Below are 144,179 nucleotides of genomic sequence, written 5' to 3'. Positions count from 1 at the left end.
TGGGATTATCTTATAGCTCTTAACATTAGAAAAAGTAAACTGAATCAGAAAAAAAGCAAAAGAGAAACAAGAAATTTTACAAAATTATAACTATGACCTAAAAGAGTGTAATGAAATGTCTGCATTCAGTTCAGTAACTAAATCATTTCTGGAATGAACACTGGACAAGATGAGAAGAGTGCTGCTCCCAGTCCTCAGGTCGCAGTCCTAGGGGACGTGGGAGGAACTGACACATCTCCTAAGGAAAGACCTACTCCGAAACACAGCGACTGTTCAAGAACTACATCCCAAGATTCTAGGTTGGCAGATTTTGACAGAGTGAAACTCAACTGAAAGTCATAATCCTAGGGATGCCAATTATTTTTTTTTTTACCGATGTGAAGCAAGGAAACATGATTGTAAAGTACAATACGCACTGGCAGCTAGAATGAGAAATTATCAACAACTGAAGTAGCAGCATGTTCGCCAACTGCAGAGTGATGGGTCATCCAGAAGTAAGGCAGTTCTAGTTCTATCTGTGGCCTGTTCCATTGCTGTTCTCGCACAGTGCTTCCTTCCTCTCAGGCGCGATGGCCGCTGGATGGCGCTGTGGTCAGCGTGGACAGGAGAAAACAGGCCGCGTGGAGTGGCTGGAGAAGCGTGCTCCCAAGGTGATGCTTAGAGTATTTCCAAATCTACATGCCGAACTTCAGGATTTCGTTTTTTTAGTTCCTTCTCAAGTCGATCAACTTCAGCTCCTAAGGTATCAATAATATTTCCTCCATGCTTAAGCATAAATGTCTCTAGTTCTTCTGGAGTTTTTACTTCTTGAATTTCTTGCAGCATTTGGTCAAAGTCTTGTTTTTCCAAATAGGATCTTGTAACAACTCGTCCATCAAAATCTACTTCTGCCTTAAATCTGACTTTCCCTAATCCCAGATCGGTGGCTTTAACGTCATGAATGGCCCTTACTGAAGGGCCGTTCTCCAATAGCTCAGCAAGCCGCTGCACTTGTTCTGGCTGGATGGATCGCCCCAGGAGGGCCTCTGTGTTAGTGTAGATGAGAAATGCTGAGACCACACCTAACAAGGTGCCCATGCCCAAAGAACCCAGGCTGTCATACAGTGGATTGCCTGTTATAGAAGTAAGACCCATGCAAGTGGCTGCTATCATCACACCCAACACTGCAGCCGTGTCCTCCAACAGGATGACATTCGTACTAGGATCACGACTTTCCATCACATACTTGTAAAATGACATTCCTTTGGCCCGAGCACTCCTACGAAGTTCATTTACAGCAACAAGAAGTGTAGCTCCTTCAGATACCAACGATCCTGCTAAAATACAATATGCCCATAGAAGAGATTCTATTGGCTGAGGATGAAGCAATCCCATGACTCCATGGTACCAAGATAATCCTGCTCCCATCATGAAAATACCAACACCACTAATTAGTGAAGAAATGTAGCGCATATTTGAAAATCCATACGGGTGTGAAGGGTCTGGTGTCTGTACTGACTTGCTGATGCCCACGGCTAGTAACCCCTGATTACAAGTATCAGATAATGAATGTATAGCTTCTGAAAACATACTTGCTGATCCTGTATAAATCCAGGCAGGAAACTTAAAGAAGCAGTTTAATCCATTGATGCAAATGGCAACCATCACCACTTTTCCTGGTCCCTTGAAGAACACTGATGCCGTTCCAGAGCGTGGCTTGGTATTTCCCAAGAAATCTCTATATTCTCTTAATATTTTTTGGTTTCTAAACAGCCGTTCTCTATATTCTATTTCTGCTTCCTTGCGTAGCTTCTTCTCTCTGGCAAGAGCTTCGGGGGTTCCCCAAACTTCCAAAGATTTTGCCTCCATGTCTGATCTCAGGTACACAGTAAAAGACTCAGTATCTTCATGAGGACTTCGCCGCCTGATTTTTCTCAGCTGTTCTAGATCACTGGATTTAAGGCAGAACTCATTGATCGCTCTGACTCCAGTGATGAAATTATTCTGTGTATACTTAGATCCATACTCCCTTTTCTTAAGGACTGCTTTGACTCTTACTTGGAGCGGTTCTTTAAGTGGAGCCTTGAGTTCTGAGCCTATTATTTTCCACTGTTTCATCAAACGATGGCACTTTTCCCACTCTGGGAGTTTCAGAGCCCTGCCCTTCTTTCTGGACATTTGTAGAGTAGAGCTTTACTGGACTCAGTATACAAGCATATGGTCAAACACAAGGAGCTACATTTGCAAAGCGTCCAAATGTCACCACATTCTGCCATTCCAGGCCGCCACCCTGCAGCGCAGACGGAGCCGGCACACAGAGGATCAGCTCCATCTGTGGGCTGCAGCGGCGGTGGCCAAGCCCGGCAGCATCCTGGCGGGCCGCAGGCCCCGACTCGCGCAGCACCGCTGGCCATCTGAATCTGTGTATTTAAATAATGTACAGAAAGCTATCCTATTCCTTTTCATTGCCAAATAATAAATTTGTATGTGTACAAAATATAGTATGGTGTTTTCATCTATGAACACACCATAAAAACTCATTCAAGATATTGACCTTCACCAACTCAGCAACTGTTTTGGAGTGAGAGTTTCAAACATCTACATTATAAGCCCGGTGTGGTAGCCTTGCAGCTAAATTCCTTGCCTTGCATGTGCCAAGATTCCATATGGGCACCAGTTCTAATCCTGGCAGCCCTGCTTCCCATCCAGCCCCCTGCTTGTGGCCTGGGAGAGCAGTAGAAGGCGGCCCAAAGACTTGGGACCCTGCACCTGCATGGGAGACCTGGAAGAAGTTCCTGGCTCCTGGCTTCTGGTCACCACAGCTCCGGCCGTTGTGGCCACTTGGAGAGTGACTCAACAGACAGAAGATCTTCCTCTCTGTCTCTCCTCCTCTCTGTATATCTGATTTCCTAGTGAAATTAAAGTAAATCTTTAAAATCTTTTAAAAAAAAAGTCTACATTAGGGGCCAGCACCATGATATGGCAGGCTAAATCTTCACCTGACCTGCAGGCTTCCCATGTGGGTAATAGCGCATATCCTTTTTTGTGGACTAGATAAACATTGTACTGAAAGAAGATAGTAAAAAATAAATAAATAAATAACAGTGTGACTTGATAGGGAAGAGCAGGACAGACTGTGCCTCAAGAATCTTGAGTTCAGACTGTCAGTGCCAGAGACCAAAGTCAAACTCTGAAGACAATGGCTCCTGAGAGGGCAAAAAGCCAAGATCAAGGCTAATGCCTGTGGGCAAAGGTCCACAGTTAGGCAAAGGCCCCAAATAAAGACCATTATGATCACTGGAATAAGCCAGTCCCCCAAGGACAAATATCATATGTTCTCCTGATATAAGTAACATTTATACAAAATAAAAGATCTATTGATATATAGGTAAACATGTATATACATTTATTTGTGTAGAGGAACTGTATAATAAAGGCAAATATACTGTAAAGTAAAGCTGCATCGCAATATGCATCTCTACTTTTGAATAAAATATGGTGTCCCAAAAGAACTGCTGACAATATCTTGACATTAGAATGCTGGACTTTCTACCATTGTCTATACTTACAGTGTCATGATACACTTAAACAGCAGAATGATGGACCTGTGACTGTTGCTGAAGGACTGACTGTACTAGTGCTATAATACAGACAAAAACAGTTGGGGGAGTGGGCAAGTGTGGAAGGGAGATCCTTGAGCTTAAGGAATTATATCATAAAAAATCAAATAAATAAATAAATGATACCATTGAGTCAGTTATATACTGACTTTTGCACATGGGTCATGCTGTTACTTTCTGATCATCAAGCACTGACTGGTTAACATCAGTATGGGATGTAGGTACCAAACACCATGCTGTATTGATCGCTGTAATTTGACTCCCCAAGCAGTTCAATACCTTCTAAATCAATCTCCTTCCTTAGAGAAGGGGGCTTTCTTCTCCTGCCTGCTTTTGTAGTCTTTATCTTCTGTCTGTCTCATTTTTTTTTCAATTTTCTCAGTTGCATATCGCCTCCTTCTCCAACCCTGTTCATGATATGCAGGTGGCAGGACACTGGAGAATAGCTGAGTTCTTGGGGCCCCATACCCAAAGATCTTGGTTCCTCACTTCAGATTGACTCAGTCCAAGCCCATGTGGCTATTGGGTGAGTGAGCCAGCCATCAATGTCTCTCCTTCTCTCTCTGTTTTCAAATAAAAATAAACTAAATCTTTAAAAAATCTACATTAGCAATTTTAGAAAGCACATTATTGTTAACTATATTTATCATGCTATGCTACAGATTACTAATACTTGTTGCTCCGATCTAAGTAAACTTTTGTTCCTTTTTATCAAAATCTTCCCTTTCCCTATTCCCCGACTCCTGCCACCACCAGCCTCTGATAACCACCTGTCTTCTTCTTTTTCCTATGAGATAAACTTGATTAGACTCTGCAAAACAGTGATACCATGCAGTATTTGCCTTTCTGTGCCTGACTTATCACTTAGCATAATGTTCTCCAGTTCCATTCAAGCCAACATAAGTGAAGGCTGTGTAACATTACATACCCCTTCTGAAGATCTTTCTCTGTTTCTTTCTCAGGAAGATGACAACTGGGCAGTTTGATGTTCCAGATCTACCCCTAGAGGGCAAGTTTTAAAAATCTACCTTTTCTCAGGGCTCACATTGTGGTACAGCAGGTAATCTGATGCCTCCAATGCCAGCATCCCACATAAGTGTTGGTTTGCATCCTGGAACCTCCACTTCTGATTCAGCTCCCTGCTAATGGCCTGGGAAAAGAAGCTGAGAATGGTTCCAGTGCTAGAACATTTGCCATCACCATGGGAGATTTGAATGAAGGCCCTGGCTCCTGGCTTCAGCCTGATCCATCCCAAACTATTACAGCCATCTGCAGAGTGAACCAGCAAAGAACGATTTCCCTCCCTGCCTCCTTCTCTTATGCCTCTCTATTCCCCCTGACCCACTTTTCTCCTCTTCTTCCTTCTCTTTCCCCCTCCCCTCTCCCTCTCCTTCTTCTTCCTCTCCCTCTGTAAAAGAAGCCTTATCATCCAATAGTCTTCCAAACCTCTACAACCAGGTTTTATTGGCTCTGCTTGGTCCAGTCTGAGCTAGACTCATCTCTCCATCAATCACAGTGGGCAGATGGATATTACCTCTGATAAGCCAAGATGCTCACTCCCGAAACTAAAAATGAGGTCTACAGCCATCTGAAGTACATGAAATGAAGAGTGGGAGCTGATGGTAGAAGAAGAGGAAATTGGACTGAGAGAGGTAAAGAAATCACTATTCACAGGCACCTTCTGCCTAAATTTACAGCTGCTCTCTCCCCATCCAGAGCCATGTCCTCTAGAAGCAATGGCATGAGCCATTTTAACACGGTCATAAAGCACAAAGTAAGAAATGTGCCCCCAGTGTATTTCTGTTGTCATTTTGGAAATGTCCACAGTTTCAGTACACTATCTACTATATGATATATTCAAATTATATTTAAATTATATGTATTTAAGCCATAGTTTTCTTACTTCCTTAGAGTGGCAAGGTTTAGCCTATAACCTGACAAGGAAAGTGGAACTCATTAACCAGTGACAAAAGGACTCAGTCATTGGTAGTCCTGATGGAGTTCTGGGCAAGGCTGCAACATGTGCAGATTTTATCCTAATTAGCACCCAGTGCCACCTGCTATGAACTAACATGGAAGATTTCAGCCTAGTCAGAGTTCCCAAAGGTTTCTTAAAGCCCCTGGTGGGTGTGACTTTGCCTCGAGAAAACACTGATCTCTCTCTGTATCAAAAACCTACATACAGAGCTGAGGGTTGTATTTGGAGATGTTCAATTTTGTTTGCCACTACTCAACTCCCAAATGAACTATTCTGCACAAATCTACTTTAATTATGTATTAATTTCAATATTATTACATGCAGCACACAAATGCTTCTCATTAAAAATTAATCAAGCTCCTATCAGTTTTATTTAGTATTCATTGTAAGGCAATGTTCCTTTTAAAAAAAGGAGGAGGGCCTCCAGATAAATGTGTTGTTCTATATTACCAAGTAGTGATTTTCCAGAAATAGAAATAGCTTCATAAGAATTCTGTATGCCTTTTCCTGTCCTTCCTCTCTTTTGTGGCTCCATTCACAACCATCAGTTACAAACCACTAGAAGGTAAAACTGTCAGGATCTGGTTAAGCGCAAGCTTGGAGGACCCCACTGTTCTAGGCTGATGCTGGAGTTGGGACACCAAAGCCCATTCTCACTTGGCCATTAGAAAGAAATATTTTACATCCTTATCTTCAGCAACGCTGCTCTAGACATTTCACAGCAGGAATGCCTTTGTTTAGATGTTGACAAGAATACCAGTGCTTTATTTCTTCATGTCCCTTACAGTACTTTTCCACATAGATAAGTGCAGAATAAAATAATAATGCTTAAATAGTGTGTGGGAAGAGTCAAATGAGATTGCCATAAAGAAATAAGTCTTGAGCTATTTTCTTCAAACGCTGTAAAGTCAACATTTGTGCAGAATTTACAATGTGTCAGGCACTGAGTATGTTCCTTATGTATTCCCAAGTTGAAGGTAAATACTATAGTTACTTCTCACTTACTGAATTAGGTGTATCTTTTTTTCTGTCTTAGAACTCATACACGTGCTCACTATGGCTAAGCAATACTTTAAATTAATAAAGAAGAAACAACGCTGTAATTATGAATTCACAATGCCAAAAAATTTACTGAGGGAACTAGCTTTTGAAGCACAATGGTGGTCTCTTTTGAGGTATGAAATCAACATTTCAAAGCTGAGCTAACAAACACTGGTTTGAGCACCTGCTAACACAGGTAATGCAGCTGCACTTTAGGCTATTACTTAACAATGTTGGCTTTAACTTCTTTTCAAAGAAGAAAATTTTTTTTTTAATTTTCTTTCCAACCCCTTATCAGTGAGCTACCTTTGAGTGGGAACCCACTCTACTTTGGCTTTGTCTCCAGTTAACAGACAAGTTCAAAATGTGCCAAGCCAATTTACCAGGTAGGACTTTGAGCTGACAGAACCCAACTTTATCCAGCATAACTGAAAAATAAAAAATACAGTGCAGGGTAAGGGATATGATGCAATAATATCACAAAGAACCAAAGGCAGGGGAGCATTCAGGCTTCCAGATGTCATGGGAATAGGAATGGGGAATGGGGAGTGGGTGTCAAACCCCTTCCCTTTTCATCTCTGGCATTTTCTACTCTCCTCACAGACCAGCTATCTCTGCTTCTTTTTTTAAGATTTTTATTTTATTCTTATTGGAAATGCAGAGAGAAGGAGAAACATAGAGAAAGATCTACCCTCCACTGGTTCACTCCCTAAGTGGCTGCAATGGTCAGAGCTGAGCTGATCCAAAGCCAGGAGTCAGGAGCTTCTGCCAGGTCTCCTATGCAGTGCAGGATCCCAAGGCCTTGGGCCATCCTCGATTGCTTTCCAAGGCCACGAGCAGGGAGCTGCATGGGAAGCAAGGTAGACAGGACATGAACCAGCACCCATATGGGATCCCAGAGAATGCAACACAAAGATTTAGCCACTAGGCTATCATACCAGGCCCTATCTCTGCCTCTTAAGCACATGATATAAAGTAGTCAACCATAGCTCCCAAAGTCTAAATGTCACATATTATTCACATAGGCGACTGCTTTCTCCATCCATCCCAGAGCCAATGTACACCTCTCTAGAAAAGTCATCTGAATAGCACACCGCAAATCAGGTTTCTGCTCTGGACTGGGACTTACAGATGGAATCACATACGGCCAAAGCTACAGGGCCATCAGTATGAGTTGGAAGACTTGCCAAAGAAAACAGAGCGACCATGAACTAAGGAGCTGGTCTAAAAAACATTGCATTAGTCATTGTTCTCCAGAAAAATAGTACCAACAAGGAGACATAACTACAGACACATACAGAGAGAGAGAGAGAGAGAGAGAGAGAAATAGGTAAAAAAAAAAAAAAAAAAAAAAGGAATCATCACTCATGGACACTGAGTAGTTCCAGCAAGCTGAAGATCAAGAAGAGCCAGTCGTATAACATCCAGCATAAAAGGCAGCAGGCTGAAAATCGAAGAGGAGCTGTTGTTTCTATTTAAATCTGAAGGCCAGAAAAGACCAAGGTCCTAACTGAGTGCACTCAGGTCCTGGGAATTTCCACTTACACTCATTCTATTAGGATCTTCAGCTGATTGGATAAGGCAATCGGCTTTAGTCAATCTTCCAATTCAAGCGTTAATTTCAACCAGAAACACCCTCACAGACACACCCAGAAATGTTTGTCCAAATGTCTAGGTACTGTTTATCCCAGTCAAATTGACACATTAATCATCACAATTCAAAATCTCAGAAGAAATTATGAAATGGAAACTCTAAACCCCATGCTTCTGAATTTCACAACCCCTTCCCCGCTTTCTACTGCTATTCAATTTTGTGGGAAGCCACCACTGTTTTTTCTTTCCTTCTCTGGCTATCAGTCTGTCTTTCTCACAAGCTCAACTTCATCTTAACTTCAGCCTCATTTCTTAATATCCTCCTCTGCCTTCCTCTCTACCTTTTCATCTCCCTCTCTTCTCCTTACTAGAGAATACAACTTCAATACTCCATTTCTCCCAAGAATTAGTTTTAAGAATCTTTTCATTAACTCTTATCTCCTTCACAAGGAAATGTAGGTGCCTAATCTGATAAAATTTTGTTTTGTAACTAATGAATAGCTCCAGAACAGCCACTGAGCCCAGCAGTGCGAAATAACTAATAGTGATGAGGTTTCAGACTGTGTAACATTGCAGGGTGTTCTTGCAGTGCTCATCTGCTGACTTCTCTTCTGAGTGAAAATGCGTCATTCCTTCAAGTCTCTTTCCTCCGATAATGGGATTTCTAGTTTATCCCTTCTAACTCAGTGCTTGCTTGCAAACCAGAAGGGTCCAGAAAGCTTATATTCACAAGTGCCACGACCATAAAGAAATAACTGTGATCCTCATAGGCAAGTGGCCTTGTTCATTCTTGTGCTGAAAAGGGAGACATTTCATCACGCCTCCGCCCACGGCCACCTTGCTGCTGCCTGTCCGCATGGAACAAGCCTAGGGTAAGAAATACACAAGAGAAATGCGTAAGCTGCATCTCAGTTTCTTGAGATTCCATTTGAAGTCCTGGTCAAGCCCAAACCACAAGAACAAAAACATGCATTTTCAGGAATGAAGGTGCAAGGACTCTTTTCTTAATCATTACAGCCACTAGTTCAAAACTTAAATGCTCTTGCATTCCAATTCTCCTCTTTACTTCTCCTTTTTATTGGAAAAATTAAGCCTAGACCAACTCTGGTATTTATTGTAATATTTGAAGACAATGCACTTCTTTGAAGAACATTTCATCTGCTTCATTTGCATGGCTGAAGAAACAGACTTCGTGGAGTGACAAGAATTGCTCAAATCCATTGGAGGCAGATGTGGTTCTAATGCCTGGTTGCCCCTATACCACAGACACTACCTCCTCCCTCTCATCTTCCTCTAGGCCATGCCTTCTGGGGGGGATATGTGGCCTGCCTGATGATCACTTAGTTTGTAGAGTGACTAGACAACAATTTATTTCATCTTACACTGATAAGAGACTAACAAGAGAACAGAAATGATCTTCTGAAACAACTGGTGTAAATGCATATACCCAAGAAAGATGATTTTATTTTCTATCCAACACCCAAAGAGTAATATCATAACCATTTCTTCTTATCGATCTCAAACTTCAACATCAGGTAGAGTTGCGCAGTTGTGTGAAATTTTCCAGTGACATCAACAAGGGGGAAAGAGGATCATTTTCTTAAGAACACCTGTTCTGTATGAATAATAACCCTATTATGTTTGTGTGATTTTCCAGGTTACTTTTTCTCATGACACACAAATGTGGCACAGTAACTCTTACAGCTTTCCTTCACTCTTTGCCATATTCCTTTTTTAATTAATTTATTTTATTTTAATTTGAAAGGCAGAGTTATAGAGAAAAGGTAGAGGCAGAGATATCCTCTATCCACTGGTTTATTCTCCAAATGCCTACAATGGCCGGAGCTGAGCCAATCCCAAGCCAGGAGCTGGGATACAGGTCTGCCATGTGGGTGCAGGGGCCCAAGGACTTTAGTCATCCTCCACTGCCTTCTATGGCCACTAGGAGAAAGTCAAGTCAGAAGCCAAGTCACCAGACCTAAATTGGTGCCCTTATTGGATGCTGGCACCACAGATAGAGGCCTCTTACACCACATCACGGCACCAGTCCTGTTGTGCTTGTTTTCAGTCCTCCGGATAACTGGATAAAACAAAATGCTGACACAAAAAGAGAAATCAGAGAAAGGGCAAGGCAGAATCAAAGGACAAAAAGAGCCATTAGATTAGCTTGTGCAGCTACAAGGCAAACTGTCAGCAGAGAGATGCTGAATAGTATAAAACACTTTCATTGAATTTAACATTTGACTTTCTCCCCAGTGAAAAACGGTCTAGGAATTGTTTACTTGTCTGTGGCCAAAGTCCTCTGGGAAGTACCAGTTCATCTACAATTCAGAGTTGCACATGGGCTCTAAAGCCATGATTGGCCAGCTAGAGTTGACTTTTCTTGGAGTTCCACTTCATCAGATGTGTCTCCCAGGGGGTATGATGAATCTATCTCTAAAGAAGACAGCACATTCAAAATTAAGGTGATTTAAATATAAGGGAGTGGCTGAACTAAAAGTAAAGGGAGGGATAATTTTTACCTTTTTTATGTAGACAGTGGGAGGATTAATCAGCTTATTTTTGTAAAGATAAGTTGTGCTGATGACTTGCCAAAATGCATCCCTCTCATGCTTATTTTCTTTGTCCTGCATAAATATTTAATAGTCACTCTGGGAAAGTAACTCTTGTTTAATCCATCATCCTGTTCTTAGTAGATCGAATACAACAGCCTAATTTTTCCCCTCAATTTGTCATTTTAAAAAACACCTACAAGATAGTTTCCTATAAACCAAGCAGCAATCTACAGATAAATCATCTCATCAATGAGAACCACATAATACAACAAAATCTATAAACTGGAACAACTTCAAAGTAAAATAGAAGTCAATTTTTCTTTGGACAAAATCAAACTGGTTTTTGCCAAAGCAAGTTTTTTAATCAAGAAGAAACAAAACAGATTCTGATTCGTTCTGCTGTTTCTAAGCACATTCTGGACCACAAAATACGACTTTTTTTGGAAGCACAGGTTTCACAAATTAAGAGAATGCTCTTGTAGAGTCACTCAAAGTGGTGGTTTCTAGCCACCATGTTTCATGTGCCACTGATTGATCTATGTGTAAGAAGAAGAAATACCAATATATAAGTCTGGTCTCTGGATTTTTATTCCATAAGCAAGATCAATACAGACCCCAGGATGTGGCCAGGGTTAGCAGCCCTAACACGGCAGATCCCTGGCTGGCTTTGTTCCTCATCTACATATCCCTGGCCTGCTCCCCTAGGCTTGGCAGATGCACACCCTGATTCCCACATCAGTGGCAAGTGCACACCCACATGTGTGCACAACACTTGGTTCTGGAGGGCAGAAGGGTGAAAGTCAGTAGATAAACTGTGACAAGTAAAGGTTGGCAGAAAAAGATAGCAACAACAAAAAAAATGAGCAAAGGATACTGATTAGGGGAAATCATGTGAATCTGATTGTACATCATGCCTTCTGTCACAGGGTATGCCTGACACACACAGAAGTGAACATGAGAACAGGAAAAAGTCTTCATGTGTTTTTAATTGTTTTGCTTGCTTGCTTTGTTTTTCTTTTTAAAGATTCATTTTTACTGAAAATTCAGATATATAGAAAGAAGAGATAGGAAGATCTTCCATCTGTTGATTCACTCCCCAGGCGACTCCAATGGCTGGAACTGATCCAGTCTGAACCCAGGAGCCCAGAGCCTCTTCCAGGTCTCTCATGCAGGTTCAGGGTCCCTGGTAGCTTTTGGGAAGAGTAATAGATATACACATTTTCCTTAAATCCCAAAATTGCTCTTGATTTTTAACTATTATACATGTGTTGGAATAAATGTCTTTCATATAATTGTTAATCAAATGGTAGGTGATTTTCACAGGACAGGGTCCAAATCTATTTTAAGTACTTTATCAGATATTTCCAGTTTTCTTCCATAAAATCCATGCCTATACACATTCCACCAGAACAACACAAAGCATTCATTTTCCCACATCCTTGCCAACACCAAAATTTTTTTTAAATATATGCACCATCCAGCTAATATATAACACTTACCTAAGATGATCAGGGAGCTTTGACCACAATAATGCAGGTTGGCAGAAGAAACAAAACTAGAAAGAACTGATCACTAAACATGTGGGTAGATACAAATATGATGTCAATAGAAGTGTGTGAAATGAGCTACGGTTCAGAGAAGAGGAAGCAAGCAACTGCATAGCCCAGCTGGGAAGGCCTTCATCCTTAAAAACATCTTCTAGATATTGAATTATGTTCCTGGAATATGATATTTTAAATGTCATTTTTCAGATGAATAACAGATACACTATTCCCAAAAGTTGGCCAGCCATTGTGAGGAAAACAAAGAGAACCTCGAATAACACTTTATGACAGCCTGGGCCACATCCTAACCTAGTCATGAATGTGTGTGGATGGCAAATACAAATCCAACCCAGTGGAGCACTTGCTACTTTTCACAAGTAAGTTTTTAAAGGGTTTGGAAGGAACTGCTGAATGTTCTGCTGCACATGGTCTTCTAAAACCAGAAAACACATATTTACTTTGGAAATTATGCTGAAATATTAACACCTACAATTTCAATGCACCAAGGGAATCTAACTACTAAATGTTGGTGTAAGCTGAAGAGAGGAATGAAGCTGAAAACAGCAAGCCTCTCAAGTACGGAGCAGTAAATGTAGCCAGAAATGTTCACACAAAACATACAGCAAAACTAAATTAAATAAAAAGGAATTTAAAACACTGCCAAAATGTAAAATTAAGCACTCTAGTTAGTTCATTTTGCAGTCAATTTACTTCATTACAACCCTTTGGCCTACTATTTGCTGTGAATTTTTACTGTAAGGATTTTAGTTGCTCCTGTAATATGCCCTCGATTTTATATATACACGTGTACATGTACATATATACACACATGTACATAAACTATATAAATATGCATATGACTGGGAACCTTAGGGGATATACATAAGATCTCCTGGGGGGAAAAAACTAAGTTTTCTTCATTTTCCCCCAATTTGCACAAACATTGGTAAGAGAAAAATTCTGCCTTAAGTTATTACTCAAGCAATAAATATCAAAATACAGATATTACAGAATATTTAATGATATCCTGGATGATATGCTTTTACCTTGATTTTTAACATAGAATAAGCTGCACTGAGGAGGCAATATATAACATAAGCAAAGGCAGAGAGCCATGGATATGAATTTTAACTCAATTAAAATCTGCATGATTTAGCAAATCACTTAATTTTTAAGTCTATAAATTGGGTATTATTAAAATAATAATTAACCACTAGAGTTATTGTGAAAATTAAATGAGATAGTGCATGTAAGAAACTTAGCAGATGATTCAGTATTATTAGTTGGAATACAAATTAATTATTATTTGCTTGATTACTTAAGTATCATGCTTACCAAACAATTCCTAACCCACTTCTCTTTCACAGCAACTTCTTTATGAAATAGTAGGGAATTTTAATCATTCAAAGTTTGCACTGCCCAGATCTAAAATGCCAAAACATAAATTCTAAAAGACAAATTTGCTTGGGTATAAAAAAATTGAAATACAGTCACAGGTTATTCATAATTTGCATTTCCATTAACTAGTTAAAGAACTCCTATAGTTTATTCTATCGAAATAAATGCTTTTCAAATCTATTGCTCAGGGAGAATTGCTTGCTCTTTTTTTCCAGAGAAAAAAATGATTATGTCAAAAACACAGAAACCATCTCTAAAAGGCAAAATAACCATCTGCTCACTCATTTTTCTTAGGTTTTTAGTTTTTAACAGATTCCACATAGTTCATAGACACAATTCTAAAGAACATAATGATTCCATTTCTCCATTCTCTACCTTTCTTTCTTTCCTTTCTTCTTTTCTTTTTCCTTTTTAAGATTTATTTATTTTTATTGGAAAGTCAGATTCATATAGAGAATGAAAGGCAGAGAGGACCTTCCCAAGTGGCCGAAACCACTAGAGCTGAGCTGATCTAAAGCCAGGAACCAGGAGCCTCTTCCAGGTCACCCACACAGATGCAGAGACCCAAGCATTTGGGCTGTCCTCCACTGCTTTCCCAGGCTACAAACAGGGAACTGGAAGGGAAATAGAGCACTTGGGACACAAACGAATGCCCACATGTGATCCCTCTGCGTGCAAGGCGAGGACCTCAGCCACTAGACTGCCACACCAGGCTATTTTTCCTCCATCTTTCCTCTCTCCCTGCTTCCTTTCCTTCCTTTGTTTCTAACTCATGTTAACACTCCGTTTGTCCTGGAAGGAGGAGGACCTTGGGCTACAGGTGATGAGTCAGGTGGTGGCTTTCACTGGTAGCTAGGGAAATGGTAGATTTATCTGTTTTAAATGTAAAGATAATGACTCCCTGATTTGATTTTGTTTGTTTTGTTTTTCTCCTTTGTAGAATGCAGCAGATTGTCTGAGGTCCCAGACCTCAGAAATGAGAGGAAGAGAGACTCTAGACGGAACACCCAATTGTTTATTGAGCAAAAGGCTTCCTTGTATGGAAGAAGGCATACATTTCTCCAATACAATGAAGAAATATAAATTTCTAACCAGGAGAAACCTGACAGCAAAACTTGTCTCCATAGTGTTTTGAGTGACAATCAAAATCCAATATGTAATGGAGGAATAACTAAAATTCCTGGGCTTAGACTATCCCCACTTCACTCTTCAGTGAATTTCAGAATGCTATGGCCACAGGAAGTGTGAAAGGCTGAGTGTGGGGCTTCTCAGCTCTAGACCACCCACACAGGTAATGTGGAACAGGGACAGCATTCTCAATACAGAAGTATCAATTATGGTGAACTTGTCCATTTATTAGCAATCAAGCACGAGCATATATAAGGCAGGGTCAGGGAGAAAAGGCCCAGGGTAGTAACAATATTTCTATTGGGTATAAGCATTTATTACATATTATAAGCCTAGCCAGTCAGTACAACTATCATACACATTGCCAGGTGACACTGTGTAGTCCACCACAACTTACAAAACTCACCTGCATCCTGGAGTTGTTTATTACAAGACTGTCACAAAATTACCACAAGATGAGGATGGGCAGGGAGAGGCAGGGGGAAGAGGCAACCAAGTTACTGGAAAGTACCCAAATTACTGGAGAAGTTGAGAGGAGGGAAATACCTAGAGGGCTCTGGGCTTCCTGCCAACCGCAGGGGTCTGCAGGGGTTTCTAGGCACCAGCAAAACAGGACAAGATCTCTAGTCATAAGCTGAAACAAAGGGGGTCTCGAAGTCTCTAGACATGCGTCAAGGCTTCAAGCCCGCTGCCCTTTGCATAGGCTAAGTAGACTGAGATGCATTCTGGCACTCGCTCCACAGCTGAATCCTTCCTGTAAGTGTGATTTGCATCTCCCTTCCATCCACCCAGTTCCACCTGGGGAGTTTTCTTCACAAAAATTTAACTCAGGGAAATGCATTTGCTTCTCCACTTGGACAAACAGGATTGTTGGTGTGCCTTGGCTTTCAGAAATAGTCACCCTCATTATTTTTCTTTTTGTTATCCACAAACTTTGACATCTTCCTGTCACTAACATTTTCCATGCAATTCATCAAAGCTTCATTTCTAACGTAAGCTCCTCAAACAGGCTTCACTTGTGGAATATCCTCTCTGGCTTTCTTCCATTATAACCCTTAGAGTTAACTTCCAGCTGACAGACCAAATTTTTCCCCCTTTTCTGGAACCATTAATCTTCACTGAAAAGCTGTTCAAATGCTTTCCAACAGCTTCAGGGGCAGAGCCTCCTGCTGGCACTCATAACTCTCATAAATATTATTGGGATTGTGCATGTACATCAGGGAGAGATTTTTAACCCCAGAGAACATGAAAGGAACACCAGCAGTCTTATTCTGGAGGAGTTTAAGCTGTGCAAGTGAACACAGGAGAGAAGGCAGGAAGGAAATTAGTTAGCAATTCAAAGGGCAGGCAGGTGCCTCATGCAGGCCCTTCCAGGGAGCAATACAAGTGTCGTACTTTATGGTGTATTATTGTTCTTATTCTTCCATCTTATCTCCTCTGATAAATGATAAACTTCCTGCAAGCACATCATTATATTATTTATGAAGTATTGGGCAGATGAGCTTTGAAGATGTTTGTTGAATAAATCAGTGGATAAGTAGATAAATGGAAGGATAAAAAGGTGGGTGAGCAAATACCTTATGAAATAAAGCTGATGTCATTAGCATGTCAAAAACAAAGTCTCTGGCAAGAACATACACCCTAATATCAAAATAAGCAAAACACCCCAAGTCTTGTTTCAAAGTCTGTTATACTATTTGAGAGAGAGGGAGAAAGAGAAGGGAGAAAGTTTATCTTTCAAAACCACCCACATAATTTTTTAGGCCTGACTTTTTGAGATTCAATATATCTCTATTTTTTTAAAAAAAAATCTTGGCATCAGTTGTTTGTTTATGCAATAGAAACTCAGAAGCATTTTCCAAAGAAATTCAGAATTTATGAGAAAAGATTCTGACAAAAACATTTTGACTGGATAAAAATGAACCATAGAGGCTAATGTCATTGTGTTGCAGGTAAAATCTCAGCCTGAAGTGCCAGCATCCCATATGGGTGCTGATTTGCATTCCAGCTGCTCCACTTGTGATCCAGCTCCGTGCTGCTGAACTGGGAAAGCAGTTTAAGTCGTTGAGCTCCTACACCCAGAAGAAGCTCCAGGATCCTAGTTTTGGACCAGCCCAACTCTGGCCATCATGGCCCTTTGGAGAGTGAACCAATAGACAGAAGATCTCTCTGTTTCTCCTTCTCTGTGTAAATCAGCCCTTCAAATTAAAAAAAAAAAAAATTAAAAAGCTACAATAGACTACTTAAAATTATACTTACATTAATACTCAGAACATTTGCATAAAAGCCAGAAGCAGGATTCAGCTCCTTTCAATATAGAGCTTATAAAATCAGATTTGTTGAGATGAGGCTTAGCACACTGAAGTATTTTGATAAGAATCTTTCCTAACAGAGAAAGGGTTTCTTCTGCTTTGGCATTTGCATTTTATAGTGTTTTTACTCCTACAAGCTGACCAAGTGAGCTTTCTCATCTCTGGCAGTTATCTATAAACTTACTGCCACAAGCTGTTCAAAACACATTGTGAAATGCAAGCAACTCCTAGCTTCTTTCCCAGTGTGACATAGAATTTAACACAAGTTTAATTAATATATGAAAGGTCCTAACTGAAAAATGGAAGACATATAGCCTTTTGGCCAGAACCACCATTTTCCAGTAATTCACCAAGATGGCAAGCGCTAAAAGAAAGAGGAGGGGCACTCACTACATGTTTTTTGGGCCTTTTAGAAAACATGGAGCTATTCCTGTGGCCACATGCATGTGTATTTACAACAAAGGTGACATTGTAGACATCAAAGGAATGGGATGGTTCAAAAGGAATGCCCCACAAATGTTACTGTGGCAAGATTGAAAGAGTCTACAACATTACCCAGGATGCTGCCAGCTTTGTTGTCAACAAAAAAGGGCAAGACTCTTGCCGAGAGAATGTGTGCATTGAGCATATTAAACACTGTAGAGCTGAGACAGTTTCCTGAAATATGTGAAGGAAAATGATCAGAAAAAGAAGGAAATCAAAGAGAAAACTACCAGCCTGCCCCACCCAGAGCAACCTACCTTATCAGAACCCATGGAAAAGAGCTTTGGGCTGCTGAACTCCATGCCCTAGGAATTCATGGCATAACAAGTGTAAAAATATTTATATTTTTAATCTGACTGTAAAAATTGTTTACTAATTGAGTAGATATATAGTGTCTTGTTTCCCCCTGCAAAAAAATAATAATAATTAAATAAGAAAGTAGAAGATATCCAAGATCAGAGGGGCACTTTCACTAGAGAGATGACAGGAATAAATAAAACAATAGCAGAGATAAAGAATGCCTTCCATAGCTCATCAGTAGTCTAGACAATAGTGAGGAAAGAGTAAGTGCACTTGAAGTGAGGTCAATGGCAATTACCCAAACTGCAACGAAGCAAGACAAACAGTAAAAAATTATAGCTCACACCATCCAAATACTAGGACACAATATGTGAAAGGAGAACAAAAGAACAAGACAGGAAAAAAAAAAACAGATGAAGAACTAATGACAAGGAATTTCTAAAATTAATGATGAAGTGTGGGCAGCATTTGGCACAGTATCTCAGACATGCTTTGGTATGCTTACCTCCCAAATCATGGTACCTGGAGCTGTGTCCCACCTCTGCTCACAGTTCCAGTTTCCTGCCAGTATACACCCTGGCAGCAGAAGATGATGGATTCAAATATGCAGCTCCACACCACCCACACGGGAGAGCTGGACTGAGTCCCTAACCCCCAAATTCAGTCCAACCTAATCCTAACTGGGCATGTGTAGTGTTTGGGCATGTGAACTAGCAGATGGAACTCTCTGCCTACCTCCATCTCTGTCTCTCTTTCAAATAAGTATGTGCTAAATATGTAAAATAAATTACAAACATGAAACAACATGTCCAGGAAGCTCAGAGAATACAAAATATGATAAATACAAAAATATTAGACATATTATATCCAAACTGCTAAAAACAATGAAAAACTTTCAAATGACAATATATAAAATAATATCTACAGAAAATTAAGAACTACAGCAGACTTATCAAAAACAGCCAAATCAAAAGACATGATCAGTAAAGTAGCATACATGCAAAATTGTATGTGAAACAAAACAGTCTTTCAAAAATTAAAAGAAAATAAAGACAGTTCAAACAAAAAAATTTAGGATACTTACTGAAATCAGACCTACAGTGTAAAAAAATTATAATGTATCAGAATGAGATTTAGATGTATAAAAATAAATTAAAAATAAAGAAAGTAGAATAGATGAAGCTGAAACTAACTTAATCTTTTTTTAATTGCCTTGCAACAAAAACAGTACCAATTAATGAATTGTAATTAATGAAACATGCAATGGCATTTTTTCCCATAAAGAAAGTAAAAGACACAGGGCCACATGTTGTAGCACAGCAGCACCACCTGTGACACCAGCATCCATGTGTTTATCGCTCTCCTTCTGATCCAGCTCCTTGCTAATGAATCTGGGAAGGCACACATGTGGGATAACCAGGATGGTGTTCCTGGCTCCTAACTTCACCTTGGCCCAGCCACAGTGGTCACTGGACAAGGAAACCATCAGGTGGAAAATTCTCTCTCTCTCTCTTTCTCTGTCACTCTGCCTTTCTTTCAAATAAATAAAATAAATACTTAAAACATTAAAAGATATGACAAAGGAGAAATTTAGAATGTGTAAAGTCTCTACATTAAACATGAAACAGTATATCATTTTTTGAAGATAGACTGCTATGAGTTAAATATGTTAAAATATGCTGCCTGTAAGAAAAATGTTTAAAGCAGAAAATGAAAAGATACCAGGCAATTATGGATAAATGAAAACCAGAGTAACTATCTTAATATCAGACAAAGTAAGCTTTAAGTAAAACTGAAGATAAAGAAAGTCCCTATCTAACGGTAAGAGTGCCAATTCTCCAAGAATCAATAACAGTTTAAGCATGTAGCTGACCTTCAAATATGAAACAAACACACTGATGGAATTGAGCGACATCAGCAACATGGCAGAATAGGAAGTCTCACCCCACTCTGCACACCAAGCACAGAGAGAGACAGACAAAAGAGAAAAAGTTCAATTTACAGCTTTCCACAAACTATAACATTTCTTTGAAAATCCCAATACTTGACAACAAACCTGAAATACCATAGCTTGCAGAACAGAATGTAAACCAAAATAGAAGAAAAATTTCACTTCATCCCAAAATGCCTCCTATAACTCCAAAGCATTTGGACCTACATTTCATACAAAAGGGAAGAGAACTAGAAGCAATCATTCACCTTTCTCAGTTCTCTATGTTTCCCAGGAAGTTCACTCAAGTCTCATCTGACCGAGAGCAAGAGAGTCACAGCATGGCTAAACCCATGAAGTCAAGCAGACCCAAAGAAAGGAGACTGAAGTCAGAGCGAAAAGCAAAAGGATCCTCATAGTCCCTCTCTAGTCCTATCAAGGGGGGCACCCAAATCGAAGATATTCATAAACTTCATGCACCACTCCCAAAGCTAATAAGGTTGCATTACATAAAATAGTTACCACAATCTCTTACATAGGGTTCATGGTCCCCTAACTACTATTGGTATTTAGTATTCATTTCAGTATTAAGTATCAACATGAATATAACAATAATGAAAAAAGTGCCGAGTCTGCTTTCAGAAAACCTGGATTTGAGCTTTGCTTCTGCCACTTGCTAGTCTTCTAAGTACGAGATCATTTAATCACTCCTGATTCTTTTGAAAGAGTCAGCCTTCACTGGCCCTGAACATCCCTGCACATTCTTGATGTGTCAGCCAAGAAAGCCAGAACCTTGACGCCTCCTCATCCTGGCCATTTCTCATGGTCATATTGGCTGTGAGTAACCTTGAAAGATTAGGCAATGTCTCCACCCAAACAGCAGGTTTGCTAATCAGTAAATTCTTGTCGTGCAACAAAATTCACTGCAGGTGCACCATCCATCTGGGCCCAGCTGTATTGCCCCACTGGACTTAAAGTGCGTGAGAAGATGAAGTCAATACCATGCTTATTCTTCCTTGTCATCTAACCATTGTTGTTGTTGCTGTTGTTGTTGTTTTGCTTTTTGCTTTTTTTTTTTTTTACTTAACAGTTTATATTATTCAAGCAAGGTTTTACAGAACTTCGTGCATTCTAGGGCAATCAAAACAGTACTGTTACTCCAACAAGCCATATATTAACAATTGAAGAGTAGAACAGTCTTAGGCAGGTGAGGAGAGAAATCTAATAACTTAGCAAGTGAGGAATAACTGAACTCCACATCCTACCTGGTGAGGTGTAGGAAAAGCCAAACCGGGAGCCTGCCCAGTAAGGTGCAAGCTGAGCAATTATAGGCCTGCTTTCTTCTGTCTGTTTAAAACTTTCTATTTAGTCTCTGTCTACCTGAGCTAATTTTGGGGCTCCTGAGTGACCCTGATGGTCAGTGCAAGAGAGGATGGGGAGCCAGAGCTGGAATTAAGCAAGGACAGAGAAAGCTCCTGTCCTGAATCCAGAAGGAAATTTACAATTCTTTTATCTCTAAGAACCACCTGGGGTTCCTGGCTGCTGTTCCGATATCACCAAACCCTATGAAGAGGGTTCTGGGCTGCTTCAATCCCATGTGGGAGATCTGATGGGAAATAACTGACCTCAGAGTTCTAGGCCTACGAGGGCACTCAAATTCCCTGTGATCTCCCTGGCAGTTGGGAAATGCTGACCTGTGGGTTTTGTCGCTTCTGCCAGTATCAAGAAAGCAGTAACTGGCTAACTTGACTAAAATCTCAGTGCTTTCACAGCTCACACATACTCTTCATTTTCTCACTTTCCATTGAAGAGTTAGCTCCTCCCCCATCTCCTTCAGAACCCTATTGAAACAACTAAACAAAATAATAATGATATAGACATATTGTTGATTTTAATAAGATATAAAAATACTATCACGCAATTGACAATTGACAGACTCCACGTAGAGCCTTATACCACAGCAGTGAGTATCAACAGAGAATAATATTTTCTTATTTATTACAAGTCAGCAAGTGTCTTCATGTTTTAGGCTTCATCTTTTTTTTAACATTTATTTATTTTTTTTAAAAGTCAGATTTACAGAGAGGACAGACCAAAAGATCTTCTGTCCACTGGTTCACTCCCTAAGTAGCTGCAATGGCCAAAGCTGAGCTGATCCAAAGCCAGGAGCCAACAGCTTCTTCTGGGTCTCCCATGTGGGTGCAGGGTCCCAAAACTTTGGGCTGTCCTCTACTGCTTTCCCAGGCCACAAGCAGGGAGCTGGATGGAAAGTATGGCTGCCAGGACATGAACCAGTGCCCATACAAGATTCCAGAGCATCCAAGGTGACGACTTCAGCTGCTAGGCTACTGCATCAGGCCCTCTAGGCTTCATCTTAAAAGTAGCCCATGTAGTGCGGCATCAGACAACACCAGATAGAGCTACAATGGCTTGTGAGTAATGAACTCCTATGTACACATGCAAATAAGCCTTCTGGTAACTCATCAAATTGAACAAAGGCAAAAAAATCTCCAAACTATCAACTTTTCTCTGCTGAGATTGCATCATCCTTTCTTATGGTAGCTTTAATATCACTGCTTACATACTCATTTTCCACTTACTTAAGTGAACTTCACACCACACCATGAGAACTCTCTTCACTGTTTCCCATGAGGACTTTATTTTTTTCCTTTTGGATTAAAAACCATAAAGAACTACATATGGAATCAGCTTCATCCTGCTTCTATCTCATATGTATCATCAAGGCCAGAACAAAAAATCTGCTTTGAAACTTGCTGCCAACTACAAACAACCAATGGGAAGTGAGGGCTTTGGAGTAATATAAATGCTAATTAGAGTTTCAATCTATCAAGTGATTGCTAGATATGCAATAGTCCATATGCTGAAGTCTTTGACTGTCCAGACGAGTCCTGCAGAATTCAGAGAACCACTGAGGGTCATTCAAAGTTACTGTGAGAAGCACTTTTGGCATTTTCCAAACTTGGCCCATATGTAAAGTTATTAAGTGAAAAGTCATTAATACCAACTTCAATATTTCATAAGAAACTTCTACTCTAAGGCAGTCTTTATTTAACAGCAAACCAAAAGCATCAGAAATCCGTATCATGTGAGTATGATGAATGTTTTATAAATAACAAATGGTGCCAAACTAAGATCCAAACACATCTATCCTCAAATGTCTAGTGAAACAGAGGGAAACCAAGAGGAAGCGGTTTGCATGAATCAATTTGCAAATGGGTCTTCCTTTTTTGTTTGTTTTTTGAATGATAAAGGAGAGAGGGATTTTTTGTATGGTATCGAAAGGTCTGAAAAGCACACAAGAGTACACAGTACATGCCCCTCCCATCAGAACCTGCCTAGACCAGACCAATGAATACAAGCAGAAGTAGCCTTGACGCTCTGGGAAGTATCAGAGCAGAAAGGCTGTAACTTTGATCCCAAGCAACAGAATGAGTCTCCCTGGCAATCAGAAATTATGGTCAACAGCTTGTATTACTATTATACTAACATCTCAACCATGTGCAAGTGGGTCTACTTGCTCTGGTTCAATGGTCCTGGACAACAGGCTTTAATGCGAAAAAACAGACAAACTGTTCAGCGTTACCTACTAAATACAACAATAATGTTTCCAAGGTTTGAGAGTATTCTCTGCAACCTGCATTTTCTCAGAATGAAAACCAACCCGCAGTCTAGTAGTTAACACATGGCTGGGAAGGCTAGCAGCACTTATCTTCAAAGCGTCTGGGTTTGTGTCCAGTCTCAGCTGGCTGCTGATGCACACCCTGGGAGGAGGCAAGTGATGGCTCAAGTACCTGAGTTTCTGTCACTCATGCAGAAGACCCAGACTGAGTTCCAGGCTTCTCACTTCACAACTATCGTGGGCACTTAAGAGAGTAAACCAGCAAACGGGATGTCTCTCTCCTCTCTCTCTTCTTCTCTCCCTCTCTCGCCATGAACTCTGGCTTTCAAATAAATAAGTATGTTTCTTTAAAAAGAAATTAGATTAGAACATATAAGTTTGATAAAACTTTCATGAAGCACATATCACATTTTAATTTAAGGAGAAAGTGGGAAGAGAGTTTGAGAAAATGAAGCAAGAGAGAGGCAACAGTGTCAAAAGCAAAATTTTAAAGAACTGTTTTTTAATTAACTATCACATTTTTGATAAAAATTTACAAAAAATAATTTTATTTTTGTTTCTCTTATTTAACTTTAACTGTTTCAATATTGATGCTAACCTATATGCTTTTCAATTTAAATCATTGACCTCTTCCTAAGTATTAGTGCATGTGTTGCCTCTGTTTCCTCCTGCTCCAGGAATTTTTGAGTCTGTGGTGCCGAGCTGGGAGTCCTCTGCCACGCAGGAGACATTCAGATGCTCAGCAGCTAAAGTACTCAAAAGTGGGAAGGGCAAGAGCACTGCACTGAACCTTCTGGTAGGGAGCCCCACTGCAGCCTGTGGTCTCACCCAGCTGTTCTCACCCAGAAGTCGAGAGCTTCTACAGGTGACTCCTCAGTGCTACAGCAGGTAGGTTGGAAATAAGGAAGCCAAAGGCTTTTAATAACAAACTCTTCAGAGAGGAGGAAAACAGCTGGACATCATGAAGGCAGATACTCTCTGGTCTCCGTTAGAGCCTTGTGTGTAATGCATATATATTACATTATGTCCATCTCTAAAACTCTTAGTATAGTTGTTTTATTGAGTGACCACAAGTTTGTAGTCATAGACTTGTTTTAACTACATTTTCCTCATTTATATCACTGCTGTATTACATAGGCATCTATCAAAAATTATACTGTAGGTTACCACATCAACCCAGATAGTCAATTCGATCACTCAATGAGTTCTGGTCATTGTGGTCTATGTCATCTTTTTTATGCTATCCTCTAACAAACCTTCTAAAAATCATATCCTGCATTCCACATTTGTATTTTCTGTGATTGAGTATATGACCCACCTCCCATAGTTTAGTACTCTAATTCACTGGAGTAGCAAGTGTGGTCAACGGAATCAAAGGAGCTGAATTCAAGTCTGGACTCTGCCATTTTCCGAATGAGTGATGCTGGTTAATAATCTCTCTCAATGTACATATCTGTACCTAGTGGAATCACTAACCTGTGTAAAGGTAGTTCTAAGTTCATCTATATTACATCATCAAATTTTTCCAAATGATGTAGACGTTTTCTTATATGCAATTGGAAACAAAGTACATGTGTTCATAAAAAGACTCAGACAGATGGAAATTCTAAGGAAATGTAACACATACAGTGGCAAATAAACAATGGATCCCCACCCCCTCCAAAAAGAAAGTTTTAATTCTTAGATATTGTGAAAATGTTCTACCATATGGCAAAGGGAAACAAAAATTGCATATGGAATTAGAGTTGCTAAAGAACTGATGTTAACACTGGAAAACTCTCCTAGATTATTTGGGAGAAACAAATAAGTTCACAGAAGTCCTTAAAAGTGGAAGAGGGAGAAAAAAGAGGAGCAACCAGCAAAATGACAGCACAAGAAGGATTTGACTGATGCCATTGTCTTTGAAGATGGAGAAAGGGAATCACAAGCCAAGGAATACAGAAAGCCATCAGAAAAGGGAAAACCCACGGAGACAAGTTGTGTTCCAGTGTCTCCAGAAGGAGCACAGCTCTACTGACATCTCAGTTTATCCCAGTGAAACTTCCATACCATAAACCTTGCTATTGTAAGTCACTACAACATGGTAATTTGGCATGGGAAATTAAGAGACACTTTACAGATTGTGTTGGGTGTTGGGCACAATGCTAAGCCTCCATTTGGAATGCCTGCATCTTGTTCTGCAATGCCTACTTTGAAGCCCACCTCCACCCCCAATCCCAGCTTCCTGCTAATGTGCAGTTGGGAGGCACCATTGATGGCACAAGTAGTTGAGTCCCTGTCATCCCTTTAGGAGACTTAAATTGAGTTCCCAGCTCCTGGCTTTGATCTGGACCAAACCTGGTTATTGTGGGTATTCAGGCAGTAAGCCAGCAGATTGGAGATCTCTCTCTCTCTTCATCTCTCTCCCCCACTTCCCCCATCCTTTCTACCCTCCTTCTCTATCTTCTCCCATCTCCTTTCTCTTTCAAGTAAGTAAAATAGTTATTAATTTAAAAATTTTTGGAATAAAACATAGATTTGCTCTTTTGATGTGATACTAAAAATTGTATTTAGAAGTATAACACAGATTGGGGTTTCATAGTCATATTCTATTAAATCACATCCATATGCATGACTATAACTTCCAAATTTGTTTCATTAAAGTGAAACAGATTGCTGCTCAAAGACTGTATCCAAATACCAAAATAATATTAACAACGCAATAAGGAGATAAACAGACCAACAAAAACATAGGCCAAGTAGTAGAACATTTCACAAAAAAAATGATATAAAGTAAGCATAAAAATATTTTCAATAGCATAAGTCATCAGAAAAAAAAGCTAATTAAAATCAGAATGCAATACCACTAATATGAACATTAAAATGGCTAAAATTAAAATTATCATCCACATGAGTACTGGTATGCAATATGCTTTTTAATTATGCTTATTTTGTTATCTTTCCTTGACATTTGCATTGACAGTTCAGCTTCCTTGGGGCCACCTGTAGTGCTGGGACTCCATATGGGTGCTGATTCGGGTCTGGGCCACTCTGCTTCCAATTCAGCTCCCTGCTGTTGGTCTGGGAAATGGCCAGGGGATGGCCAAAAAGCCTTAGGCCCTTGAACCTACATGGGAGACCCAGAAGGAGCCCCTAGATCCCAGTTTCAAACCAGCCCAGCTCTGACTATAGTACCTATTTAGAAAGTGAACCAGCACATGAAAGATCTCTCTCTCTCTCTTTCTCTCCTCTCTGTTTATAACTCTTTAAATGTTTTACAAATAAATGTTTTTAAAAGAAGTTCAACTGAGAAAAATGTATTTAAAAACAAATTGATGGATTTTCCAAAGAGTTTTATGTGTCTTTTAAGATTAAAATTATTTTTAAATGTACATTGTGAGGGGGGAAAAAAATCAGTTTAGCATGAGATTCTTTTTCTGTAACAGTCTGTCAAGAGATAAAGAGGTAATATCAACAGAGTTCCAAAGAAATAATGTAGGCCAGAGTTGCTGATTGTGTAAAAAGGAAAAATCATAAAGCATTAAAGAAATGTTAATGTACCATGTTAACAAGGAGAGGGAGGAAATGCAGAAAGAAAGAGAAAAAAAAAGAAAAGAAAGGAAAGAAGAATGGAAGAGGGGAGAGAAGCAAAGCAAGCCATAGAGGACTTCCAAAGGGTTATGGATAATGTGACTCCACTTTGATCCCATTTTTTATAAGCTATTGGAGGCACCTTGTGTTATTTTTGAATACAATCTTCTTGGATTACTTAAGAGGCTGAAATGCAAAGAGAAATTTCTCATTTGACGACCCATGTGTTAAATGCTCAGGGAGGCCCAGGAGTTGAGCACTTCAGCTAGGGCTCCACACATGGGTGACAGAAGCCCTTCCACTTTAGCCATCACCACCATCTAGTAGGGAGATAGAATCAGGAGACAAAACTATGAGTCAAACTTCAATATAGGTTCATGGGCACCCTAGCTATTATCTTAACTGCTATGCCAATCACCTGGCTCAAGTTTGAATATGTTTAATGAAACAAAGCATAAATCAAAAATAATCCTTGAAAACAGCACCACGACATAAAATATTAAGTAGTAATAATCTGAATTTAAAACACTAGTATGTTTTAATACCCCAATATGTAATGAGTGGGGCAAAAGGAAGGAAGTAGAAACACACTAGTTTCCTCAGCTTTCACTCTCTCTTACAAATGAAATGTTTGAAATTTCAGAATAAAATGAGGACTTTTGCAACTAAATGTTACATAATCACTAAAGGCATATACTTCTGATTAAAGATATCACAGTAAATTCATTTCCCTTCAGCCACATTGCCTCTTGACTCCCATGTCTACCCTAGACCTAATATTTATAAAGACTATTCATGAGTCCTCTTGAGTTGAGAGACCAGCCTTCCTGAGGACCAGCAAGATGCTGCCAGTCTCAGCATCAAGATTCTACTGGTAGGAAAGATGGGCTTGGAGGACTGGGCCTTGAAAAACCAGTGAAAGGTGTCATTGTCCTCCCAACAGAGACCACCAGAAACACATCTGTGATTGGACCAGTTGGATAGAGTATCCATAGCAGCAAAGGAGAAAGCCATGGAATATCTCAGTGAGAAAGCGTAAGAAAAAATTAACTGCAGGATTTGAGCATGTTGCGTTGGAGGAGGGTTAAAGGAATCAGGACTTACTTAGAGATCAGTTACCCTCTGGGTTCCTTCATAAGTCATGTCTATCAACCAAAAGGAACAGATTGATGCTAACACTCGGAGAGTCACCAAGATTACTCAGGATTAGAGTATATTTGGTATTTTGCTGGTTTGCTTTAGTTTGCATTTAAACAAAATTATAAAGTTATCCTGCTTGTTTTTTCTCTCACTGCACCACAATCACAAAGCACTTTCATTGAATGTTGATGTTCCAGGAGATCATCTGTGTCCAATAGGAGAACACAATGAGCTAACTGGAAATGTCAAGCTACTTCCTTCATGTCCAGCGTGGCCTTTCACTTTCTGGATAGCTTTAGCCAGGTGGTGAGGCAAGAACTAATCCTGATGTTGTTATTTGGACTTAACATTTTTGATGTTTCATCCACCTCATAAAAGGTGCAAGATTTGTGACAACTATTTTAAAGAAAAATGTGTTTGTGTATAAATTAATGCAACGGCTAATTTTTCTCTATCCAAGAAATGATGCACCATCTCCTTTATTCTCATAGAAAGCCTCAAGGTCACTCTGCCAAAAAAAAAAAAAAACTATGCAGGGTTTGGTTAATTTACTTGATCCTCTCTAGCACTCACTAACATTGATTTACAGCAGTGATTTTGTTCAAGCAGAAAACAAATACACACACACACATACACACACGAACCAGCTTCCTTAAAGGGGCATTTCTAAGCCAAGTTTCTTGCCAGAGGGAATTTGTTTCCCTTTCAGTTATAATTCTCTCCAAACAAGGTTCCATCCAGGGAAGTCTAAGAAACAGTATGTGTAACCCAGCTCACAGCAGCTTTATTTCAGGTTTCAGCCCCATCTAGGGCTGAGCCACATCATGCAAAAACCAACAGTAATAAAAGATTTTAGTCCTACTGGAAATGGTGGCTTCTAGCCTTCCATGGGAAACAAACAGAAAAGAACACTTCTAGAAGCAGAAAATGAGGCTTTTTGCATTCCCAGTTTGCCTTCAGAGTGCTGTCATTCTGCCCTTTGTTGCTGTTTTAACTCCCTTTTTAAACTGGGAAGCTCAAGGAGCCAGACATAACTACAAACTGACAGTCGCTTAGTCAGGTAAACAAAGAAGTCCAAAAAGTCACCTGTTTGGTAGCTACCTTCTAAAATCCCAGGCTTGAGTTGGAGACGCAAGTCAGATTACTGTGCCTCTGGGAAACTGCAGCAGAGCAGGGACTGTGTCCTTGTGAAGCATCCAGAAAATTCATTCCACAGGTAAGGGTCCTTCTCCCACTCCCTACTACACGGGCCATCATCAACGTCTCTCTAATCCACGGTCAGTAGGCCATAACAGCCCTTCCTTCTGATTTCCAAACATGATTCTGTGATAACCTTCCAAGGAAACGCTCTGCCAGGTGTTCCTGGGCAGCCTTCCTCAGCCCCTCCTCTAGAATTGCCAACCCAGTGTGGCAGGGACAACAAGTACTCAGCAGACTGCTCTTTGGCCAGGCTGCACTTGGATCTGATCCTTTCACCCATGGCCCTGGATCTGCCTAGGACCAACTAATAGTTTTCCCTTTCTACCCTGGCCCTACAGTGTAAGCCCTGGGACAGAGTTTTTGCCTTGGTTTTCCTGCCTTATTAGAAACTCCCTGAACCCAATTAGGCACATAGATCAGAGTGGTCTCTTTTTTTTCAGGAGACCAGGTCCTCTTTCCCATTCCTGCCCCTGACTAGGAACATACTTTAAACTCCCTTTCTAAAGTTAAACTTTTTGTATTCATTCTGACCTGAACTAGAGAACTTCAGAATATTCTTTTCTGCCTGAGCAATAATAAAATGAAATCCACAGCCTCTATTCTGCAAACTATAAGCCAGTGATGTGGTGCAAGTACACTGCCATGGAAGGGCAACAGAAATAAAAGGGAAAGCAATTTGCTGTGAGTGATGGGACTGAGCCTAGACTCCACTCAGCACTGGTCTTGTAGATGGCCCTTGATGAATAGGAAGCACATGGACATGAAATCAAATACCTGCCTGGGAAACATCCACACGTCAATTGTGTGACTGATCAGCTGTGCTGGACGGTCATCTTATAAATATTATCATATATGTTCAAGTCCAAAAAACCATGGTTCCCTCTCCCACAGAGACTCTCAAATCGTCTGCTATATGTTAAATCACCATTCCAGGGAGCTGGCACTTCCTCTTCCTTTCCCTCTTTCTGGATCATTTGAGGGTTACACATTTGCCCTTCAACAGTGATGAATGGAGTGTTGTGCTAATGCTGGGCTCTGCCATTATTCATGTCCCCATCCTCTGTCCGGGAACTTTAATTGCAGCATCCTACATGGAGGAGCAAAAATTGTATTACAAAAGGCAAGTTTCATCTTCCTGATTATAATACCTGACAAAAGGCAGGCCTTACTATTAATCTCAGGAACCTTCCACTGGGGGGGCATCCACTCACTCACCATACATGCTCAAGGTCTACTTCTAGTAGCATCACACAGCTATGTGGCTCATGGGATCTATAATTTCAGACCCAAGAAGCTGAGCTGATAATCATATCACCCCACTGCCACAACCTTAAATGGCCAATTATGGACATAAATTAAGAGATTGGCTGAAGAAAACCTGTATCCCAGAATTCCCGACTGACAGCACCCTGATGAGATGGGCTGAATAGTAAGTATCCCACCACAGGCTCACGCTCTCATTGCAGTCCATTATAATCTAATTCACACTTCGAATAGTCAGAGTCATCTTTTTCCTTCCTTTTTAGTTCTTAAAGTGATACTCAAAGGAGGACATTCAGTTATACAAATTATATCTAAAGGATATTGGCCAAAGATTTATTGTCCAGTGTGTTCAATTATAGTGATTTTTGTCACAATTAACAGAGGCAGAACTAGTGAGAAGCCCATTGGAGCACAATAAAAGTGTCCATTTGGGTTACAAGGCAGTCCATTACTGTAGTTGATCATGGCTTCTATTAAGCCTTAGATACAAAGGTTGTAACTTTGCCATCTGCTACTTCATCGTATGGTTTATACACAGGCTTCTGAAAAAAATTTGTAAGGCAGCTGCTGCTGCTTGCTTTTGTTTTAAAACTGACTGTTCAAGAAAGTCTAGCATCCAATCCAAGCTGCAGGAAGAACGCTGAAATTTACAATAAAGATAGCTGAACTACATTTTTTTTTCAAATTTACCACATAATGAGCACTGTTCTTAGCATTTTCAGGGGAGCAGAGGTGGTTTTAGCAAAGGAATTACAAGAGGACTTGGCCCATGAGCTGCTCGGGGGAACTTTTCAGTTCACCACCTTCCAGGCACACAAGCCTGGAAGACACTACCCAAGCTCTTTCTCACAGGAGGCACTGGAAGGTAGAGATAGAGTCCTCTCTTGCCATCGCCCTGACTCTCCTTGGGCCCCCTTTTCCCAGCCCACAGCATCAGCCTCTCCAGGTCCAGCCTGACTCTCAGAGCCCATTCAGACAGAGGAGAGCCGGGGTCTGTCCCCGTATTCTACTAAGATCATTGCCCTGACATAAGCAGCTTCACCATTTCTTGTAGTAGCTTGAATTTTACTAACTGAAAAATCTATGCATCTCTCAGACTAAATAAGTCAATCAACCACAGCTTTGACTGAGTCATTGAGAAGGAGAATCACAGCCACAGAGCAAATGGAAGGTTTATGTAACTGTATCAGAAACAGGCACTGGCCCGATTCTGACAATTAAGCGTCCTTCTCTTGGGAACTAGGGATAGAGCTGTTCCTCGGATATTTCAAGCAAAGTCTGCAAAACCACTTTGTGAGGCAGACTTACATAAAGAGACATCCATTGATGGAAACAGTCAATGAACTTTGGACAACCTATCCTATTCTATGGTCTTCTTTTATAGAATGTGTGTATCCATAGACAAGGAAATTGCAATTTCTGAAAAACAGAGCACCTCCCAAGGGAAGAGGTTTACCTAGTAAATGAAGTGAATGAAGGTAAAAAAAAAAAGTCTTCATAGAAAAGGAAGTGATCAAATTGACTTGTAACAGATGAGTGGGCTCTTACCTGGTGCTGCCCATGGAGGCGGCATCATGGAAGTCCTCAGACTCCTCAAGAAGTCCAAGACTGTCAACAAAGAGCATAAAACAGTGCATCCAGAACCAGTCAGACCAAAATGTCAAGACTAGCCATAACTGGTGGAAACCCTGAAATATTTAAAAAACAAGGTGCAGAGAAGATTCAAGTGCCATATCTTGATGTCCAATATTGACTAAAGGAGACAAGAAAACAGAGCATGTGTTGCCTGCCCAGTCCCTTCTGGATGTTCCAAGGCTTCAAAGTCAAGGATCTAGAGATGCTGCCAGTGTACCATAAATCTCACTGTTCTGCAATGGCTCACAGTGTTTCTCCAACACTTGCAAAGCCAGCATGAACTGAGCAGCCCAGTTGGCCATCAGAGTTACCAATCCAAATCCCATGCTGTTGGATGAAGAAAATAAATAGATATTACATGTGCACAGTTAATGTTTAAACAGAGCCATGAAAACTTCTCCCCCCCCCAAAAAAAAAAAACCTGAGCAGGAAATTCCAGTTATAGTCTGGGGTATAAGTTTTCAGACTGTATAAGATGCACCTGCCTTGCTAGGTGAATGTCTGAAATTTTAGCATCCATCAACATCACCAGCAGGGTTTGTTAAAGCACAGATTGCTGAGCCTCACCCATAAAAATTCCAGTTGCATAGATCTGCAGGGGACTGGCAAAATTGTACCTCTTAGTCATTCACGGTTGACACTGCTGCTGAGACCCCAGATGCTTAAGCACAGCGTGGGGAGCAGAAGCAAAGAAAGACATCTTGGCTGTAAGCAGTGTCTGGATCCTAAGGGACTGCAGGCCCTTGTGGAGACCATTGACTATCAAGACCATAAGAACCCACCAAATATGAGCATCACAACTGTGGTTTAGAAGGTAACTTAACAGAAGTGTTGAAGGAAGGAGAGTTACAGTACAGCCACAGTCACTCACTTGGAAAATAGTGCAGTTGGAAAAAGCCCAGGGGAGGGATGGGAATGGAGAGGATGGATCTTATCTTCCTTCTGTGAAAACAAGAGCCAAGGCCTGGCCTCTTCAGGGATGCTCTCAAAGGAGGAAAATAAATCAAGTGTTTTCTTTGCTGCTGGAAGCTGTTATTTGCTCTCTTCCTTTATTAAAATATGCATGATAGATCTTCTGGGAAAGAACTCACAGATTTTAGCAACATTTACTTAGCTATAATTCATTAGTTATTGTTTCCAAGAAAAAAAAAAAGGAAATCTCCTTATTTGGTGAAGTTGGGGTATCCCTGGAGTGTTGTTCATATGCATCTCTGTGCCTCTGGGAGCACATACCTGGCAAGCCTGTGTTGGGACGGAAGCAGATCAGGGAAGGTAGAATGGCACAGAACAGTGCCATAGCAAGTGTCAGAGGAACAGGAGAAATAATGAAAGCTCCTGTACCTGCAGGGAATGGAACAGGATTTCTAGAAACCATGAGAGGGTATGTGACTAAATTTCAAGCAGAAATAAGGTTGAGAAATGTAAAATGTTAGGTTAGCCATCATGTTAACAAAAACTGTATTTACTGCTGTTTCCTATATTAGTCCAGGGTCCCTCAGCAGCACAGCCTGAGATGACAGCTCCCAAACTAGTGGTTTGTTTGGGAATTGGGATCTGGGGCAGTGGCGTATGGGACATGGGAGTGACTTAGGGAAAACCAGTACAAGCTGCAGTATAGTATTGATCACTGATCTAAACCACTGTTTGCTGAACCCCAAAGAACCTCCTCTGAGGCTTTTATGAAATGCTTCTCAGAACCAGAGATGGGGAAGCAGGGTCCACTATTGCCTGCTCTTCCCCACTCAAGGGCTGCCCAAAGAACATTAAATGTCTTGTACTTCTGAGATGTATATATGGGCTTGCCCACTGCAAGGGCCAAAGAAGCCCTGACCACACCTGAGAATGATATGAAGTTGTTGGGCTGCATCTGGACCAGATAGGTTGGGCCTGTGAAGAACCTGTAACCCTATATTGGCATCTGATGCGAGGGCACCACAAGGATATGCAATGGTATATAAGGTTTCCTGTACCTTTGCTGTGAGCCAAGTCCTAGACCAAGGGCTTTACAGTCATTCTTCCATTTCATCCATACAAAAACCCTAGAAGGCAGGCATTGCTGCTCTCACTTTACAAATTAGGAAATGAAGGTTAGAAGCTCAAGATGAAACAGTAGAAACTGGCAGGGTTATAATGCAAGTCCACTTTTTTCTGGCTTCAAGACCAATGCTTACTACAATATTCAGAAGTACCCAATACATTTGCCTCAATGGTAGCTCAAGACATCAGGATAGGAGACCATATATCAGCAGTCTTTAAATATTTATTAATTTTATTTCTGTCCTAATAATCTAACTTAAGAAAATATTTAGGCAGCAGGCATGGAATTCCATGATTAACATGCCTGCATCTCACATTATAGTGTCTGAGTGCAATGCCTGGTTCAGGCTCCTAGCTGCAGTTTAGCTCCTGCCTCCTGTGTGAGAGATCTGGATTATGTTTCTGGTTCCTGTCTCAGGTCCTGGTCCAGCCCTAGATGTTGTAAACATTAAGAGAGTAAAGAGAACCTCTCAATTTAAGGGAGGGAGGAGGCAATGGTGTTGTCTGACTCTAACAAAAAGTACTTTGAAAAGGAAAATAATCAGAAGGGTACACAAAGATTGATGTTTATCTCAACTGATTTAAAATTAATTAGATAAATGTGTATATATACAATGAAATATCATGCAATTATTTTAACTGATTTTCAAAATATAATAACAGTGATAAGCATCGTAGCACAGTAAATTCAGCTGCCACTTGAAATGTCTGCATCCCATTACTAGAGTGCTGATTAGTTTCTGCTACTTCGCTTCTTTTTTTGTTATTTTATTTTTGATGGTGTTTACATAGTTGATTAGGGTGTAAAGGATCAAGGATTAGGGGAAAGTGGGTAAGACCGTTGTTTCCAAATTTTCTTTTTCTTTCTCCTGTTTCTGGAGCAAGGAGGGAAAGAGAGAAGCCGCATCCAGCATTCTAACTGGCTCTCCCAGCATTCAGCACCTGGGGATGGGGAACGGCCACTCAGCATCATCCCAAGATCCCCGATGTGGGGCATGCTCCAAGGGTTCTGTTCAAGTGGTTTCAATAGTTCTGAAATGCTGTCGATCTCACAGATGCAAGAATGAGGAAATCCTTCCAAGGGCCATTAGCTGACATAGTCCACCTAAGAGTCTCGATTCACCCAGATACTTGCTGTCAAAATTTGGCTGGGAGAGTTGTGCAATTTGTTCTGCCTTCCTTTCTCTGTTATGGTACCAGATGTCCTCTGCAGGCCCCAATGGACTGACATATCTTCCATGTGCATCTGAGCATGCCATCCATTGCCCCATTCTCAGCAACTGAGGAGGCCCAGTTCTGACATATGCACTCTATGGTCAGTTCACAGATCCTGCAATTCTCAAGGTTGAGGTTCTGATTTCAGTGGTTCAGCTGAGGGGGATCCCCAAAGAGACCTCCTGAAGTGATCCCAGACCTGACTCTTGTGTGTGCTTGCCAGTACAAGGTCCAGCCCAATTAATCATCCACATTAGCCTACACACACACTGGTAGTTGCATTTGTTGTGTCAGTTCTATCTCCAGCCCCATCTCTTACATAAACCAATGGATCTTGCAGCCCAGCCCAAACCTGCCTACCATACACTCGGCCCTCATTAACACTGGTGGGAGCTACAGCCTAGTCAGAGCAACCCCCAAAACCCCACTAGGCCCACCCCCAGCTTGGTTCCTGTATGTGCAGCCAGTATGTGCTGCAGAGCAGTTCAGTCTGTCCTACATCCCATTCAGCTCTCTTACATGTCAATGGGTGTTAAAGCCTATTTCAAGCCAACTGATCCTACTATCCAGCTTATAATCATGATGGTGGATGTCATTGCTGTCTAGCTTATGCCCATCTTGGCCTTTGCCACTGGATGCTGCAATTTGGCCTGCCCCCAGTCCCAACTCTTGCTGGCAGGTGATGCAGCCTAACACTGCCAAGTCTGTTCCTGTCCCTGGCTCATGCAAACCAGTAGGTGTAATAGTATAGCATAGCATCACCCACACTCCAACCTGGCTCATGCACCTGCCAATGGGCTAATGTTTGGCTGGGCCCTGCCCTGTCCACCCCCCTCGAGAATCAACCCACACATTTGCCAATATGTGGAACTGCCTTGCCCCAGCCTGAACAACAACCACATGCTCACCAGTGGGAGTTACATCCCACTAGGACAATTTCCCAAGTTCCCCCACCAGGCCCACTCCCAGACCCAGATCTCACATATGCTGGTGGGTGTTAGGCCCTTACCTGACATAGTCTGCCCCTTCCATCCTGTCCTTGGTATGAGCTGGTAGATGTTGCAAGCCAGGCATCCCTACACCCCATTCTTGGGTGTGCCTAGGGGTGCTGCAACTTGGATCAACCTGGCTGCTCCCAACCCCAGCACCCATGAGTGTCAGAGGGTTCAGTGGTCAGGCCTAGTTCATCCTGTCACCACCCCAAGCTCTTTAGCAAACCAACAGAAATTATAATTCCACAGGGTTGAGCTCACATATCCCCCATAGAATCTGCTCCAAGACCTGGTTTTCTCACATGCTGGTTAGTGTCATGGTCCAGCCTAACTTTACCTGTCCCCTATTCTGATACTCACTGGTGGGTACTATGATCTGGCCCTGCTAGGTAAGCCTCCAACCTTAGCTTTTATGTGCACCAGTGAGTGGTGGTCAGTGGTGATCCATGCTAACTATCCCAGTTAGGGTCTCCCACATAGGCTGGTACATCAGTCTGACCCAGAAAGGTCCTCCAGCTTTCCCCCTCCAAACCACTCTGTCTCAGCCCTCTCACTTACCTACAAGTACAGTAACTCTGTTAATGGAAGTCTCTCAAAAGTCATTCCTCACCTGTATCATACTCCCTCAGAGATCCTCCCTCTCACATATTCCTTGCTCCTTTCTCTAATCAATCCACAATCCCTGCACCGAGGAGCACATGGGTTCCTAAGCCCAACATTCTGAAGCCCAGTCTTCCAATGGGGTGGAACGTTGGCCCAGGGTTCTGCCTACCCACCAGGGCCACAAGCTCCTGGAACATGTACTGGCTTGGACCCTTATACTTCCTCACACCCAAGATCCAGACCCATTCAAAGTTCCCCAAGCTCAGTCTACCAGCACACCAGGCCAGCATGCTAGCCTAGGACTTTCCCCTCCCATCCCCTTATCCTGCCTGAGACCAAGCACATAGGAGAATCCCCAGGCTTGCTCTGCCTGCATTGACATGAGCCTCCAGGTCCCTGCATGCCCCTGCTGGCACCATTCCCCAGGCCACCTGCAAGCGCACACCCCCGGGCCCCCATGAGCCCACTTGTGCAAAAGGCAGCTACTTCACTTCCGATCCACCTTTCTGGTAAGGCAGCAGATGATAATTCAAGTTCTTGGGTGCCTGACACCCATGTGGGAGATGCAGATGGAAGTCCAGGCTTCTGGCTTTTACCTGGGACAGTTCTGGTTGCTTCAGAATTTGGGGAGTGAATTAGCGAACCAATGATTTCTCTCTCTCCCTCCTCCACTGCCTCTCTCATTCTCTCCCAGAAGCCCGTTGTTCTGCCTTTCAAATAAATATTTTATAAATATATATAATAAGAGAAATATATTTAGAAGCTTAAGAAAAAAATATAGACTAAACAATATATACTATGCTCTCAACACATATAAAACTTAAACAGAAAAAGACTGAAAGAATTCAAAAATGCTAAAGCACATGGTAAGATAATATTTACTCTTTTCTCTAGATTTCTCAACATTTTAAAATTTTCCATGAAACTATGTATTTATGATTAAGACATTTTCATTTTATTTTCATGGGCAATGGGATTAAATTACTGTTACCCATCAGGAACTCCTCAGTGGTGCCCCACCTACCAGGGTGAGTGGTGTGTCCTGCTGTGCCAATGACACTGCTGTCATTGTGAAAGGACTCAAACCTGCACGATGGGTGCTGGGTCCATGAGCTCCAGGAGTGGGAGGTCTGGCAAGGCCTGGGTCACCTGGCCTGGGTCCTTAGCCTGCCTGTACAGTGGGTGCTGGGTCTATGAGCCCCATGGGTCCAGTGGGGCCCAGGCCGACTGGTTCTTGTCCTTGACCCACCTGTGTGGTGGATGCTGGGTCCATGAGCTCTGGGTTAGGGGAGCCCAGCAGGGCCTGAGTCATCTGGCTCAGGTCCTTGGCCCATCTGTGAGAACTGGTCCTCCTCAGCGGAAAAGACAGAGTAGTAGACAGCTGGCTCAGATTCACATGGAGAATGTGGCAGCTCATTAGGGCCTGTTGAAGACATCTGTACCATGCCAGAGGAAGGAGGGCAGAACAAATTGGACAACTATCCCAGCCAAACTTGGACAGCAAATATCTGGGCGAATAAAGACTCTGAGGTTGACTATGTCAGCCAATGGGTTCCCTCATTCTTGGATGAGGCAAGATGAATGACATTTCAGAACTACTGAAACCACCTGGGCAGAAGAATCTTCAGAGCGTGTGCCACATTGGGGCCATGTGTTAACATCGGGTGGCCATTCCCCATTCCTAGGTGCTGGTGTGGTTGGGACGCTGGGTATGGCTTCTTCTTTTATTACCCCTCACACCACCAAGAAACAGGAAGAAGAAATAGAAAATTTGGAGACAATGATCACAACCACTTTTCCCTAACCCTTGATCCTTCCCACCCAGATCAACTGTTAACATCATCTAAATTTTTTTCATTGATAATAAGTCTTTCTAAATACTATGTGTCAGGGATATGTGTCTGCTTCTTGATTCTGAAGACAATTCTGCCACCCCAGCCTAGCTACTATTCTGTATCCACAGATGAGCTAATAATTCTGGTATGTTTGTTTTTGAGAAGAGTTTGAAGGGGTGGAACCACTGTCAAGGTGCGCTTTCTGTTCTGGGAGGGACTGAACTTGTGTCTTCTATGTTCCAGAAAATGCCTGGAGTCTGCCTGATGGCCCAGAGATGTGTGAAATTCATACACTCCCAGTTTCCAGAGGTGGCTTTCACACCAGCACCTACCAGTTCCCTTCATTCCCAGTGAGGACATTTATCACATCAAGATTTTTTCTACCCCAAATTCAGCCAGCAAAGGCCTTTCCTTTTTCCTTTTTTTCTTTCTACCCTTTTTCCCTTTTTTCTGTCCTTTCAAAGATCTACATAATTTGGATGGGGTTTTTTTGCGGGGGCAAATTTTTCCTATATCTCTCTTCTAATTCCCTAATCATTTTCCTTTTGGAGTTTATTCTCTCAACTTACCTGCTGGGAGTAAGTCCTAAAGACCTGATACTGACAGTTGACAGGCTTTAGTCAGAGTGGTCATAGCTTAGGATTTCACAGCAACATTTCAAAAGGCCACATAGTTCCCTTTGGTCCTTTAATAAACAGTCTGAGGTGTTTTAGGGAAAACAGAATGGCTGAGAAGGATGTCTTAGAGAGGGGATATAAGGCTATGATTTCTTGCTATGACCCGACACACACCTACATTTCTATCTCATGCTGTATTATCAAGCATCAACAGTTGCTTTGACAAGGGTGTCAGTGGAGGAAACCTTATAACCAATAGCTCTTCTATATTAATGGCTGTAAAGAATATTTTAAGCAGCATTGCTGGATTTAGAGACTTTTACACCTTGTTAAGACCCCCTGGAGACAGGAGCACAAACAAGCCAGCATCTTTCACAGGGATATCTGGTAAGGATTTCATAATCAGCTTGTCAGGGACAAAGTCCTTATTTGGAAATTGCATTGACAGGTTTCTGTGGTGTAAAGACTCCCTTCTGCCCTGGTACATTTCAAGTGTACAATTGCTTAAAAGTGAGCTTTAAAAATCCCCAAATCCTAACCATCACATCCTGGGAGCTGAGAGAGCTAGCTGCTACATGCCACTGAGCAGGCATGTGATTGAGATGGAATTGAAGCTTTGAGGAGAGAGTATTAGAGAGAAGCAGGCTCTTCAAATCTGTCTTTGGGGTTTTTGATTGACTTAACCTGCTGTCTTGGTGTATAGAAGGCAGGGATTTCGGTGCACCTTCCAGTCTAGGTAGCATGAGCAACTCCATCTCCCTGAGTACATGCCCAGCTATGCACTGAGTCAGCCCAGAGGAGACTGCCTGCTTCTAAGCATTGTACCTGGCGTCAGAGCCCCCAACACACCTGGAGTTTCTGTGGATATCTTTATTTTCTTTAATAAATCCCATTCATGTTTTGAATAGAATGGATTCTTTTATCTGCAAATAAAACTCTAGCTGATTATAGCAAGGATAGTTGTGTTTCAGGTGGAGATAATTAAGCACATCCCCGCCATTGAGTCTGTCTTTAGTTTCAGATGTTCCCAATGGGGTTTAATTCCAGTTTCATTCCATCTCACTGGTCCCTCATCCTCTACCCAAACTGCTCTGCAGCTCAACATGTAACAAGAATGTAATTGTTGTGTTTGGACAGGAGCACATCCCACCTCCTTGTCAGGCTACTCTCCCCTCCACCTTGATGGAATCAGCACACAGCTCCTGGTAGGCACAATCCACAGGCACCATGTCGGGCATCCATCACAAACATTTGGTAACTTCTCCCAGTTAATGAGTTCCCTGAATTTTGTCTTAGATATTGCTCAAGCACCTTGAGGACTCTCGCTGCAAGGTATCTGAAATGCTTGTTAAAAAGGATAGCTGCCTTGTTAGATCTTCTGAGTTGGAACCTCTAGATGCAGCCCAGGAGTGCATACAGCTTCAACCAGTGCTTACAATTTTTGAGAAAGAAAATGTCTTATGATCCATATCATCAAAAAAAAGGGCTCCTACCTACTAGATGTAATAAAGAGAGAGTTGATATAAAAGGGGGAAAAGATACAAAAAAGGAAATCCTATATCAAAAACTTAAACAGAAAATTACATGTTCAGACATGGCAAACATTACATTCACATGAGATGCTTAATAGAATGTTTTACCCTTGAGTTTTAGACCAACAAAACACTCCAAAATGCTAGGAAATGGGAAGAAGGAGTGAGAGGAAGTATCGTTCCCTTATTTATTTCCATGCTCAAAAATTTCCTTTCCCTACTGGGGACTGTCCCCAGCAATGCTCTTTAGACATTTACAAATGCTGCTGCTTCTTATCACTCTGGAAGAAACAATGAAGTTAAAAATAATCCCTAACCCTTAATAATTTATTTCAGAAAACCATGTTAAACCATTTGGATAGATGATTTCACTTCATTTTTACAACTCTACAGGGTAGAAACAATCATTGTTCCCCTTTTACAGCTGGGGGAAGCAAATGTAAGCAAATTATCCATGGAGCTCAGCAGCAACTGTGTGTCCTGCGACCTGAATCACCACAAACCATTACTGTGCAGGTATTTTTCTACATGCCCGTTGTGCCTCTTAGGTTGGCTTTTGTCAGTGTTTTGACATTTATTCATCAGAATAAATGTATTGTTTGATCTTTCTGGATTTCTCTTTTGCTGATTATCAAAGAAAAGAAAAATGTATGTGTATCATTCTAAGCCCTCACATTTTGGGTTGCAACTGTAGTGACTGGTAAAAAGGACCGAAGCCCTGTCTCCCAATCCACTTTCTGCTAATGCATACCCTGTGAGGCCACAGGTTAGCAGTCAGGTAGTTGAGTCTCCTCCAGCCACATGGGAGACCAAGAACTGTTCCAGTAATTTGGGGAGTGTGAAGTATGAATCAGCAGATGGAATGACTTATGCTCCCTCTCTCTCTTTCTTCCACTCCCCCCATCAGTCTGTCTTACAAATAATTTTTCTTAAAAAAGAAAGTTAACAAGCAGAAGATCTACTCTGCTCTTCACTGCTCTTCAGTTGATATGATTACCATTTGTTTTTGTCTCATTTATAAGGCTACAAGCTCCCTGTTCTCAAATCCCATGGCCTAAGACAGTTTCTGAACTTTAGTACTACTGACATTTGAGAAGGGATAACTCTTTGTTGTGAAAAGCCATACTGTACACATTGTGGGATGCTTAGCAACATTCAGAGTCTCCACCCAGTAGAAGCCAGAACCATTCCCCAATCCAATGGGCCAACCAAAACTGTTTCCAAATGTTCATGAATGGGAAACTACCCTTGGTCGAGAACTACTGGCCTGCACAAACATGCCAAAGAGTACCTGCAATGTGGTGGAAAGGTGTTAGAAGGCAGCAACATATATAATACTGCAAAGAAAAAATACTCTGACAGAGGAAATGGGAAACCAAAGAACACAACTATTGAGCTAGATTTAGAGCTTTTTTTTGTCAGAAATAACTCCTCATTTTGGACTCAAATTGTCTAGATAGTTACTATCCTTTGGTTTAGATATTTTATAGGATCCTATGAAGCCAAAAAAAAGGATTATATGAAATTAACAAATACAAAAAATACAGACACTCTTGCTAGGCCACAGGTCCAAATGTTGAGTACAAGAGCTGGGGCTGTGGGTGGACAAGGCTGGGCAAGGATGCAGCACTCATTTGCATTCTATAGGCTGGGTTTGAGGGCAGGCCAGACTGAGCTAGGCTCCAGCACCCAATGGCACTTGCAAGAGCCAGAATGGGAGTGAGATGGGCCAGACTAAGCCATGGCACCCACTGGTTCACATGAGATCCAGGTCTCGGGGAGGGGCAGGTCAGGCTAGGCTAGGTTGTAAAACACACTGGTGAGAGTCAGGATGGGTGCGGGTCAATTGGGTTAGGCCAGAGTATCCACCAGTGTGTGCCAGCACTGAGAGCCAGCCATATTAATCTAGGCTGTAACACCTGTTGGTGCACACAGGACCCAAAACTAAGACCAGGCCTGGTAGGAGAACTTTGGGGACTCCCTTGCCAGGCTGCTGCTTCCACTGGTGAGTGTGAGAGCTGGGTCTGAATGTGGGCCAGTCTGGGGTAGGTTGCTGCACCTGCTGGCACTCACAAGAGCCAAAATAGGTGCTATCCATCTGGGCTATACTACAGCAGCAGGTGGCAAGTGTCAGGACTGGGTGTGAGTCATGTAAGATCGAGGGCTAAGAGCACACCTGGTGAAGGAACCAAGGGCACACCCTTGCTAGGCCGCAGCTCCCAATGGTGAGCATGAAAGGCAGGTCAGCCTGATAAAGGCAGCAACACTGGTTGGCATACATGTGGGCCAGGTCTGGCAGCAGATCAGGCTGAGTTAAGCTGCAGTACCATGAGCATGCAGAAGAGTTGCATGGGACGCAAGACAGGCCAACCTAGGTTTAGCACATGTTGGCACACGGAAAAACCAGGGATAGAGGCAAGCCTAGTAGGGGTTATTGGGCATCACCACAACTAGGACATGGCACCTGCTATTGTAAGGACTGGATCTGTGGTGGGCTGGCTATGCTAGATCCCAGCACCCATCAGTTTGCATGAGATATGGGGCTGGAGTGCAGCTGCATTCACCAATATGTGCATTGGATAATACAGGAGACAGATTGAACCTGATCCTTCACTGGCTTGTGCACACAAGAGTCAAGTCTGAGGTCACTCCAGCTGAAGTTTCTTGGGGAACTAGATCACTGGACTCAAACCCTGACCACAAGGGAGATCCCAATATATGTAGCCTGACCTAGGAATGCATGTATTAGGACTGGGCCTCTTCAGTTGCTGATGACTGAGCAGTAGACAGAATGCCCATATGCACACAGGGAACATGACAGCCAGTTCATCTAGGCCAGTAGGGGACGGCAAGTGCCTTGTCAAGATGGAAAGCAGAACATGTCAGCTCACTTTCCTGGCCAAACTGTGCAACATGCTCCTGGGTCTGTGCATACACTAAGGTAGATTTAGTCAGCCAAATTTTGTTAACCTGGTGAAGACTCAATGAACCTGATGAAGACTCAAAAGTATCAAAACCACTCAAGTAACACCCTTGGAACACTCTTCCCCACATCAGGTCTCTAAGGCATCATCAAATGACCATCCCCCTACACCCAGGTACTGATGTAGTTTGACCCACTCCATCCCTTTCTATGGACACAGAAGAAAAGAAATTAAAATATTTATTCTAGCCGCCTTCCTCAATAGCTGACTCTCCCCACCCTAATCAGGGAGAGGGAGAAAAACATGCAGACTGGTAGGCAATATTTCCTACTAACTGGAAATAAGTACCTATTAACTGGCTCACTTGCTGTATGTCTGCAGTGACTGGAGCTAGACCAGGGCAGGAACTGTGAGTCAGAAATGCAATCCATGTTGGTGACAAGAATCCACTACTTGAGCCTTAATCATTGCCTCCTGCCATTTGGCCTACCAGAAGGTTGCAGTCAGGAGCCTGAGCCAGGAATTGAATTCAGGCACTCGGATGTGGAATGCCAATTCCATAACCACTAGGCTAAATACCCACTCTCTGTCCATGGGCTCTACTACTGAGCTCCGGCCACTGAGTTTAGAACTCTAAAATAAGGGTTGCAGTAGAAGCATAATTCTTCTGCACCTGAATGAAAACTGAAAAGTCAAATTGCCTAGGAATGTTAGTGTTTCAGAACTCTTCACACCTTTTGTGTTTTCAATTCCTTTTAGTCAAGAATAGAAGTCACTTTCACATGTCTCTGGCTACATGGGTTGCCATGGTTTTCTAGCTTTTGCTACTTCTGGAAATAAATAAACCATTAGGTTTATGTCATTGTTAATCTGTCTCTAGGTACAATATAGATGGTGATTTGTAGCCTGAAAATCAACCATCTCCTAAGTTTCCCATAGTGAGAAGTTGGCACCAGAGTGTTATACAATACATTAAGTTCTAAGGCAACTGACTTCATGAAAAAGTATTGTTTCTAATTAGGTGTTCATTTCACATGATCTAGGATTGCTAAACACAGTTTATTTTATTAATCTTTTGCTTCCTTCCAGTGGTATCATACACACAGGCTCCTATATTCCAGATAAGAAAAAACTAAAATTACCCCAAATTGCTCCCAAAGACACAAATTCCAACATGATAGACTCAAACTGACTGAGGGTTTTTTTTTAAGCATGTTTACTTAAAAGTGATGCTACAAAATTATCCAGATGTTGGAATTAGTGTGTGGTACAACAGGTTAAGCTGCCACTAATAATGCCAGATCTTGTATTTGAATGCCACTTTGATTCCTGGCTACTCTACTTCCATCCAGCTCCCTCTAATGCACCTAGGAAGGCAGATGAAGATGGCCCAAGTGTGTGGGTCCCTGCCATCTATATAAGAGATCTGGATGAAATTCCAGGCTCCTGCTTTTAGCCTGGCCTAGCCTTGGCCATGGTGGGAATGTGGGGAGTGAAAGAGCAGACAGAAGAAATTTTTTCTCTCCCCCCTCATCTTTCAAATAAATAAATCATTTTTTAAATTCTCCAGATATTCTGTTCAAAGGTGATAACTCTTTCAAGCTCTTAACCTAGAATAAAATCCACCAGGTATGACTCTCCCGAATGACTGCAGCCTCATCCAGGTTTTTTCTCTTGCCACACAAAGTCCAGGAGATAAACAGAGCCCAATCCGAAACAGTGTGAAGCAGCTTCAAACATACTAGCAAAAATTGAAGCTGGAGAATGATTTATAATCTCCCCAAGGGTCCAGATCCTGTTTTATATCTAAAGAACCCTTGAAGTTCCTGAAGCAAGACCATACTGTCTCTCAGTGCTTTGGAGAACAGATGCCACAAACCTCCACACTGGGACCTTCTCATCCACTCCACATGTACCACAGCTGGACTCCTGGCATGTAATACCTAGAGTAACTCGAGGACAGAGCTTCTACTCAATCTCCCTGTATCCCCAGCAGCTACCACAGAGCGCAGTATGTCTGCAGTCTTCACATGTGTCAAAAATAGAGAGGACTAAAATATTTGTTGAATGCATAATAATTATAAATATGCTTAATTTGCTTTTGTATAGACATAAAGACAAATTCAAAAAGTTTAAAAAGGCAAAGAAAAATATTAAGAGCTTTTTTATCTTTTTAAGTATTTATTTATTTCTATTGGAAAGAGATTAACAGAGAGGACAGAGAGAAAGATCTTCCATCAGCTGGTTCATTCCCCAAATGGCCACAACAGCCAGAGCTGAGCCAATCAGAAAACAGGAACCTGGAGCTTCTTTCAGCTCTCCCATGTGGGTGCAGGGGCCCAAGGACTTGAGTTATCCTCTGCTTCTTTCCCAAACATAAACAGGGAGCTCGATGGGGGAAATGGAGCAGCCGAGACATGAACATAGTCCATGTGAGATGCTGGGGTTGCTGGTGAAGGATTAACCTATTGAGCCACTGCATCAGTCCCAAGAGGTTTGTTTTTAGGGTTTCTATAACTTGCTAAATTCCATTCCACACAACATGAAAAGGTCAGCTATTTAAAAAAAAAAAAAAACAGATCCAGCAAAAGTTGTTAAAAGTAATCCAAGATTTTTAACTGGAAATCAAGTAGAAGTAAGGATGGAGCAGAGAGAAAAAAAAGGCAAAGACAAGGAAGAGGCAAACAGAGGTTGTGAGATGAAAACTTGGAAGTTCCTAGGAGCTTATCCAAGGGAGGACATTCAGCACAGAGATAAAGACACTGCTTAGGTTGTCTGTGTCCATTTCGGAGTGTCCAGGTTCAAGTCTCAGTTCTGCTTCCATTTCCAGCTTCCTGATAATGTACACCCTGGAAAGCAGCACATGATGCTTTCAGTACTTAGGTCCCTGCCACCAATGTGGGAGACCAGGAATGAGATCTTAGCTTGTAGCTCTGGCCATGGCCCAATCCTAGTGGTCACTAGCATTTATAGAGTGGACCAGCAGATGAAAGCTATTTTCTTTCTCCCTCCCTGTTCCAAATAAATAAAAAGTAATAATCAGTTGCTTTTAAATCAAGAACTGGTCCAGCTAGAGCTTTTCTGACCAATAGGGTATGAACCAGTAAGTTCAGCAAGCAGAAAATACAAATTCACTTTTTCTGAAAAATATATATGAAACTGCAATTAAGACAACTTGGGTATAACTAAAGACAGACATTTGTGGGAATAAGTCAGTGTGTCCATCCCAGTAAAAGCCCAGTTAATCTAATAGAAAGAGAGAGTACATATCAGAGGAGAATAGCCAAAACCCAAATCCCTAGAGAGGACTGGGAAACCTAAGCCATTGCCAATACAGGAAGCTCTTGGGAGTTCAAGACCCTGCATTAACATCTGCTGTCAGAGCCAGTGCAATGGCTCAATTGGTTAATCCTCCTCCTTTAAGTGCCAGGGTCCCATACCAGTTCTGGTTTGTGTCCTGGCTGTTCCACTTCCCATCCAGCTCCCTGACTGTGGTCTGGGAAAGCAGTAGAGGTTGGCCCAAAGCCTTGGGACCTTACACCTTCATGGGAAACTCAGAAGAGGTTCCTAGCTCTTAACTTCAGCTCAGCCCAGCTCTGGCCACTGTGGCCCTTTGGGGAGTGAACCGGCAGATGGAAATCTTTCTTCTCTCCCCTAGCTTTGGGGCATAGACTGAGACCTTCTCATCTCAAATGAGCCCTGAATCACTTTACTCTTCTGTTCAGTAAGCCCACATGCAAAAACCAAGGGAAACAGAAATGCAAGGAAAACTCAGGCTTTCAGAAGTCTGCCCAAATCTTCTGGAGACAGACATTAATAGCTACAACCCAAATTGGAATGGGCAAGTGTCGCAAGTGAAATAATACTTATTATGATGCTTATAAGTAGCTATCTTCTAAGCTGGCTTTTATGAGGGACGTCTCCACATGTGACTTTACAAATATTTACAGAACATATGGGAGCAATGAAGTGCTGCTCAGACTGTCCATCTGTCCACATTCGTTACTGTACCTTCAGATCTTGATTTTGAAGTCAGTTCCTCTAAAACTTTCTTGATCCAGGACCACATTACATGTCCCAAACCATACACCATTTCTTTATTAGAGTGTTTGCTATACTGCATCCTGATTACTTCCTAAATTTTCCATCCCTCCAGTTTGATGAAATTCATTGAAGGCATAACTGCACTTGGCTGGGTACCAGACTCTCTTCTCTAGGTTTGGTCTATCATAGACCCATAGAGGATGACTTATTTGGTTTTTTTTTTTTTTTCAGCCACCAGTGCAGAGTACATTGAATGAGCCTCAGCAAAAAAAAAAAAAAAAAAAAAAAACAAGGTAGAATAACACTGAGTTGCCAGGCTGCTCCACAAATCTAATTGACCTGAAAGCAAAATCAGACAGATTTTCCATTGCCAGTATATGATTCTAAGCAACAGATCATGTCCCTCATGTATGGAAAGGAGTTCGCTGGTGCCAGCAAAAAGTCATGAAGGAAATGTAAGGAGATACTTTGAAACCCAAAATTATCAAATATTTCAGCAGTATTTTCCCTAACACCACAATGCCTTTTTATAGAGTCACTAATGAAAAAGATTGGGAAACCATGCCCTGGCTTTCCTCCCTCCTGCCTCCTGCTTTCTGGGATCCTCCAATGAAGCTGGAAATCACAGAACAATGAGGAATGAGGAATACTATTAATCCCCGCACTTCAGTTTTTGGTTGTCAGTTTCTGGCAAAGGATCAGAGTCATGTCCGAGGCTAGCACAACTCTGCAGAGTCAGTATTCAGGAAGTATTTGTAGTTTTGGATCGCCACTTCTGGACCCCTGCTTCGGAAGCTTCCTCAGAAAGACAACCTCACCACCTAGGACCTGGGCTATTCCGAAATCTAAGACCCAATGCCCATCAGCAGCCCTGGGTACCACACACACCTGGACGGGCACTGATCATGACGCTCAGCAGCCACCTTACCACTGGGGTGCTAAAAAACAATCAGCGCTGCAGGTGCCAATGGAAACACTCTGGTTTGATCTGAGTCAGTGAAGATTACGCTTCCCACAAGCCTGTCATTGCATGTGACATCTCTATTACACAAACAGCCTCTGGCAACATGGACAAGGCTGAGTCCCTTGCCAAAAATCAAAAACATGCCAAAGCAGATCCAAATATGAAGCAGGGGCTTGACTGACATGGAGAGGAAATCACAGGCACCAGCCATCTAACTCAGCACTCTTTGCATCTATCATTAATGTACAACATTACTCGATATCACATCCCTGCCCTCTCCTTCTCAAACCCCTCCCTCATCCCCATTCCTCAAAATCATTACCAACACCAAAAACTCCTCAGATCCCACTGCATCACACAATGCTAATCATTGGAGTCTAGCAGAGAAGCAATGCAAGCACAACAGGACATCTTCCACTTCCAGAGTCAAAGGAAGCATCCCCCTGCAGACGAATGGTTGCTCTCAGTAGCTCCCAGCTACCCCTGGTGGCTCACATCCACACCCAATTGGAGAGGGACACTTTTCAGTCTAGAGCAGCTGCTCCCCTGAACCATCCTCACAAGGCTGCCTCAGCTCAAAGCCAAGTTATTGTAAAGAACGGGAAGCAGAAAGCTCTGTGAATAATTCACCTCCGCATTGCAGATCCTGGGAAGTCAGGATAGCACCAAGCCTGACTGCAATTTCAGCTCCTTTAACCACGCACCATCATGAGCACATTAAGTCTTTCATTATAAATATCAGGTTCCTTAAAGCACCGATGAGAAGCATAGGAGTGGGTAACTTCTTCAAATTCTCATTGGAATGCAAGTACAGATTCTCTTGGGCAAGAATATACCAAAGAATGACCATCAAGACTCCAAGCTAGAATGAACCCACGTTTGGAGAGAGTGAAAACAAGAATGCTTTTGGGTCTTATTGAATCCTTGAAAGAGGACTGATTGCAGATTCTCTTGGGATTGATTCTCTTGGCTTTGTAATGAATTGTGTGTTTCTTATCACAAAAGCAACTCTTATTCACTGTAGAGATTCAGAAAAGCAAAGGAAGAAAAATAAAATGGCAATAATCTATGATCTGAAGGTTATCATTCATCACATTTTGGTGAAATTTCTGCTAAGGTGCAAGCATTGTAAATCCCAAGCACTATTTTGTAATTGGGGTTTTAATTAATACAACTGATACAGCATTTTTTAAGAACACTTGTATGGGCACTAAAACTTGTTAGCCTTTCTTGACCCAGGAACCTTGTTTAATTTTCTCTTTGTCTTTACAATTAATCTCTGAGTTAGAGCCTATTAGATTTTACAAAAGACAAACCAGAGGGTACAGCACAATAACGTAGTGTCTAAATCCTCGCTTTATATGTGCTGAGATCCCATATGGGTACTAGTTTCTGTCCCGGATGCTCCATTTCCCATGTAGCTCTCTGCTTGTGGCCTGGGAAGGCAGTAGAGGATGGCCTTGGGACCCTATACCCATGTGGGAAACCTGGAAGAAGCTCTTGGCTTTGGATGGGCCTCAGCTCCAGCCATTGGGGCCACTTGGGGAGTGAGCCAGCAGATATAAAATCTTTCTCTCTGTTTCTCCTTCTCTGTAGATCTGACTTTCCAATAAAAATAAAATAAATATATTTTTAAAAGTGTCTTTTGCTTTTCATTTCCTTCCTCTTCCTTGCCAACAGACACCAGCTTCAGCTGCCTTCTCAGCTTGCTGCAAATGAAGTAAGCTTGGACTGAAGAATGCAGTCCCTAGGCAGCTGCAGCTCTCTCCGGGTGAAGCAGATGTGCCTACCTTGTAGCTGTCGGAGCTCCAATGACAGCCTCCCAATGATTTCCTGACCTCCAACTCCCAAGGATGGACCTGGGTCCAGGTGTGTATTACTGTGAGCCATATACAGCCCTATTCACAGCCCTATGAACATTCCTTGTGTAGTGTTTTTTAATTTTTAAAACATTTTTAAAAAATTTTTAATATTGATTAGATATTTGAGAGGGATGTATGCCCATGTGTGCCTCTGATTAGGAATGGGAAAGGTCAGGTATGGAAGAAGGTGGGTGGGAAAATTTTTTATTTTTTTTTTCCTCCTGTGTCCGCAGGGGAGAAGGTGGTTACTCCTTGCTATCAAAATATATTAGTACCTGGGGATAGGGATGGTCCTTTGATGACACCTTAGAGACCCCAGTGTGGGGAAGAGTGCTACAAGGATGTTTCTCAAGTGTTTTTGACAATTTGAGACATTTTTGGCTTTAGTGTATCCAAATTGAGAAAATCTTTCCATGGTCTATTCATTGACCAAGTCCACCTCACTGCATCCACAAGTCCAGGAACATGTTACAAGTTTAGACAGGAGAGTGGTCTGGCATGTTCTGCTTTCCATCCTCTGATGAGGCACTTGATGTCAACTGCTAGCCTAGGTAAGCTGGCTGTCATGTCCCCTGTGTGCATATAGGCATTATGTCACTGCACAGGCATCAGCAACTGAAGAGGTCCAGTTCTGATACAAGCCCTCCAAAGTCAGACAACACATCTTATGACTGGGGTCTGAATGCAGCAGTTCAGTATCATCCCCCAAGAAACCTTGCCTGGAGTAACCTCAGACTTGACTCTTGTGTGCACAAGCCAGTGCACAATCAGGTTCAATTTGCCTCCTGCATTATCCAATGCACATATTGATGAATGCAGCTGCCTAGTCAATTCTACCCCAAATGCCATACCTCATGCAAACTGATGGGTACTGTAGCCCAGCACGGCCAGCCCACCACAGATCCAGTCCTCACATATTCCAGCAGATGCCGTGGCCTAGTCAGAGTACTCCTAATAAGCTCCATCATGCGCACCTCTAGCACCAGTTTTTGTCCATGTCAGCCTATGACAGGCATGCTCCCAGCCCCATATCTTGTGCCTGCCAGGTGGACTGTGGTCAAGCCTGACTTGACTCACACCCAGTCCTGGAACTTGCCAGCTGATGCTAATGCCTAGCCAACTGGTCCATACGCATTTTGGCTCCCATGCACACCAGAGGGTATGGCAACCTAGCTCAGCCTAGCCCAGCCTAGCCTACCCCTTCCAGATCTCACACTCACCCATGGAAACAATGGCCTAGCAGGGGAGTCACAGAGGTTCTCCTAGTAGGTCAATTCCCAGTCCTGGATCTTGCATATTCCAGCAGGTTCTATGGTCCAGTCTGAGATGGGCCACTCCTCAGACTTGGCATTTGGCAGCAGGTGCTACAACCTGGCTTAACCCAGCCCACCCCAGTTCAGCTCTCACCAGCAGGAACAGCAACCTAAACTTAGTCTGGCCCACTCCCAGAACCAGCCCTCATGTGAACTGGCAGGTATTGAAGTCCAATTGGGCCCAGCCTGGCTGTCATTCATGTCAGTGTGTGCTGAAGACTGGCACAGGAAACCATCCCCAGACACAACTGACACATATGCTTACGAATGCTGCAACCCAGCCTGATCTGGCCCACCCCCAGACCCAGCTCTCACTCTCATGAGTAGAAGCTCCAGCCTAGCAAAGGAGTTCCACAAGTTCCCTTACCAGGCCTGTTTCCAGCAATTGATCTCATATGTGCCAGCAGGTGCTGCTGCCCAAACTAACATGGCTGGCCCCCAGTCACTCACAAGCAAGTACTGTGATCTAGCCTGAATGGCCCTCACCCATCCACTGGCAGGTGCTATAGCCTAGCCCAGCCTGGCCCATGTCCAGTCTCAGTTCTCATGTGACCCATTAGTGCTGTAGCCTAACCTGATCTATCCCACAAACATTCTGGCTCTCATGAGCACCAGCAGCTGCTGGAGCCTAACCCACTCTGGCCTGCCCCCAGACCCAGCTCACCAGCATCTTGATAGGTGCTGCATCCTTGCCCAACCTTTTCTGCCCACAGGGGAGTCTCCAGGGTTCCCCTGCTTGCCCCTTTCCTACCCCCAGTGCTTGCATGCTTTGACACAGCATGACATAACCCACACAGTCACAGGTCTTGCTGGCAGGTGTTACAACTCAGCCCAACCAAGGATGACCCACATTCAGTCCTGGATATCATGGGTGCCAGCAAGTGTTGTGGGCTGGTCCAGACAAGAGTGACCCCAGACTTGGGTGACCCAAATGCTGACAAGTGCTGCAGCCTTGCCTGGCCTAGCCCACCCCCAGCCTCAGATCCCAGGAGAGTTGAGGCATGGTAGGGAAGTTCCCTAAGTTCCCCTAGGTCTTCTCCCAGCCCCAGATCCCACACCTTTTGGCAGGTGCTGCAGCCCTACTTGGTATGGTCTGCTGTCAAACCTGACTTTGCATGTGTTGCCAGGTGCTCCAGTCTGGCTCAGCCTGGCTTCTTCCCAACTCCCATTCCCATTGGTGTCAAGTGGGTTCCTGTCAGGTGAGTTCTGTGATCCAGCCTGGCTTGGCCTATCACCACTGCCATCTCTCCATGTAAATTAACATGTGCTGAAGTCCCACAGAGGCAAGCCCACAAGTCCTCTACATAATCTGCTCCCAGATCCAGTTCCCACACATTCTGGTGGGGTTGTAGCCCAGCCTGAAATGACCAACCCCTGCCCCAATACTTATGGGCAGCTACTAAAGCCCTGGATTTTGTGTGTGCCCGTGGACCACAAGCAATTCTGTTTAGCCCAGCTCATGTCTCCCATGTGGCCTGACCCAGACATGCCCTCCAATATCCCCCTCTAAACTACGTTGTCCCAGCAACCTTATCTACCTGTAAGTATAGTGGCCCAGTCCTTCAAAGACCCCAGAAGTCATTGCTCCTCTGTCAAACATGCCCTCAGCTGCTGCTCCCACTCCAATACATGCCCAGGCCCTCCACCCTGGTCCCAGCCCAGCGTTCCCTGCCTTTCCTATATATCCTTGAAAGAAAAAAAAACTTAAAGAATAAGCAATTATGCTGGCACAGTGGTATAGTTAACACAAATTTGGCATTAACCAGATCCAGAATGCCCACCAGCTACTAGCTGCTTTTTTGCTAACAGTGCAACAGTTTCCTAAGTACAAAGCAACCTAGGGAGTTGCCTACAGCTAGGGCAATGTAGTGTTTTCAAATAACAACAGTTCATGGCCACTCCTTTGGTCTTGCCAGGATCAGAATTTGTATTCACCATTCTTCTCTTTGCTTACTCTTGTTCTTTCTTGCTTTCTATCTCTTGTTTCAAATTAATTTTACTCCACTTATTTCCCTTTCACTCTATCTTCATTTTCTGTAAGAAACAGTTGTTCTTTTTTTTTTTCTTCATTCTCTTTGTTCACTATACCTCCTTAACATCTCACCCTGACCCCTTCCACCAATGAAGGACTTCTCAGAATCACTGTGTAGGGTCAATACTCAGTGTAACAGATCCTGTTGTTTTCTCCCCTCAGTCTAACAGGCTCATTTAAAGATGTTCCTGGTATCTGAAGTAGTCAATGACTCCAAACTTAACAAAGATCCACTCACACAGGGCAGGGATACTGGGCAATTATCCCACCCAGAAGAACTGCCAGCTGCCTCACACAAGCACACATCTCCCCCGCCAAGCGAAAGCCGCCGTCTCTTTGACTTCCCATCTGTCTGCATTCTTCTTCGGTGACTTCCAGCTTTCATTTATTCCCAATGTAACCAAAACCAATGTGGTGCAGCTGTTGTGCTGAAAGGTCCTTCCTAGTGTGTCTCTGTCAGCATTTTGCTTCACAACATGGATTAGATCCCGTAAAAGCAAATGCAAGGAATGTGTGCAAAAAGAGTACAATGCACCCTACAGGTGCCATCTGGAGTCAGATCTGTTTAGCTTTCAGACAAAGGCCAAGGTATTCCTGAGACATTTCACTGCAGTCCTGCCTGCTGGCTGGAAACCAGGCTGCCTCCTTTCACTCAATACCAATGACGGAGGACTCAGGCAGCAGGACTTGCCAGCCGTTTAGAGAGGGGGAGGTGGAGCAGAGGGGGAGGTGGAGCAGATTGGATACTTTTGAATTCTGAGCTGACTCTCCAGCAGTGTTTAGGGAGCACTCCTTCCTTAAGGTTGATTATGTTCCCAGCATCAGCAACTTCTGTTTCTTCTCTGTCCTGCCTGACCCACTTTTCACATAATGTCTAGCTATACACAAAAATACAATCTAAGAGTTCCAGGATTTATGGGGGTGGGCACCGTGGCATAGTAAACTAAGCCTCAGCCTGTGCTGCCAGCATCCCATATAGGAGCTGGTTCTTATCCTGGGTTGTTCCACTTTTCATACAACTCCTTGCTTATGATCTGTGAAAGAAGTAGAGGATGGCTTAAGTCCTTGAGCCCCTACACCCACAAAATTAATCAAACGCAACAACTGGCTGCTGGCTGCTGGCTTTAGATGTGCCCAGCCCTGGCTTTTGCAGCCATTTGGGAATGAACCAGCAGATGATCTCTGTGTGTCTATCCTCCTCTCTGTAATTCAGTCCTTCAAAATAAAAATAAATCACTGTGGTTTGATTGTGACCCTAAATTCATGCATGAAATGGCCCAGTATTGAAAGAGGGGACCTTCAGAGGTAACTAAGTCTCCGCCAGTGTGACTAGATGAAAGCTATTATTTGGATTACGGTGTTCATTATAAAGGAAGAGAGTTCAGCCCCCTTTTCCTCTCATGCACACTGTCTTCCTCTTTCCCTTGCTCTTGCCGTGTGGTATCTTTCACCATGTTATCAAGCAGGAAGATCCTCACCCTGTATAAACCCTTCACCTTAGATCTCCAAGGCTCTGGAAGGATAAGTCAAATTGATATCTGTTGGTTGTGATTTGCCCAATCTGCAGCATTGAATTATAGTGGCAAAAAGTGGACTGACTAGCCAAAACCATAAAATCACTAGAGGAAAATTTAGGAGAACATGGTAAGCCATTGGCATAGGAAAACAATTCTTGGATAAGACCTCAGGAGCATAGGTAACAAAGGCAAAAATCAACAAACAAAAATAAACAAATAGATCAAGCTAAGAAACTTTTGCACAGCATAGAAGCTCAACAACGAGCAACCTACAGAATGGGAGAAATATTTGCAAAGTACACATTTGAAAAAAGATTAATACACAGAATATATAAGGAGTTCAAAGAACTCATCAACAGCAAAACAAGCACTCCAATTAGGAAATGAACTCAGGATACAAACAGGCATTTTTTTCAAAGAAAGAGATCCAAATTGCCAACAGACACGTGGAAAGATGCTCAGGATCATCCACCAACAGGGGCAAATAAAAACCACATTGAGATTTTACCTCAACAGAGTTATAATAGCTATCATTAAAGGTGGGAAAAAATAGCAGGGGCCAGCAGGATGGACTAGCAAGCCAATGCTTCACCTGGAGCACCAGCATTCCATATAGGTGCTGATTTGAGTCCTGGATGCTTCTCTTCCAATCCTGCTCCCTGCTTATAACCTGGGAAAGCAGTAAAGGATAGCCTAAGGCCATGGGCCCCTATATGCATGTGGAAGATCCAGAAGAAGTTCTTGGCTCCTAGATTTGGATTGACCCAACTCTGGCCATTGCAATGACACGAACAATACTCCAGTGGATTTCCATATATATCTCTCTCTCTCCCTCTCTCTCTCTTTCTCTCTCTCTCTTTCTCTTTCTCTAACTCTGACTTTCAAGTAAAAGTAAGTAAACCTCCTTAAAAAAATTTTTTTAAATGCTGGTGAGGATGCGATAGGAAAGGTACCCAAGTACACTGTGGGTTGGAGTATAAACTCACAGAACCATTATAGAAGAAAGTATGAGGATTACTCAGAAATTTGAAAATAGATCTACCATATATCCCAGTCAATCCATTCCTGATAATTACCCAAAGGAAATTATTTAATTAAGTGAAAGCTATTAAATAGAAAAAGTTATCTGTACCTCATATTTGTAGCAGCTCAACTCAGAATAAGTAAGATATAAAATCAACCCAGATGTCCATCATCTGATGACTGTATAAATAAAATGTAATATATATGTATACATATATATGCATAAATAAATGTAATATATCTATGTGCATATACATGTGCATAAATAAAACATGTGTGTGCATGTATACATATATGTATATATAAATGATAAAATGCTACTCAGACATAAAGAAAATGAAATCTTGTTTTTTGCAACAAAATGGATGTAATTGGAGACCAATGTGCTTAGTAAAGTAAGCCAGTCCAAAAAAGACAAACATTATATATAGTAACTGATTAGTGGTGACTAATGTTCAGTACCAAGAAACATAGTACATGTAAGTGAAACTAACATTTTGAGATTTGGTTCTTGTTCAAAGCCCTTGTCTATATTCTTCAGGAATAGTGGTTTTTCTACTTAATGCCTGTTATTCTTTATGTAGTGAAGAGTTACACTTGTGAGAATAAAACTGAAAGTATGTCACTGTAAACATTCGAAGAAAAATAAGAAAGAAAGGAAAGGGGAAGATAAGGTGAGAAATATCATTATTCTCTTAGAACTGTGTGTATGAAATACATGAAATTTGCTCCCTTTATGAATTGTTTAAAAGTGGACTAAGACACACACACACCAGAAAGTAGGAAAGAGAGACCTGTTTCTAGCAGACTCTGGAAGACGGAACTCCAGAGACTTGCTGCCATTTTCAGCATCACCTGAAAATAATAAGTGATCCAAAACTACCTGTATGCCTGCTTAGAAGGCTCACTTTAGAGATGTATTTCCAATCCTGATCTGCCCTCTGCTATAGCACTGCAAAGCAATTTCGCGGACATTAGTGTTGTAGGAGATAGTACAGCTCCCATTTGAATAATAAGAGATCAAAATCATGCTTTTTGCTTTGCTTGAATGCCATCTCTACACTGAGGTTAAATGACAGCATCCTCACTATGCTTTGTGAATACAATGGGGAAGAATTTTGCATAATCTCCAGGATGACAGAAATATACTAAAGACATGAGTATACAAATATACCACTCAAGATTGAATGCACTGAATTATTAAAACAAAGTGTATGGAGAAATCAGAAAATTCATTGATTTGGGGAGATGTCAAACTGGTAAGAGTGAGAGGCAAGGTTTAAATAGCTACTTTTAGCCATAAAACAGGTGGACTGTAAATTCTGAATGTGGTTTTCCTAAAACAGAAGAGAGAGAGAAAGAGATTCCTAAAAATCTCACGCAGGGAAGTCACTCAAATAAATGTTTTGTAAGAGAATCGATGCATGGAAAGCAAGCATTTGCAGACTAGAAACCACATAGCACACAGAGGTTGCATCCTGACAGGATACTTGTTAAAAGAATCCATTTGTGGCTGCAATATTTGGGGTCAGTAATTTCTCAGAAAAAGGTTAATGGAACCAAAACAGAATTCAAGGCACTTTCTCTCAACCAGTGTGCAGAAATAGAGGCAAAAAAATGCACCTTTAGCATATCCTTGGGCTACAGAATGCTAAATTATTACAACATGTTTTTATAGAGTTCACAGTCTGTACAGTGGAGAACAGAAGGCAGCTCGATGGGGCAAGGGTGGAGGGCATTTGTGTGTGCAAATGAGCAGGTGGACTCAATGACCTATGGTCACCTCCAGCCTAGAGTTGCAATGCTTCTATATTTGAAGACAGACAATATGGATGCATGGTAGCCGGATGGAGCTGAAGAAGCTTTCTTAAACTTCCAATCCCAGAAGCTACTCTGAAAAAAAAAACCATTTATTCATGTGTCACAAATCCATAGATGATCAAGAATGAAGTCATAGGAACCGGCATTGTGACGCAGTAGATTAAGCCACTGCTTAGGACACCTGTGTCCCACAGCAGAGGGTGCGTTTAAAGCTCAGCTACTTTATTTCTGATTCAGCTTCCTCCTAAGGAATCCTGGAAGGCAGCAGCAGATGACCCAAGTGCTTCAGACACCCAAGTAGCAGTCCCTGGCTTTTTGCTTGGCTTGGCCCAACCTGGAGGGTGGAAGATATCTTTTTCTCTCTTTTTTTCTCCTCTTCATAGATGAAAACAAACAAGCAGTTTTTAAGAAAAGGAAGCTGAAAAACCCAATTGTTGTGGTCTAGATACCTAGAAACCTGATCTGGGCATCAGTATTCTAGACATGCTGGGACAATGGGAGATTTTCTTGGATTTCAGGGTCCAGAGTAGTCGTTTTCTCTAGAAAATCAGTGACAATTGGGCCTGGCGTGATGGCGCAGTGGTTAAGGTCCTTGTCTTGCACACCCGGGATCCCTAATCCTGGCAGCCCCACTTCCCATCCAGCTCCCTGCCTGTGGCCCGGGAAAGCAGTCGAGCATGGCCCAAAGCTTTGGGACCCTGCACCCTTGTGGGAGACCCAGAAGAGGCTCGTGGCTTCGGATTGGCTCAGCTCCAGCCGTTGCGACCGCCTGGGGAGTGAATCATCAGACAGAAGACCTTCCTTTCTGTCTCTCCTCTCTGTATATCTGCCTTTCCAATAAAAATAAATCTTTAAAAAAAAAAAAAGAAAGAAAATCAGTGACAATAAAGATCTCAGCAAAGCAAGTGGAATAGCTAGCAATAGCAGAAAGAGTCTAGAAATACCACAGTATGTAGAAGCCTTAGAAATCTGGAATAGGGGCCACGTGAGATGGCTTGATTGGGTAATCCTCTCCCTGCAACTGCCAGCATCCCATATGGGTACCAGTTCATGTCTTGGCTCTTCTACTTCCCATTCAGTTCCCTGGTTATGGCCTGGGGAAGCAGAGGAGATGATCCAAAGCCTAGGGATCCTGCACCCACATGGGAGACCTGGAAGAAGCTCCTGGCTTCAGGTCGGCTCAGCTCTGTACATTGTAGCTACCTGGGTAGTAAACCAGCAGATAGAAGCTCTTTCTCTCTGTCTCTCTTCTCTATAAATCTGCCATTCCAATAAAAATAAATAAAATCTTTTAAAATGAAAGAAATTTGGAATAGGATGAAGGAACACACTTGAATGTGGCAGGGATCATTCTAGAAGGAACGGCCAATCTACCCCTGTTCAAAATAGCTTTTGAAAGCTATACCATTGCTCAGGACACATGGACATCCACATGAGTCAACTATAGCAGGCATCACCCACCTGCAGTTGAAAATGGTGCACAGTACAGGCAAGTCCTGATAACCTTTATTGAAGCCTCACAATCTTTTGGGTTCAGGACTAAGTGTTCACAGAAATGCTCCATTTTTGAGAAATCCTTAAGTAATATTTAGTTACTGGATTACAAATTATATCCTTCCATTAGAGTATCAGGAAGCTGCACTTCCTGAGAGTGTGTTAAGGTGCATGGTACTCATCTTGTGTCCTTCACCTTGAACTCCTTGAAAATAACGGCATCATGGTGTTACCCACCAGCTGACACTGTAATGAGCCTCCATGTGAAAAGAATCACTGTGCCTAACAGAGGACATAATTTATTACATTACACAGTATCCTCTTCTTGAATTCCAAAAAGATATAATCCCTGCTCTTAGTATGATAAATAATTATATATCTCCTAGTGCCTGGCTAATTTTTTATGATATAAACTTTAGATCATACAGCTAATCTTGTTTCCCTACTTGCATTCACTGCTAGGAAGTGAATGACCCCTAATCCAACTTCAATTAATTCTTTCTTGCACTAATGTTTAAGTTCATTATGTTTTACCCACTACAGGACTTACTTCTGTACATCACTTAAAACCCTTTTGAACAGACCAGCTATAAAGACACATAGACATACATTCATATGTACGTCTGAAAGGACCATAGTCAGATTTCTAAAACAGTACAGGCAATAATGTTTCATGTACGCTTAATTGAAATTAGTGAAATTCTTGTTGCCTGTTAACACTATTTCTTGTTAAAATTTATAAGTAACCCAGTTTTCCTGCTTCTCAGTTTTATTAAGGAAATCCGTTTTCAACTTGCCAGAAACTTGAATTTCTTCATTCCTCATTAGAGGAGCCAAGCCTTTGGATTTTTATGGAACAACTTCTCCATCTATTGGCAAAATTTAATATTGCAAATAATATCTTGGAATCAAATGTTCCCTTATTATTCTGTGGAGATATCCCCTCCCCATTAGGTCTCTCAAAAAATTCCGACTATCAACAATTAAATGTATCTCTCCTGCATTAAGTGTTTTGCCTTCAGGAGAAAATAAACTTACATGAATACAGAATAAATTCATGAAAAGTTTCCTGGATCACTACTTCCACCACACCCAAAAAATCAAGCCAACATTTCCAAAGTGTGCTATCAAAACATGAAACAGTAGTATGCATAGAAAAAAATAGCATATGGTGACAATCACTCTAAATGATTATGCTTAAGGAGTTGGGTGTTAGAAATGACAATATGTCCATCCTCATTTCAGAATAATTCAGAAGTAAAACCAAACATAGAGAGCTAGGCAAGTCAAGTCATTTCCCTGATTTGTCTGATCAACTAGAACTTGATATTTAGACTAAGCCAGGCTCATCATCCCTCACCTGGCAGCAACAGCTGCCTTTGAAGAATCCCCTTCATTGCACATGATAACCCTGCCCCCTCCTACACAAAGCACAGCACGCTTGATGATGATGCCTGGGCCACAAAAGATTTTCAAAATCCTTGTAATATTCTGGTCTTTTTGACTCTGTCAATCTGTAGTGGATTTATTTATGTCTGCATCTCTTTGGTGTGATTACCCTGACAGACTTGCGCTTAAGCCCGCCAAATATAAGTCCTGGAGCAATTTTCCATAAGTGTAAATGAAGATGCCAGTAATCACTTTGAAGATTATGAGGATTAAACAAGATTATGTTTCAAAATACCTTGTTCATAGTGGGCACTCAATAAGTAGATCTTAGCAGTAGCTATAGTGGAAAAAAGAAGAGACTTCATCATTCCTTTGATCCTTCAACCCTTCTTGTACTGAATCTCTGGCCTAAAGGAACAACCTAAGAGGCCCTATAAGCAGAGAATATCACAAAGAATGACTAAATAAGGATTCTGATGGAGGCTATGGGATACCTTCCAGCAAGCAGATTTCTCCTTTTTTCTCCATTCTTCCAGTCTCTTCTAGTCCCCTCCAAGTGCAGCAGAGGGGCTGGCAAAGAGGCATAATCGGCTAACGTTTCATCTGTGGTGCTGACATCCCAGAGGGACACCAGTTCCTATCCAGGTTGCTCCACTTCCAATTTAGTTGGCCTGGGAAAGCAATGAAAGATGCCTCAAAGTCCTCGGGCTTCTGTTCTCATGGAGGAGACCCAAAAAAGCTTTAGGCTCCTGACTCCAGACTGGCCCAGCTCTGACTGTTGCAACTATTTGTGGAGTGAACCAGCAGATGGAAGATCTGCTGTGAAAAATAAAGAAAGAATTTTTGAAGAGTATAAATATCACATGCTGTATCCCAACCAAAGCAACACAGAGCAGAGGTAGAAAGATAGCCTTAGAACTGGGACACAGAAGATTTTGACAAAATATAATTTCGTAAAATATTTTTACAAAATTTTCACAAAATCTTTCCAACAAGAAAGATTACTGGAATTCTAATTTGTCAGCGGCACATGAAGAGCATAGAAGTCACCATTCTGGGTCAGCAGTGGCTCACAGGCTAATTCTCTGACTGTAGAGCCAGCATCCCATATGGGTACTGGTTCATGTCCTAGCTGCTCCAATTCCAATCCAATTCTATGCTTACAGGAAAATAGTAGGAAATGGCTCAAGTTCTTGGACCCTTGCACCTTTGTGGAATACCTGGAGAAGCTCCTGGCTCCTGGCCTCACATCAGATCAGCTCTAACCATTGTGGCTAGTTGAGGAATGAACCAGCAGAAGGAAGATCTCTCTCTGTTTCTCCTTCTCTCTCTCTCTCTCTCTCTCTCTATATATATATATATATATATACATACACATACATACATAAATAGATAGATATCGATATAGATATAAAATCTGCCTTTCAAATACAAATAAAATATTTTAAAAAGAGGACCTGGCATGATAGCGTAGTGGTTAAGGTCCTTGCCTTGCACGCCCGGGATCCCATATGAGTGCCGGTTCTAATCCCAGTGGTCCTGCTTCCCATCCAGTTCCTGTTTGTGGCCTGGGAAAGCAGTCGAGGACGGCCCAAAGCCTTGGGACCCCACACCCGTGTGGGAAACCTGGAAGAAGCTCCTGGCTTCGGATTGGCTCGGCACCGGCGCAGCACTTGGGAAGTGGATCATCGGACAGAAAGTCTTCCTCTCTGTCTCTCCTCCTCTCTATACATCTGACTTTCCAATAAAAATAAATAAATCTTTAAAAAAAAAAAAAAACAAAAAAGAAGAAAGAAACAAAGGAAAATAGGGCCCAGTGCAGTAACCTAGTAGCTAAAGTCTTCACCTTACATGCATCTGCATCCCATATGAGCATCAGTTCTAATCCCAACTGCCCCATAAGCTCCCTGCTTGTGGCCTGGGAAAGCAATCAAGGATGACCCAATGCTTTGGAACCCTGCACCTGCATGGGAGACCCAGAAGAGGTTTGTGGCTCCTGGTTTCGGACTGACTCAGCTCCAGCCTTTGTGTGGTTACTTGGGGAGGGAACCAGCAGATGAGGGATCTTTTTCTCTGCATCTCCTTCTCTCTGTAAGCCTGATTTTCCCCCCCAAAAAAAAATCTTAAAAAAAATAAAAATCATGATCCCAATCTAACAAGTGGATAGCTAAGCATACTGAAACATCAACAACTCTTCTTAGATTTATCTAAGGTCACAGGGAAACGGCTGCCTCCAGAATCGGAGAGACAGATAGAGTGAGAGAATCACAACTTAATAAAAAGTAGAAATCCACAATCTGAACCTCCCATGGGAAGCAGAAGGGGTAGGAAAATCTGAATTTCAGTTGATGCACTGCAGGAGGCTCAATGTGGACAAGTTTGAGAGTTAGAAGTATAGCAGGAACCAGTCATGAGAGGTTCCACAGTTCTTTGTTTTACCTCCAAGAGTTCTGTTGGGTCCTCATGGTGAGTTTCAAAGAGACCACCCACTATGATTCAGCAAGAAGGAAAAGGGAACCATTTTGAAATATGCCAGAATGTTCTGTTCTTAACATGGGCTTCTCTCTGGCTAAGCTATTTTTCCCGAACTTTCCCATCCAAAGGTTTCTCAAAGCCTAAGCAAATGATGGAAATATTCACATCCTTCTAGCCATCCTGGCACACGTAACAGAGAGAAAAATCTGAGAAACACAAGTGTAACTCACAGTCCAGGAACAGAGACCCACCAAAAACAAAGGCTTCATCTAGCAAAAGGAGAGAAGCCCAAGGTGCTATCAGAAATGAAACAGTGAACATCACTACAGTCCCCATGAATGTTAAAGTATAATAAAAGGATATTATGAAGAATTCCAAGTTATAAGCTAATGCAATAAAAACCCAGATATTTAGAGCCAGATTAATGTTATAAGCTAGATAGAGTAAGTCATGTCCTTAAATGATACAATCTACCAAAAGTCACACAAGAAGAAACAATTCAAGTAGGCATATATCTATTAAAGAAATCAAATTAATAAGCTATCTAAATCAAAAGTACCAGGCCCAGATGAATTACTGATGAGTTTTACCAAGCATTTAAGGAATTCATTTTGAGATGATAGAAGCAAAGAGAATGCTTCCCAACTCATTACATGTATGGGGCCAATACTATCTTCATATTCATACCAAAATAACATAAGAACATGACATGCAAGACTTCTCAGTAAAGTATTAGGAAAAAGTTGAACAATGCATGAAAAGAACCACACACCATGACAAAGTGAGATTTATTTCAGATAGGCAATATTCAAACATAAATCAATATGAAGCAGGAATTTGGCTTAGCAGTTAAGATATCAGAACGTCTGTGTACCTAGGTTCAGTTTCTAGCTCCAACTCTTGGTTCCAGCTTCCTGCTAATGCAGACACTGGGAGCTACTAGGAAAGAACTGGATGTCTGGGTTCCCCCACCTGGGAAACCTCAACTGGACACCCAGTTCCCAGCTTCAGCCCACCAGTTGTTGCGGGCACCTGAGAAGAGAAGCAGCAGAGACAAGTTTTCTCTCTTTCTCTCCTTCTTTCCCTTCCCTCTTCTCTACCTGTCAAATAGATATTTTTAGACTAAATCAACATGATTTACCATATTAACAGGCCAAAGAGGATAAATCACAATGATCATATCAATATAGAAAAGCAGTCGACAAATTCCATCCACTCATGATTTAAAAGAGGAAAACTAGGTGTATGAGATATAGTGAAGAACAATTTCAATTTGATAAGAAAAATTCACACACACACACAAGAAACCCTGCTAATATCACACTTGATGAGAAATCCAGTGTTTTCCCCCACTAAATGTGAAATAATATTTTTTACTTTATTTTGTGATGCTATTAAAATAACACTTGAGGGGCTCAGCGTGATAACCTAGTGGTTAAAGTCCTTGCCTTGCATGCACCAGGATCCATATGAGTGCCAATTCATGTCCTGGCTGCTTCACTTACCATCCAGCTCCCCGCTGGGAAAGCAGTAGAGGACATCCCAAAACCTTGGGACCCTCCATCCATGTGGGAGATCTGGAAGAAGCTCCTGGCTTCAGATCAATTCAGGAAGGACTCTACAAATTTTACTTTTTCCCAGCAGCCGCTCCATTTTGTAGAAATTTTAACCTGACACAAATTTTCTGGAGTATTGGTAAAGACTTCTTACAAAAGTCATCAAAAGCACATGCAGGCAAAGCCAAAATAAACAAATGGGACTAGTCAAACTAAGAAGCTTCTGTAGAGCAAAGGAAATGACCAACAAAGTAAAGAAGCAAAGACATTATGGGAAAAAAATCTTTGCACACTACATAACAGATAGGGGATTAATATATACAATCTATAAAGAGCTTCAGGAACTCACCAATGGCTAAACAAACAACCTTTTTTAAGCAATGGGTGGAGAAAATAAGCAGACATTTTTCAAAACAACAAATTCAAATAGCTAAAAAAAACATATGGAAAAATTCTCAGGCTACCTTACTACTAGTGTGTCTACAAATAAAAGCCACACTTAGGTTCTACCTAACTCCAGTGAAAACGGCTTACATTCAGAAATCAACTAACACCACCTGCTGGCATGGACGTAGGGAGAAAGGTACCCTACTCCACTGTTTGTGGGAATGTAGGCTAAGGCAGCCACTATGGAAGTCAATATGGAGAGTTCTAAGACAACTGAAAATTAATCTACCATATGACCCAGCTATCCCATTGCTAGGACTTTATCAAAAGGAAGTTAAATCTGCATATGTGAAAGCAAGCTGTATCCCTGTATTTAAGGCAGCACAATCTACAATATCAAAAACAACAACCCAGAAATCTGTCAAGAGAGGAATGGATAAAGGAACTGTGATAAATCTACCTTATGAGACACTACACAGCCATTAAAAAGAATGAAATCCTACCATTTGCAACAACATAGTCTCAACTAGAGACAATTATACTCAGTGAATTAAGCAAATCCCAAAAAGATAAATATCACATTTTCTCTCTGACATAAGGCAACATTCATACAAAATACAAGATCAACAGATATACAGGTAAACATGCACATGCACATATTCATCTAGAGGGATGTATAATAGAGATTATAATACCCAAATGTGAGGATACAACGCAGTACGCATCTCTACTTCCAAATCAAAGATGGCCTCCCATTGAAACAGTTAAATATATCTTGACAATAGGATACTGAACTTCCTCTCATTGTCCATATCTGCAATGTCAGGATGCACTAAATAGTAGAATTATGGACTTATGATTGAATAATGGAGACTAGTATACAGGAAAGTGAAAATACATTGCAGTATGCATCTCTACTTCCCCCAAAAAGGAGGGCTCCCAATGAAGCAGTTAAATATGTCTTGACAATATGATACTAGACGTTCTACCTATACCTACAGAACCATGATATATTTAAATAGCAGATTGTTAAACTAATAACTATTACTAAAGGACTATACTACTGTATAATATGGGGGAAAATAGTGAGAGGGGAAAACGGGAAGGGAGGAAGGGGAGGAGAAGGAGGAGGGAATTCTTATACCTATGAAATTATACCATAGAAACTAATAATAACAATTAAAAAAATATGACCAAAACTTCAACTTAAAAATGTTAATCTTTAATAATAGAAAATAGGGATATTTAAATAACTAAAAATGGAAGGTGATTGATGGTTGAATAAATACAATTCGGGCACAGCAGCATGGCCTAGCAGCTAAAGTCCTCGCCTTGAACACGCCGGGATCCCAAATGGGCGCCAGTTCTAATCCCAGCAGCTCCACTTCCCATCCTGCTCCCTGCTTGTGGCCTGGGAAAGCAGTCGAGGACAGCCCAAAGCCTTGGGACCCTGCACCCGCGTGGGAAACCTGGAAGAAGTTCCTGGATCCTGGCTCCGGATCGGCATAGTATTGGCCGTTGCACTCACTTGGGGAGTGAATCATTGGACGGAAGATCTTCCTCTCTGTCTCTCCTCCTCTCTGTATATCTGACTTTCCAATAAATAAATAAATCTTTAAAAAATAAATAAATAAATACAATTCAAGGCCCAGTGTGTTAGCCTAGCAGCTAAATCCTTACCTTGCAAGAGCTGAGATCCCAAAGGGGATTAGTTCATGTCCTGGCTGCTCCACTTCCCACTCTGATTGTGGTTTGGGAAAACAGTAGAGGGCAGCCAAAAGCCTTGGGACCCTAAATCCACCTGAACAATCCAAAAGAAGTTCCTGGCTTTGGAATCAGCTCAGCTCCAGAGGTTGTGGCCACTTGAGGAGTGAATCAGCCAATGAAAAATCTTTATCTCTCCTCTCTGTAAATCTAACTTTCCAGTTAAGTAAGTAAATAAATACATAAATAAATCTTTTTAAAAAGAAATACAACAAATGCTTGCAATGAAGGAATCTCAACTGAACTTGAACTGAGGTTATGCAGCAAGGTGGAGGAATCCACTATGGGGGGAGAGATGTGGGAGGGGTGGGGGGAATCCCCAGTGCCTATAAAACTGTATCACATAATACAGTGTTAATAACAATAAAAATTAATAAAAAATTTAAAAAAAGAAATACAACAATACAAAAGTGTTATTTTCAATTGACTTTAAATAGTCAGAGAAGAGTTGTTGAGGTTATGTTTCAAAGAAAGGGCAACATATAAAACTACCTGCCTTCCACTCCTCACTTATTCAAACGGGACATGAACTGACAGACTTCAGCCTCTTAACAATACTGGGTTATCGATGAGGGTATGACCTGGAGAGATTTTGAATAATATGAGTTGGGGGCAGGTGGTGGCTGTGTGTTTTGAAAGCCTTTTTCAGTGCACATTTCCTTACATCTGTTGATAGTAAAGGTGATATAGCCGTTTTTCATATAATTTCTATTTTAAACCCTTTTCATATTTCACTGCACAACAATAAAGTTCTCCTTTGAGAATACCTCATTTTCCTTCCTCCAAAAGTTGCAAAGCATCTTAAATAACGAGCAGCTTGCTGTGGCAATAACATTTCATCTCTACTTGGAGAAGTAACTCACAGAACTTTTCCCTGTGGCAAAAACAAAAATGTCATACACAGTGTTTATGCTAACTCTGGCATTTTACATGCTTGGGCTCGTTATTATACTCATTAATTGTGATTGTTAATAACACTTCTATTTATGTGATGACTTAACCTTTACAGATTTCAATCAAATGTTTCAAAAGCCAATGGAGGGTGAACCCAGAATGTAATAAGATGTGTCTCTGAGTGATTTTCCTCAATGTGAATCATGGTTGTGATTTAATTACTTTATTCTTAGCTGCTATGTAATAATACTATATCCATGGGGTGCAATGTGGTTTAATATAGTTGAACTATTGTAAGATTAGCTTGCATATTGATATTGAGGATGGGAAGGGGCAAAGTTTGATACACTGTTTTAATTTCCTCATCTAAAATTCAAGAAATTAACGGTTCCTTAAAATTATGTTTCAGAAAACTAGAGTTAAGTCAAGAAACAATGATTTAACTAGTGAATCTGATAAGATAAAACCAACTTTCATCAAATTTTGTGTGGTGATTGTAGAAATAGATACAAAAAGCAAGCTATGGAGATATTTTCTAGATACCCCCTTTTATGTAGATAATCTTAAAATAAGTAAAGAATAGAACATTTTAAGAAGGATTATTTTATAGCAAAAGTTGTTCCAGACTTAACCATGATCAGATAAACTGTAAAATCCAAAGAGATTAAAAATACAGTCATTTCTCTACTTTAATTGTTAGGAATACCAAGGTTCCCTAGAAGCATATTACTTTTGCCAACAGATAATTTGGGCCATTTTGCATAGTTATTTTGTCCTTGGTCACAGATCCCGCTGACATGAGGAACCTAAGCAAGTGCATTAGTTAGCGTCAGCTGTGTCTCTTTGTAGTTGTGGAATATTTAGTAAGCATTGTTCATGTCATTACATATTCTAAGCATAAAAGCAGAGCAACTACTTTCTTTTTCTTCCTTTTTCTCCTTTTAAAATATGTTTCTATACCTTACAAAGCATAATTACCTGTTGTTTAATGGAACCATCTGCTGGTAAAAATTGAAATGTTTCACAACTCCTCCTGTTGCTGAGGACGAAGTGAAACAGGCACATTTCCTCAGTGATGGAAATGCATAATGACTTCACATGGTAGAATAAAGGAAAGTCCTGAAACTGTTGGTAGGAAAGTAAATGTGTGTGTCCATTGCAGAAAACAGTAAGGAAATTGCTCAGAAAAAATTTAAAACTAGAACTACCACACATGATTCACTATTGGTTATATCACCAAAGATTATGAAATCTGTATGTCTGGAGATAGCTGCACTCCTGCTTTAGTTGCAACATTATTCACAACAGCCAACGTGAAAGGAAAAGGAAGAAAAGAAGGGAGAGAGAAAAGAGAGATGAAAAGAAAATGGAAGAGAATGGAAGGGAAGGGAAAGAAAAAAGAAAGAAGGGAGAAAGGGGGAGGGAAGTTCCAGAGAGTGAAGGGGAGACAGAAAGAGATCTACCTGCTGGTTCACTCCCCAAATGCCCACAGCATCCAAGGCAGGGCCAGGCCAACACCAGAATCTGGGAGCTTCATTCAGGTCTTCTATGAGGGTGGAAGGGGCCCAAGCACTTGGACTATTTTTTGTTTTGCCACTTTCCCCAGTCCATTAGTAGGAAACTGGGTCAGAAGGGAAACATCTGGATGGGATTCTGGCATCAAAGGCTGCAGCTTTACCTACTATGCCACAACACTGACCTATATAGCTTATTATTTTTGAAAACCTGTAAAAACCGACGTTTTGGTTAAGGGTGAAAAACACTGCAATTAAGGAAGTAATGAGAAAGAAACTATATAATTAGAAAGTCTTCCCTGACTACCCTAATGATTACTGGGGCTAGACAATGATCATCAATACCTATTTAGATAACAAAAAGTAGATTTTAAAAATATGGCTAAAAGTACACAACATCATTTATGAAGTGTTCACATGAAAAAACATTGAGTTTGAATCTATTTAAAAGGAAAAGAACATGTTAAATGAGATCATGGAAACATAGTTAGCAAAATCCAGATGACAGAACACTACAGTTCAGATAATTGCCTCTTTAGCAAATAAACTGCAAATGAGAGAGAGTGTAACTTTAAAAGATCATGAATCATTTTCCATACTGGTTTAAGTAAACAAACATTTTCATTTTTTTAAGATTTATTTTTTTATTATTATTATTATTTTTAATTGGAAAGGCAGATATACAGAGAGGAGAGACAGAGAGGAAGATCTTCCGTCCGATGATTCACTCCCCAAGTGAGCGCAACGGTCGACGCTATGCCAATCCAAAGCCAGGAGCCTCTTCCAGGTCTCCCACACGGGTGCAGGGTCCCAAAGCTTTGGGCCGTCCTCAACTGCTTTCCCGGGACACAGGCAGGGAGCTGGAAGGGAAGTGGGGCTGCTGGGATAGAATCGGTGCCCATATGGGATCCCGGGAGTGCAAGGCAAGGACCTTAACCACTTGTGCCACCGCGCCGGGCCCAACAAACATTTTCTTTAAAAAATTTTCAAAGACAATTTGGACAATTTGATCACAAAATATTTTAAAGTTTTAAATATTTTAAAATTATTTTCACTGTGTTAATGTGATAATATGTAGTTGTGTTTTCAAAAAACACACATATAACACATTATTTTTGTCATGGCTACTATAATGAATTACTGTATGCTGTGGGACTTGAATTAATATATATTGCTCACATTTCTGAAAACTGGAAGTCCAGGATTACAATGCCACACAACTAGATTGAAGGATGGTCCTCTTCTAGGTAGGAGACTACCAACTTGTAGTATTCTCATGTAGCAAAAAGAGGGCAACCTCTTAAACGGTACAAATCACCTTACAGAGGGCTCAACCCTCATGACCAATTGCCTTCCAAAGGCATTACCTCCAAACACTACCACACTGGGAATTAGATTTCAATACATGAATGTTAGGATGATACATTTGATGCTTGAATGATTAATATGCAGGATACAGCACTTACCAACAAATGCCAATGTAAGGTGGGCCATGGCACTCTGAGCTATAGCACCCACCAGTACACCTAACACCCAGGGAAGAATGGGGAGCCTATAGTGGGGCTTTGTGGAGGCTCCCCTGCTGGGTCACTGCTCCCACTGGCGAGCATGAGAACCAGGACAGGGGGAAGCCAGGCTGGACAGGGCTACAAAACCCATTGACCTGCAAGTGATCTTGGTTAAGGGAAAAGTCAGGCTCAGCTGCTGCATGCACGAGCCAAAGTAAGTCTGATCAGGCTTGCAAGTGCTGGGAAAGGGGGCAAGTCCTGTCAAGGCAGACTGCAGAACCATCTGGAGAATGTAAGATCTGGGGATGGGACTGGACCTAGTAGGGAAACTTTGGGTGCCGCTATGATGCAGCTCCCACCAGTGAGCATGAGAACCAGGGCTGGAGGTGGACATGGTTGGACAGGCGGTAAGACCAACTGGCATAAGGGTGGGATGGATAGTGGAGTAGGTTGGGCTAAGCTAGACTTCAACACCCACTGATGTATACAGAAGGCGAATGAAGAACAGATTGGACCAGTCTGCTGCATATACTGGCATGCACATGAGCCAGGGCTGGGGACAGGCCTCGTGGGAATTACTGGGGATTGTTCTGACTGGGCAGCATTTCCCACTGGTGTACATGAAGACCAAATGTGTGGTGGACTGGGTTGGGCTGGGCCACAGCATCCATTGGTTTATGTAAGAGATGGGACTGGAGACAGAACTGATCCAGCAACTGCAACTACCAGCGTGTGTGGAGACTGATTTGGGTGATGGACTGAGCTGGACCCCACACAGAATAGCACACACAGGAGTCAGATCTGGGGTCACCTCAGATGAACTTTCTTTGGGGACCACTCCCGCACTGTACATTGGACTCAGAACTCCCAACTGTGGGGAGAATTGCAGTATCTGTAGTCTGACCGTGGAATGCATGTTTCAGAACTTGGCCTCCTCAGTTGGTGAGAACGTTGCAGTGGACAGTATGTCCAGATGCACATGGGGGATATGACAGTCAATTGGGTCCTTCAGGGCACATCTGGTACCATGGCAGAGGAAGAACAGCAAAACAAATTGGACAACTCTCCCAGCCAAGCATTGATAGCAAGTATCTGGGAAAATGGAGATTCTGGGGTGGACTATATCAGCCAATGGGCCTTGGAAGGATTTCTTCATCATTGGAGCAAAGAAATCAATAGCATTTCAGAATTATCAAAACCACTTGAGCAGGACCCTTAGAGCATGCTTCACGTTGGGGACCCTGGGATGACATTGGGTGGCCATTCCCTATCCCTGGGTACTGAAGCAGTTAGGATACTGGGTACAGCTTCTACCATTTTCTTTCCCCTATCTCCAGATACTATAAGAAGAAAAAGAACATTGGAAACAAGGATTTCATCCATTTTCTCTTATTCTTGATGCACCACACCATACCTTAATCAATGGTCCACATGGGCATGTATTCTTCTCAACTATGTAAACATTATCAAACATTAAAAAAAAAAAAGGTAATCTATGAGGTATGCTGGCACTTGCAGGTGAAGGGCTAGCCAGTTGAGCCATGGCACTGGGTCTAATTATATATTTTTACATTTTTGATAGTTTGCAATTTTGCACAACAAAGTTAATATGTAAAACTCTCTGAGTTAAGAACATTTTGAGGGAAATAGCATGATAGCTCAGTGGCTAAATTCTTGTCTTGCACATGCCAGGATTCCCCATGAGTACCAATTCGTGCCCCGGCTGCTTCACTTCCCATCCAGCTCCCTGCTGGGGGCCTGAGAAAGCAGCAGATGATGGTCCAAGGCCTTGGGACCCTGTACCCATATGGGAGACCCAGAAGAAGCTCCTGGCTCCTAGCTTCAGATTGGCTCAGCTCCAGCCATTGTGACTATTCGGGGAGTAAACAAATAGATGAATCTTTCTCTCTGTATGTCCTCTCTGTAGATGTGCCCTTCCAATAAAAATTTTAAAAATTCTTAAAAAGAAAATTTTTTTGGATGCAACTCTCTAATCCCATTTCTTGCCTGATTTTTACACTAGCTAGGTTTCTCATTTCTTTCATGGCAATGTTTGGATTAAAATTCAGTAGTTTTACATTTAGTTATCGGAAAGCTTTCACTTTGAACCCATGTACACCCGTGATCCAGACTCAACGATCACACAGTCTTAGGCTATGTTGTTCCATCTATACCCTTTTTCACTTCTTGTCCCCCACACTCAATAATTTTGAACAAATACTTGACTTTAAATATAGGAGTGCAGGTCACTTTCTCATATACAGATTTCATTCCTTTGGATATATTCCCAGATGTGGAATAGTTGTGTCTTAGAGCAAATCAATTTTCAGTTCTCTTAGTATTCTCCACATTGCCTTCCAACATGGTTATACCAGCCTATACTCCCACTACCAGTGAAGGAGCCTCTCTCCCCGCATCCACACTAGCAGATGAAGAGTTCTGAATACAGGCCAATCTCACTGGAGTTAGGTGCAATCTCAATGTGTGTGGTTTTTTTTTTAAAGATTTATTTATTTTTACTTCAAAGCCAGATATGCAGAGAGGAGGAGAGACAGAAAGATCTAAGCTGATCCAAAGCCAGAAGCCTGGAACACCCGCTGGGTCTCCCACACAGGTGCAGGATCCCAAGGCCTCCGGCCATCCCCAACTGCTTTTCCAGGCTACAAGCAGGGAGCTGGATGGGAAGCAGGGCCACCTGGATCAGAACAAGTGCCCATATGGAATCCCAGAGCATGCAAGGCGAGGAATTTAGCCGCTAGGCTACCATGTCCTCTCAAAGTTTTTTCTTAATTACAAAATCAGATACACAGAGAGGAGGAGAGACAGAGAGGAAAATCTTCATCCGATGATTCACTCCCCAAGTGACCACAACAGCTGGAGCTGAGCCAATCCAAAGCCAAGTGCCCAGAGCCTCCCACAGGTCTCCCACACAGGTGCAGGGTCCCAAGGTTTTGGGCCATCCTCAACTGTCCTCCCAGACCACAAGCAGGGAGCTGGATGGGAAGCAGGGTCACCAGGATCAGAACCAGTGCCCATATGGGATCCGGGTGCATTCAAGGTGAGGACTTTAGCTACTAGGCTACCATGCCAGGCTCTCAATGTGGTTTTAAGCAACCCAGATGCTCATCAAAAAAGGAGTCGATAAAGAAACTGTGATACATCTACTCTATGGGATACTACTCAGCCATTAAAAAGAATGAAATTCTACCATTTGCAACAACATAGTCTCAACTAGAGACAATTATACTCAGTGAATTAAGCAAATCCCAAAAAGATAAATATCACATTTTCTCTCTGACATAAGGCAACATTCATACAAAATACAAGATCAACAGATATACAGGTAAACATGCACATGCACATATTCATCTAGAGGGATGTATAATAGAGATTATAATATCCAAATGTGAGGATACAACGCAGTACGCATCTCTACTTCCAAATCAAAGATGGCCTCCCATTGAAACAGTTAAATATATCTTGACAATAGGATACTGAACTTCCTCTCATTGTCCATATCTGCAATGTCAGGATGCACTAAATAGTAGAATTATGGACTTATGATTGTTTTTAACAGACTATATTATTGTAATAATACAGGGGAAATCAGTGGGAGGGAGGGGAAATGTCCTAGAGCCTATGTAACTGTATTATAAAATTTAAAATAAATAAATTTTTAAAACAATTTTAATATAATAATAATTAAAAATATTTAAAATTTTAAAAATACTTCAGGTTGTACACAATAAGCACAATCCTCAGAAATTATATGGGTTAAGAGAAATTGGGGCCCAGAATTCTCGGCACATCTAGAAATTATGTTCACAAGTGCTTGGGGATTCTGGAAGATTGTATTTCCCATCAATCTGCCCTCTATCCCTTTTGCATCTTAGCTTCGGGTTAACTTCACAGAACACACCACTCAGGAGGCTACACTGATTAATTTGACTACTAGATGCTAAAATTAAATCTGCTCAATTTATCTCAGACAGCATTTAATTATCTCTGCTGTTAAAATGACTCCAAATAACAGGATAAAGCTAACCTGCAATGTTGACCTCATTCATGCCTTCCAGGGTCCTGCAGTCAGATAGTTCCCAGGGGAGACCAGGAGACCTTTAGGCCAGCAGGATGTAATCTAGTCTCAAGCCAGCCTATGAGCCATTACAAACTTGGCAAGGAAGTTTACATTGACCTTCTGATCTCTGATGCCATTGCCAGTAATTACAAAGGACAATAGATGGACCAAAAAAACCCAAAAACCCTCTGTCCTGCATGAGGGACATTTTGTGCCCATCCTTATGAGCAAATGTCCAAGTCAAACAGACACAGATGACTCTTACTGGAATTTGTTGTGTTTAAACTTGATGTGAAGTTAGTCTGGCTAAATTCCAAGCCCTGTGCCAGGAACTGGTCATAGTTTCCTTTACCACATATGGGACAGCCCAAGATCCCGCAATCATCAGACAACACATGGATTTGTGACAGGATAAAACAAGGTTGGCCTGGTCCTGTATTTTTACATGTGTAAAGGAGTCCTTGTTTAGACCTGTGCTAACATCAGGTGCAGGGGCATACTTTAGAAACAGGCATTCCTACAGACTGACAACTTGTAGCTGCTGCTTGGCTTGGGACCCAGCATTGAATCTATGAAGCAAAGTTCCCTAATTATTCCCACCCTTGTACCTCCAAACATCTAAGGTGATGCAGCCTCAGGTGCCAGTATTGTTGCTTTCTAGCCCTGCCATAAAAACAGGGTATTCCATCCAACATGAAGTTTTAAAACCAGCTACTCTGGGTCTAACAGGGTGGCTCAATAACTAAATTCTTGCTTTGCACACACCAAGATCACATAGTAGTGCTGGTTCAAATCCTGGCTGCTTCACTACCTATCTAGTTCCCTGTTTGTAGCCTGAGAAAGCAATCGAGGATGGCCCAAAGCCTTGAGACCCTGCACCCACGTGGGAGACCCAGAAGAAGCTCCTGGCTCCTGGTTTCAGATCAAATGAGCTCCAGCCATTGTGGTCCCTTTGGGAGTGAACCACCAAACAGAACTTTCTCTCTGCCTCTCCTTCTATCTGTAAGACTGTCTTTCCAATAAAAATAAATAAATCTTTTAAAAATAAAAACAAAATCAGCTACTCCCATACAAACTTTTTTTTCCGGGCAGATTTAAATACAAGAAAGATGTAGGAGGCAGAATAAGGAAACTTCTAAATATGGTAAGAACTGCACTTCTGTGTGTTTTTGTTTCATCTGTGGACAAAACTGACATACAGGTTTTTACAACCCAGAACTCATCGACCAGTATGAGCTTTGATATATGCAAGCAAGAATAGGATTACTAAAAACAGAAAAGTAGTTCTATAAATGTGATTAAATTAAGCATCTTGGGGGGGTGCCTTTGAATATTGAAATGGGTCCAATGTAATCACACAGATTGTTTTTTTAAGATTTACTGATTTGTATTGTAAAGTCAGATATACATAGAAGAGAGAGAGAGAGGAAGATCTTCCATCTGTAGACTCACTCGCCAAGTGGCTGCAATGGCCGGAGTTGTGGCGATACAAAGCCAGGAGCCTCCTTCAGGTCTCCCACACTGGTGCAGGGTCCCAAGGCTTTTTGGACCATCCTCAACTGCTCTCCCAGGCCACAAGCAGGGAGTTGGACAGGAAGTGGAGCTGCCATGATTAGAACCAGCATCAATATGGGATCCCGGTGTGTGCAAGGCAAGGACTTTAGCTGCTAGGCTACCGTGCCAGGCCCTGCAGAGATTCTTATAAACGAGGAAAACGAGCTCAGAGTCAGAGAATGTGATAGAGCAATAGCAGAGTCAGAGATGTGAACATGCTGCATTGCGGGCCTTGAAGATGGAGGGGGTGGGCACACGCTGAGGAATACATGTAGTCTGTGGAAGCTAGAAAGGGTAAAGGAAAGCCTTCTCTCACAGAGACCCCAGAAGGAGTGCAGCCCTGTCAACACTGTGCCATTGGAATCCATGTCAGATTTCTGAGTTTCAGAACTCCAAGACAATTGCTTTCAAGTTTGTGCCGTTCTAAGCTACTGTGATTCTGATAACTTGCTAAAGCAATATTAGCAAATTAGTCCAAGGACAAAGATATGTTTACAAAATTTGCAGCAACTCACTGACTTTCCTTCTTATATGAACCATTACAAGAGAACGCGGAACACTTTGCTGAGTGCACCAGGATTACCAGTATGCACCAGGAGATGGTTATCTTCACGTTGGACCATGTCAGTCCAACAAAGAATCTAGGTGACTAGAGCCAAAAGTAATTTTAATTAGGTCACCTGTGAAAGATAGAAGTATCTACTGCTGAAAGGTCAGAATTTATACACAAAACAGACTAGTCTGAAGTTGCCACCAAAAAAATTACCTCTCTGAGGACTGCAGCTGTAAGTCTGTTCCTTTTAAGGGTTCACCTTCTCTTTGCTAGATCATTGGGAAGGAATGGAAATTCCGTCTCTAAATGCCACTGTCTGTGACTGGAAGAATTCCATCTGGCTTCATAAGCATGCACAGCATGAATATCAATATACGTGCAGCAGTGAAGACACAACAACACCTTAAGTTGGTTCTGAAGCTGTTCCCTACAAACTCACCTTGATTTTCCTGCTTCGTGAAAAATGTCACCCAAACTAAATCAATTGAATTTTGGGTGCTTTTTCCCCAACAGTGTTGACATCTGGGACCAGATAAATGTTTTTAGGGGCTATTCTGTGCATTTTAGATATTTAGCAATGTTTCTGCTTTTATCCACTGGATGACAGTAGAAATCACCCCACCTCCATTTGAGACGTTAGGAAATGTCTCCAATCATTGCCACATGCATTAGGGGGTGGGAATTGCTCTGAGAACCCCTGCCCTATGGGAGCAGAGCCAAGACATCAAACAGCATTATTAAGCTCTCGAGTAACAGCTTTGGGACGTGCAAGAAGTAAAGGAAGCCTGGGCATGGGAAGAGGACACAGACTGTGAAAAATGGTTCCTTTTAACCTTTTGCTTCCTCAAACCCAGCTCCATGAAAATTCCCTTGCATGTATCCTTGCCATTTCCCCATCCTTGCCATCCCCGTATAGTTGGATGTGCCTTTGGATACTCTCGTGCTCAGCAGCCGCTCCCTCCAGGGAACTGGGTAGGGTTATGACAGGCACTCAGCATGTGAGTCCCTTGCCTCCCTGAACCTCCCCCAGCACATTGAGCTTTCCCCATGGAGCAGCAGAGGCCAGGATACAGGAGGTACACAGGGGGAGAACAGTTCCATGCCAAGAACCAAGGCCTGTGCCGACTTGCAGCTTGAAGCAGTTACAGATGCTTTTCTACTCAATGAAAGAGACATCTGCTTAGGGTTCACCTAAAGGTCTACTCCCTACAGGTGCCATCACTGATTTAGGTTCTAACAGATACGGGCACATGTGCTGGCTGGTTCTCCAAGAGTTTCCCTTCCTCCTGCTTCCCAGGAGAATGAATACAACCAAAACTCCAACTGGGCACTCTTCTTCCATCCTGCCCCTGGGCACTGAGCCTCTAGACATTCATCCCCAGGGTCACAGGAAGCCAATTCATTTGATCTACCACAAAAAATTTGTCTAACACCTATAAATTTAAAATTTTGTTGGGCCGGCAGCATGGTCTAGCGGCTGAAGTCCTCACCTTGAATGTGCTGGGATCCCATATGGGCGCCAGTTCTAATCCCGGCAGCTCCACTTCCCATCCAGCTCCCTGCTTGTAGCCTGGGAAAGCAGTCGAAGATGGCCCAAACCCTTGGGACCCTGCACCTGTGTGGGAGACCTGGAAGAGGTTCCTGGTTCCTGGTTTCGGATAGGCACAGCACCAACCATTGCAGTCACTTGGGGAGTGAATCATCAGATGGAAGATCTTCCTCTCTGTCTCTCCTTCTCCCTGTATCTCTGACTTTGTAATAAAAATAAACAAATCTTTAAAGAAAAAGTTTTTGAAAATGTTGAGCTATTAGTACTGTTGTTCTCCAACTCTGCATTAGTAGGAAGTTGGACCAGGGGCTGGAACTGGGAACCAAGGCCAAGCACTCCAATACGGAATGCTAGGGTCTTAAAGACTAGGCTACATGTCTGCTCCCAAATTGATACTTACTTTTAATTAACATTTTAAAAAGTTTGAGTTCTTTATTTTTATTTGAAAGGTAGATTTTATAGAGAGATAAGAAGAGACAGAGATCTTTCATCCTCTTGTTCATTCCCAAAATGGCCACAACACCCAAAGCTGAGCCAATCTGAAGCCAGGAGCCAGGAGCTCCTTCTGGATCTCCCACATGGATGCAAGGGTCCAGGGACCTGCGTGCCAGTCTCTGCTGCCTTCCCAGTTCTCAAATAGGAAGCTGGATCAGAAGTAGGGCAGCCTGGAGTAGAACCAGCATCCACATGGGATGCCGACAATGAAAGCAGAGGCTTTGCTTGTTATGACACCTCACTGGACCCTAATTGTTCTTAAGATGTATGTATTTATTTATTTGAAAAGCAGAGTTACAGATAGAGAAAGAAAAAAAGAGAGTTTCCTTCTGCTGGTTCACTCACCAAATGGGCGCAAAAACTGGAGCTGGGCCAAGCCAAAGCCAGGGGCTTCTTCCGGGTCTCTCACATGGACTCAGGAGCCCAAACACATGAGCAATCTTCTGTCACTTTTCCGGGCTCATCTGCAGGGAATTGGATCAGAAATGAAGCAGCTCAAATTCAAAAGGTACCCATATGTGTTGCCAGCCCTGAGGAAGCAGCTTAACCCCTGCACCACAAGGCTGACTCTGATACTTAATTTTAAATGCTGAAAGAAATATTTACTATATAAACGCTAAAGATATTAACCTAGAAGTTAATATCTAGGAAAAAAAATCTTAAATGAAGGCAACAAATGAAAGACTTCTATCAACAAACATAGCCTGAGAAAATGCATCATCAGCAAACCCACACTAAAGAGAATATTAAATAATGATATTTGAAGAGAGAAAATAATTCAGAAAGAAAGAAATAAACATTCAGGAAAGAGGAAGAATTATAAAAAGTTGTAAATATATGCTTAAATATAAAGAAACATTCATAACAAAAAATAACAATGTCTTGGAAAACTAGAATCTCTACTATAAAGTACAATGGTAAAGAATTGAGGAGAGTAACATGTTTAAGAGCCTGGCATTACACAGGAAAAAGTGAAAGGAACTACTAACATTAGTTGTTCATATTTCAAGATGAAATCTATAATATGTTTGATAGGCATTAAAATAATATCAAAATCATCCTAGGAAAATGATCACAACACACTCTGAGAGTCCTCTGGGTTGGAATTAATCATGGTCAGTTGGAGATCCATTAAACCAGCTTCTTGGCCAGAACCAGTTTGCTGACCAAATGAATTTCTAATACCTATTCTCATTTGATAACTGTAAGATTAGGGGGCAAAGGGTAGATTTCTTGATGTATTAATGCTTTCTTCTTGCTGTTTATTCTAACCTTTCCCTTTGCCTTCCAGGCTTGGGTAATGCATTCACAGCATATTCACCTCTCACCAACAGAGGGCAGTAGCTGACTGCCATCTCCTTTATTAGTCTTGATGTTTGAATTTTCCAGATAACTGGAAATGATAAAATCTGTGTTTGTTGTTTGATTCTGTTTGTTTCTGTTTATATTCCACTTCCCATTCGGCTCTGCTTACGGCCTGGGAAAGCAATAGAGGATGATTGGAGTTCTTGAGTCTCTGTGTCCATGTGAGAGACCCAGAAAAAGCTCCTGGCTTCAGATCGGCTCAGCAGCTCCAGGCATTGTAGCCGTTTGAGGAGTGAATCAATGGATGGACAAACTTTCTCCTTCCCTGTAAATCTGCCTTCCAAATAAAAATTAAAGAAGTATTTTTTTAAGACAAGAATGGAAATTCAGTAAATGGTAGGCAGAGCACAGGGAATGAGGGAGGCTGGGATCCATGTTTTTCTCATTCTGAACGTCACTCTTCTTTTAGAACAGAAAACATTTATTTCAAACTTCTGTGGAGGAAGACCTATGGTCAAAAGAACTGAGGGATCCCAGATCCCCTTCATATCTCACTCCTTGCCAGACAGGTGTATTCTACCCCAGCCCAGCTGGAGAACCCTGAGCATCATGAAGGAAGAGTGAGATCGGCTCACTCGGGAGTCCCTCTGGCCCTTGGGACAGCCCTGTGGTACCTGGGAAGGTATGACATCTCAGTGATCTTCTCTTCTGTGGGACTCCTAGCAGAACCTCCCTGTATTGTGACACCAGTACTTATTAGTGGGGCCCTGTGTGAGCCTTGTAAGATGCAGATCCAGGAGTGGGACTCAGGAGGAGGAAGAAGCTGGATGCCCAGGGTTGGGAGGCACTAACTCCCCATTTTACATGGGCTCTAGTGGATTTCATAAAATCCACTAGGTGATGCAACAAATGGCTGGACACAGACAGTGGTGATCGGAAGTTCAGGAAGACACTGATGGAGACACAATGGGCTTCATCTAAAAAATGACAGGGAGTTGGCACACTGAGAATACGCACTAAGCAAAACTCATCCATCATGAAGAGCAAGGGAAGGACAGTGACGGAGCTTCAGAAAGAACTAACAAAGAGGCAAGAGGTGGATTGTGGGAGTAGAGGGCTCAAAAGTCAAAAGGCGGCTGGGGTTTCAAGGAAGATTAATCGCCAGGGTCAAGTACTACAGAACAGTCAGCAAGGGCAGGAGAGGCCACTGAATTCTTGGCCAGCGCGTCACTGGGATGTCCAAGAGCAACACAGTGCAGCGACGTGGAAACTGTTTCCTTTGTAATTCTGGCTAGTTCTGCACAAACAAATCTCAATTGACTTTAGAGCTCTGATTTAATTGAAAAAAAATTGTGCTTGAAAAACAGATACCTTCCATCTACTGGTTCACTCCTCAAATGCCTACACCTGCCAGCGATGGGCCATGCGAGTCAATACCCCAGAACTCCACCCGGGTCTCTCACGTGGGCTGCAGGGGCCCAAGTCCTAGCCATCAACTGCTGCCTCCCAGAAGCTGGAATGGAAATTGAGGTGACACTTGATAACAGGCACTCCGATGTCAGATGCAGGTGTCACAGGCAGTGTGAACCTACTGTGCCACAATGTCTTCTAATACTTTTCTGTCAAAGCTCATCAGTTATGTGTATGTTCTCAAAGCACATTAAGAAACCTTTTTTTCTTAAAGGACTCCGTTGGTATGAGTCACCTGGAGGCCTCTGATACATCCCTGGCATATGGTGGAAACTTAAGGAAACATCACTCAATCCATCTGGGATACGAGTGGGAGGAAAGCATCTTCTCATATTGGAAATACAGTGAATCCTTCAAGATTAAACATGGCAATTGATCGATTAGTACACGAGGGTGGGGGGAATCTTTGGCTTATGGTTAAGATCCCATTATCAGAGTGTCCTGCCCACGTTCTTCCTTCCAGCTTCAGGTTGACCTCACCTGGGAAGCAGCAATTGATAGCTCAGTACTTACCCAGGTCCATGTGAGGGTCCCTGGTCCCTAAACTTCCCCTGAAGGCCTTTGGGTAGTGAACCAGTGGATGACAGCTTTCTGTCTGGCTAATAAAAGAAAAATCTCACTTAAAGAAACTACAATAACTCCAAGTGGAAAAAGGACAGTTATGTTTCCAAATACCTCAGTGTGGGAAACCGCAGCACCTTTCACCTAGAAAGATCTAATCCCATCTGGAGCTTATTTCAACAGCAGGTGTCAGGACCGCCCACGGCGTGCCGTTGCTCTGATTTGAAGCAGGTGTATTAGGAAGCATACACACAGCGGTGTCGCCTTCCTAAACCCACAGAAACGCGGGCGCTCTACCCGGACCGCGCCCTGCCCTTTGCCCGCGTGCACGCTCGGCCCGTGGGAACGCGGCGCGGCGACCTGACACGTGTGGGGGCCTCAGCAGTGACGGCCCCATCGTTGAACAACAACAAATGGCCGCGTCTTCCCCGTCTCGTCGGCTTCACTTCCTAGTGCGAGCTGGGCAGTTCCCCACAGACAGCCACAGCGGCCCGGAGCCCACCACAGGCTGACCCCGGACAAGGAGCGGCCCTCGCCCTTCCTGTCTCTCCGGGGCGGGGCGTGGGCGGGGCGTGGGCGGGCGGTCTCCGTGCTGGCTGGTTCCGGCCCGCCGCCGGCCCCGCCCCTGCTCGCGCTGTGTCCGGCAGCCCGGGGAGGGCGGCTGAGGCGGCTGAGGCGGCTACTACCTCACAGCGCCCGGGAACGCGCCTCGCTGCTTCGTTCCCCGCCCCGCCAGTCGGTCGCGGGAGGATCCCCACCGAGCGGCTCGCGGTGAGTTCCGACTCGGCGCTCCCGGCCACCGCAGACGGAGCGCCGGCCCCGCCGGTCCCCGGGGAGTGGGTGCTGGCCTGTTCCACCCGCGCCCGAGGCGCAGCGGGCCGGCCTGGGGGTACGGGCGAGCGCAGGGGAGGCGCAGGGAGGAGGGCGGGGAGCTCCTGTCGCCGTCCCCAGCCTGCGTCGCTCTGGGGACAGGGGTTCGGGCACTGGACTTGGTTCTCCGGGCTCCCCTTGGCTTTGGCTGCGCGTGCCGGCCCACCCGAGCCCGAGGCGGTGCCGGCCCCACTGGGGCGTCCTTGTCCAGGCCCGAGTGGCATGAGAGGGGGGACCTCGCTCCCGTTGTGCGGACCCCGCACCAGCAAGGCGAGGAAAATCGTGGCCGCGTGGGAGAGGCCCCGGAGCACCTTTAACAGCCTGGGAGACGGAAGCAGGATTTTGGGGTGCTTTGCCCAGATTCTTCCGGGGGTTGCCGGGTCCCCCCTTCCCCCCAAGCTTCCAGAACACAAGTTTCCAAACGATTTTTGCTTAATACTCCCTGACATTCTTAAAATTCGTCTGCTAAGGAGCTGGTGTGGCTTATGCCTGTAAATACTTAACGGTATAGAAGTAAAACTGAGGAATAATTTTTTTTTAAATTATCTTTAATAAGGAATCAGTGTATCTTCCCGAAAAGTGGTGAGGTTTTTTGGGGAACAGAAAGTTCCTGAAAATTGTGACCTTGTTTTTATTTCTGTAAACTTCCTTACGGTCAGGGTCAGGCTTAGAAGAAGACTTTATCCTGTATCTTATAGCTTCCGGATTCTTCCACACTGCGCTCCTGAAAGCAGGGGATTGACAAGAACTAAAGGTGTCTTGATGGGGGGAGGGGTCTCGCCTTGCAGACACCTGTGCCTTCCCTCTGGCCCCCACGTGGCGCGTGCGAGGCTAGTTGGCTGAGCCTGTTTCTTTAGTGACCTGTCCTCTGAGTGGGACTGCACACCACTCGTGCTGTGGACAAGGGTCGCCCCTCTCGTGGGGTACCACGCCTGACCTTTCAGAAGCTGTGTCCCACTGAGTCATGACCAGTCTTATGGGCCTCTTGGAGCTGACAAGGCTCCCCCACACCTCTGGTGGTTTGCCTAACAGGACCTGTGTGTTCAGAGTAATGCCGCTGGTGAGACCGTGCCAAGTGTGTAGGGGTTTGTGCGAGGGTTACCAAGTCCTGGAAAAGTTATTTCTAGAATAACAGGGAAACACACTTTGCCTTCCTTCTGTTGGCAATTGTGAAATAGCTAGCCTTGAGTTTATTGGAATATGATCCCCATTCTGAGTACCCTTTTCCCCTTCCCCTTTCAGAGGTGTGTCCCTGGGAGTGGTGCTTCCAGTACCTTCCAGAAAAGAGTGCTCATCCTGTGGGGAAAGTGATGTATGTCACCATATGCTCCTTGGCTTCATGCTCTGTTAGCCCAAGTTCAAGACAGACATTAATGTGCACATACATATATACATGTACACACACACACTCCCCCCTCCTCCAAGGAAGGAGATTCTTTGACCTCCCCTTTGTTCCTCTGTCCACTAGCCTTTCAGGTTCTAATGGGGCAGCTGAGATACTTGAGACATGTTTCCACACGTGTGGCTGCGTGGTCCAAAGGGGGAGATGAGAGTGGACCCTCAGTGCTGAGCGCCCACCGTGTTCATTGTCTAAGGACTACACTTGGATGGTGGAGTCTCATTCCTTTATTCTTTAGTTTACCACCCACTGTATCACCCAGGAAGCAGTAAATGAACACTCTCTCCAAGTGCAGCGTCTTTGACTTTGCAGTGAGGGGCTGGATCATTGAACAGGTGCAGCTGGCTCCTCCCAGTTGTGTTCAGTTGTGTGACTATCACCTTGAAGTAGGCCACGATGGGAACATTCACACTGTAGAAATAGGCAGATGCTGCCAATGAGGGCCTTTTCCCCTGTGGAGAGTGAGTTGTTAAATGATTTACTGACACATCAGTGCCACAGAATCAAGGTGCTTTTTGATTTGTTTTTCATTAGCAAACTGGCTTTTTAGTCTGGATAGACACCCTGAATATGGGGTATGTGATTATTAAAGTCCTCCAAAAATGTTAATAGAGAAGACAGTATGTTTTCACCATATCCTAGAATAGCTCAGCACACCTTTTCTGTGTTGGGGCAGTCTCCATTGCCGCTACTCGACTCAGCTGCCCTGTGAAAGCAGCTGTAGACAGTTTGCAAATCAGGGAACGTGGTTTTGTTCCATTAAAGCTTTGATTGTACGAAGCGCTAGACTGGTTTGTAGGCTTCTGTCCTAGAATATCAATACAGGAGACATGTTTCAATGTGGTTGTTGTATAAACAAGACATTTGTTTAGGGCTTTATATTCATGAATCCCGGGGCTTGGATTTACAAGGTGACCAAGTAGCAGGAGATACTGCCAAGAATTTAGAATTTTCCAATCCAGTGTGGAAGAGACCATAGTAGGTTGTTTAGGGCCAGGCATGTTCCGGCTTGAAAGACACAACCCTGGATGGCAAATGAGAGTCTGTTCCCCCATTCCCTTCCTGCAGCCCTTTCAGACATTCTACTTGGATAGATGGCCCTGCAAGTGTGGGAATTTGGGGTGTCCATATGCAAGACCTGTCCTGGATTTCACAGCTGTCCTGAATCCATGGTCAAGGACAAGGGTTTTTTGTTGGTTTAAAAAAAGAAAAGAAAGAAAATCCTCATCATGTTTATTTTACACGTTGTATGTGTTTGTATATTCATAGGTGTATGTAAAGGCTGTGTGTATATGATTAGATGTTCCCTGTTTTTAAAATAACCTGAAAATATTTGGAAGACAAACATACCTCTTAGCTAGTTTGGGGTAATGAAATGTGGTAAAAGGAAGTTTTCTTTTCCGCTTTACAGGGTTGTTTTGTTTGTTTGTTTGTTTTTGGTGTTTTTTTTTTTTCTTTTTTGGAAAGGTAGATTTACACAGAGAAGGAGATACAGAGAGAAAAATCCTCCATCTGCTGGCTCACTCCCAGAATGGCTGCAGTGGAGTTTTGTCCCTGGATTCCCATACGAGTGCAGGGTCCCATGGCCTTGGGTCATTCTCTGCTACTTTCCCAGGTCATAAGCAGGGAGCTGGATGGGAAGTGGAGCAGTCAGAACACAAATGGTTATCCAAATGGGATCCTGGTGCTTGCAGGCAGAGGATTAGCCAGTTGAGCCATTGTGGCAGCCCCAAAAGGAAGTTTTATTTGCTGTTTTGTGATACTAGATGTCTGGCTATCCTGCAATGTTTATAATGCTGTTACAACTTAAGAGTGAGACAAAAAAGAAAACAAACACACACAAAAAACAACAACAACAAAAAAGGAATCCCAATAACTGATGCCTTTAAAAGGGAAAAAAGGAAGAGTTCTGGTAAGAATATTGCCACCACCACCCTTCTCCAGTGAAATAAGTTGATTTGTCACATCACAGTTCTGAGCTGTCATATATAATAGCATTTATTAACATTTGGAGAGAACCATCTCAGATCAGCTCGTTTTAAGAAACATATTAATGTTTGACTTAAACTCTGTCCAGGGTTAGAAGTCCGAGATCAGAGAATACAACCCTTAGACAGCTGTAGACTTTAAACTGTTGTAGACTTTACACTGAAAAGCAATGTTGCACAGGACTTGTTCCTGTGGTCCCGTGTTCCTAAAGACAGCACGTGCACAGACAGGTACCTAAACCAGGGGAGTTTTGGTTTTGGTGTATAACAGTTACTTTTTGGATTTCTGTTTCTTTTTTAAAATAGATTTCCATCAGCATTTTCTAAAAAGAACAAATACTAAATTTGATCTGACCAAAATTAATGCCTACAGTTAATTGTAAGACATTGAGAACACAGTGCCTCCATTTTTCTTTGCTCTTTTTATTTTGCTTTATTTTTGTCTAATTGAAAGGCAAGAGTTATAAAATGGGAGGGAGAAATAGAACCTTCCATCTGGTGAATCATTCCCCAAACTGTTGCAAGGAAGCCAGGTCTCTGGTCTCCTAAGTGGGTGGCAGAGGTCGAAGCACCTAAGCCGTCCTCTGCTCCTTTCCCAGGCATGTTAGCTGGAAAGTGAATCTGAACCAAAAGAACCAAGATTCTAACTACGAGGTGTGGATGCTTCAGGTGGCTGTTTAACTCACTACAGCACAATGCCAGCCCCTCTTTATTTTTCTTCACACTGACCACCAGAATGCCAGGGGACAGCCTCCTGCTTCTCTCTTTGTCCCAGTGGCAAATGGAAACACAAGGAGTGTGAGGCAGGGGAAGCAAAAACTGAAAGCAGACAGCGTGATCATAGGAGTCACAATGTGCTATGTCTACTTCCCCAAGCAGTACATGCCAGCCCTCTCCCTCAGCCGACACAAAGGTTACAAGTTCTGCATAGGATTAGCATCAGCTCCCAAGAAGCCATCAGCCAGTCATTTCTCTGGATCTGTGGGCCTTCTTTTCTGATGTTTAGCTACTTTTTTTTTTTCTAAAGATTTATATATTTTTATTGGAAAGTCAGAATTAGAGAAGGAGACAGAGTGAAAGATCTGTCTGTTGTTGGTTCACTCCCCAAATGGCCACAATGGCCAGAGCTGAGCTAATCCGAAGCCAGAAACCAAGAGGTTGTTCTGGGTTGACCTTGTGGGTGCAAGGTCCCAAGGCTTTGGGATGTCCTCGACTGTCCTCCCAGGCCACAAGCAGGGAGCTGGATGGGAAGTGGAGCAGCTAGGATATGAACTGGCACCTGTATGGGATCCCGGGAGTGTGCAAGGCAAGCACTTTAGCTACTAGACTGCCACTCTGGCCTCTGTTTAGCTATGTTTATTAGAAACTTAGAGGGAGGAGGAGAGAAGAACTGTTTGGTTTCTGTGGTTAGGAACGTGAATAGCCCATCCACCTCACTTGTCCTTCTGGCGGAGCTGAATCTGCATTTTTTTGTAGCTGGTGTTTACTGACTGCTGCCACAACTTTTCATCTGTTCTGCCCTGATGTTGGCTGGACAGAACGACTGAATGGCCCTCTTTCTCTGCCTCTGTGTTTACCCTTCCCTTTGCCTGCTAGTCTTATTCCATCTTTCCTTTCATGATTCCTTCTTGGGACAGTTAAAGCTGCCATTTTCCTTAACTCTTCCTTACAACTCGTACCTTATAGTCATTGTGTGCTCTTCTCAGGCTCCTTGTGAAATTGTCATCTTCATATCAAAAGAGTGTTCCTTCTTTTCTCCATGGTTGTTAGCAATGCGTAGTGCAAAGGAGACACTCAAGAAATGCAGGTTAATATTAGTTTGAATTAATAAAGCCCACTGGGACAGAAAATTGGTAAACTCATCACCACATTAAAGGGGAAAAAAAAACTTCAGGTATTGTCATGTGCCAAGAATATCTATGATACTGAGGGGAATCTTAAAAGATTTAAAGGATTTTTACAAACAATGTAAAACTAACTTCATCTGAGTTAGTATAAAATACTTTTTAGGAAAAATGTTTATGATCTTTTGTCAGTTTTTCTTTGATATCGGTAGACTTTACATCTTCTCTATGTTAGAAAATGTCCCCTTCCTCCACCCTCACCATGCCTCTCCACCCCAGGAAAAAGACCTGAAAAAATAAGGCCAGATACATTGGAACACTTTAATGGTCAAGTGTGATGCTGTTTTCTTTTAGGACTATTTGTGCTTTCATTTTGTTGAAAGGTGGGGAGTGGTAGAGATTAAAATCCTTCCTCTACTGTTCACTACCAGAAGCTCTACACTCTTGTCAGTTTTCCTGTGTGAGTGGCAGGGGCCCATGTACTCGAGCCATCACCTGGTGCCTCCTAGGGTGCCAGTTAGCAAGAAGCTGGAATCAGTTGTGGAGCCAGAACTCAAACACCCGCTAGGATTTGGGTGTCCCAAGCAGCATTTTTACCAGTGTGCTAGATACCTGTCCCAAGAGTGATTCTTGACTATGCTTTGCATATTGGTTGTTTTACAGTATAGATTACAGGCTACCTGTAAGAGCTTATGATGCCCTATGAAATGAGTCTGTGGCATTCTCATGAATTACAGCAGCTCACGGATCCCCAGTGTGCTGTGCTTTCCAGCAGTGCCTGTCACCTGGGCAGATACAGGCCTTACTTCCTTACATCTGCAGTGAAATAGCCTGAGGCTTAGGATGCTAAGGGAATCTTGTCTCCAGCAACAAAACAGAGTCTGATTTTAAGTGCAGGTATGAAACTGAAGAGCTTTGGGATTAGATGTTGCAAACATGCAAATATATGAAGCCGTTTTTCTAGGTGTTACATGTTTTTGGAAGATGTATTTTGTACCCCCTAACCTATTTAGAACTTCTGAAATGATACACTCTCTGAGCCAGTTGTACTGCTTTAGTCTTTATTGCCAAAAGTTATCTCATGAGATAACCAGACTGTGCATGAAGGATGTTGTGGTTCTCATTCTCCTGTCCTAATCTGAGAATGTTGGCTGAGCAAGTCTGTGGGTATTCTGACCTGCCTGGACATTGCTCAGGCAGATGTGGATGGAGCACTTAATCATTCATCATCATCCTGTCTGTGACCATTACTGTAGAGTTACAAAGCAAGACGCAAGTTATGACATAGATTGTGAAAAAAATACCACTCTAACATATGATGTCCTACATTGCGTACCAAGTTTGAGTTTTAGTTAAGAGAACAAGTGATTGTTAAAAATCTGCCATGGGGAGGTAATGGTAGGTCAGCCGAATCGAATGTAGAATTCTGCATGAAGGTGAGATTGAGACCAGCTTCAAGATGGGCTTTCTGGCTATTACTTTAAAAAATTTTGTTAAGATTTGTTTAACATAGCTTAAAGAGTGATATGGGGCAAGGTGGGGAGGAAGAGGTGGGCAGCAGAAGTTCCGAGGGAGCGAGCCAGCAAGTTGGATCAAAAACCTGGACTCAAACCAGCACTCTGATGTAAGGTACTTGCCTTGCAGTCTGCTGCTAATTCAGTGTGCCACAGCAATGGCTCTGATGTTTTGTTTCACAGAGCGTTTTGTTCAAATAAGGAACCAGTGATATTGTAAATACTGGTGATGCTTAGACCATTCACATAAATCCACCCTTTTAAAAGTGGCTTATCCTACCATGTTTGTCCAAATCAAGAATGTTTTAGGAAGTTGGGGCTGTCTGGTCAGTTATGTATCTGAGAGTTTGAAGATTGTTTTAAAGTGAGATTTTATTTTTAAAATTCAGTCATTTGGATCTTGATGAAGAAGGTGACTTCAGGAAGTTTATGACAGATGTGTTTTGTGAAAAACTGACTTTCAGTCATTTCTTTTCACAAAAACTTACCTTTTAATTATACTTTTTTAAAAAAAGATTTATTTATTTTTATAGCAAAGTCAGATATACAGAGAGGAGGAGAGACAGGATTTTCCGTCCAGTGGTTCACTCCCCAAGTGAGTGAACGGCTGGAGCTATGCCAGTCCAAAGCCAGGAACCAGGAACCTCCTCCAGGTCTCGCACGGGGGTGCAGGGTCCCAAGGCTTTGGGCTGTCCTTGACTGCTTTTCCAGGCCACAAGCTGGGAGTAGGATGGGAAGCGGGGCTGCTGGGATTAGAACCAGCTTCCATATGGGATCCTGGGCATGCAAAAAGAGGACCTTAATCACTACGCCACCACACCAGGTCCTCTCTGAACTTTTTGATGTACCTTCATATGTGCAGTGACTATAAAATGCTGTCTCTTTGATTGCTTTTTGGGTGGTGACATGTTGCAAGAGAGCTGACTCTGGCATCAGGAGTCTCATGTTTGATCCCCAGCTTGGTCCTTTATAAGCTTTGGCAAATGACTTAATTCCTCCTATCCTGTTTGCTCACAAATAAAACGGGACTGTGATGCTTTTGTCGCCAAGTTACTGGAGGACAGTGTGGATGAGGGGCTGGCACTCCTAGGCCACTGTGGATGAGGGGCTGGCACTCCTGGTGTCACTGCTTCTAGAATGACAGCACTACACCTTATTCTCTGCACATGCCTGCTGTCCCGTTTTGTTTTCCTGACTCCTGCCCAACCCAGCCTCCTGGGCTCTTAAGGCCGTAGATGCAGTTCCCAGCAGATATCCTGAAACCAGCATCTCTGTTTCCCATCTTGGTCAATGACTGTCAGCTTGCTCACATGACAAGCATTGGAGTGGTCCTGTACCTCCCCGACCTGTTCTATTTTCCTAACTCTTCCCTGGGGTCTTTGCCCCCTGCACCCTATCCCTCCTGTGACTAATAGCATTGCATCCTGCCTTCTTGTCATAGCATCAGTGTGTGCTGTTACCAGAGTGATCTCTGAACATCCCTTCTGGTCCTGAACATTGCAGCTTTGAATCCTTGCTGTCCATATAAATCTAGATCTTTCTGTGAGGTTCCTTATGGTGTGGACCATGCTGTATCCCTGTGCTCTTAGCCTTTCCCAACACACTTTTTGATCTTCAGCCACATGAAATGTTTTAGTGCTGCCACATAGTTTTCACTACCCAGAATGCTTTGATTCTCTACCCCAGCATAATTGTGAAAGCCTTAACACATAATGTTGCCTTTTTGACTCCCTCCCACTTCAGATTTGTTGCTCTCCCTTGATGCTTCTTTTTGCAGCAGGACTGCTGTCTGCCCTGCTTGTGAGTTACTAAAGTTTACACAGGAAGTTTCATGCCTTTATCCCACCGGTTGATATGTATCAATTCTATCCATGTGCAGGCACCAGATGTATCCAAGTCTGATGCTGCTCTGTTAATTGTCACTTCTCCAACTCAGGGCAGTCAAAGTGGCATACAGACGCCATGACTGTGAGTTATTAGGATCAAATTTGGGCATACTTGGTTAAGAAGGTAATGGACTTGAGTTTGTGTTCCAGTCATCCTCCTAACATGCCTCCACTTGACTCAGATTTCCAGTTCTAACCATACTGCTGTCCCACTGTGGGAAAGAATGTTTTTGTCAGTTAACAGGTCCTTGTGGTGGGTTTATACACCAAACTTCTGAGAACTGTATTAACCTGGTCATCATTTTTGAGTCCAAGAAGTTCTGAAGTCCTGTTGAAATCAGGTTGGCCTTATAAACTTGGTGAATTCACACAAAGGAAGATGGCCCTGGGAAACTTCTGGTATTAGTCTTTTTGCTGACATCCTTCCTTCTGATTCCTAAGATTTGGGTTAGAAAATTTCATTATCATGATCCTAGAAATGAATCTGAGAGACTGGGAAAATCATTTGACAATGTAAAGAGTAAGTCTCAACTCTACCTGCTGTGTAATACTTTAAAAACAGCAGTTTGGGGGTTTGCTTACTAGGCTAAGCCTCTTCCCTCCCAAATGGGTGCTGGTTTGTATTCCTGCTGCTCCACTTCCAATCCTGCTCCCTGCTTATGTCCTGGGAAAGCAGTTCCAGTCATCGTGGCCATTTGGGAAGTGAACAAGCAGATGGAAAATCTCTCCAAATCTCCTTTTCTCTATAACTGTACCTTTCAAAAACAAACAAAAACTATTTTTTTTTTTAAAGAAAAGAAACCAAATGATAGTTTGCTCTCTGTTCCTCCTGCTTTTAGAACCTGGCTGCAATAATATCTAATTGGCTAGCTGTCGTTGATTAACCCCCACTGGTGCCTGGAGCCCCATAAACTGAACTGGCTGGGAATGACCTTAACTGAGGAGACTAGATGATGAGCTCCAGCATGGTTCTAAGGAGCCGTGTCCTTGCACTTCCTCTACTTTCTGGCCAAATGTTTCTGACCCCATGAATAAGTTTCTTTTCTGAGCCTCTTCTCTGGGGGTTAGAAATACTGGCATTCACCCAGACTTTTTATGAAACATTGTCTTTTGTTAGTTCATGGTGATACTAAAAAGGAAAAAATGAGTGTTTCTGGATTTTGAGTCTGCGCTGTTGTCTGATGACAGATGAGCCCAATGGGCATGCTGTATAAGTCTTTCTCTTTGACACTCTATTCCCTCTTGACCAGTGAGCTCAGAACTAGGGGAACCTTAGAAAAGCAGAGGCTGCTGAGCCAGGCACTGCTATGGCTGGCATTGCCCCAGGCTCCAAATCTTGACCATTATTTTTGACTGTGGCTGTATGCAGTTGAGTCCTGGTGGTTTTTGTCATACAAAGCAAGAATTTCTAGTGTTACTTCATACTGAAGTTGAAGGAAACAAAGGCAAGATTTCTAGAAGTAGCTGCTTTATAAGTGTACTTTAATACTTCCATATTATGATTTCATTTCATGTTAAGCTGCAATAGATTTGGATGTTGGAAACCTACAGTTTAAATGTAGAATATAACCAGAACTTTGTAGGTTGTCAGAGTTCCTGTAGTGACTGTCAGAGCTCCTTGTGGCCTGGCCATGACCATGTTTCCCCTTCAGGGCCTTTGCTCATGACCTGTCTTCTTCCTCATATTCTAAATAGCTTGTCCCTTTGCTTGCTCCATGGCTCAACTTGAGTGACTCCATGTCACTGATCTCTTTGCTCTCTTAACATTTCTCACAGTCTCTACACTTCCTCGCTTTGTCCACTGGACAGGGCTTGATCATTTATTTGTATAGTCTGTCCTGTTCCATGAAAATGACAGTACTGTGAGGGTGGGCAATTTGTCTCTCCTTTCATATCCCTAACATCTGGAATAATTCTTGGCACATACTACACATTTGGGATAAATATACACTGAACAAATGACTCATTTTTGTTTTTTACTTAGGACTTTAAAAATTGTCATCTTTGTTTATATATTGGGAAACTAACACACAGAAAAGCTATGTGGCTAGGTGAAAACAACAGTCATTTAACAGTCATTATAGCTTTAAAAGAAAATCAAGAATTATGTATATAACTTTCTACTCAGTTATCTAGGATAGGATGGAAAATTGAGAGAAAAGAGGTTCATAACTTAAAATTTTAGCAAAAATGGACACGTTACTATGTGACGGCAAAGCTTTTAATCCAGAAGAGGGTGGAGTTTGACTCATCTCCAGGGTGCAGTGCATGCTCCGTGTGATTTGTGTTCAAGGAAAATGTGTTGATGGATTGAGTTGGGTTGTCATGAAGTTGTTTCCTTCTCCCATACCCTCCTGCATCACTTTTTGTTTTTCCATCATCTCATGAAATAGATGTTCTTAAGGCTTCTCCCTCACAGTTCTTTTATTTATAAATGTCATATTTAATGGATTTTTGTTTTGCTGAAATCACTTTTATGCAAGAGCTTAATGTACCAAAGAGGTGACCTAGTCTCTGGGAAATCTCCTAAGTATTTAGGCTAGTTTTCCATATGTTTTTATTTAATAGAGCAAGGAACTAATATTTCTAGCCTCTGCCTGTGAAAGAGCCAAGTTAGCAGGCCATACTGATTTCCCTGGCCTGGATGGTTCTGACCTTAAGTTTATACTTATATGAACAGCATTATTGGAATCTTACTCTTGACCAAAAAAAAATGTTGTTTATAAGTAACAATGTTTAGATATACAACAGTTTCAGAATGGAGCCAATTAATTTCTCCTTAGGCAAAAAAAAAAGGAAGCTAATTTAGAGTGAACTGCCATAAACTCTAGAGACATATGACTACTACTTGAACTTTGGAGTTAGAAACCACACACATTCAGGATGAACGTATTTAAGAAGCGAGGAAGGAGGAGGGATTTGGCAAACACATTAAATACAGAAGAAATCTCTTTCTGGTGTTGTGCATAGATTTTAAAAACTTCTTTGTGTCTATAGGGGTCCTAAACATATCAACTCTAGGCTCTTTGAAACTGTACAAGCTCCTCCTGGAACTGGCGTGTACTATATTCCCTGAACTTGACCACCTAACACCACACCTGCCACACACTCAAGCTGTTTTCACCCGGCTACAGACGGGAGTTCTCTGCAAGATTACTCCTCTCTACTCCCTCTAACTGAAAATATCTCTGGTCATTGTAGGGCCTATTTACATCTGTGCCTTTTTATCATGAGGCAACCTATTAGAATCAAGCAATAGAATCATAGATTTATATACTCCAGAGATTGATTAGACGCCCTAAGAGAGCAATATTGTATTTGTCTGATCATTGGTATTTGGCTAATGTCAATCAACTAAAATATTTCTGTGAATCTGAATGAGACAGATAAACACCAAACCATGGCCTTGCTTTGAGGTGCCAATACTAACATTATTTACTGTCAACTGGGTGTGTGGTCCAGCGTGGTTTCTGACAAGAAGGTTGGGTTAGCATTTATCCATATTCTGTGCTCAGTCTCCTTCATAAAGTTTGCTTGCAAGACTGTTACCGAGCTTACGTATTCAGTCTGGATTCATGCACAGACAAGATCACTAACCCCAGTGAGGATTTTGCCCATGATTTAAGCTGATCAGCCTCTTATCTATGTTGTAACCATGGAGGCTCATGACGTACCCAAGCCTGAGGTCAAATTGTGCAATAGCCTTTGGAATTGGCGGTCATTCATAAAGAAGAAATGTTGTAAACTTCAAGCCTCAAGACCAATGCCAGCCCCCTCCAGGGTTACAGAGCTGAGTCTCAACCACACCAGTAGATCAGTCACTGAGAACATTTGGTCACTGAGGCCATCGTAGTGTCGCCAGTTTGACCCGTCTGGTAGACAGGCAGTTTACAAATGAAGAAACTCAGATGTCTAAAACAGAGATGGAAAATCACTTAACATCACTAGTAATTAGGGAGATACCAAAATGGGTGTTTTCATCAGTTTGCCAAAGGTAAAAACAAATTATATTTCCTGGATTAGGCATCCTTGTTCACTGCTTCAGAGAAGAATCATTAAATTAGTACCCTTGCCAGATGTCCTGGTGATGGGTAGCAGAATAAAAGGAACGTAAACCTTTCATTCAGCTGAATTGCTTCTTGGAGCTGAAAGCTAGAAGTCTGATGGAATAGATGCAGAACCTCCTAGAGCTGTGTTGTACAAGGATTGCAGCCTTGTTTGAATGGTAATACTGGGAACAACCTAAGGACTAAAGTAAATCATTGCATATCAATAAATGATAGATTTTAATGGTATAGTTAACAGTAATGTAAAAGATGACATAATTGCTCTATTAAAATATTTGTGGTTAGTTGCTGAATGAAAAAATCTGCAAAGCAATGTGAGGTCTGTTTTTTTTCCCCATGAAATCTAAGTGTTTAAAAGTCACGATTAGTGAAATTGTAAACTACCTTATTACAGAGGACTTTTCTTTGTGTTAATTTGTGTTCATTTGTGTTTTCTTTAGTTTCTACAATGAGTTTTTTTTTTTTAACATCATAGCATTATTAAAGTTCTTAGAATCTAAGTAAGTGTGGTTCAACAAGTTGGATGTCCTGTTGGGACTGAAAGGGGTTGAAAGGAGCTGGGGACCTGCCAAGAAGGGAAGGGAAGGGCTGCTTGCATTGGTGCATTTGAAGCAAGTACCAGGCTCTCCATCTTAAGCTACATAGGAACCATTTAAGAAATCCTCAGTATGGTTTCACTGCATTGGTGAATAAGAGAGGCATTTTGGGCTTAGCTAAAATAACAGGCAATCACTTTTTTTTCAGTGTGTATTTCCTTGTCAGGAGAATGCTATATAAACTGTAAGGTTTGGGTTTTTAGTTATTTTTGTTTAAATTTTGAATTAGCATGCATTACTGGAACACTTATTGGGTACAGTGTGCAATATTTTATCCAGATAAATAGAATAAAACAGTTAATCTTTCTTGCCCTTTTCTTTGTTTGGAGTCTACCAGCTCCTCTCTTCCAGTTCTTTGTTCAGTGTATGACATATAAGCATGACCTCTAGTCACACACTGCTGTGGGACACCAGACCCCCTTTCCTCCAGCTGACTGCCTGTGACCTCCCTCCACTCTTGCCAGCCTCTAGTCACCAATATTTTGAGTTCAGATTAACTTTTGACTTTCACCTTTGAGAGAAAACATTGTCATATTTGTGTGCCTGCCTTATGTCAGTGACTTCCAGTTCCATATATTTTGGCTGCAAATAATGGTATTTCATTTTTTTTCTGGTTAAATACTGTATGCTTCTTGTTCATTCATCAGTGGATGGCAGTTAAGTTGATTCTATGTCTTGCCTGGGATGAATGAACATTGCAGTGCTTTGATGTCTTCATATATGCTGATTTTATCTCCTTCCTGTACGTACCCAAGTCGCATGATAGATATATTTGTAATTTTTTGAGGCACCTTCATACTGTTCTCCATATGGTTATACTGACTTGCATTTCCAGTGTATACAGGAATTCCCTTTTTTTTTTTTTTACACCCTTGCAGGCTTCTGTTAAGTTTGTCTTTTTTGGTAATAGCCACTGTGACTGATGTGCCCTGCCTAATTGTGGTATTGATTTGCATCGCTCTGCTAGCTATTGATACTAAACATTTTTTTCTTGTATTTTGGGCTTTTAGTGTTTTTGTTTTTGTTTTTGAGAGATATCTGTTCACATCCTTTGCCCAGTTCTTCACTGCTTTGGGCTTTTCTCTATTGAGCTTTTGAGTTCCTTGTATATTCTGGATGCTAGTCCTTTATCAGAAGACTACTTTGAGACATTTTCTCTATTCCTCAGTTATCTCTTTACTGTGCATACGCTTCTATGATGCAGTCTTGTTTCTCTTGCGTAAGTTTTGTTTGCTTTTGGGGTCTTTCCCCAGAATTGTTTGTTTTGTCCATGCCTTGAAGTGTTTTTCTTTTTTTCTTATAGTAGCTTCGTGGTTTCATCTCTAAGGTTCTTTACACAAAACTGGACATTCTTTGATTTTCTCTCATTGCTTCTTTAGCTTCTAAGGACAAGGTGTTCTATTTTGTCAGATATTCAGAAGTGAAGGCAGAGCTGCAGGTCATCTAATGGTAACCAACAATGAGGTCAATAGCAGGTAGCAAGACTATGGAATCCCTGCTCAGAACTTTACTGTTTTACAGTTTTATGGGAAGTGTGATGTATTTGCTAAGTAGCCACCTCGAATTAGACTGCTTATGCCCACTATTCAGTATTTTAACCTAAGACTTGGAGATAATACATTGCACTCCCCATTTGCACTCTTCCATGCACAAAATATGCATGTAGGAATCTTGACAAAGTCACCTAGCTGGTATTTCTGGATAGGTTAGCTTTGAAGAATATTGTTCTACCAAATAATAATCTTGTCTTTCAGACTACAGGTAGGTGAAGAGTTTGGGGCACAATGCTGATATCTCCTTTTTGAGTCCTTTTGTTTGAGAACTATAGATTTACTTTGCTTGATTCAGTGGTTGGCGGCAAGCATTCAGCAGTCCTTAGCGTTCTAACAAGCATGCAGGAAGGACGTGTTCTGAGTGCTTGCTCCAGCGTCACTGCTGAAGAGAACATTGCCCATACTTTCTTTCCCTCTTCCTTTTTTCTTTCCTCTTGCCTTCGTGCAGGCTCAGCCCTTTCTGTGAAAATCAGAACACCTGCCACAGGAATAGATTGCTAACTCTTTTTTCCCTTCCAACAAAGTAGAAGTGTGTGTGTGGAAAAAACAAGCTAAGATAACGCTTCATCCCTCCCCCACAACCTACAAGAACTCTATGTTCATTCCTCTCCTTTGTTTTTATTGAATAGGATCAGATAGAACTCAGGAAAGAGGCAAGAATCAAGCAGCCTGAGGAGGGCTGGGAGATGAGAAGGCAGGAATCAGAGGGACTATGACTTGTTTCTGCAGGTGGGGGTAATAGGAAGGACTCCCTAGCCAGTTGGTCGGGTTACTAGACCAAACAAACCCCAGATTTTGGAGTACTTTTGGAGTTTGCATGGCCAGTGGTTTGCAGTTGCATAATGTCACTTGACAATTAGGGAAAGAGTGGAATTCTGGCCAAGGAAAAGTGGACCTTGGAAACATTGACAATGCCCAGATTCTTCCCAGGATTGGGACCCATTCCCAAGCCAAAGATCTTTTCCCTCATACCTGCCTAGACCCTTGGTTGATTTTGACTTTCTCTTGGATTTGCCAAACCTCCAGAAACTCCTGCAAGGAGGTTTGCAGTCAAGGTGCTATGGGTGGGACTTCGAAGTGGTTCTGAATTCTAGAGTCCTGCAGGCTTATAGAGGGCTGTTTCTCAACTTTGTAGCAAAACCGGTTTTTAGTTGTTTGCTACTGACCTGTGGCCTGGTAAAGAATGACAAGGAACCTGTGATAATGCGTAGATCAGATGTAACTGCTGGGGAACTCTGGAAAATAGTAGAGGCACCTCCTGCATTTAAAGCTGAGGATTTCTTGTGCCTCTCTTCAGTCCCAGGCCCTAGTGACAAGACAGCTGGCAAGCATCACTTGCAGAGATGAGTCTGTCACCCAGACAGAAGGAGTATGTGTGGAAAGAGCCAGGGTTCAGATCCTCACTGCTTCTAGAGGTATTCCCTAGGGCATGTTTTTCCATCCCTCTGAGCTGTTCAGTGGGAATAATGATAGGCTTTCCTTTATGGAAATGTGGGCAGGAATAGAGAATCATAGTGTAAAGCACTTGGCACATGGTAGTAATTAGTACTAATTGTTTCCTCTTTCCTACAACTTCTTCAAGTAGAATTTGCTTTATTGCTACGATATTGACTAGTAACCTAGTTTCTAAGTGGAGAGGAGAGGGAGGTAAGAGTGTCAGTACAGAAGCCAGTAAAAAAAGTAAATTTGAGTTTATTTCAACTTGAGAGGCAGACACACACATCTTTTTTAAAATTTAATTTAAGTTTTGATGTTGTTTATGTAGTTGACAAGAATGTAGGCCCATGAGGACCATCGAATGAGGAGGGAGAGTTGAGGTATGGGGTAAGGTGCGTTAAGCAAATGCTTATAATTTTCCTTTTCCTCTCTCTTCTCCTGTATTGGGGAGAGGAGAACACTCCCAGCTACCAAACTACATCAGTACCTGGGGATGGGGAATGTCCCTTTGATATATTGGAAAACCTGATACAGAGAGGAATGTCTGAGGGTATTGCTTTAACACAGAGATCTTTCATCTCATTCACTCTTCAGTTGGTTTGCAACAAGCAAGGTTGGAACAGGCTGAAGCCAGGAGTATGGAATTCAGTCCAAGTCTCCTATGTGAGAGGCCGAGATCCACATTCTTGAACCATCACCAGTGCCTCCCAGAGTGCGCATGAGCAGGAAGCTGGAATCAAAAATGGAGCCAGGACTCAAAACCAGGCTCCCTTAGAGGATATGGGTGTTCCAAGTGACATCCTAACCACTAAAGCACACATCCTATACAAGCTGCAGGAGCCGCAGATGGGCAACATCCATAGCCTCTGTGGGCTACTCTTCCATTGATCATTTTTCCAGTTGGGCAGAACAGTAGTTTTGCTGTGTTGCAATTGCTTCTGTTTGGAGTTAAGATTTAAGTCTGAGGGCTGGCATTGTGGTATTGTGAATTAACCCATGACCAGTAGTGCTGGCATCCCATATAGGGACTGATTCAAGCTCCTGCTGCTCTACTTCCAATCCAGTTCCTTGCTAATGCTCCTGGAAAAGTAGTGGAGGATGGCCCCAAATGGCCCCTGAACCCACATATGAGACCTGAAAGAAGCTCCTGGCTTCAGCCTGGCTCAACTCTGGCTGTTGTGGCAATTTTAGGAGTGAATCAGTGGATGAAAGACCTGTCTCTCTATAACTCAGCCTTTCAAAATAAATCTTATATATATAATATATATATATTTTACAATCTTTACATAGTTAATTAAGGTAAAAAGGGTCAAGGGCTACAGGAAAGTGGGTAAGACTATTGTTTTTTCTAAATTGTTTCTTTCATGTTTAAAGGGGGATATTAACGGAGAAAGTCCACCCAATTTTGCACCTTCCCCAGGTCCTGGATGTAGGGCATGCTCTGAGGTTCTTGCTCAAGTGGTTTTGATATTTCAACAGTTATGAATCGCTGCCAATCTTCCCACTCCAAGCACTATGAGGTCCTTGAGGATTCCACTGATAGCCGTAGTCCATCATAAAGTCTGTTTGCCCTGTATTTCGCTGCCAAGATATAGCTGAGATGGTTGGTTGACTTGTTCTGTCTTCTCTCTTTTCTTGGTTAGGGTTCTGAGTCCAGCATTTTGATTGGGGAGATCTCCAATGAAACTTTGTCTGAGGTGTTCTTGGACCTGATTCTTGTATGTGCTAGCAAGTACAGGGTCCGGCACAGTCCATCACCCCATCAGCTGGTGGTTGCAATTGCTGGGTTGGTTTTCACTCCCGACTTCCACTGGAACCTATGGTTGTTGCAGTCCAGCCTGGTGCTGCCCAGCACATACTTGGCCCTTGCATAAACCAGTGGGAGCTGCAGCCAATAAAATAAATCTTAAAAAAAAAATTAGTGAAGCCTGGGTTGTGGCATGGGTGACAAATCATAGGGATAGTAGCACTGTCACCTATTTAAATCTGTCTTCCAGTCTGTGGAATTAGTCAAGTTGTCTAGCTCCTGTTCCAAAATGTTCCTTTGTTGTTTCCTGGATCTTTTGTGCTGCCTCCTTGCCTCCTGATTTAGTACGTGTCCCTTACCTGGCATTGCAAAGTGCCCAGTTATGATTCTCAACTGAACATGTGCTAGAATCAACTTGGAGATTAAAGATGGTGATTTTTGACTCCTTTCCCAACGATTGTGATTCAGGAGATGAAGGGGTGAGAGGTGTTACTTAGGAACCCTTAGTTAGTTAGTTAGTTATTAACAAAATGACCAGGTAATTCTAAGATTCCTAGGGTATGTAGGTAGCTACAATATGTTCCTGTATCTCATAGTACTTTCTTTAGTTTCATCCAGTATCCCCAGAGAAAAAAGCCCATTGCCCAGGGTGGATCAGATGTCTTACCTCTCTCCTGCCAAATGGCAGCTGATACCAGTACCAGGAGAGATTCGGAAGGACAAGCAGTTCCTATGGTCAGGACTATTAACAATACTTCAGAGGTTGTTGTAACAGGAAATTCATCAGAAAATAGCTACAACCAAAGTTCAAGGTTTATATGGCTTCATTGTGTCATCTGCTGTGGACTCTTACCTCCTGCCAATCCACAAATCTAATTGGAAAGTCTGTTCCTATATTTAAGATGTACTGTGTGAGACAGCCTTCATTTATATTTTTCTTTCTGACCAGTAGAACAGTGTTGGGAAGTTATAGAAATAGAACAAAAGAAACTTAAAGTTTTATGCTGTCTTGAGAGTCCGTTGCTTGCTTTACAAGTGGCTTAGCCCAAATCATTGTTTCCTAAGAGTGTCATTCTTTTATTTGTGTAAATGTCTCCATCCCCCTATTTGTAGGAAGTGATTTCTTTAAGTGAATGTGTATCATAGTTGTTAAATGAGATTCAGTTTCCAAAGCAGAAATAAATGTCCCCTTTCTTTTTCAGAGACACGTGGCCATCAGTAATCATGAACAACCCATTCGCACACCTTGCTGAGCCATTAGATCCTGCACAGCCAGGAAAGAAATTCTTCAATTTGAATAAATTAGAAGATTCAAGATATGGTAGGCACATGGCTTAATGAAGTTATTGCTTTAATAGCAGTTAGAAACTGCTAACAATTTGCCTAACAATCCATTTTTATAAGTGTTGAAATATGGAGTAGTAGAGAAAATGGATGGATATTCTTGGATTAAGCACAAAACTCACATATGCCTTTCTTGTACTGATCATTTTTAAGTAGGTAATAATTATCTATAAAATTGTAGTTTCTGTGACACTACATGATAAATAGTGTGTATATATGGGTAATATTTTATCTGAATAGCAGCTCTGCAGAGTCATGTTTATAAACTAAAAGAAATTCTGAGGAACCTGGGGCCCAAAGAGTGAAACAGACCTGCTCAGTAGCAAGTGTATGGGTAGTAGCAGAGGACAAGTACAAAGGTCTTTTTTCCCAGATCCTGTGTTTTTTCCTACCTATGCATTGTTTTCTTCTAGCTTGCATTTTCCATGTTGATCAGTAATTTTCTTTTAAAAAAAAAAAGTGTTTTTTTTTTTTTTTAAACTGGAAAGTCACATAAACAGAAGTGAAGGAGGTAACAGAAAGATCTTCTGTCCATGGTTCACTCCCCATGTGGCTGCAACAGATGGAACTAAGCCAATCCAAAGCTAAGAGCCAGAGCTTCTTCTGGGCCTCCCAAGCAGGTTCAGGGTCCCAAAGCTTTGGGCCATCCTCTGCTGCTTTCCCAGACCACCAGCAGGGAGCTGGACCAGCACCCATGTGGGATCCCGGCAAATACAAGGCAAAGATTTAGTCACTAGGCCATTGTGCCCGACCCCGAACAGTAAATTTCATGTGTCAAAGTAGAACCTTTATTTTGATGAATAAATTAATTTACTATTTTTTTAAAATTAGATTTATTTAATTCCAGTTTCTATTGACCATGGTTCACAGTGTTTTAGACATGTATTTCCTTTGAAAGATGGACGTGCTTTGGTCTTTGGTCTTAATTACAATAATTACAAAAAGATCACTTATTTTTTTAGTAAAAGCTTTCACAAGAAATATTCTCCATGTGTGTAAATATATTTTGTTGATATCCAAAGCAAAGCAGCCAATTTAATATGAGAGAGTAAGCTGATCTGTAGTATTATTCACTCTGTGGGCAATTCCTACTGATACCTATTTGCTAAACTTCTTCCATATTCACGTACTTTATTAACTGTTGGTCACTATGTGTGAATGGTCTGATGTCTTGTATCAAGTTTATCTAGAAATTGGCTTTAATGGAGCTCTGATGGTTTTGTTTGTTCTCTGTTATTCACAGGACGCTTACCATTTTCAATCAGAGTTCTGCTGGAGGCAGCTGTGCGAAACTGTGACAAGTTTTTGGTTAAAAAAGAAGACATTGAAAATATCTTAAACTGGAATGTCATGCAGCATAAGAACATAGAAGTGCCATTTAAACCCGCCCGCGTCATCCTACAGGACTTTACGTGAGCCTGAATCACTTTCCTCTCCTCTACCTCCCGTGTCAGCCTTTCAAGAAATGAACCAAAAAAGAGGGGAAAAAAAAACTTAGAGTGACTGTGTGGTTTATTACCCACACATCCAGACATCTTTGAAGACAAAAGAGAGCTTTTGACTCCCTAGTAGGAAGAGTAAAAGGGGGTTTTCTTAGGGATGCTAGGTTGTGGAGTTACCCCACTTGGTCATAAAGATTCTAGTGTTTGTGAATGGGAAAGGCATGGCAACACATGTTTCTGTGTGTTGTTTTTTTAGATTTCTTCTGTTTGGAACATGGTTGTCATTAAATTTAATACAGTGATAAAGCCATGTAGAGATAACACTGAGTCATAGTATTTATTCCCTATATGTTTTCTTTTCAACGAGACAGTTAAAAGTTTTCTGTTTTCTAGTTCACCTTTTATTAACCTCCTCTGAGATAGTCTGTTGCCCATGTTATCAAATCTGAAATAGTATACATGTGTAAGACTTATTTTTTGCTTGCTTCTCTTTTCTTAGGGGTGTACCAGCTGTGGTTGACTTTGCTGCAATGCGTGATGCTGTGAAAAAATTAGGGGGAGATCCAGAGAAAATAAACCCTATCTGTCCTGTTGATCTTGTAATTGATCACTCCATCCAGGTTGATTTCAACAGAAGGTGAGAGATTAAAAATGAAGGCTTGGATATTCTGTTTCATGCAAAGTTTTAGATCACAGGTCTTCTTTTATAGCTATATAAAAGAAAATTTTAAAAATATTTTTAGGAACATTCAATATGTTTCCCAGTGACAGTTTTTCAGGGGAAGGATATTTAAAATGCATGTTTTCTTGGGTGAGAGCAGCCTGCCCTTGAATACAGCTCGTGAAAACACTCATGTGAAGTTCTGCCATAACAGTTGTATGTGTTTTTCTTTCAAAGGATTTGGGTTTTGTTTTTTCATCCATTGGAGCTGTATTCCTTCTTCAGTCCGAAACATTTGTTCCATATCTGGCTGTCGGTAACTCTGATCTTGTTTCTGTGCCTACTGCTTTTATCCTCTGATGTTCTTCCTCCTTCTTTTGTTTGAAATATCCTCTCCTCTCTTCTTAAAACACATGCCTTTCTTTCAAAGCCGGTTTAAATTCTCTTCTATTAGAAATGTTGCAGCCTGTATCAAGCTCCCTATTATTCAACTTGCTAGAAGACTTAGTGTCTGTAATTGGGTAATCCTCAAAGGAAGTTCCTCCTTTTGTTGACTTGGTAAGGAGAATGTCAGCTCCCAGAACACAGGAGTTCAGTGTAGGGCCTGGCTTGATGGGTTAATCTTTACCTTCCAAATGCTGGGATCCCATATGGGTGCTGATTCATATCCTGGTGGCCCGCTTCTCATCCAGCTCCCTGCCTGTAGCCTGGAAAAGCAGTAGAGAGTGGCCCAAGGCCTTGGGACCTTGCACCCGTGTGGGAGACCAGGAAGAAAATCCTGCCTTTGGAGCAGCTTAACTCTGGCTGTGGTGACTCTTTGGGAAATAGTCTGTTTTCTCCATAAATCTGGTCAGCCTTCCCAATTAAAAAAAAGTTAAGTGTATAATAGGAAGTTCTGATGCTAAGCCAGGTGTTTTTGAAATTAACATTGGGTTAAATGAAAATATTGGTAGCTAGATTAAAGTGGTTGTCATACTTGTGGAAAATGAAAAAAAAAAACTAAATCTTTGAAAATATGTTAAAATAATAAAAGAAAAAAATCCCTCATTTGGAGAAAGATTTGGGAAACAAAATACAAGAGGGGCACAGAACTCCCAATAGGGTTGACCAAAAATGATCTTAACCACAACACCTGATAATCAAGCTCTCTTCAGTTGAACAAAGGCAAAAGATTCTTAAATATACATGTGGAAAAAAATTCGATTAACATTATAGAGAAACCTCAATCAGATTCACTGTTGACCTCTCAGAGGAATTCTACAAGCCCAAAGAGAATAGAGAAGCATAGCCCAGATTCTAAAAGGAAAAAATTCGTCAGCCCAGAATAGTTACCCTGCAAAGCATTCCTTTGTCTTTGAAAATGAAAATTCTTCCACAGTGAAGAAAAGCTCAATGAAATTTGCCTCTTCCAGACTTGCCCTACAAATGATAAAGATGTTCTCTTGACAGAGAGAATAACACCCACCAAAACCAAAGACAAATATGGAGAATGTCCCAATAAAAAACAACAAAAGACAACTAAGCTAACAGTGAACAACTCATTGCTAAAATGACAGGATCAGACTATCCATGTTAACCCTGAGTGATGGCTTAAATTCATCAAATCAATTGTCATAGGTTAGTAGAGTAGAACAAAAAATAAGACCCATCTGTTGCCTACATGAGAAACATCCCACCAATAAAGCATTGCAGAAACTAAAAGTGCAAGGTTGGAAAGTGATATTCCAGGAAAAACAAGCTGGTGTAGGCATTCTTAAATAATATAGACTTTAGCGCTAAGGATCGATTAAGCAAGAAGAGATCACCTTGCTAGTTTCTTAGGATGTTTTCTTTTTCATCTCTGATTTTGCTTCGTTTTTCTTTCTTGCTTTTCTTTGCTAGTCTGGCTAAAAATAGGTTTTGCTCTTCTTAAAAAAATGGCTTGGGCCCAGCTCAATTGCCTAGTGGCTAAAAGTCCTTGCCTTGCATGAGCCAGAATCCCATGTGGGTGCCAGTTCTTGTCCTGGCTGCTCCACTTCCCATCTAGCTTGCTGCCTGTGACCTGTGATGGCAGTCAAGGATAGCCCAAAACTTTGGGACCCTGCACCCACCTGGGAGACCTGGAAGATACTCCAGGCTTCAGATTGGCTTAGCTCCAGCCATTGTGGCCACTTAGGAGTGAACCAGCAGACAGAATTTCTGTCTACTCTGTATAATTGACTTTCCAATAATAAATAGATAAAACCTTTTAAAAAGTTTAATTTAAAATGGCTCTTATTGCAATTTGTAGTCTTTCAATTTTAATTCCATTTATTTTTGCTTTGGGTTTAGTCATTTCAATTTCTTTTGTAAGCACCTGATGTTTTAAATGACCCTCTCAATACTGTTTTTGCTACACCTCGTGGTTTTTATATTTTTGGTTTTTATTTTAATTTCTTCAAAAAATTTTTTTCTTATTCAGTGATACATATGTCATACAATAACATTTTCTTCAAGAAGGTTTTTGATTTTCATTTCTTTAGCTACACATCGTCATTCAGTAGCGTGTTACTTTGTTATAAATTTTCTGTTTTTCTTCCTGTTTTTGTTTTATGGTTTTCGTTTAAGAGGATGTATAGTAACTGTAACAGACTATCATATCCAGATGTACAGATACAATGCAGCATGCTTTTCTACTTCTAGATCAAAGATGGACACCCAATGAAACTGTAAAATATATCTTGACTCTGCCATTGCCCATACCTACATTGTCAGGTTACACTTAAATAGCAGAATGGTGGACTTATAACTGTTTATGAATGACTATACTATTGTCATAATTTAGGGGATATCAGTAGGGAGGAGGGGATTTGGGGTGAGGACATCCCAGAGCCTATAGAATTGTATTATAAATAATGTAAAAAGAAAAAAAAGTTTAAAAGGATTATGAAACAGAACATCCAAAGGGAATCAGAAACAATTTTGCTTTTTTGGGTATTTAAGTAGGTTCTGAATACCTTCAAAAGAGATTTAGAAACTTGTCATGTTCAAATCAGTATTAGGTGTTATAGTTGGTTAAGTTTGGGTTAATGAGAACTCTGCCTTCTCCTAAATTGATAATTCAATGAAACAGACTCAGGAGTCACCATTCCATCCCTTTGCTTTGAACTGTTAATTTACCTTTAGACATAGCTTTCGTATCTACCCCCTCCCCTTAAATCACATGTTATTCATTGATTCATTTGAAGGGCAGGCTGATAGGAGAAAAAGGGAGAAACAGATCATCCGTCCACGGGTTCACTCTCCAGGGCTGGAGTACATCAAAGCCTAGAGCCCAGAATTTGTGCCTGGGTCACTTGCATAGGTGGTAGGGTACAAATACTTGAGCCATCTTGTGCTGCCTTCTTAGTGTAACAGAAAGCTGCATCAGAAGCAGGACCAAAACTAGTGCTTAGAGATAAGACTCTCATGTGGCTTATTCCAGTTTATCACAGTGCCAGCCCTGAATGTTTTTATTTTAAATAAAAGAGTTGAAAACAAAACAAAAAGTGAAGTAAGAGTATGGGAGATTCCTGAAGTCCTACCTCAGAAGTTATTTAAGTCAGCTTCATGAATCATTGCTAAGTTCAGTTTCATCTTTCTGGGGGTTTCTCATTGATGTTGATGGATTATTGATCATTTCAGAGGCCTGGAAGGAGAAGTGGTAGGTAGAGACACAATTGTTGTTTTCATGTCTAAAATCTGCTAACTCCAGATTCAAGGAGCTCACAGCTGATAGCCTCTCTTGGTCATCACCAAGTTGACTGTGATTTTTTTTTTTTTTTTTTTACCCTTTAGACCTTATAATACTGAAAACACTATAAAGAAACAGCAAAATCAGGGTTGTACTTTGATCAGATAAACATAACTTTGGCAAAGATGCACAGATAAAGATTTGTCTATTCCAAGTGTTTCTGTTGGTGGTGGTTTGTTTTTATTTCTTGAATTTGCAATTTGACCTACTCTCTCCCTTTTTATAAGGAATTACATGTGACATTTGTGTTTAGGGCTTGTTTCCAGCTGTTTTCAGAAGTGAGCCTGAAAGCTGAGGAAGCGGTGTTGGGATCATAATTTCTCCCTTAAATATTTCTAAGCTTTTGCCTTATTTGAATATTAATTGACCTGAACTGTCTTTAGCAATTGGACATCTGACTAACACATTATTGTAATGTTTTACAAAATTACCATAGAAATTCCTTTTTAGAATATCTCAACAATTTTATAACATTTTGTACTAGAATTTATGTGTGTGAAAATTTTCTCTGTAAATGTTTGAGTTTTTGGAACAACATTCATTGAAATAATTCTCAGAAACTCGGAAGTACATCCAACTCTGAATTAAAATTATGTAAGTACAGAGAAATTTCCTTGTTAGTTTGTGAAGCCTTTCCCTTTCAGAGATCTTACTTAGAAGTGGACTAAATTAGACTGATTTTGGAAAGTTTTGAGTGACAAAAGGAATTATTAATTAACAATTTTTATTCATTCCAGTAACTAAAAGTAGCCAAGCTTGGCATATAGTAGATATGTTGTTTTCACAAGTAAGTATTTTCACCTGGAATTGCCATATTATAAAATAGCCTACGTACTTATGGCTTGTCTTAACCTGTGAGTGTGTTGGTACTACTGAACTCATGTCTCTTACATTTTCTGGGCCTATGTTCTCTTCCATCTTTGCTTCCACTGTGAGCAGCTCTGACATCTGCTTGGAGTTGCAGGGAGGACAAGCAATAGTGATCAGCTGACTGCAAGTGCTCAAAGGGTAACAGAAGAAAAGAGGCTACCAGGGTCGGGGGCCACATATGATTATAAATCTCAACTTTGCTGGTAGAAGTAATGCCTGGAGATGGCTTTTTTTCCCCCTAAGATTTATTTATTTTTATTGGAAAGACAAACCAGATTTCCAAAGAGAAAGGTCTTTCATCTGCTGGTTCACTCCCAAGTAGCTACAGGAGCCAGAAACAGGAACCAGGAGATTCTTCTGGTCTCCTATGTGGGTGCAGGGTCCCAAAGCTTTGGGCCTCTTCCACTGCCTTCTCAGGCCACAAACAGGGAGCTCAGTGGGAAGTGGAGCAACTGGGACACAAACTGGTGTTTACAAGGTGAGGATTTAGCCATTGAGCCATTGCCCTGGGCCAAAGAGATGCCTTTTTATTTTAATTTATTTAACAGACTTAAATAACCAGTACTTGTTCAAGAAACAGGTAGGTTTAGAAGAGGAAAGAGTACTGTGGCTCAGTTGTCTAATCCTCCACCTTGCAAAGGTCAAAATCCCATATGGTCACTAGTTGATGTCCTGGCCGCTCTACTTCCTAACCAGTTCCCTGCTCGTGGTCTGGGGAAGCAATGGAGGACGGCCCAAAGCCTTGGGACCCTGCAGCCACATGCGAGATCCAAAAGAAGCCCCTGGCTTCAGATCAGCTCAGATTGGGGAATGAACCAGGGAATGAAATCTTAGTCTCTCCTTCTCTGTAGATCTGTCTTTCCAATAAAAATAAATATGAAGAAAAAAATGAGATTAGTTAACATGATTTTTACACCGTTGGCTAAACATAGTCACTACAGACAGATATGCAGAGCATCTGGACTTGGGGAATCAGAGAATTCCCTGGAGACAGAGATGTGGCACAGGAGAGTAGTGCTGGAAAAGGCCTTCCAGTGTTGCTGGAAAAGAGAAGCATGTGCAGTGATATGTGCATGAAAGTCCTATGAAAGTGGGGATTGTGGCAGAGCAGGAGGGCTGAGTCTGAGAGCTTGGACTGGAGCATAGGTGAGGGTGATGAGGGAAATTTGAGTTCAGTTTGAAAGATTTGGTTTTTGAAGAAGAGGACTTTGATCCTGTTAGAAAATGGGAAGCCATCAGCAGATTCCAGCTGGTGCAGCATAATCTATTTTAGAAAACTGATTGTAGGGCCCGGCGCGGTGGCGCAAGTGGTTAAGGTCCTCGCCTTGCACGCCCGGGATCCCATATGGGCGCCGGTTCTATCCCCGGCAGCCCTGCTTCCCTTCCAGCTCCCTGCCTGTGGCCCAGGAAAGCAGTCTAGGACGGCTCAAAGCTTTGGGACCCTGTACCCGTGTGGGAGTCCCGGAAGAGGCTCCTGGCTTTGGATCGGCATAGCGTCTACTGTTGCGCTCATTTGGGGAGTGAATCATCGGACAGAAGATCTTCCTCTCTGTCTCTCCTCTCTGTATATCCTCCTTTCCAATAAAAAAATAATAAAAATAAATCTTTTTAAAAAATAATAAAAAAAAAAACTGATTGTAGCGATAGTGTGAAAACCATTTTGACTTGACAGAGAAAAATATCGAGATGCTACTTCAGGAATGAATGCCTAGATAGAGGTAGGTAATACATTCTAAGAGAGGTGGTTATTTGATGAGATCTGGGCAAAAAGGCAAGAGGAGCAGATTTTGTGAAAATGGGCACAGTTTGGCCCATTGACCATAAGGCCCCCAAGGCATTTTTGTACAAATGCCCAGGAGTTCACTGGTCTGATCTGAAAAGGCAGCGAGTCCAGAGGGCTGGAACCTTCCGGGTACCAGTGAGAAGGAATTGGAGAAGAGCACAGGTCTGTGGATCCAGGATCTGCACTGGGGTCTCCCCGTTCTGCTCTGCCAGAGTTCCCCCCTTTTACTTTTGCTCTTCTGTAACATGAACACATACTCTCTCAGGCAAAGACCAACAAACCCGCTGTAAAAGGAAATATAGGAAATGTCCTCAGTCTTACATACTTCTTTTCCCACCTCTAGCCTTTAGAAACTTAAAAATTGAGAGCTAAACATATTGAGGCATTGAGCCAAATTTGGCCCATGGGCTACAGTTTGTAGGCCCTGCCCTAAGACAGTCTCAAGCATTGATGCCATTGAAGCAATTGATACTTACCAATACTCCCACCAAGGCAAAAGAGAAAATTAGTTTGGTACCTGAGTCTTGTCCTTGTAAGGTGTGCAATAAGGGCTTCCAGTCCTTTTCCCCAGTTCTACTTCCCTGGCCGAAACCCTTCATCTTACATACTTCGTCAGTTCCCTGTCCTGGAAGGCAGTGTATGCCATGGAACCATGTACTTGCCCTTTCAAACATTGATAATTATGTTTTTATAATTACCTGGTTACTTCTCATATCAAACTCTTAGCTCCAGTGGGCAGGGACTGCGTGCCTTTTGTACTGTTGTACATCCATATCATAGGCTCTCAGTAGAAAATAAGTGACAGGAGAAAGATGGGTGAGGAAGTAGTGAAGGTAGAGACCCCAGAGCCAGTCACAGCTGGATTCAAGGGACAGTTCTGTAACTTATCAGTCATCTGACCTGGGACAAGGTATCTAGCCTTCTGTGCCCCTGTGGCTATTTCTGTGAGGATAACAGTGAAGGGTTTAATGGTGATTGAATGAGTTCACCTGTGGAAGCACTGAGCACTGTGACTTGAGTTTTCATTTTAGCAGTATTGTTCATGGCGGTTGTTAATACCACTACTGGTGCTGTGACTGCCATAGTCCCTGTCCCTATGACTATTCCTTCAGGGAGGCACTATCAGGACTAAGAATGCCAACTCTGGAATCAGACTTCCTGGGTTTCAATTCTGTTTAAGCCAATGTCTTCGCTGTGGTGTCTTAAGCAAGTTTCTTAATCTCTCTGATTTTCATTTCTCTCCTTTAACCTATGTGCATACTAATTGCACCTAATTGAAGAGGTGTAGCTAATTCAAGAGCAATAGCTATAGAGACTGGCATTGTGGCACAGAAGGTTAAGCCATTGCCTTTGATTCCAGCACCTTGTGTGAGTGCTGGTTTGAGTCTCAGCTACTCTACTTTTGATCTATCCCCCTGGTAATGAGCCTGGGAAAGATGGCCCAAGTGTTTGAGCCCCTACCATTCACGTGAGAGACGAGGGTGGAGTTCCAGACCCTTGTCTTTGGTTTGACCCAACTCTGGGATTTGTGGCCATTTGGGGAGTGAACCAGCAGATGAAAAGTCTGTTTTCCTCTCTATAAATCTGTTCTTCAATTAAATCAGGTAAAATCTTAGCAAAACATTAGCTTGGGTCTTTTTTTAAGATTTATTTTTATTGGAAAGTTAGATAAATAGAGAAGGAGAGACAGATAGGAAGATCTTCTGTCCGATGATTCATTCCCCAAGCAGCTGCAACAGCTGGAGCCAAGCCAATCTGAAACTAGGAGCCCAGAGCTGCTTCTAGGTCTCCCACTTGCAGGGTCGCAAGACTTTGGGCGTCCTCTGTTGCTTCCCAGGCCACAAGCAGGGAGCTGGATAGGAAGCGGGTTTCTGAGATCAAAACTGGTGCCCAGATGGGATCCCGGTGCTTTCAAAGCAAGAACTTCAGCCACTAGGCTACCGTGCCAGGCCCTCAGTTGCATCTTTTCATTTTCCTACAGTTCCTTAGTCCATGGTATACAAATTATAGGGATCTTCTCTATTGAACCAAAGTTGCAACTAACTATTTACCATGACTCTGACCTCTACAATTTGTAAAATCTAAAGTTTGACGCCCTGTATTGCTGGTGTCATTCCTGATTTACTGAATTACCCTGATTAAACCTCAGAACATTACTCAGGGTTTACAGATACTGGGCTCAGCACCAGCTTTCCTGTAAACCTCTGTCCAAGAGGCAGGAAATTGTGATTAGTAAAATGATACCTCCCGTTGTTGCTGGTTTGCTAGCTCCCAACATAAACTTGAAAATAGCAGTCCAGCAGATGGGACTCTGCCAGGGCAGGGTCATGGCAGGGCACAGATGAGAAGGGGCTGTGGAAGTAAGTGTTCCTTTATTGTTTAAGCTGCTGTTGTTGTGAATGCCTTGAGTCTGTTCCCATTAATAGATTGGGTTTAATTTGAATTCAGGCCATGTTTTCTGCCTGCCATGTTTGAAGGTATTGTAGGAGTCCCTTGTAATAGTAATACTGTATTTGTGCTGCTCCCTGCTGTACTGCTGGAGAATTCCCCATGCCATCCAGCAGGAACACTTTTTTAGTAATCACCAGTGAGTTTTACCCAGTAACATTTTAAGTCTTGGAATTTATGCTTTTTTTTTTTTTTAATCTCTGACAGGGCTGACAGTTTACAGAAGAATCAAGACCTAGAATTTGAAAGAAACAGAGAACGATTTGAATTTTTAAAGGTATAGGCAGAGTTCTGCTCCATCCTTTGGTTTTCTGTGTCTGTGAGATGAATGGATAAGGAGGAGAGGGCTGAAGACATGTCAGATGCTCACAGTGTTCTTTCCATTGTTCAATCTTAGTGGGGCTCCCAGGCTTTTCGAAACATGCGGATTATTCCTCCCGGCTCAGGAATCATCCATCAGGTGAACTTGGAGTACTTGGCAAGAGTGGTGTTTGATCAAGATGGGTATTACTACCCAGATAGCCTTGTGGGCACTGATTCTCATACCACCATGATCGACGGTTTGGGCGTTCTTGGTTGGGGTGAGTGTTCTTCCAATTCCATTCCATATATGCTTTCCTTAATTCATACTGATGCCTTTGAATCCTAATAAAATGAATTTACACAGCCACAAACTCAGGAGGAGATATTTTTGTTTTGTTCAGTGCTATGCCTTTCACCTACTAGGCACTTAATTATGTTTGCAGAAAGAACTGGAAAAGGGCCAAGGATGTTTTAGTATAAATGGAAATCACCTGAAGTGTTTATTAAAAATGGAAGCGCCATAGCTCTGCTGTTCATTGGGTGTGGCACTGAGGGACTTTGATAAAGCTCTTTGGGGAAAGCAAGTGATCTTTATATAAACATAACTGAACCAGTTAAGCCTTTTAACTAGATTTATTACTTGTTACTGACACTGAATCAATAGCTGAGGGCTCTAGTTGAGAAATAACAAAAGCCTTCTTCACCTTGCAGGTGTGGGAGGTATCGAAGCGGAAGCTGTCATGCTGGGTCAGCCAATCAGTATGGTGCTGCCACAGGTGATTGGCTACAAGCTGATGGGAAAGCCTGACCCTCTGGTGACATCCACTGACATCGTGCTCACCATTACCAAGGTAACAGTGGCCTCACAAAGTGACAAACAGAAGAGGAACACATGAAGGAGTCCTGTTTTTAGTTTCCAAGTACTCTGGAGGTCCTAGAAAATAGGATGTCATGATTCTAAGAGATGAAATCCAGAGAGTATTCTGTGGCTAAACTTAGAGAATTGTATTCATTTTACTCTTTTGGTGTCAAATGAATCTGTTTTTAAAATCTTAATAATTGTTCAATAGCTTAAATATGCAGAAATTAATATGCCTACCACCTGAATTCAGCAGTCAATAATACTTTTCCCTGTTTCAGAGTTCTCTCATTTTGAAGGAATTGTGTGTGATGTTCATGGTAAAATCACTTCCCCATTCCTGGAAATAGTCCCGAGGTTTTGCAGAATCATTCCTATACATGTTTATAATGTAGTTGCATTTTTTTCATGTGGCTTTTAAAGAATTTATTTATGTATTTGAAAGGCAGAGGCGAATGATAGCTAATCCGCTGATTTATTTCCCATAAGGCTGAAATGGCTAGGGCAGAGTCAGGGCTAAGCCATAGCCTAGAACTCCTGAGTTTCTCCCATAGGTGGCAGGGGTCCAAGCACCAAAGCCATCTTCTGCTGCTTTCCCAGACACATTAGTGGGGGAGCTGGATAGAAAGTGGATCCGCTGGGACTTGAACTAATGTTTGTATGGGATATGGGCTTTTCAGGATGGAGATTAACCTGTCACCACACTGTCCCCCATGTCATTGTTTATATGTTGGTTTGTTGGTTAGTTCTGTGAATAATTGTTGTGTTTAGGTTTCTCCCCTCATGGTGTCACATTATTATAACATGCTTTTCCAAAAAAAGCTGGAAAGTGTTCTATTACTTTTTCGTTTTTAAAGATCTATTTATTCACTAGAAAGGCAAAGTTAGAGGGAATGAGAAATATTCTTTCCATTTGTTTCATTCCTAGAGCCAGGAACTTCTGAGCTTCCCATGTGGATACAGGGGTCTAAGCACGTGCGCTATTCTCTGCTGCTTTCCCAGGCCCCTTAGCAGGCAGGTGGATTAGAAGTGGAGTAGCCAGGACTTGAATTGGTTCCTGTATGGGATGTCAGCAATGCTGGCAGCAGCTTAGATCACTATGCCACAGCACTGAACCCCACCTTAATGTTAACATAGCATAGTCCTGGAACAGTGATCAAGATCAAACTGAGAAGTTAGCATTGCATTGTATTCACTCAGACTTGACTGCTTTTTTCAGTATATCTCTTTTCTGTTCCAGAATAACATGTTGTATGTGAGAAACATAATTTTTTTGCCTTTAAAAAAATTAATCAAAAGCGTATTGGGCTAATTTGTTTATGAGTTTATAAGAATTGCGAGGTAGTAATTCTGCATCTTAAATCTGGACTCTCAGGCCCCAAACTTTTTCTTGTTTCCACTGCTTAGCACCTCCGCCAGGTTGGGGTCGTGGGTAAGTTTGTTGAGTTCTTTGGGCCAGGAGTAGCCCAGCTGTCCATTGCTGACCGAGCTACGATTGCCAACATGTGTCCGGAGTATGGAGCAACTGCCGCCTTCTTCCCAGTTGATGAAGTCAGCATTAAGTACCTGGTGCAGACAGGTAAGTGAAGGCCGTGCACATGGGGGCTCCACATTCAAATATCTGGAGCATTGCCTTTTGCTTCTAGCTCCTGGGATGCTTTGGGTAGATTTAGAGAAAAAAAAAAAAAGTTTTTCTATGTATACAGTCAATGGGTTGTTATAATTTAAGTAAGAGAAAATGTGGCCAATTGAAAGTTGACAGAAGCCTAGGTGTTTGTATGATTCTCCTACCACTCGTTTTTTGATGATAAACAGTGCTCTCAGTGATAGTAACTGCTGTCTATGAGTCCTTGGAGACTCCCAGATACGTGATTGTCCTTGGCTGTCATCCTGGTCATAGTTTGTGGAGGGAATTGGCTGATGAGTTAGCCACCTAATGGAAGAGAAAACTGAGAGTCAAGGAAGTGGTATTACCTGAGGCCAATAAACAGTGGAGGCCAGCTCCTAGCCTGCCAGCCAGGGAGCACTCGGACATGCCCAAGGCAGCAGGGCTATGCAAAAGGAGAAATGGGAGATTGCATGTGAAAGCATTTTTAAAACAGCAACAGTTTCTAATTTGTATATTTGTTTGGTAATTTAACTCATGTTTAGAAAGCTTTTTAATTTTTAATTGCTGGGTTTATTTTAAAATCATTAAATATTCTTTCAGAAATTCATTTAATGATTCAATATCTAGTGTTGGTCTCAGAGGTCCCACAGTGAGTAGGCTAAAAGCAGTTCTTGCCTTTTCTGAGCCTAATATTCTAGTGAGCAGGAAATGCAGTGAACAAGTCAACAAAAGCCTAAACAAGAAAGTTGGGCAGGGGGTTGAGTTAGCAAGAGTACTTTGACTGTGTTAGATGGTCAGCAAAGGATCTTGGCAGGTAAGGTTTGAAGTGAGGGCTGGAGACTCTTACCTCATTGGAGTCTTACTCTAAGTAAATCCACATCTCCCATAGCATGAGGAAGTTACTTTGGCAATAGTAAAAAAAAAGGGGGGGGGGATGAGAAAGCTCAGTTTAAAAAGGTTTTTGTTAATGTGTTCCAGTGTGATTATATTTAATATGTGCTCACTCCCCAAAGGATCTGAAAGAAAAATTGACTGCTAGTCAGACTCATGGTCCACCTAATGAAGTGTCACAGCCGTAAGGAGAGAGAATTGCATCTTAGAATCTTTCTGTCAGAAAATGAAATGCTCGTTTTGATAAGAATGACAGATGTGAGGGCTAGAATTGGAGCACTGTGTGTTAAGCTACCAGTTGCAAAGCGAACATCCTTTATCAAAGTGCCAAGTCAGATCCTGGATGTCCCACTTCTGATCCAGGTTTCTGCTAATGTACCTCAATAGATAGCAGAAAATGGCTCAACTGTTTGACTCTTGACTTGGACTTGTGCAAGCCCCATTGTTGTCATCACTTGGGGAGTGAAACAGCAGATGGAAGATCTCTGTCTCCCTCTCTCTGGCACTCGGCCTTTCAAATAAATAAATCCTTTAAAAAAATGATCTCCCAAATTAAAAGCAGCAGCAGGGGCCTCGTTCTACGGCATAGTGGACAATGAGGAAAGCTGCCGTCTGAAGCACTTATATACTGTATGGGCTCTTGTTTTAATCCCAGCTGCTCCAGTTCTGATTCAGCTCCTTGTTAATACACCTGAGAAATCACCATAGTGGCCCAACTTACCCTGCTGGATCCCTGCACCCACTTGGGAGACCTGAGAGAAGCTCCTGGCTTTGGACTGGCCTAGCTCCAGCCATTGAAGCCATTTGGGGAATGACCTAGCAGATAGAAGGTCTTAGTCTGTGTCTATCTTGCTCATTTTCTCTTTCTGTCTGTCTGTCTCTCTCCCTCTATTTCCTCTCTGTCTTTCTAACTCTGCTTTCCAAATAAATAACTTAAAAACAGCAGCAGCTTGAGTCAGGCTAGCCTGAAGTTAAAATATCTATGCAGCTGTTAGTGTGTGTGTCAGTCCAGTGCATATTACATGTACAGTTCATGATGGAAGTTTGAGTTTATAGTCTCTAACCAGAAAACACTAACATATGTTACTTATTACCCCTTAAAATGTTCTTTAGGTCGTGATGAAAGCAAAGTGAAGCATATTAGAAAGTATCTTCAGGCTGTGGGAATGTTCCGAGATTTCAGTGACCCCTCTCAAGACCCAGACTTCACCCAGGTATGAGAGTCCCTTCCTTGAATATCTGCATCCTCTTCCTCAAGGCTGTGGTTTCAGTTGTGTGTATCTTTTCATCAAAGTGCATGTGTAAGAAATCCATCACTTGAGCTGCAACTCCAAAGGTGAGCATGAGAACCAGAGTTGAGGGCAAGCTTGGCTAGACAGGTGATGGTACCTACCAGTATGAGTGTGGGCTGGATCGTGGGGTCAATTGGGTTGAATTAGGCTCCAGCGCCCCATTCATGTGTATAAGAGATGAATGGAATTTAGGATAGCCTGGACCAGTCTGCTGCACATACTAACATACACAGGAATCGGGGCAGGGGGTAGGCCTGATGGGGTTGTTGGGGGTCACTCTGACTAGGCTGTATTCCCACTGGTGTACGTGAGGGTGTAGTGTGTAGTGTGTAGTGGGCTGGTCTGGTCTGAGCTGCAGCATTCATTGATTAGCGTAAGAGATGGAGCTGGAGACAGATCTAACCCAACAAGTACAACTACTAGTGTGTGCATTGGCTGATGTGGGCAATAGATTGAACCAGACCAATAATGGCAAGCATACACAACAGTCAGGTTGGGGGTCAACCTCGGACTAGTTTTTTTGGGGGATCCCCCCAACTGAACCGCTGACTGTGGAGTGCATGTGTCAGAACTCGGCCTCCTCAGTGGCTAAGTTGGAGCATTGGATAGCAGTCCCAGATACGCGTGGAGGGTGTGGCAATCCACTGGGGCCTGCAGAGGAAGGAGGGCAGAACAAATTGAACAACTATCCCAATCAAGCATTGACAATGAATATCTGGGTAAATGGAGACTCTGGGATGGACTGTGTCAGTCAGTGGACCTTGGAAGGATTTCCTCATTCTTGGATTGGCAAAATTGACAGCATTCATAACTACTGAAACCGCTTGAGCAGAACCCTTGAAGCATGGGCCCTTGGGATGATATCAGGTGGCCATTCCCCATCCCCGGGTACTGAGGTGGTTGGGAGGCTGGGTGTGGCTTTTCCCCTTCTCTTCCTCTCTTCCTCCAGATACAGGAGGAAGAAAGGGAAAATTTGGAAACAGTGGTATTACACACTTCCCCCTAATCTTCAGTCTTTCACACCCGAATCAGCTATGCAAACATGATCAAAAATAGAAATAAATCAATAAAAAGAAACCCATCACTGTCTAGTCAGAACAGAGTGCTAAAAGACTGAGAAATCAAAAGAATGAGGCAATTGCAGACGTAATAATATAACATTTTGCACTCCTGTTTGCCTAACAGTCCTAAGTTGAGTGAGCTGCCCTTTTTTGAGCTACTGTTTCACAGCTCTTCTATGGAGACCATTGAACAACTCCAGGTAAAGGCACAAGAGCTATTTAAAAGCTAAGGCCATCATTATTGTAAACATGGAAAGAAGTGAAGATACAAGCATATCAATTGGTTCTGTGCATCTGATGGCTTATCTTTATTTTCCAGGGTGCAAACCCAATCCTTATTTTTTCATATGGGCAAGATCAGAGGGAAAACTGGATGTTGGACTCTTGTTTTTTTTCCACTTATATTGAGAAAAGGAACTGTTGTTGGACTTGGTCCATTTCCCAGCCCTGACAGTTTACTAGCTGAATCCCTCTCCAGTCACCTTAGTAGTATAATGGTTTATATACTTTTTCAGTAGAAAACCTATCTCGATGAGAACACATTATATACATTTACTGAAATACATATTGTACTCTATATATATGCAATTATTGTCAATCATATTGTATTTAAAGGTGTTGAAAGAGAGATGCTAACTCGCCTTGTTTGCTCTTCAGACATTGGATACATATATTGAGTTAACCCACTGTACCCCATACCTATGTGTAATTAAAATAATTTTAAAAGAAAAAGGGTCACAGCTTAATCTAGACAATGAAGAGTATAGGTGGTCCTGCTTTGCAAGGATTAATGAGCGGAAGGCTCTGGGCAGCAACACAGGTGCACCCGAACTATGTATGAGGCAGAATGGCTTCCAACCTGTACCACACTACTGTAGTGTCCATGTAGATCTTGGAAACCAGTGACCTAAATGTTGACATTAGCACTGGCCTGCTTGTATGAGAACTGGGTAGTTTTGTTTGCATGTTAGTGTTGTGTGATGCTTTAGATTCCCCAACATTGCCTTGTGTTTCTTCCTGATGGGACTGCAATGTGAATTCTGTAATTCCTTTGCCTTTTGGTGAACAGGTTGTGGAATTAGATTTGAAGATGGTAGTGCCTTGTTGCAGTGGACCCAAAAGGCCTCAGGACAAAGTTGCTGTGTCTGACATGAAAAAGGACTTTGAGAGCTGCCTTGGTGCCAAGGTAGGAGCTGAAAGAAGAGGTTGAAGCCCCTCCTGGCCGTGACCTGAGCCCAGTTACATAGAACTTGGACTTGTACCCTGTCAGTTAGGAATCATCCTGCAGCCTGGTACTAAGACTGTTTCCTCTACTGTGAAACCTTCTCTGACTATGCCCAGTAGCTATAAATCAGGCATCTTCTTTACAGCACTTGAGCATCTGTGAGCACAACTCATCTTTTAAAACGCATGCACTTTTCACAGGCTTCTGACCACATTGTTCTTGCCTAAGCTTTCAGGCAAATCTCCCTCTTCCTGCATGTCCTACTCTGCCAGTATGTTTGGCTGCCTCTCAGCCCCTCTGCAACATGGCCTTAATCTCAGCAGAAGGTCTTATTTCCTCACTTGAAACTTGATGGTACTAAGTTTAAGATACTTTGATGGTCTCCCATATTCTTTTCTTTTTAAAAATAATTTATTGCAATGATAGATTTACAAAGAGAAGAAAAGACAAAGATCTTCTGTCTGCTGTTTCACTCTGCTAGTGGCTGCAGCAGCCAGAGTTGAGCTGATTTGAAACCAGGAGCCTCTTCTGGGTCTCCCACACGAATGGCAGGGTCCCAAGGCTTTAGGCCGTCCTCGACTGCTTTCCCAGGCCATTAGCAGGGAGCTTGGTGGGAAACTGAGCAGCCGGGAAATGAACCAGTGTCCATATGGGATCCTGGTATTTGTAAGACAAAGATTCAGCAACTAGGCCATTGCACCAGGTCTGGCCTCCAATATTTAACTTACTTTGTTGCAATATTTTTTTAAAGACTTATTTATTTTTACAGGAAAGGCAGATTTACAGAGAGGCGAGACAGAAAGATTGTACATCTGATGGCTCACTCCCCAAATGGCCCTAACAGCCAGAGCTGATCTGATCTGATCTGAAAGAGCTTCTTTCTGGTGTTTTTGTGTGGGTGTAGGGTCCCAAAGCATTGGGTCATCCTCTGCTGCTTTCCCACATCATAAGCTGGGCGCTGGATCAGAAGTAGAGCAGCCAAGACATGAACCACCACCCATATGAGATACCAGCACTTGAAGGTGGAAGTCACAGTTGGTTTTATGGCACAGTAGATTGAGCCACCACTTGATGATACCTGCATCCCTTCCCCAAAGTGCTAGTTGGCCTGCTAATCTGCTTCTCATCCAGCTTCATGTTAATGTTCCTGGAAAGGCAGTGGAAGATGCCTCCACATAGGAGACCAGGATGAAGTTGATGACTTCTGTCTTCAGCTTGCTCCGGCCCTGGATGTTTTGGATATTTAAGAATTGAACCAGCAGATGGAAGAGCTTTTTCTGTCTCTGCTCTCTTTGCGTTACCCTGCCTTTAAAATAGATTATCTTAATTTTAAAAAGGTATTCTCTTCCTTTCTAAGTAAAGACTTTGATTATATATTTTTCTTCTTATAGCAATCTATGTATAAATTTTTCTTCATATATTTGCTTCTATATATGTTATCTCTACATATATACATGCTTTTGTTTTTTGTTTTTATAGCAAGGATTTAAAGGATTTCAGATTGCTCCAGACCGTCACAATGACCAGAAGACGTTTATCTATAATAATAGTGAATTCACCCTTTCTCATGGTTCTGTGGTAATTGCAGCCATTACTAGCTGCACAAACACCAGTAATCCATCTGTGATGTTAGGAGCAGGTAAGTGCCCTTTAGTTTATGGATGTGTGGGTGAACATCTCCCATGACATGACCATGGAACTTGACGGAGTGCAGCATGTTGTCCCCTGAGCCTTGTCTTCTAGATGTAGAGATTTGTTGACCTTGAAATACCTAACTAAAAGTAATGTCCAAACATATGGTAATCTTTCTCTTTAGAATAAACACATTTATCAGAGGAAGCTAAATTCTTGGAAAGCATAGAATCTTGTTTCAACTTAGGGGTGAAAGGAAAAACAAAACAAAAAACAGTTTTTTAGATGTTCTCTGAGACACCTCTGGCTAGTGCAATTTAGTTCTGTCTCAGTGCTTTGGAAAGTGTGACTGAGTCACAGGGCACAGGGTACAGAGGGTGCTAGTTGATAAAACCCAGTGCACCTGCCCTGTTGCGCCATTCTAGCTGAGTAGTTAATATTTACAAGCAGGGTTTCACTAGTACAAGGTCTCCTTTGTATCTAAGTTTCTAATCATCCCCAAGTGTTCTCCTTGTATCTACAGACCAAAAGCCATCAGTAATTCTTTGATTATGGGTCTAAGAAAAACACTTCTCTGCCAAAGAGTTCATCTGTTTCTACCTATACTTTCCTTGTCTGGAGTAAGCTACTTTGAAGATAACTTGCTTGTCCCCAGCTTGTCCCTTTAGGCCCCCACCCCACTCCTCACTTTCTTCTCCACTTCTGTGATACCTCAGAGCACTGTATTGCAGTAACAGTATGTATTTGCCCGAAGGCTCAGGAATCCTTGACCTTCCACTTCAAGAAATGCCTATGGTTTATATTCTCACATCTGGGCTGCCTGTGCATCTCACCAGCTAATATAGTAGATGCTTTCAGGAGGGAACGCTCCAATCACATTTTTTACCCAAATCAAATGTAGTCAAAATGATCATTCCCTCTAAAAAGGCAAGCCTCATTCTATCATATATTCCTGAATGATCTTAACAAAGATGCACATACCTGTTCCTTTCCATAGCTTCCTGTGAGTTTATTGCTTGCCAGTAAATGACACTAGGCTCATGGACTTTTACTTTCTATTCAGAAGCAGGGGTGACACAGGGTGCCTACCTGAAGTCAGTTTTGTTCAGGGGTGACAGAGAAGACACCAATTTCTTCCTTGAAGTATCTCTAGCACCTAGATTGGATGACCATCCAAACTAGATCTGTGTTTACCATTTCACAGGTCTGTTAGCAAAGAAAGCTGTGGAAGCTGGCTTGAATGTGAAGCCTTATGTGAAAACCAGCCTGTCCCCTGGAAGTGGCGTGGTCACCTACTACCTGCGGGAGAGTGGAGTCATGCCTTACTTATCTCAGCTGGGGTGAGGGATGGTGTGATTTACCCTGATGCTGTTGTTTTTTATTCCTCATGGGTATTGCTCTGCCACTTTATATATATAAAAAAAAGAGAGCTTATTTGGTGAGATTTAATTGCCTACCTAGTCTTTTATCAGGAGCCAGGGACATTCTTAAACCCTTACATTCCATCTGAGTGTGGCAGGTTGTTCATCCGACAAGGATTGCCCTCCAAGAGCAGGACAGGCTGAAATCGGGGCTGTGCTCGGTTTGCCAGGCTATTACTTAGATGCAGTACTGAATCCTTGGAGTACTGAATCCTAAATCCTTGATGCACTTGGAGTTGCATCATATGCACTGAAGACCAGCAGAGGCTCTGCAGCTGAGAGGCTACCTTTTAGTGTGAAAATAATTACTTACCATGGCTGAAAACGTTCTGATTCCTTGAGGCAAATTTATTATTTGTTGCTAAATACTGTGTTTCCTTCCATGTGATTCTTCATTTAGGTGACATGTATTTCCATCATGTGCATCCTAAAATTTGAAGTCACTGGAAATATTTGCTTATCTGAGTACAAAAAATAGTAGTGAATGGAGATATTAAATTATGATGCCTTTGATTTCAACTGAAAAATTCATAATCGTGGAATTCAACTTGTTAATATACATTATGAATAACATTTATAAATAATGCTATAGCAAAATGCTCTCAAGAACAAAAGCTTTATAGAAATAGCGCTGCAGAAAACTTACTTTGTGCATCAATGTCTCATTTTGTACTGTGGCCTCCAGGAATTGTTACCTGAAGAAGGCTCACTGAAAGTCACTGTCTCATGCTTCTGCTTTTGGCCCCTAGGTTTGACGTGGTGGGCTATGGCTGCATGACCTGCATTGGCAACAGTGGACCCTTACCTGAGCCTGTGGTAGAAGCCATCACACAGGTAATTACAGCCTGTAGATCATCAGAACTGTCACTTCCTTTCAATATACTACATGAGCCAAATGATGAAAATTTAAAACAAAAAAATTTGTGAAAGCAGAGTGTGAAAAAGTATGCTTTTTGGAGTTGATCTAAAATGACTAGTTGTGTAACCTTGGACCAGTTAATTAAACTGTGCCTCTCTTACTCCAGCTTTAAATTGGACATACCAATAGGTTTGTTTTACATAGTTGTGAGAAATAATGCAATGATGCACCTAAAACACTTGGTTCTCAGTGCCATGTGCAAACATCAATACTGTCTGATTTTGACTACAAAGTATGTTAATCATTTGAAAGTTGGTTCAAGGCCGTGTCTTCATACATATCTAAATTGTATTGCCTTGATTTTTCTGTCCTAAAACTGCTGTAGCTTTGAAAAATGTTATTTCACTTGCCTTTGTGTTAGTATGATAATCTCTACAAATTCTTGTTGGTGCTTTTAACTGTCAGTTTTAGTCCTTCCCACCTGTTCTTAGGTCTCAGGCCGCCACCACCAGGATGTTGCCTTCCAAACTACTTAGTATTTTCTCATGAACAGAAATGATTCCCATGACTCTGCTGCTTTTGGCACAGAGTGCTTCCCACAGTGTCACTTGAGGCTCTTCCTCCTCACCTGCATTAAGGAGACAGGCAGGTGAAAGGGTTGCTGAAAGTGCTACACCTGAGCAATTGTACATGGTCTAAGATAAGCCTAGGTAATCTATTTGTGATCTGATTTTTCTCTTGCCTTACACAGGGAGACCTTGTAGCTGTCGGAGTACTCTCTGGGAACAGGAATTTTGAAGGCCGAGTCCACCCCAACACCAGGGCCAACTATTTGGCTTCTCCTCCTTTAGTCATAGCATATGCAATTGCTGGGACCATAAGGATTGACTTCGCGAAAGAGCCATTGGGTAAGATTCTGTGTGGCTACTGTTTTTGTTTTTTTTTTTTTTCCAGTGAACTTGAAAATAAAACTGAAAGTTACTGCTTTCCTTGAATAGCAGCTGCAGCTGGAACCTCGGGAAGTAAGGCCCAGAGGAGACTCTCCCCCTTGTTCCCCAGTACACAGCTAAGATATGCTGGGAATAGTTAACTCCACAGCCTGCTTCAGGATAGTGTGGCAGAAAAGGAAGAAGTGCCCAGAGTCTCAGAGCTCGTGCTCTTCAGCGTCATTGCTCCCACCTTTTCAGGTCCCACTGTTGTTAGTAGGCACTGTGAATACATGCCCAGCAGCAGCTGTTCCATGTGTTCCAGTGTCTCAGAACTCAGAGATGCTGCTTTGTCTTCCCCATTTGTGGAGTCTGTATTTGCAAATTTACTACTTCATGAAAAAGGACTTTTAACCCCCAAATCAATGCTCATGAGGCTTTCCTGGTCATTTTTAGATATACACAGAGGGGCAAAAACTTCTGTCACTGCATTTGGCTCCAAGCCAACGTCAAAGAGGGTGATTCTTAGGCTATAACTAAGCAACCATTTCATGGTCTGTTTTCTGTCATGTTTTTTGTTGTTGTTGGTTTGGGGTTTTTTTTGCGTTTTTGTGCTCTTTATGGGGATTTTGCCATTTCATCTGGCCCAGTACCTGATACCGAGGTGCCACCCAGTGTCCCTAAGTACAACCTTGGGGATGCCCTGTGTTCAGGCATGAGTTGAACTGCTGTTGTCAGCAGTACACAGGTATTTCATGGTGTCCTTGGGAATGAGTGCCAGTAATCACCTCAGAGATCAAAGCTGCAGCAACATAAGTGATTGCATAAAATGGTGTCATATTTGCACATAACCTATGCAGTCCTTACCTGCTTATTATTGTTTTATAAACTTTTGTTTGAAAAACATAGTGACAGTGAGCAAACCAAATAGAGTGCCCGTTTGCTGATTGAGTTACCAAATGCTCACAACAGCCAGAACTAGGTAGGCCCAAGTCTGGGCACCAGGACCTCAGTGGGTGGCAGGAGCCCAGTAACTTGAGCCATTTTTGCTGCTTTAGGTGTGCAGATAGCTGGAAACTGAAAAGCCAGGTATCAAGTCCAGGTCCTCTGATAATATGTGGAGGCATCTTAACTGACCTTTTAACCATCCGGCTAACATTGGTCTCCTCCTGTGCTTTACGTCCTCTCTAGACTTCACGCAGTACCTCATGTACATGCTGTGTATGTAGTTGTCATATTGCTTAGGTAATAATCACAAGGAATAGAAGGTCTGTGTGTGTTCAGTACAGACAGTGCTAATTTTTAGTGGATATTTTCCACTGAATTAGTTGAATCCATGCATGTAGAACACACAGATGCAGATGACCAACAAGGTGTCTTTAGACAAAAGCACACATAAAGTTGTGTATGCATTGGTTGACAAAAACAGGAAGCTTGCCAGCACCCACTCCGCATGTGCCTGGGAGACTTTCACAGATTCTAAAATATGTCCATGAAAAACGAGACTGCACCTTAGGTAACAGTGAAGCCAGAGAATCAGTAAAGTCTTTCTCACTAGCATAAATGTTTTCCCCAGGGACAAATACAAAAGGGCAGCAGATATTTCTGAAAGATATCTGGCCAACTCGAGAGGAGATCCAGGCAGTGGAGCGGCAGTACGTCATCCCTGGGATGTTCACGGAAGTCTATCAGAAAATAGAGGTGAGGCCCAGACCCAGGGGCTTTTAGGGCTGTAAACTGTGGGAAAGAGCCTGTATTTCTTCAGGTAACTAGGGCAGTGAAACCCCACACTCCCCAGTGTTCCACGTTTGGACAAGAGTGACAGCCTTAGGGAAAAAGGTTCAAGTTCTGCTCTCCAGCGTTCTACCTGTTTCTCCGACACCCTGGAGTGTGCAGGTTCCCTGTGAGGAGGACCTTTATGGATCATTATACCTCACAGGGCTGGAGTCAGTTGGCTGAATTCACTGGACGCTTTAAAAAAATTAAGCCATTCCATAAGAGGTCTGTGTGTATGTGCATTTTACAAATGGAAAAAAAATGTTTGGGACACTTGGATGTTACTCCTTTTCTGGCTTTTTGGTCTGGGCGTGCATTCAAGCCAACTGCATAGCAGTTGTCATTTCCTTTATCTAATGTCCATGTGACCTGCAGGACCACTTCTTAGAATATTCAGAAAATATTCCCTCTTGGATTATTATGTGTGTTTTTGATATGTATGTAAGTACTCCTATCTATTGCTGTACAACAAATTGTTCTGAAACTGAAGTTTCTCTGAAATTCAGTGGAAACAATTGGTTTCTATGGGTCAGGAATCCAGACACAACTCCATTGGACGCCTCTGCCTTCAAGAAGATCCAGTCAAGGTGTCGCCTGGGCCTATGACCTCTGGTGGAGGGGACCCTCAGGCTCTCTCATGCCATTGTTGGGCTGAGGTTCTTTCTTGCTGCCTGTTAGCTAGAGACCTTGCTCTGTTGCTTGGGTCTCCTTCCAGCTCGCAGCCTGGTAACTTGCTTCCATCATCACAGCCAGCAAGAGGGCAAGGGAGGGAAACTCAGACATCTTATTCTGGAATTGAGTTATTAGGTCCTGTCCACCCTCAGGGACCTCCTGAGGGTGTGAATCCACAGAGGGAGATCTTTCCTGCCCTTCTTGAGGCTGCCCTATATAGAGCGTGTGCATTTTTAATTTGTTAACTGGACATTGTGATACAAAAGCTCTTTTGTTTTGACTACTTAGAATGAAAAATGGTTGGCCTGAAAGTTTTATGTTTGCAAATTTGAATTTTTCTTTTATTTTTTAAAGACTGTGAATGCAAGCTGGAATGCCTTAGCAGCCCCGTCAGATAAGCTTTATCTCTGGAATCCTAAATCCACATACATTAAGTCACCACCATTCTTTGAAAACCTGGTATGTTGTTTTTACTTTATGTCATAAAGTTCTTGTAAAGGTTTCTTTCCTCTTAAAATCTGTACTTTGTTACTCCATTCCCCTTGACTACCTATTGTGTTAAAACCTTTGCAAACCCAAGCAGATGCTGCTGGGGCATTTGGGTATAGTGAGCATACAGTTGCTGTGTCACACATCCTATATGGTTGTGCACAGATCTTGGCAATCAGCTGTCCCATATAGATAGGCTCAGATGAGTCTGAGGGACTCCCAGGAAACACCTCACCCTACAAAAATGAGGACCATGTTTTTGTTTTGTTTCATTTTACTTTTATCATTATTATCATTTTATGATGCAGTTCCATAGGCCCTAGGATTTCGCTTATCCCCTCCCCAATTCTTTCTCCCCTCACTGAGTTCCCCTATATCATTACTATAGTATAATTCTTCATACACAGTCATATACCCATCATTGCAGGCATGGACAATGGCAGCTAATCCATCATCTTATTGTCAAGACACAGTAAACAGTTTCTTTGGGAGTCCATCTTTGATCTGGAAATAGAAATGCATACTGCATTGTATCCTCACACCTAGATATAGTCTCCATTACACAGTTACTGTACATCCCCTTAAATGAAAAACCATAATACAAAATTAACAGGAAGAAAAATAGAAGCTTACAATGCCATGAGGTTAAATAAGATGCTACTGGATATGATGGTCTCCATTATTCTCCTGGAATGTGCCCTGTCTACTTCACACTCTGTTTAAACGTGTCCTTACCCTATTCTGCCATCTTGATTATCCTGAGGGCCATCTTGCCCAACACCAAAAGTCAAGAAGCAACCCATGTGGGCCACTGTCAGGGACACGAGGAGCAGAAAAGGAAAGGGAGTAGAAGTCAGGATTTCAGTGGTCCTTAGCATTGCAGGAGTTGTGTGCAAGCAAGGAAAGCACATGCCATTTGCAGTTGTATTCCAGGCACATTCAGTGATATTACCAGTCCTTCTCGTCAAGGTGGACATGTGAACACTTTGAGTCCATTCCCTTCACCTTTATAAGCATTCTTGATAAATGTGGAAAACCAGAATTTTCCACGCACTGATGATGTGCAAATGCGATGTCCTTTGGGTCCGTGGATCACTGCTGTTGGGAATCCCCTGGTGTCTGGGTTAGGAAAACCCTGGTAGCCTTTGACTTCTTGTGTCCTTTGCTAGACTTTGGATCTGCAGCCCCCTAAATCTATAGTGGATGCCTATGTGCTCTTGAATTTGGGAGATTCAGTAACAACGGATCATATCTCTCCAGCTGGAAATATTGCAAGAAACAGTCCTGCTGCTCGCTACTTAACCAACCGAGGGTAAGTAGAAATAGTATGAGACAGGAAATATTAAGGCAAAAATGGAGTGAATGAGGCTAGTATTTCACATTTCACGTAATCTCTTTGGAGTCAGGCTCTAGCCTTTCACTGACCCCTGGAGCTTGTGTTTTCTCTTAACTGCTCAGGTACTTCCGAGGGAGAATCCTTTGGTGTGTGCTTCCCAGGAGGGCAAGGGGAGAGGAACCTTCTTTTGGAAAGTATGTGCATTGGGCTCCTTGTGTCCCTGCCCCCCAGTTTGGCTGGTCGTTAAAAAAAATCTAGCCAGGCTCTGCATCATGGCCCATGGCAGAGCCTGGTTGTGCCGGAAGCACAGGGCAGAGATGTGACCTCAGAAGCACTGCTCAGTTGTGACTGAGGGGCAGATGTTGACAGAGAACTACCTCGGTTTTGCAGCTATCACCCATTTTTCAGTCTTCCCAGCCATATTCTGACATCGTAGGTATTATTCTACTGGTGCCAACTGCTCTCTAATTTACCAATATTAATCAAGGGCAGTGGTTTCCAAATCTGAGTTTCTGTGAGAATCCTCTGCGGAAATAATTCCTGATTCCTGTTCCCTCTCCTAATTCAGCCCTTTGAGGGCTGGATCCAGGAGCACATTTGAGAAACAGAACCCAAACACCTTTCTTTTGTTGATGTTTCTTGACCTCTTTGGAAGCGTGAACACTTTGGAAAGTGGAAAGAAAGCAAATACACATACCCACAATATTTTGGGTACGGTTCCAGGGGTTCCTATACATGCTCACCTACTTTATTCATAAACTCGGGCTTCAAATGAGCTGTGGCCATTAAATAACAACAATAATATAAACATCCTTCCTCTCCTATTTTAATAAACAGGCCAATGAACTGGTCACTGTTAACTGTGAGATGTCATTCCTGATGTCACTAAATCTTTTGTTGGAGCCCACAGACAACTTTTTCCTCTGGTTTGGAAACCAAAAGCACAACTGTTTTGACTCTTTCTCTCTGCTTTGATTTTCTGTGGTGCGAAAGTGGCAAATTATGTTGCTAGTTGTGCTGGTTTTTGCATTGAGCTCCTTTCTGACTACTCAGGGACAAACTTGAACCTACTTTGGGTTAGTGTATGAAAGAAATTCTGGGTTTACTCCTATTATTGTTTCTTCTGTCTGGGTAGCTTTCCATGATTATTCTCTGTTTTCATTTTCTTATTTTTAATCAGCTTTTTTTTAACGTTTAAACAGGCATTATAGACTACCCCTACTGTACAACTGAAGTAAACTAGGTATTCCTTTTTAAGTTCCTTCTGATGTTTCCTGTTTTGAAAAGTTCGAGGCTGACTCTAGGGATATGTTTATTTCCACCTTTGACTTCTGTCTTTCTCCAGCCCAGTTCTCGCTCTGCTACCAGATGTAGCTTAGGGCGCAGCTTTTCTGCCTTAGAAAACAGTGCTTAATAGAGTGAGATAAATAGTTAAATGGATGGATTTTTATTTTCTTGGTATAAGTTACTTTAATCTTTGCTCTAGAACAACTTTTCTCCTGCTTATTTTATTTTTAGCCTAACTCCGCGAGAATTCAATTCCTACGGCTCCCGTCGGGGAAATGATGCCATTATGGCACGGGGAACATTTGCCAACATCCGCTTACTGAACAAATTTTTGAGCAAGCAAGCACCACAGACTATACACCTGCCTTCCGGGGAAACGGTGAGTGCTCTTCAGCTTCCTTCAGCAAGCAGTGCTTACCAGACCTAGAGATTGGGATTTGTGCAGAGATTTTGTCCTACTTGCAGGTGCACGTTTATGTGGGGTTTATTATCACTGGTGAAGAGTAAACATCTCCTTGCATAGAAATTATGTACCCATCATTTAACTAAGTATCATTTCTTGGGAGCTGATCCTAAAAAGTCTTTTGCAATTTCATCAGTTCCAAGTATTTAAATGCGAAACACCCCATTCAATCCAAGTGCATTTATCAAGAAACACTATTGTGTTACTTTATTAATATTTACTGTTATTCACTACACATTAGGAAAAGCAGAACTGTGTAAGAGGCCCTTATGGGCCTGCTAAAGACCTAAAGAAGCCATTTGGAGTTGGTGTGTTTCTGCCTGACTGTTGAGATAAAGAGGTGGGGAAAGCCCGTGGTTTGAGTCAGGCAAGTCTGGTTTCAAGTCCCAAATCCACCTCCTACCTCAGGTAGTGACTTCCTGACTTCCCTCTCAGAGCTTTATTTTGCTTACTAATAAAGTAGGAACATATGCCTCTCTTACAGGGTTATGAGAAAATGAAACAAAATGATGTGTAAGCCTCACTTAATGTGTGCTCACATGGGGAGTCCTTAGCATTACTTCTCTTCCCAAAGAATGCACTAAAAACTGGGTAACCTCTTGAGCAGTAATCTTGCCACCTTTCTCTAAAGTGTCTGTGCAGCTTGGCACATTCTAGCTACCATTCTAAACTGCAAACTTACAAAGGACTGTACTATTGTAGCAACGTGGGGAAAACCAGCCGGTGGGGGGGGGGGGATCCCAGTGTCTACAAAATTGTACCATAAAATTTGAAATTTCAAAATAAAAACTTAACAAAAAAACTGCATAAACTGATTTAATTTTAATTTTTAGTAAGGGTAGGCACTGTAATTGCTTTAAGTTGAAGTATGAAGTATAGAGAGGTCATATAACCACCCGCTAAGATCACATAGTGGACAAGTAGAAATTAAAACCCGAGCAGTTTAGCTCTGACGTCACTGTTCATTACCACACCTGCTGCCTCATCCACAGCTAATTAATTGGTTAAATTTTTTTTAAGATTTATTTTATTTTTATTAGAAAGGCAGATATATACAGAAAGGAGAGACAGAGAGGAAGATCTTCCGTCCGATGATTCACTTCCCAAGTGGCTGCAACGGCTGGAGCTGAGCCAGCCCAAAGCCAGGAACCTCTTCCGGGTCTCCCATGCGGGTGCAGGGTCCCAAAGCTTTGGGCCGTCCTCGACTGCTTTCCCGGGCCACAGGCAGGGAGCTGGATGGGGAAGTGGGGTCACTGGGATTAGAACTGGCAACCATATGGGATCCCGGCACGTGCAAGGTGAGGACCTTAACCACTAAGCCATCATGCCAGGCCTGAATTGGTTAAATTTTTGCAAAGCACACTTTCTGTGTAAATGTTCTTGCTCAGTGAATAGTGGGGATAATAAACCATTCTATGAAAAAATAGCTGTTGGGCCCAGTGCTATAGCATAGCAGTTAAAGTCCTTGCCTTGAACACATGGGAATCACATATGGCCACCAGTTCTAATCCCAGCGGGCCCGCTTCCCATCCAGCTCCCTGCTTGTGGCCTGGGAAAGCAGTTGAGGACGACCCAAAGCTTTGGAACCCTGCACCTATGTGGGAGACCCCAAAGAAGCTCTTGGCTCCAGGCTTCAGATGAGCCCATCTCCAGCCATTGTGGCCACTTGAGGAGTGAATCATGGGATGGAAGATCTTCCCCTCTGTCTTTCCTCCTCTCTGTATATCTGCCTTTCGAATAAATAAATAAATAAATAAATAGCTGTTGATAGAGGGGCAGATGTGCTTGCAGACACTAAGGAGAAGGGAACTGAGCAATTAACTGACAGCTGTGGATCGGTGATTTTTAACAAGCCCTGCCGCAACTTTGAGCTTCTAGTCAGATGTCAAGAGTGTGTGGAGAGGGAGAAATGAGCAGACATTTGGACCACAAGCTGAACCAGACATAACTAGACCAAGAGGGGAAGGGAAAGAAGACAAGCAATACAAAAGGTGGAAGAAAACTTTGTGTCCAACGAGATGATTTTCATAAGACTTAACTTTCTGTTACAATAATGGAACAGTCGAGACAGCAGAGAGCTCTTTAAATTAAAAAAAGAAAAATTGAAGCCCCATCCAAAGAAGTGAGTAATTGAGAGAAAATTCTAGAGTACAGAACAAATTAGAAAAATAGAAGGAAGATTCGAGAAAAGAGTACAAGAAAATTAAGGACTAAATGCAGGAGGTCCAACATGTGACTTAATAGAGTTGTTAAAAAGGCAACAGACAAAAATGGAAAAAGGGAATTTGTCCAAGAAAAACAAAGGAAAAATTACTCAGCTGAAGGATATGAGATTCCAGATTGATAAGAGTCACTAAATGCCTAACAAGATAATTTACCATAACCCTTTCCAATTTGCAGGGCAGTGAAATTAAGAACAACAAAAACAAGGAAAAGATTGAGAAATTTCCAGAGTTGAAAAAACAACTTACAGAACAATAGGTTATCAGAAGCATTCCCAGACAGCTTGAAAACATCACTGAAAACTCAGATGGAGGAAAATGATTTTTATCCTAAAATTCTGTGCTTGTTACGTGAAAGTAATGACACATTCTGATATTCAACAGCTTAAAAAATAGCTGTAAACCTTTCTCTCCCAGGAAGTACCTTGGCAAGTGTGTTCCACCACAATAAATAAGCAAAAAGCGGAAGCTGTGGGGTCCAGGAATAAGAAATGAAGGACTCTGCCAGGACACTGCCTATTTCAGGAATGAACCGCTCCTGGGGAGCTAATGTGGAACTGGACCAACAGAACAAGGAGTGGGAGAATGAAGATGGCAGAATAGGTTAAGGACATGTATAAATGGACAGAGAAACATTTAATCAGGATGAAGCAGAGAGGTCACATTCCAGGAAATAGGAGAGGACAGAACAACAGCCCAGGAGCCTGTGGGACTGTATCATAAAATGATAATAATAATAATAATAAATTTTTAAAAATTAAAAAGAATTAGGAGTGACATAGTAGTGAGATTTAAGTGATATATACCTGGTTGAAAAGACCTGTATTTTTTGACAGAGTATTTAGAAATTACACATAGGTAGGATTATAAACATCCAAAAAAGTGAAAAATCAGTAATTCTAATAAATATTTTAAAAATCGTCAAGAGAAAGAAATCATAGCATATTACATGGCTCAGTGATAAAATAGTATTTACAGAATCATAGTGATTTCAAATCCCAATCCTTGTCTTAGCTGGGTGATACCAATATGGGAGGGATGAGGGAGCTGGGGGTTGTGAAAGGAATTAAGTCCTCACCAAATAGAAAATTGACAGCAAAAATTGAGAAGGTTTAGCAGCCTTAATGTAATACCTAAATATATAAAGGCATGATCCAAAAAAGAATGCCTGTTCTTCTGTTGTGTTCTTAGAGATGAGGGCTTGCACAGGTAATGGCTTCCTGAGCCAACCGTTTAGTGGCCTTGGCATGGCTCATACGGTAGATAAGACAGGAAATGGGAATTCTAGACCTTCTAGACCTCCTAGACCTTCTGATCTTGGACCTGTCTTGCCATGCACCTTTGTTCTGATTGTGAAAGCATACTTGAAAATACCTCCCCCACTCCTACTGACCCCATCACAGGATTCTTCATGTGTAAAGCTAGCAGTGTCTGAACATATCAGGGAGATAGTTTCTTAGCTTTGAAAGAATAGAGACTTGCTTAATTGAACAGAAAATGAATCTTAATGTTTTTATAAATTCTGTCCAAATGAGGACATATAGAATGTACCAAGGTTAAGTAACACCCTATAAAATTAACCATAGGCTTTATTAGCTCACCAAAATAGTAATTCATGGAAAGTCTACTACAGAATTTGCTTTCTTGAGTGCCATTCACTTTAAACACACTGTTTTTTAAGGGATTTTGTTTCCTGGCTTGCTAAAAAGGAAGAATTGTGAATTTTTTTTTTTCTTAAGAAGCAGACAGAACTCCCACCTGCTGGTTTACTCTCCAAATGTCTGCACAGGTGAGATGAGGCCAGGGCCAGGATGCAAGGCAGAGCTCTGATATGGGTGGCAGGAACTGCTGTCTCCCGTGGTGTGCATCAGCAAGAAGCTGGGATCTTGCCCAGATGTGGATTGCAAGCATCTTAAGTGCTAAACTCTTGCTCCTGAATAAATGTTTCATCACTCAATCATTGTAAGTGTTAGCTGAGCAGAAATTCCAGGATCCTGTGAAAAACAAATCTATTTGTGCAAGGTGTTAAAATATTAACCAGGAGTAGATGTTTGGCATTTGGGTTAAGAAGCTGCTTGGCACCTGGTACAGTGGCTCAATTGGCTAATCCTTCCCTTGGAAGTTCCAGGATCCCCTATGGGCTTTAGCTCCTGTCCCGACTGCTTCAATTCCCATCTGGCTCCCTGCTTATGGCTGGGAAAGCAATAGAGGACAGCCCAAAGCCTTGGGACCCTGACCCACCTGGGAGATCCAGAAGAAACTCCTGGCTCTATCCATTGCAGCCACTTTGGGAATGAACTAGCAGTTGGAAGACCTTTTTCTCTGTCTCTTCCTTTCTCCGTAAATCTGCCTTTCCAATAAAAAAAGTAATCTTTAAAAAAAACAGTGCCTGTCTCCAGCAAAATCAGTAGACTGGTCTGTAATACAAACCTTATAATTTTTTTCAAAAAAAAAAAAACACCACTTGTGATGTCCATATTCCATATTAGAGTGCCTGGTTCAAGTCCCAGCCCAGCCTGAATCTAGCTTTTTGCTAATACACATCCTGGGTGGCCACAGTTAGCTCACTGCCACCCAGGTGGGAGACACAGATTGCATTCCCAATTCCTGGCTTCATCTTGGCCCTGTTGCAGGCATGTACGGAGTGAACCAGCAAGTGGAAGGATTTCTCTGTCTCTTTACTTTCCAAATAAATAATAAGTACTTTTTAAAAAAATTACTTAGTCCTCTCTTGTCTTTCTGATTTGTGCTTCCATCCATGGTCTACTGTCTCTACCCTTGGCTTGTGTGTAGAAGGATGACTAATAAGTTTGCATTCCACATCATGTCAAAATGAGACCTTTGTGTTTTGTTATCCTGCACAGCTGAATCTCTGATAGTTAGTCAAAACACAGGTGTAGGTAGGGCAGGGTTTTATGGGTTTTTAAAGAAAAACCCAGAAAAAGAGAAAAATAGGATCTAGTTTCCTTTTTTTCCCTAGATGTGTAGGGTTTGACTGCTTTCCCAAAACTCTCTTAAAGCATCTCAATTTAAAAAAACAAAAAACCCAGAGATTTCATTTAGTAAAAGTAAACAGATCAGGGAAACAGGAGATGTGTTGACTTTTCCATCAGCTGTGCAGTGACCTGATTCTCGGCAGAGCCCTCAGCCGTGTCCACACTCTGCTTCCCTGGCATCTCTAACGCCTGCCTTTTCTCTTCCTCAGCTTGATGTTTTTGATGCTGCTGAGCGGTACCAGCAGGCAGGCCTTCCCCTGATCGTTCTGGCTGGCAAGGAGTACGGCTCAGGCAGCTCCCGAGATTGGGCAGCCAAGGGTCCTTTCCTGCTGGTGAGTATGAAGCAGAGAGAACCCAGTGGGCAGCTGCCCTCTGAATTGGGAGGGAAACTGGATGGATGCCTGGGAATGGCTCCTAGAAGGTGTCGTGGCAGGAGCTCAGGTACTAGGACCATCACAGCTACCTCCCAGGTCTGCATTATCAGGGTGGAGATCTTGATCCTGCATTGGTCAGACCCACCCTGGCTTTTGCAGACACTTGGGGGTGAACCAGTAGATGAAGATCTTTCTCTGTATCTCTGCCTTTCAAATAAGAACAGACTATTATATATAACTAGAGAACACAATTTTATATAAAAGATCAGTGAGTACATAAAACAGGTTTAGATATGACCATATTCTTGACCTAGGAAGTCTTCTGTAAAGTATCTGTGAAATCTAAAGACAAAGTTGGAACCGTGTCCTGGCCGCTTACTCTGTGTGCTCACTAGGGAATCAAAGCTGTCCTGGCCGAGAGTTACGAGCGCATTCACCGCAGTAACCTGGTGGGAATGGGGGTGATCCCCCTGGAGTACCTCCCGGGTGAGAACGCAGACTCTCTGGGACTCACAGGGCAGGAGCGATATACCATCATCATTCCAGAAAACCTCAAACCACGAATGAATGTCCAAGTCAAGGTAAGTTGGAGCTTCTCCATGCTGGGCCCCACTAAAAGAGGCCCTGTTTAATTAGTTCTTTGGGAGAAGCTATTGGGCAGAAGAAAATCACTCAGTGGGAAAGCATTAACCTCAGCAGTTCTCCCAGCACCTTTCCTACTTGCCTTCACAACATGGAGACTGCCTGCCAATTCATGACTTATTTGTGCATGAATTCCTTCTTGTCACCAGGATCAGCTAGTGTCATCCCACCCCTAGAATATGGAATGGAAACTCAGAGTAGGACATTTTCACAATACCTAAGAAAACAGCTTTTCTCTATCATTATTAAAATGTAAAGAATAGATATACTCACACATTGCCTGAGCCTCAACCTAGACCTCAAACTTTTATTTCCTGAGGTCCCTTGGCAAAGTGAGGTGGCATCACATGATGTGCCACCCAAGTTGAAGCCAGCATTGAGGTCTGAGGGTGAGCAGATAGGCCAGCCACCTAAGGCAACCCTGGTGAGACACTTCTGTGCACAGGGAGGCTCCCCAAGAGGGTTTCGAAAAGACTACCCCAGGCAGCTCATTCTAGCTCTCAGGTGCGCCACGTCTCTGTCATTTACATGCTGTGATGCCTCTCAGATTTGAGTGCATAGAGGGTTTTGGCTGGGGTTCTTGCCAAAATGCAAATTCTCATCTTCCTGGTCTGAGCCAGGACCCGAGCCCTCACCTGTCCTCATGTGGGGCTCATGTATGCGGGCTGTCTGGGGTCTCGCCTGCTCCCTAGCCACTTTCCTCTCTTTTGTCATTACAGTTGGACACCGGGAAGACCTTCCAGGCTGTCATGCGGTTTGACACTGATGTGGAGCTCACTTACTTCCACAATGGCGGCATCCTCAATTACATGATCCGCAAGATGGCCAAGTAGGCTCTGGTTTCTTAGGAAAGTCGAACCTGGTGCTGCTCCCAGGCCAGCCGCTCATCAGCACAATTCTGATGGAGACACGTTGCCACGCCCTCACAGAGAGCTGTGCCTCACAGTGAGTGAGCACAGGGTTGTAGTGCCTTTCCTGGAGGCAGAAAACCAAAAGTTTTTACATTCTCTATTGTCCCTCTTTTTGTCCTTTTCTAGATTTTAAAAGCTGGAACTGTGGGAATTCTAGTAGTGCCAGAAAGAGAACTGAGTTCCTTTTTAAAGTTACTGATCAAAGGAGGCTGATTTTTTTCATTCTTACCTGTTAATCTTGAGTTGAACACTAACAAGTATTCTCCCATACAGTGGGTGTGTGCCACTCATGTTATTCCTGTTGTTCCTCTGCTCAGAACCTTTCCCTGGAGGCCCCCTTTCCCTGTTGCTATACCAGTGTTAACTGACCTTGGCAGATAAGAACTTTGCAGACATCAAGTGGGGGTGATTATGATTCCCCTCTTTCCTTCAGAATCAGTGATACAAATGCCTCATGGATTAAGTCACATATTGAAATTTCTTTGATATGTACCTTTGGTCAACTTCAATTAAAAAAATGAAATTCTCTTACTGTTCTCAAAATTTTTAAGCTTGAAGAAGTTTGTTTGAAAATGGTTTGGGCAACATGGAACATTGATAATTTGAATAAGATTAAATATTTTCACAAAAAATTGTTGGCTTTGGAATTGAGTTTTGCTCTGTGTGTGAATTTAGGTGGGGGATTTTTCAGAGTAGAACACATTACCCTGAAGCATGAATGCCCCTCATGTTTCCTGTTTCGATGCCTGCATTAGACTGTTGGAAGTGTAGTGTGGAGGGCCAAGATCTTACTGGCATTGTTTGGGAGCTGAAAAGGAGGAACAGGATTAGGCCAATAATGGTAGCAAGGTTGTGAGTATGGTAAGCAAATCGCAGTGTCTTTGTGCTTTGGAATTGATCTACTTTTAGCCATCACATTTTGGGGCATGTCCTAATTTGCTCAGACTGTCATAGCAAAATGTCACCATCTGAGTGGCTTCAAACAACAGAAATTTATCTTATGGTTCTGGAGGCTGGAGGCCCAAGATCAAGGTCTGACTGCATTGAGTTCTGGTAAGTTCCATCTTCCAGGCTTCACTGTGTCTTCACGTGCCTTTGCTTGGTGCATGCACTGGGAGAGGGACAGCATGGGCTCACTGGGGTCTCTTACAAGACCAAAAACCGTGTAAGGTCAGATCAGGGGACAACTTAAAGGGGGCTAATTACTGCTTCAAATACAGCCACCGACAGAGGGGAGCGTTAGGACTTGAGCACAGTGGTTTTGGGATTCACAAACATTCAGTCTACAACAGGGCACTTTATGCTTTGCAAATTAATCTTGTAATTAAGAAAAAATCACATTCTGAAGAGTTTAAGCAACACCTTGACATAAGGGTATTAGTATCACCAAACATATCCAAGTTTAACAAGTCCTAGAGCTAGTAAGTCGAAGAGACCTGACGTTCAAACACTGATTTTCTGAATTTAGAGATTTTCGTAACTTTGAAAAATTGACTGTTGGAATGTATGAAACTTTCATGCTTCACCACTGGATAAAGCTGTGAATTCCTTCCCTTCTCTAATTTTCCCTCTGAAAGCCAGCCTGCTGCTTGTCATGCAGGGCTTCCAGGCTATGGGCCGGATTTCCACAGCTCTGGGTGTCCCAGACTGCCTGAGAACAAGCTCAGAAGTCAGATAGCTCCACTCCTTGTCAGGCTAGCTTGGCCTACCCTAGCCAGTATGCCTAGAAGGATTAAAAATCAGTCTTTTTTTTTAAACTATTAAGTTCTGAATAAATGGTTGTCAAATATGCATATATTATAGAAATGGTTGGTCAATTAACATGCTACTTCACATATTTCTGTAATATTTAAAATTTACTCTGATTTTTCAGGAATGCTGTTTTTAACTAATCACCATATTATGCACTGCTTATTCAGTCTCTAACAACTGCATTGAGGGACATCTCGCGGACAGGCACCACCCTGTACCTGGTAACAGACATTCTATTTTCTATGCCTGTGAGTTTATCTTGTTTGGATTCCACATGTTATACCATCCTATAGAATTTGTCTTCTGTACCTGGCTTACTGCACTTTTAACAAAACATCCTCCAAGCTAATCCATATTTTCACAAATGACAAGATTTCTGCCTTTTAAATGCTTACATTCCAGTATGTGGAATATTTATTTATTTGTTGATGGCACTTAGTCTGCTTCTGTATCTTGATGATGAGGAATAATGTTGTCATTAGAGAAATGTTTATTCAGATTCTTTGCCTCTTTAGAATTAATGTAACAAATTTCATGTATTTCATAGATGAAATTCTAAGAAATTGAGTCTGCTTATTGCTGTGTTCCTTATATATTTTGAACATTTCCCTAGTTTGTTCTCTTCGCATGCATCTGTTTTTATGTTAAGAATATACTGTTTTGATTACGATAAACTTCTAGTGTATTTTAAGGTTAATTTGATGTCTTCAGCTCTGTTCTTTGTGCTCAAAATTGTCTTGGATATATGAAGACTCATGATTACATAAGAATTTTTAGGATTGCTTTTTTATTTCTGTGAAAAACATTCAAATTTTGATAGGAACTGAATTGAATCTATAGATTGCCTTTAGCTAGCTTGGGCCTTTTCACCATATGTAGACATAGACTGTTTCTCTCTCATCAGTGTTAGTTTCAATGTACAGGTCTGTAGAAGGATTCATTTCTGGTATATCTGTTCCACTAAGCTGTACGTCTGCTTCATGCCAGTACCCGGCGGTTAATTACTGCTACTCTGTGGTGAAGTCTGGTATTGTGGCACCTCCTGCTTTGTTCTTGTTAAGATTGATTTAGATATTTGAGGTCTCTCGTGTTTCCATATGAATTTTAACATTTTTTTTCTGGATCTGAAAAGTGTGTTGTATTTTGAGTGTGATCACATTGAATCTATAAATTGCTTTCAGCAGTATGGAAGACATTTTGGAGATAAATTCTACCAAAACTTCAGAAGGAAGATTGTTCCATTTTTCTGTTTTCTATTTCTTTAATGCTTTAATATTCTTGGTTAAATTAATTCCAAGATACTTGACGGTTTTTTCCCAGCTACTATGAATGGGCCTGATCTTACAAGTTCTTTCTCAGCCATGTGTTGATTTCATATTCAGTGACTGCCAAACTCTTACGAGTTCCATATCCCCTTTGCAGTCTTTTGGTTCCCCTGCGTAGAGCATCTTGTCGCCTGCAAATAGGGATAGCTTGGCTCCCTTTCCCTGATGATCTATAGTTGAATAGCAGCACTATATTGAATAGCAGTGGTGAGAGAGGGCATCCTTATCTTTTTCCAGATTTTAGTCGAAGTGTTGCCAACTTCTCTCAACTCATTTATTATGCTGGCTATGGAGGATTTTTAAAAGATTTTTTTTTAATTGGAAAGCAGATATACAGAGAGAAGTAGATACAGAGAGAAAGATGTTCCATCTGGTTCACTCCCCAAGTGGCCACCACAGCTGAAGCCAGGAGGTTCCTTGGAATCTCCCATGTGGGTCCAGCTATGTGTTTTTATTTGTTGCCTTGATTTTGTTGGGGAATGTTTTATTATTATTTATTGGAAAGTCACATTTACAGAAAGGACCTAAAGATAAGGATCTTCCATACACTGGCCGCAACAGCCTTAGCTGAGTTGATCCAAAACCAGGAGCTTCTTCCAGATCTCCCATGCAGGTGCAGAGTTTCAAGGCTTTGGGCCATCCTCGACACTTTCCCAGGCCACAAGCAGGGAGCTGGATGGGAAATGGAACAGCCAGGATATGAACTGGCACACAAATGGGATCTTGGTGCATGCAAGGCAAGGACTTTAACCAGTAGGCTATTGCGCTGGGCCCAAGGAATGTTCCCTCTACACCTAAATTGCTTAAGGTCTTATTGTTATATCATGAATGAATGTTGTATTTATGGAGTGCTTTCTCTGTATTTATGTAGATAAGCATATGATACTTACTATTCAGCTTTTTTAAATGAAGACTTATTTTTCATTTGAAAGCGTTAGAGAAAAGAGCAAGCTTTCATCTGCTGGTTCACTCTCCAGATGTCCACAACAGCGAGAGCTGAGCCGATCTGAAGCCAGCAGCCAGGAGCTTCTTCCAGGTCTCCCCACATAGGTGCAGGGACCCAAGAACCTGAGCCATCCTCCACTGCTTTTGCTGATCCATAAGCAGCAATACAAACCAGCACCTTTATGGGATGCTGGCACTGGAGGTGGAGGCTTAGCCTACTACACCAAGGCACTGGCCCCTGGTCTTCAGCTTGATCATGGAATGTATCATGTTATTTACTTTCGTGTGTTGAGCCATCCCCGCATACTAGGGATAAATCCCACCTGGACTGGGTGAATGAGCTTTCAATTAGCTAGGTTTTGTGGGTTTTTTTTTTCGCATTTTTACATTTATATTCACTAGGGATACCGGTCTATAGTTCTCTTTGTTGTCGTTTTAGAATTAAGGGATGTGGCCCTCATAGAGTCAGAGAATTCCCTCCCTTGCTGTTTCCTTGAAACCCTACTTGTTTCTTTATTTACTACC

General features: G+C 42.1%; 2 protein-coding genes and 1 non-coding gene across 3 annotated transcripts in view; 2 read left to right on the top strand and 1 right to left on the bottom strand.

Annotated features, from left to right (window-relative positions):
* The window catches only part of LOC121144873 (zinc transporter 9-like), a 2,606-nt gene extending 257 nt beyond the window's left edge, over positions 1-2,349 (bottom strand). Inside the window, 3 exon segments of the mRNA XM_040963482.1 lie at positions 1-2,079; positions 2,081-2,283; positions 2,286-2,349. The exon segment at positions 1-2,079 is cut by the window's left edge and continues 257 nt beyond it. Of these exon segments, the coding sequence (XP_040819416.1) occupies positions 658-2,079; positions 2,081-2,283; positions 2,286-2,349 (1,689 nt within the window). The 3' untranslated portion in view covers positions 1-657.
* A 74,502-nt stretch (positions 2,350-76,851) lies between these two features.
* Positions 76,852-76,956, top strand: LOC121145167. The gene has a single exon (XR_005881964.1). It is a non-coding gene; the product is annotated as a small nucleolar RNA SNORA40 (small nucleolar RNA).
* Positions 76,957-83,837: 6,881 nt separating this feature from the next.
* On the top strand, positions 83,838-139,730 carry ACO1 (aconitase 1). The gene is made up of 21 exons (XM_040963817.1): positions 83,838-83,957; positions 103,290-103,408; positions 104,675-104,843; positions 105,373-105,510; positions 114,594-114,663; positions 114,784-114,967; positions 115,401-115,540; positions 116,956-117,127; positions 119,162-119,262; positions 121,471-121,587; positions 123,106-123,265; positions 124,463-124,598; positions 125,429-125,513; positions 126,290-126,446; positions 128,041-128,165; positions 129,267-129,371; positions 130,571-130,713; positions 132,256-132,403; positions 137,915-138,037; positions 138,475-138,660; positions 139,441-139,730. The coding sequence occupies exons 2-21, from the start codon at positions 103,312-103,314 to the stop codon at positions 139,552-139,554; spliced, it is 2,670 nt and encodes an 889-aa protein (XP_040819751.1). The 5' UTR covers positions 83,838-83,957; positions 103,290-103,311; the 3' UTR covers positions 139,555-139,730.
* Positions 139,731-144,179: the final 4,449 nt, after the last annotated feature.

This window comes from Ochotona curzoniae, unplaced genomic scaffold, assembly GCF_017591425.1.
Source record: "Ochotona curzoniae isolate NIBS_2020 unplaced genomic scaffold, NIBS_Ocur_1.0 scaffold_3208, whole genome shotgun sequence".
NCBI classification, from domain to species: domain Eukaryota; kingdom Metazoa; phylum Chordata; class Mammalia; order Lagomorpha; family Ochotonidae; genus Ochotona; species Ochotona curzoniae.
This window is presented reverse-complemented; position numbering and strand designations above follow the sequence as displayed.

Coding starts and splice junctions, on each gene's coding strand:
- ACO1 (XM_040963817.1), top strand. CDS start 103,312: ATGAACAACCCATTCGCACACCTTGCTGAGCCATTAGATCCTGCACAG. Junction 125,514..126,289: donor TGGTAGAAGCCATCACACAG/GTAATTACAGCC, acceptor TGCCTTACACAG/GGAGACCTTGTAGCTGTCGG. Junction 138,661..139,440: donor GAATGAATGTCCAAGTCAAG/GTAAGTTGGAGC, acceptor TTGTCATTACAG/TTGGACACCGGGAAGACCTT.